The sequence below is a fragment of the Pipra filicauda genome, unplaced genomic scaffold, assembly GCF_003945595.2.
Source record: "Pipra filicauda isolate LSUMZ 115617 unplaced genomic scaffold, ASM394559v2 scaffold18_size4552066_pilon, whole genome shotgun sequence".
Taxonomy (NCBI): Eukaryota; Metazoa; Chordata; class Aves; order Passeriformes; family Pipridae; genus Pipra; species Pipra filicauda.
In genome coordinates this window covers 4,369,724-4,512,355 of record NW_024104298.1, presented here as the reverse complement: position 1 = coordinate 4,512,355, position 142,632 = coordinate 4,369,724, and the positions used below count along the sequence as shown (strand labels likewise).

Below are 142,632 nucleotides of genomic sequence, written 5' to 3'. Positions count from 1 at the left end.
TGGAGCTGCTGTGCCATGCAGGTGAACTGAATTCCCTGGTCCCCAAACGAGGGTTCTCTCTGCTGATGGAATTAGCATCTGATGTACCAATCTGCTGCCAGTCTCCCTGAGCACTCCCAGTCCCAGCTCCAGCAGCCTCAGCCTGTGGGAAGGAAGGAGCTCCCCAGGTTGCAGGTCTACAAGTGCACCCATCTGCTCGAAATTGGACTTCCAGAGTTTGCAGTGGGGCTAAATCTGCAGCATTCTGAAAGAATCCTTGGCTGTTGTGTCTAAAACGCAAAACTGTGGGAGAAAGGGAGTGTCCAACCTCCCTGCTCGAGCTGGGCTCCCAGAGGTTGCTTTAAGAGCCATGTTTCATTGCTGGATTCAGCCCAAGGATTTATTTAGACAGCACAGGGTCTTTTCAGAAGGTATTTCTTGCTGCAGAATAATATAATGGCCCCTTAATCAGTGCATATGACAAGGCCATTTATCATTTGCAAGCCAAATGTGAAAAGAATCGTGCTTTTATTTTGCCTTTACTCCTGCCTCCTTCAGAGATCCCTTTTCCACCACTTTCACATGTGATCTCCAGGATTTCTTCCCCAGAGGGGACGTGTGTGTGTGGATAAGTGCTCATGACAGCGCTACATCTGCACCTCACATGGAATGTTCTCAGCTTCCTTCCCATTCCTGCCTAGAGACCACGTCAGAGATGTGTTTTCAAGGAGCCAAATTCTTTAACTGATTTTTAAATCCCAGCTAAAGCTTGTCACTTCCCCTTGGAAAATGAGTCCACGCCGAGCAAGCACTGGGAATGCTTTGTCCCGTGGCTTCACTCACTCTGCTCCAGTGTTTGCACAGCAGCCCACACATGAATAGGGAAGCTGGCAAAAGCCCTTTGCAATTTGTAAGCATCTCACATCTACCTTAAGAAAATAATTATGTAAATTCTCTGCTCCCCTGGAGAGGCTTGGGATGAAAACCAAGGAGATGCAACACGAAAAAATCCTCAGGGCTGCCATTTTGCACCAGGACTCCTCCCTGCAGTTGCCTGCCCCAATTCCCTGTCACTCTGGTAACTCTGCTTTGCTCCCACTGCTTCAAACAGGCACCAGACACCATTTAGACAGCTCGGCAAATGGGACACCCATGAGTTTCTCATGGATCAATGAACCAAGGTGGCACACAGCAGCAAAGGGCCTGTGGCTCAGCTGGAGCTGGTCATCAGCAGTTGAACAAAGTACCCCAAAAAAGTGCAGCCAGGTAGCCAGAACAAAAATCTTGAACGAGCAGGACAGTGACTTACCTGTGGCATCACATTGTGATCACCCAAAGGAATTGCTTGTAACAATGATAGACAAAAAAATATAAATTTGCACATGGGATTTTTAAACAGAGTATATTCCTGTAAACAAGCGTAGATCAAACCCCTTTCCCTTTCCTCTCCTAATATTTTGGGCTTGGTTCATACACATCTCTTTCCCAGTTCCAACAGCAACCTTTGTTGTTACTGGCAAAACAAAAACAAAACTGAGGTCTCTGCTTATCTACAGAGTTGTGCCCTTCAAGGCAGGTTTTTATCACTTACATGCTGCTCTCCAGATAAGTGTGATTCAGACTGTGATTTTCCAAGAAGGTTACTGAATACTGATTGTCCGATTGCACATTCCCTGGAGTTCCCTGAACCACAGCTTGTCCATGCAAACAGTGAGTCCAGTAAACAAATGAGCTGTGAAATGAGTGCATATGAATGACATATACGTAATAAATGGTGCTGTGTTATGTCCTTGAGCACAATGATACTCCAGCTGAGGGGGAAAGAAAAGGGAGAATACTCATACTCACACTGAGTTGGGTTCTCATGGCTACAATAAAGTGTGTGCTGCATAAACAGGCAATCAAACTTTTTGCCTTGTGGCTCTCACAGTTACGTACAGAAGGGAAATATAGGATTTTTGAGCCACATGCAGAAACAACCTTTGATTACAAAATTGATCGGCAAAACAAAGTGACAGGTTTTCAATGCCTAAAAAAAAAAAAAAAAAGGAGAGAGAAATCAATCATTAGAGCAAAACTTTTCAGCGTTTTTCTCTCCCTCCCGCATTCTCACTGTTTTTTTTCTGTATCTAGCAACGCAGCCCAGAGCTCCTTAATGCTCTGCGTGAACTTTCAGATTAAAACCTTTTATCTTAATGGGAATTCTAATCCTACTGGGACGTGTTTGCCTGCGCTTATCATCCCATCGCGGGAGGGGTTTTTTGCTCAGGATTTCCTTTGATTCGTGTTCTACAGCAGAGAAGTGAAGGCACCAGAACAGCCGACTGCTGCTAACAATCCTGGAAAAGCTGAGACGTTGTAGCCCTTCTGTGAATTAAAAATACTGTGGCTATTAACTAAATTGGCAGCAGAGAATTCCTGTGGGTTTCCAAGATATATCGCTTTGGCAGCACCTGCATGTGTGAGAACCAAGGCAGTCTGTAAGGGCTTGCTGGCTCACTGGATAACCCCACTGTTTAAAGCTCTTTGAAAAGAGATCCCGCGACTTTTGCCATGGTAACACCCCTGTTGTTTTCCTTTGTTGACAGTGGAAGGCCTGAAAGTGGTGGAGATTGAGAAATGCAAGCGCGACATTAAAAAGATGAGGGAGGAAATGGCAGCAAGAAGCAGCAGGTAAGTTCTGCTTTGGACTTGACCACAGAAATAAGGATCTGGTTCCAAACCCGAATGCAACATTTCCGCAGAATTGAGTTACCTTCTGGGCTTAGAAGTAAAAGAGCGAGGAAACTGAAAATCATTAAGGACGGTGGCTTTAATTTAACATTTGAAGATCTATAGCCATTCATCAGTTAAATTAGCTTGGGCCATGGGAATAGAGGGAAAGGTTTTGCAACAGTTATTTTTCACCATACAGAGTGGGAATTCTTCATCCAGATTTACTGGGAGAGAGGGAATGGGAAAAGAACTTCTGTTCAGTGCAGTGTTTGGTTGAGAACCAGCTAACACTCCAATATGTTCTGGGAAAACACCAAATAAATATGTAGCAGCTCTTCTAATTATGATCTCATGCTATTATAAATCATCCCTTTCAAATTCAACAAGAAATTGTGAATTTGCTTTCTGATTCAGGGGCTCACTGTGATTGTGAAGCTTGGTTTCACTGTAATTAAAACACCAGCAGAAAAAAATTGCATTTTGTACAGTACGTGTTCTCTGCTGGAAAGTGCCCCCCTGTGTCACTGAAATATCCCATTAGGACAAACAAATTGTCACTGTGAGATTAGGAATACTTCTGGGAAGGTTGCTGAGGAGGGATACACCATGTTCCTCAAAATGTGGCTGAGGAGGATTTTTCTCAGCAAATGTAAATATGCTGTCTTGACAGCCTCTCTCATTTTCTTCATCTGGAGTCAAACTCTCTGACCTTTAATCAAAACTGTTTCCTATTGAGGGCAGTGGGAGACTCACTAAAAGATTCAGACTTTATAATCACTCGCTTTTATAAATGTTGTTATCCAGACATGTCAGGAGGCACAACAATAATACATTCCCATTAAGTCTGAGGCCAAATTCAGCTGTCATATTAGCATAAAGGCAGAGTAACATTATTAACCTCAGGTCTGCCCCAGATTTACACCAGTAGGGCGGATTGCAGCTCGCCCTGTGACTTGCACCATCTCTTGTTGAGGTGTGTGAGGAAATCTCGTCAGAAAACTCAGAGCTCGGGTTGGCAGCAGACGCGAAACACGTGTGCTGATTTGTGCTGGCAGGGATGGGAATAATGCATGTGTCCGCTTGTCTTTCCTTCAGCTGTTGTAGGGAGCTGGGAGAGCTGCACTTAGGAGCACAGTGATGCACAGGTGGATAGAAAATTAAGACCAAAACCAGAAGTAATGGCAACTTTGTGTTCGCTGAGTTGCCACCACACACTTCGGGAAGTACGAGACTGTCTCAGCAGCCATGATTCATTCGTTTTTCAGGTCTTGTCACCTTGCAGTCTATGTTTTGTAGTATAAACAGTAATCTGTTACTAAGAAAAGGCAGAATGGGGAGTGCTACGTGTTCCCAGTGCAGCTGGCTCCAGCTGGGGTGTGGTCTTCACCGAGGGCTCATAGTGAGATATGACAAAAGCCAGAGACCAGCGTGGGGCGTGAGGCTGGGAAGCTGTGGTAAAAATGGGTGTGGAGCTCATCAGCAGGTATTTCTGGGCACAGACACCCACACTGGCTTGCTCTGAGCTCACACTGCACAGCTGGTTTTGCTGAAGCAGGAGCCCAGCTCACTCGGCTCTGAGTCACTCTGTGTCACATCATTATGGCAGCTGCCTGTCACAGCTCCTCTTGGTTACCTGGAGCTGGGTCTTCCTCCTCCCAGCTGCACAGAAGCTTCTCCTCCTTGCCCAGAATTCTGTCCAGGATTACCTGTGCCCTAAGGGTTTGAGTCTCCAAGCAGCAGCAGGATGGGAATGAGCTGTGGATCCCTATTCCCAAGCTACCTTAACTCCACAGGAGCCATGCCACTGGCCTAAAGTGACGCCAGCCTAGGGATGCTTCACATCAGAGAAAGCTGAGCAAGCTCTCTCCCCTTGGCATGAGATAAGTAGGGGAACAGAGGCATCCCAGGGCAAATGGAAATGTATTTGCTCCTATTTAGACTTGTCATCCCCTGTGCAGTGTCATTTGCTAGATAACGCACTGCAGCTGCAGTCAGGGATCACATCCGAATTTAATTAATGTTCATCAATATGTGTGAGTGCATCTATTCCTTCAGTGACATCAGAGTGGACACAGCTGTATTCCTGTATGTTTACCTGTTCTTATATTTGCTGTTACCAAATGACAGAGTAAGGTTGAACAGCCGGGTTTATAAAAGTCATCGTGCACAGTGAGTTGTGCATCTCTCCTCTTCGGAAGAGCAGAGCAGCCCCGTTTGCATTCCCTCAAATTGCTTTCTTTCTGCTTGTCTGCCTTTTGCACTCTCCACTGGCAGATGCTAATAGCATTATAGTGTCATTTAAAATCATGATCATTTGCAGATACAGTTTTACATTTGTAAAGGTCTGATGCATCCTGGCTCTGGTGTGTTCCCCAGTGTGCTGGGATGAAGGCTCCAATATCTCACTACAGCTGGGAATTAGAGATATTTGGCTGACCCTCAGCTAACCCTGGTAGTCAGTTCCAATTAGGGCAAGGAATGCCCCAATTTCAATATTTTTATCCAACTAATACCCCACACAGTGGAGTTTTGAGGAAACAGCTTTAGAAACGATTAAGACAGCTTTTCACCAACTGAGAATCTCCTTAAACAGGGCAGGAAAAGGCAGCTGGTTGAAGTCAGCTGACCACCATGAACTGTAAGATGACACAACTTTCACAGAATTCAGACACTGCCACCAGAAATTACAGCAGACATCAATGTTAAGAAGAGAAAAGACACATGGACCAACTCCCAACAGAGGAGAGAAGCACTAAAAAGAGGTGCAATACAGAATATATGAAATAGTCATAAAAGGGACAAATAAAGTTAGCGGAATGCTTTGCTTGGCTTCTTTTGGGGGGTTTCTTTTTGCTTCCTTTGGCAGGAGGCTTGAAAAACGAGAAAGGATAATCCAAATGTTAGAACTACGGGGATAGATCTCTGGAACTGTCTGAGGCAGGGTTGGATGTGGCCCTGAGCAACCTGATCTAGTAAATGGCATCCCTGCCCATGGCAGGGAATTTGGAAGTAGATGATCTTTAAGGTCCCTTCCAACCCAAACCATTCCATGATTCTATAAATGCAAAAGGCAAGCAGATTGGCCTCACAGGAGAGTTAATAAAGCCCATGTGAACAAATACCTGGGAAACACATGCTGTGTTAAAGTATTGTGGCTGTAAGGAGAGAAACTGCTCTCCTACTGCAGCGCAGCACCTCGATTTTCTTGAAGGCTCTAAGGATGTTGGGCGTCTCCCACCACCAGTTACAGAATCACAGAATCATTTAGGTTGAAAAAGACCCCCAAGATCATCAAGTCCAACCTTTGATCAACCACCACCTTGTCAACTAGACCAGAGCACTGAGTGCCACACCCAGTCATTCCTTGAACACCTCCAGGGATGGGGACTCCACTCCCTCCCCGGGCAACCCCTTCCAATGCTTGACAATCCTTTTGATGAAAAAATTCTTCCTGATGCCCAACCTGAACCAGCCCTGCTGCAGCTTGAGGCCATTTCCTCCTGTGACTTGTTACCTGCGAGAAGAGCCCGACTCCCACCTGGCTACAACCTCCTTTCAGGGAGTTGTAGAGAGTGATGAGGTCTCCCCTGATCCTCTGCTCAGCTTGGCTTTTCAATATGCAGAGGAAGGAAGAAAAGCTAACTGACGGTGGGTGCTGGCGTTAATAACCAGGCAAGTGTTAATTACCTGTAATTTCTGGCAGTGACTCCTTTCCTCCAGGACTGGGGAGCCAAGCAGATGTGTCTGCCAAGTCTGTGCCTCATTGCTGTTGTCCCACATGAAAGGCAGCAGGCAAGATGGTCATTCCATCAAAATGGATGGTGTTACCCAAGCTTTTACAAGTCCTGGAGCTGGGTTGCAATAAGGCTCAGTGGGTGCCTGCACTAGTAAATAAGCACAGCTGAGCCAGTTTCCATACCCAGCATGGTCCCTGGCAGGGCTCTGCCAGCCTTGGAGAAGGATGCCTGCCATGGACAGCACTGAAAGTTACTTGGTTTAAATAGAAGTGATTGAGTATCCATGGATACACAGACCCTCCTCCCTTGACTGCAAATAGATGGAGGGGGGACAACAGAGGTGTTGCACAAGGGAAGAAAATTCTAAAGAGGATCACACTTTTAAAGCATTTGAGCAGCAGCACATTAGAAAGGGAGAGGTTGGGGAGTGGGGTAATTCTCTGAGATGCCTACTGAGAGACTAGAGTACTTCCAGCATTTTTCAAGGCACTGTGTTTCTGTTCCCAAAATGCAAAGAGATGAATATTTCATTTCAGGACTAACTGTCCCTGCAAGTACAGCTTTTTGGATGAAAACAAGAGACCGGCTCCCCGAAGGGATGTACCATCCTACCCAAAGGTACCACTCACTGCTTCCTCTTCCCAAAATCCTACTACATGGTTGCCATCCTGACAAGCTCTGCTTTTCAGTGCATAACTCCCTAGCCATTATCTCCTAGTTACTCTAAATCCAAAGCCTGATCCAAAACCCCTGTGAGCTGTTGTTGCCTGCAGTGACTTAAAGTTCAATCCTCAGTAGTCTTTAATACTTGAAGGCTCATTAGTGTTTGAAATGTTAATGAACATTTTGTATTTGTCAACATTTAATGCTCCTTTGTCTGGTTTATATTTGTTTATTCTCCACACTCATAGCAACAATCAAAAATACCCTACAATGTTGTACTCTAATTGAAAGTAGTGCTCCTTCCTGTTCTCTCCTAATGGATTATTTTTTAATTTAAAAAGTAATTTATGGGGATGCTTCACCCAGGGAAACAAAGAGAAAATGCGACATTGGATTCTCTCCGGAATGATTCATTGTCCCTGTGAAAATGAGTTAGTGTATTTGCTGGAGAAAACAGTAACACTGGAAGAAAAATGTCCCCTGGGCAAGTACAAGTACAAATCCAGAGTGATGAATGAGGCTGAAACCATGAAGAACACAGGATTTTTGGTCCTAGCACTGGCAGCCTTTGCCCCCAGGAGTTATTAAAAGCTGACAGGTTGTGTCTGCTCAATGCCCAGGTCACAGCTTGACAAAACACCAGCTCACACGTGTTCAAATCATAGTTGAACCATGGGCTTGCACACATCAAAGCTGGCTCGGCCACTCTGAAATCTTCTTGTGATGCAGGTGTGTGACATGGACATGAATCCTTGCATATTTGCCTTCAGAGCCTTACAGAGCAACGAGCTGTAAATTCTACTGTTTATTCTGCTCTGCCTGGCAAAAGTGACCTCCAGGTCTCTGAAGCAAAGACTATGGGACTTATATTTCTTTTAATTAACTTTTGCCCGAGAGGCTTGTGCTCCTGACACTAACACACGATTTCACAAAACATATCAGTTCTAAATCAGATTTTTTTTCCCCCTGGATAAGTATATATATCAGATCAAACCTTGATGTACTGCTCTGATATTAGGATCTTGAACTGACAACAGGTGCTGGAAGAGTTGCACTATTGACTGCAGAGTAAACCGTTAGTTTGTATTTTTGTATTACCCCTAGACCAAAACTCACGGGAATTTTGGGTTTAGAAGTTTGGGTTCTGTTTGGAGAGATTTGCAAAATTTGTCATCAGTTGTCAGGTGCTGGATTTGTCCCATGCCAGGGAGTCTGGGGAGCAGTGAGTACACTGAAGGGAGATGTCATTATTGACACTGTTACATCTTGTACACAGCAACAAATCTGAACTGCTAATTTGCAGTTTTCTTGCAGAACGTCACAATGAATGCACATTATATAGGCAAAAGCAAGACTTGCCTTCTCAAGAAGGAAAACTGATCTTCAGAGTTGTTCCTCCTAGGATTAAGCACCAAAAAATTTGTTGGCTCAGAAAACGTCATTCACCCTCTCGGGACAATAATCCCAAAGTAGGGACAGCCATGGTAAATGGCACAATCAAAGCCACAAGGTTTTTGAGTCCCAGAACGACTCTGATGAATGGAGTCTTGGAAAGATGAATGGTAGAGCCCTGATCTCCCATGTCTTTTAACCCTCCATGTTCCTTGTTTTCATTTTGTATGCAATTGTAACTGGTGAATGAGCTTGATTTTGTTTTAAGCTTCTGAGCGTAATGATAAAAAATCACTCGAATCTTTCAGGCTGACAACCAATTTGAAACCGTGGGCGTTCTCGAAAAAACACTCAAAATGAGAGCATAAATCATCTGAAAATAAATATATCATACCCACCAGCTAATTTAACACTGTAAGCAGAGACACTTCACACCATCCAGCCATAACTGGATGCAGGCAGCAGAACCAGACGTGCTCTGCAGGCAGCAGAACCAGTGCAGACAGAGATAGATCTGTGTCTTTTATATTACCATGCTGGATTTACTCACTTCCCTGTCCATAACACCTCTCTGCTCTCCTCCCTTTTTTCCCAAACCCTGCACCTCTCTGCTCTAGAAGGATCTCCATCCATCAGGCATGGACATCCTGGTATGACCATGAGCAGCTGGTGGGAAGGGTGGGGAGGGTTGGATGGGAAGAGGGGAGACAGTTGGGAGACATCCTTGGGAAATATGGGCTAAGCCCCTCGTAAAAGGAACCCCATGAGTCCCAGAGACATTCCAAGAGCAGGTCCCATGCCAGTGACACCCCTACTTATGCCAAGTGCCTTTTTGTCTGCAGTACATGCTGTCCCAGGAGACCATCGAAGCACTTCGGAAACCAACCTTTGACGTCTGGCTGTGGGAGCCCAACGAGGTAGGGATGCCACGTTAGCTGGCTTAGCTAACTTTCTGAGAATCAACAAGGCCAGAAGAGAGACAGTCTGCAGTGCTTTCCCCCTTTTCTGCTGCCTACTCTCTATACTTCTTTTATTTTCATGTCACACAAACTATGTACAGTAGTTTTTCCTAACAGATGCCAGGCAGATTATACTGATTATCATATCCTGATTCCTCTTTTTTTTTAATTTAGTCCCTTCCTACTGATGTCCCACAACTGATGCACTATTATTACTGACACATGAGTTCTCTCAGACCATTTTATCTGAACAAATCAATCCCTAGCAAAGTGTGTGCTTAAGCACATCATCAATAACTCCACTCAGATCAATAAGGCAGCAGGCAGAGGTTCACGCATTGATTCACACCCCTTCAGCCAAGGGGTGTGAATCACACTGAAGTGTGTTCTGAAGAGGTTGCAAAGCCGTCTGCACAGCCAATTAGTATTTTCTTTTTGCTTCATTTTCTTCTTTTTGTTACCGCTACTGGTATTATTCATGGTCCATCACTTGTGTTGCAGAACGTTCTGTGCAAACCTCTGTAGACACATGAAGGAGAAGGATACTAAGAAGGGACAGCTTATGTAAATTCAGGTTCAGCAAACACAATCAAATCTCCCTCAGGAAAAACTCAGTGCTGGGTTTTTCCCAAGGGGAGGCTTGGGTAGTTCCAGCAGCAATCCCAGCACCAGTCTCCTTAATCACCTTCTCAACTGGATGTTGTGCATACAAGAGTCACTCTGGCTCAGCACCTGTAGTCCGACATGACAAGGAAAAAACACCCCACACTGCATCCACAGGAATATCATATTCCCTTCAGGATATTTCCTCTGTCTGGTAGAACAAGAGAAGGACTCTCTGGTGGCTTGAGGTCCATCTCCCATTTGCAGAGGCTGGCAGAGCTTCCCTCGTGTGGTCAGAGGTGCTCTGCAGCCCCTGCCCCCTCTCCAGCCCCTTTTCTCTGTACCAAGGCCATGCATCTGCCTTGCCCCCAGCTTTTAAACTCCTGTCAGGTCGTTGCAGCAAGAAGGAATTACACTCTGACAGGTGGACCATAACACTGTTGGCTCATTGTCCTGACTATTAAGAAAGAATAAGGAGAAACAAAAACCATTATCCACGGATTCTTGAGTGCTGAGGGATAATATTTTAGCACAGTAACTCGTTCAGAGTACTAGGAAACACTATATGGAGGCATGAAGGAGGCTAACAAGAGAGCATGGGGATTAGGCATGCCCTGCAAGGAGGAGTGCTGCTCAAAAATAAGACTCCACACAAGCTCTGCTGAGCTGAGCACCATATGGGTTTATCTCACCCTTTTAGCTCTGGTTTGTATTTACAGAGAATATTTCAATTCTGTCAATATTTCAATTACTTGTTTAGCAATGAGCATTTGCCTACGTGTGGGACAGGCAGGTCATAAACCATAATCATCTGTAAGCAAATGAATAATGTGCTCTGCAGCATCTCAGTAAACAGAGCTATGCAGCAAAACCCTGTGTTCTCTTTCTCAAATGCCCTCTCACTTTCAAGCCTTAAAAAAGTCCCTTATTCAAGCTTTTGCTGCTCATCAAGAAAGCTAAAAATGAAAACTGAGATTCTCCTGTGTTCAGGGGCAAGAGCTTTGGGACTTAGAGTCACCTTGTCACTCACCCAAAGCTCTCTTGGCAACAACTGGGGGGATATAGGTGTTTCTGAGGATAATTCAGCCCTTCTGGATCAAGTTTATTGTCTCAGAAAGTCTTTTATGAAACTATTGCAAAACATATATTCTACCTAGGAATAGGACAAGGGGATCTTCAGCAAAATGCTGTCCATGTGATCTGAGCAAAATTCAGTTCGTGACACTGTCCCTCAGGTCTCGCAGGAAAGTCTCTTCCTGTTTGGATGACTCAAAGTCAGCCCACTTGTAACCCCACGAATTATGTTTATTCCCTGGATAAATATAAAGTTTCATTAGATTAAATCATTTTTCTGGTGAGTTTTTAAGAGCCCAAATAACGGAAAACTAACTCAAACAATATCTCCAAGGCTGTATTTGTGACATTATATTCATCATGTTGGAAACTCCTGGATGGCTTTACAGCCTAAGAACCTCATTTTCTAATACAATGGCTACATTTCATCCCCTGCAGATTTAGCCTTTAGAAATGGAAATGCAGACACATAAACTCCTGAATTCCTGGAAGCCTGTTGGTTTCTGACTGGTGGCTGCTGTTAAATGCCCAAGCACTTGGGATTATCAATATCTTTTTTTCCAATACATTCAAGCCCAGATGATTAAATGGGAATGGTGGTGCTAAATTGCCTGCGTCCCCTTTTCTCCTGCAGAGCAGATGTTGTCTCAAAAGAGCTGCCTGCCTGTGCATTTCAACTATTGGGATTCCTAGTTACAGACTAGGGGGAATGGTCACAAAACTGCTGCAATTTTATAGGGTTATAACAGGAGATCTTTCATTAAATAAGAGATCTGAGCTAAGATAGTGGAATTAGGACAAGAAGTCGTAAAGAAAGATGGTATTGTCACATGCCTAGAATAAATGTTTCTTTAAGGATCTCTTATTTTCTGATGTCATTTTTCTATCCAGCTAAGGCTTGATACATTTCTGTACAGCCAAAGCCTTTGGAGTCAGTGGAAAAGCTCCCACTGATTTCACTGAACTTTAGAGCATATCCCAGCTGAGTTAGAAAAATGGCAACGCTTTTTCCTGAGTGGGAATTGCTAAATTACTGAAGAGTGCTGGTGTGATTCAAAGCCCTGCACAAAATCTACCAAGTCAACAGCAATATGCCTGCTTCAAAAAGCTTTCAGGCCCTCTCTGTCTCCCCTCTTGCACTGTCTTTCATCATGAAACCTTTGAACATCCTTCTTTCATCGTAACGAGAGGGCTCTGCAATTATTCGATGCTGGCAAGGAGGAAATTCACTTTGCAGTGTATCATAAAGGGATATTTACCAAGGCCATAACCTGTCTGTTCCTGGCTGCAGATGCTGAGCTGTTTGGAACACATGTACCACGACCTTGGGCTGGTAAAAGACTTCAACATCAATCCTATCACGTTAAAGAGGTGGTTGGTAAGTATTTCAAATTATATATGCAATTTTTCACGTTCAAAAATCAATAAATGAGACATTTGGCCGTGGAATTACCTTCAGTCACATGAGTAATTCCACTGATAGCAGTCAGTCTACACAAATTCTTAACATTTAAGTACTTCAGAAAATGTTTGCATTCTTGTGGTCACAGATGACTTTTTTTTTTTAATTGTTTTGCATTTGTTTGCTGAGTTTTCATTTACTGACAGCAACTAATTTCTGCTGAATGCTCTTGGTACCTCCTGTAAATGGAGGCAAGACGAGTGTCATCAGATACGGGCAAAAAAAGCCAATAATCATTAGATGTACTAAATCACAGGGAGCAAAGGAGCAGGCCAGGAAGGAAAGGAATTGCTGAGAAGCTAAATAACTTCCTTTGCTTCAGCCTTTAATGTTGAGAATGTTGCAGAGACGTAAGATGTGATAAAGATGAGATCATACCGAAAGTGAGATGTATAAGGAAGAAACACTGGAATATTTAAAAATCAGTAAGTTTCCAGGTACAAGGAAGAGCATAAGAAAGCATTTGCTAAAAAGATGAAGAATATATTGTCTTTCTTAGAAAAAAAAAAATCACGTTCCTATAGAACTGTAGAACAGGAAATATTTTATCCGTTAATCCATTGTTTAAAAAGGATCCAGGGATAGCCTGAAGAATTATAACTACTGAAACTTACCCCTCTGTCTGACAAATTGATTGAGATAATAATTAGAAACATCACGGTGGGAAGTCCATTACACAGATGTTTCATACCAGTCCTGTAGTGAAGACCTACATCTCGTTAATCTCTTCTAATTACCCGGAGAGTTTGCACTGTTTTACATGATGGATGTAGACTCCCAGAAAGGCCTGAAGAAATTCCAGAAATTCAGAGAGTGGTTAGAAAACACAAAGGAAACACTGGGTTCATCGTACGTTGAAGCACAGCAAGAGCAGGAAGCACCAGTGGCTCTCACTGCTTGGTGTCCTGCTGCAGAGTGAAGCCAACCAGGCACAAGGCTGAGCAGGGTCTGGAATAAGGGATAAAATGTCACCATAGAAGGTATAAGGCTCACCTGACATTTATGCCTAGCACTGGTGAAGCCTTTTTAGAGAAAAAGTATGACTACCTCAGAGGAGACACAAAAAAAATGATCAAAACGTAGGAAATCTCTCCCCAGAAAAGGACAAATGGAAAGCTCGGTGTTGTTGGTCTTAGAAAGCAGCTGAACAGAAGGGGTGGGATGAAACCAAATACAAACAAGGCTGGCACAGAGTAGATAAAACAGAAAATCTCCTCCTCCTGTTTCACAGCCTGAAAACATGGGAAACAAGGTGATATGTCAACACTCATCAACACGCCACCCACGCGCATTACTGCAGGCAGCTCCCTTTAGCTTGTGTCTCCAAGTAATTTGTTACCACCAGCATTTAAGACAGATTCTTTCTGAACAACAAGGGGGGGTTATTGTGTATTTTCTACAAAGGTAGGACGGGACGAGGTTCCCTTTCTTAAACACTAGCTTTGCAGAAAGATGATTAAAAAAAGCCCCAAGGACTCTTCTTCCAACTATGATACTTCCCCAGGCACGCTATGGGCATCGATGCCTTGATTTTAGGCAACAGCATCAGCGTGAACTTAAGTGGGTTGGAAAAAGCCACCTTGTGCCTACACTTGCTTTCTTGCTCTCACATCCACTGGCTACAGAAATGTGCCAGAAAGAGGAGGAAAGGATGACTAATACAGCCCAGTCACTGCATCCCTTCAGTGCTCTGAGTCAGGAGTCCCCTGGGATGCCCTGGGCTCCAGTGCTGGATGTGTACATTACACCCATGCAGTGTTGTGCAGTGCCTGAGCACAGCCAGGGTGTCCATATGGAGGCTGTGAGATATTGCCCACCACCTGTGAGCCTGGCTGCCAACCATCCTGTGCCATTAGTTCTTCATTTTAAAATAAATTTCTAAAAACCTTGCTGCAGGATAATCTGACCAGCATTTGCAACGAAGCCCCCAAATATTAAATAAGCAGTGAAAACGCACAGTTCTCTTGATCTAATCCAGAGCTTTGAGGCTTGCTAGAAGGCAGATCCCAGGTTAAAGGGTTTGATGCTGGTGGGGCATGAGGACTCTTGAAGTAAATTCAGTACTAACTGGAGAAGGGTCAGGAATTCCATCCATGACATTAAGTCAGGCTCAGTACCTGAAGCATGTGCATAAGGGCTCTCTAGGGTCCAGGTTACAGAGGATTCAGCAGCAGGGTCCAGCAGTCCTGCCAGTGCTTGTCTTTTTTGCGTGGAACAGGATACCAAAGGCTATCCAGAGCATTGGAATAGTGACTGTGCCATGTGTTAACCCGGCTGTGCCAGCTTCACTCAGCCAGCCTGGCTGACAGTAGCGAGGACAGAGGGAAAGACAGGCTTCACCTTGCCTGTGGAATGAGGGCACAGAGCCAGGATCTGTAGAAAGTTAAACCACACAAAAATCAGCCCTATGAGCCCATAAAAGCTAAATCTCTCCTGTGCTGCCTGGCTTAGGAAATCCACACAGGTGTAGGGGTGCTACAGTGAGTGCATTCACATCTTCGCTTTGCCAAGCAACATGTCCTCAAAGTGCCACCTCTGAGCATTTGCAGATGAAGTAACAACCCCATTTCAGCCTTCAGGGTTTCAGAGCTGCAATTTGCACTCAGCAAAAGAGGGGAATGGGGATGTGCTCCGAGTTCTTCACACTCCCCAAAGTTGCCGTTTAGCCACCGCACGGTTTGAAATACAAATTCAGCACGAGAGCACAGAGTCCTGTCTGAGAACTGAGATGCCATTACAGCTGTGCTGGGATGTTTACCCATCGCTGGATGGTATGAGAGAGAATTTGCTGTGAGCTTTACCTGCTGAATAATTCTGGAAACACAGAAATCTCTCCCCCTCCCCCCAAGGAAGGCAGAGTGTGTCAGAGGGCCTCGTGCTGTCACTCTGTCCTAGCAGAAAAGACTACTGGGCTCCACAGGGCTCCTCTAGGGATATACAGTGATTCCAGGGTGGCTGGGAAACAGCTCTCCTGTCCCTGACTGCTTCGTTCCCTCTCTCTGCAGCTGTGTATTCATGACAATTACAGAAACAACCCCTTCCACAATTTCCGGCACTGCTTCTGCGTGACCCAGATGATGTACAGCATGATCTCGCTCTGCAGACTCCAGGTATGACCCCACCTCAAAAGCATCACCCCATTTCCATTGTGGGGCCCACTCATCCATCCCATTCCAGACCCCAAGCACCTACACAGCTTTCTGAGACTGCTGGGAAGCTAAATTCACCTCCTGGATGTCCCCAATTTGTACACTGAAGCTCTTTTGACTCTCTGACAGCATGAAACATCCAGGAATCAGATCCCAAAGCCTAATGAATTATGGCCTGTGGGTATGGTCTTCATCTGGGACACAGAATGTTCTCCACATGTCTGCTTGCACCTGGATGAGCTCCTGCAAATAATTCCTGGCATGCACTGTATGCAGGATTCACATTCAGCCTGTACTTTGTCCCAGACTATAGGCATCAATTAATTTCATTGTCTGGATAACCTACATTCATATATTAATTTAATGAAATAAAATAATAAAATTTAAAAATTTAAAAAATAAAATAATAAAATTTAATATAATAAAAGCAGTACAAAACTGCTTTTATTCAGTTATATTCCCCCTTTTCTTCTCTGCAGTTAAACACCTCAGTTACTGGGTTAAATCTGTTTTCTTGCCAGCAGGAATATGAAGAAAATCTTGCTTTAGTGGAAGTTCATCCTATTCAGAAGCTGTGGGAACACAACATTTAATTTTTCTCACTCTTCTTCTGACTTTAATTAATGCAGAACACAATGGCAACTGAGCCACCCTCCAGCCCTCCCTTAACTAATCAGGGTGCTCAAATAACTTGTAAGAGACTGTTCTAATATCTCAGTGCTTTCATATGATCTCTGCAGTAATAGCAAGTTTCAAGAAAATTGCCTCCTCTGAGCTGCTGTTATTTAATGCAACAAAGGCAAATCTGAGTCATTTTTACTGGAAGGGAAGACAGAATTCTCTTTCTTGGCTGAAGTAAATTCATCTATGGAAAAATACTTCTCTTTGCTCAGATTTGCATTTCTCTAAAGAGTAAATAAAGGGGATTTTATACTTCTTTTCATTTATTATGATAGGGGAAGTAGAAATCATAGTATTACATTAATGTTTTGTATTTCACAGGAGAAATTTTCCCAGATTGACATTTTGATTCTCATGACTGCAGCAGTATGCCATGACTTGGACCATCCAGGCTATAACAACACGTAAGTCTGTCTCTTGCTTTCTCTCCCCTTAAAATTTATTGGGAAGGTAATACCAGTTGGCATTTTTTGGCAGGTCAGGTTTTCCTTCTCACAGCTTCAGCTGGCCGTGACCTTTCCCCAAGGCCCTCCTGTTCACTCACACGTGGGCCAAGGCAGAGCTTCGTGCAGCAAGCTCGGGTCTGGGTTGGGGTTGCCAGCTGTCCTTGGCTCTGTAAGGAAAATGATTTTTCAGATTTCTTCCAGCGCTTTCCCCCTTGTTTTCCCGAGAAAACAAATGAAAAAAATACTTTACAGATGTTTAGAGAGATATAAATCATTATAACCGAATAATGACACTAAAACGCAAAGGGGAATTTAACTTAAGCGTTATTTCATGATTATAAATCATGAAGTCATATTATTCTATTTATTATCATGTGAGGAAATTATTGTTGTTGCCACACACACACACTTCTGTGTGCGTGTATGTGTGTGTGAAAAAGAGAGGGAGAATCTAATTTATTTGTAATGATTCATTAAATAAAGGCAGAACCCAATTCTGACTGGGATCAGTGGGAATCTCTCAATTTGATATTAGTGGGGGTTGAATGGAGCCCAGACAGTTCCTTCTGGATTTTTTTTCCATGTCATTTTAAACTACAGAGATTTGGTAAAATTTAAAGAAGAAAAAAAAAAAACACCATAACCCTGTGGGGGAATTAGTGCCTGAGATGATATTAAAGTAATATCTATTTTCTCTAAAAATCTGATTTAGCACCAACAGTCAAAAAACCAAACTGCGGCTAGTTGAATAAGCATTGAAAAGGATGTCAATAAAAGAAAGCAGCGTGGTTTAGAGCAGCTGGTGTGTGTCTGCAGGAGTCCTCACTGTTTCTCTCCACATCAGCTACCAGATAAACGCGCGGACCGAGCTCGCCGTGCGCTACAACGACATCTCCCCGCTGGAGAACCACCACTGTGCCGTGGCTTTCCAGATCTTTTCCCAGCCAGAATACAACATTTTCTCCAATGTCGACCAGGACCAATTCAAACAGATAAGACAGGTAGGAATTCTGCTCCCGTCTGCGCTGTGTAAACTGTCCCCGAAGGTGCAAACACGCACGAACTTCCCCGCGAGTGAATCGCTCTCCCTACGGGGTAGGACGGAAAAAAGCCCCTCACACTGGAAGGATCCAAGAGGGGTTCTTGGAAAATTTCTGCAGCAGCGCTCCCTGGGATGTCTTGCTGAGAAATAATGAGTACATCTTGACTATTAAAGCCTATGACATTTTGGGGGGAGATATTTATATTATTGAAGGAGTCAATTAGCTCTGGCTGGGGAATGATTAAGCTGTCATGGTAGAAGTTTATGCTTCAAGGGAACATTTTATTAATGGCTACAAAGTGGGCAAAGCAGAGCACTTGTACTGTTGGAAGAGGGTCTGGTGGACTGGGAGTCATCACAGTTAGCTCTGAGACAGTGAACAATGCTACAATTCCCATTATGGCTTGAAGGGCCAAAATTCGGTCTTAATTTCCACATTACACCTTCCTTACACACCAAATGGAAAAGCAGACTAATATAAGGGCTTGGATACTGGTCTGGTTGGAGTTACTGATTCTGCCAGGGCATGGGAAGCAGGTTTGGGCCCAGAACTGATCAATCTGTATGAAAATCCACAGCTTTAAATTAACCACATGTTTTCACACCATAAACTCTGCCTAGCAGGGGGATGCAGAGCTCCTAACACATTGACTGCATCTGAGTATTTCAAAGCCCATAGTGCAAAGAGGATGAGCACAGACAACATCCACATCTCATGATTTTTGTCTCTTATTCGGGCCACTAAGAGTCAGCAGCAAAACCCACAGTGCCTTCCAAGGAGCCAAAAATGGATCTTGGCAATCAGAGTGCGGCTTTTAACATCCTGTTGTACAGTTTGCTTTTCTACAATTAGTCAATCAGAAAGGAAAAACCTCAATGTGTCTCTGGAATATCACAGCAGCGTTACAGATCAATCCAACCATCATTTTCATACACCATAAACTCTTTATAACCCTCTTCTAAGTTTTCTTGACAGTTTCAAGTCAGAAATTTCTCCCTTTCATTATGAACAATGTAATGTATCTGAGGCATTCCGTGTGTAAGAAAGACCCTGCTTAGCTCTGGAATAGTAGACTTTGTAAAGAATGTCAAGTTAATATGTGAACATGTTTTCTTTGCTAGGGGATAATTACATTAATCCTGGCTACAGACATGGCGAGACACGCAGAAATACTGGACTCTTTCAAGGAAAAAATGGAAAATTTTGATTATTCAAATGAAGAACACATGACCTGTGTAAGGAAGTTTTGTGGATTGTTATTTTTCCGTGCATAAGTGTGAAAGCTTTTAGATTAATATTTGTTTGTTTAAAAACCAAGATTCAATATATAATATCAAAAAAAGAATCCTTCCTACATTCTCTGCCCCACCAGAAATAATTACAATTTGGAAGTGCTCTATATAAAACAGATTATTCTGGCTTTAGAAGTCCTGCAGTCCCATCAGGTCCATTACTGTGGGATAAAAAATATCCACAAGAGCACAAATTCTAGACTCCCTTACTTCCCAATCCCGTTGTCTTTGACTTCTGGGGAAATCTCTCCCCAGCTGCCTCTGAGTGCTACACAAAAAGCTTAATGGTCATTTGTGCCTGAATATCTTCAGGCAGCAGATAAGTGCACGTCCCCCTGTGACACATCCCAGTGCTCCAGGCAGGGAAACCAAGCCAGAGGGGGAAAAAGTGATTTACACAGAGTAGCTGAGAGAGGGGAAAAGAGCCCAGATCATTTAAGACCTCTGATTTAATCCTAAAACTGTCCTTTCTGGTTGAAAGCATTGCCTCCCACTGCCTTGTAAGCTGTGGATAGGGGGAAAAGGGCTGGCATCAAGATTGCAGTATTAAAGTATTATCCTCTTCCAGCTGAAGATGGTGCTGATAAAATGCTGTGATATCTCCAACGAAGTCCGCCCGATGGAAGTAGCAGAGCCCTGGGTGGATTGTTTACTAGAGGAGTATTTTATGCAGGTAAGAAGGAGGGAGAGATGCAATTGCACAGTTTTCTGCTTTTCCTGATGCCCAACCTCAGCTACAGGTGCTCCCTTGTCTGACAGCCCAGTCCAGCTCTAGCTCTGAACAACCTGGACTAGTGGAAGGTGTCCCTGCCCGTGGCAGGGGCTTGGAATGAGATGATCCTTAAGGTCCTTTACAACCCAAACCATTCTATGGTTCCATGGAAGGGCTTCTATTAGAGAAAGTCAGAGAAGGAAGCCAGAAAGAGAACCTGCTCAGAGGCCAAGTGGATGCAACTGATTGCAAATTTCAGAAGAAAGACAAAAGCAACCCAGAAATCCTAATGCCAGCAGGCTGAAGCTTGTCCTCTGTAAAGCAGCTGCCTCTCGTGGTTTTTTGACAAATATATTATTTTTGAGCCAAAAGGACAAGAGCAGTGGCAAGACAAAGTTGTCAAGTAAATTATATCAAATATCACACAGGAACTAGTTTATTTTCACTGCATGTGAACATCCCCCTAAAGAGGAAGCAGAAGACTTGCTGGGGTATAGAGAGTCAGACTTAAAGCTTCACAAACGTTGCTCCTCACTGGATTCCCAGCTGAACACGGTTTCTGGTGTCTTACAAAAGGATCCCTGGGTGAGCAGCCCTTGGCTACCTCTGGCACATGGGCTCCTGAGGTGCATGTCCGAGCTGCAGTGGGATCCCAGCCCACACACAGCTGCAGTGCTCTGGGGAGCAGATGCCACCACTTTCCTGGGTGTTTTGTCTGTACTTTGGTCGGCTGCATGACAAGGAGGGCTTCTCACAAGAGACAGACATTTCGGGTGGTGTGTCAGAAACATTTCTAGCTCACTGTATGTCCAATTTTTCACTCAAAATTACGATATTTCCATGCCTTACTGTTTTGGCCACCCAGCAAAGGCACCATGTGCTGAATGATCCAATAACTGGGAGATAAAATCTGCTACAGAGTGTCCTTCTTGCACACACAGTCCATGACCTCCTTGCACATGAACCCACTTAGAAATAGTGAGTTATGTGGTGAAGTAGGTAGCTTGGCAAACCCTTTGCACTCAGTGGAACTACTCTGCATTGACCTGGCTAGCCAGAACTACTTCTAATCTTTAGAAAAGAAGGAGATGTAATTTCTGGTTGAATAGCTGAAAATAATCACTCTCTGGAGAATTATGAGGAAATTACAGACCTATTCCTTCTCTTTCAGAGCAACAAGAGCCATTACCACCTTTCTGGATGCTCTGAAATATTTCATCTCACAAATTCAGTGGGCTTGCAAAGGGAATTAGATGCCCTGTAAGCCTGGAGGTGAACACTTTCATGCTAGTGCTGAGCAGAAGTAACTGAGCAGAGTTGTCTTTATCCAGATGTTGCTCTCAACAAAGCAGATACATTGGCCTGAGGGAAGCACGTTGCTATTCTGTGCTACCTTCAAACACCTCTGTGATCTGCGTCTGAAGGCTACTGCTCTTTAGCCCGTGATCAGCAGTACTTTATTCTCCTCACAGGCTTCTAGCCAAGATTTTTATTTTTAATTTTGGATTCGTTCCAGAGCGACCGAGAAAAATCCGAGGGGCTTCCAGTGGCGCCGTTCATGGACCGCGACAAAGTGACCAAGCCCACGGCACAGATCGGCTTCCTGAAGTTCGTCCTCATCCCCATGTTTGAAACAGTAACAAAGGTAAGACACCCAGGGCCAGAAGCAGAAGGGGACAATGCAGAACTCCAGCGTTTGCCCCATCAGGTGTTCACATAGCCAGGGAAATGGGGATGCGCCGTTCACACCCTGCCTTCCTCCCTGTTTTTAGCATGTACGATGAAAGGATGTAGGAAGTTCATGAATACAATAGGAAATGTTGATGTTCTTTCTCTTGTTTTCACCCAGCTATTCCCAGAAGTGGAGGAGGTGATGCTCCAGCCCCTGTGGGAATCCAGGGACCACTACGAGGGATTAAAACAGATAGATGATGCTATGAAAGAGGTAAACTCTACATATCTCTTTGATATAGTAAATATTAGGACTGAATATGCCAAACGTTGTAATTAAACTGCAGCTTAATTCCCAAACAGCAGGAATGCTTATGGCATAATCATTATCATGAGAATCACATCCAGTACACCTGGCTGGGGAGAGGTGTGTGCTACAAACAGTAAGAACATGTCCTTGCAGAGTCCACCAGGTACCACACAAGTGTGGCCAAGGGAAGGGAGCTGCTTGCAGGAGACAAAACCCAGGGATAACTGCCTGAGGGGAGCACGTTAGCAGACACCTCCTCCTGGAGGGATCTGCCTTCCACTGGGAAGGAGTTAGGCTGGCCTAGACTGCAGCAAAATGTCCTGGGGCTGGGCAGTTCAAGGCATTGCTCCACCAATGCATGAGTTTATTTTCTGGCAAGGAACTTCCAGTCACGTGTCTGCCATCAAGGGTGTGCTTGAAATTTTATGAGGAATTACTCTGTCATGCACAGCACCCAGGAGGATTAAACACACAACCAGTGAGGCCATTTTAAGGCTCAGTGGGGACCTCCATTTACAGAGCATTTCTCATTTTGGCGTGTAGGGTTCAGGGGAGGGCCATTTCTCCCTGCTGAGGTCTACGACAAAACCTCCCCAAGTGGAATCACAGAGTAGGGGTTTTATGGCATGAAAACATTTATGTAGACAGGATGCTATCAGCCACTCTGTCATTAAAATAAATTGGGAAGTGCCCTGGAGCACAAGTTGTGCTGATATTGTTTGTTATGTGGGAAATTAAGGTTCATTCACTTGATCATCCATGAGTGGAATAGCAGCTTTCCGGTGTAGGTCCCATCCCCTCCCAAGTGCTTTGGAGGAAAAGCCCCTCAGGAGCACAGATACTAAGGCTGGTTAATCAAAGAGCACATGCTTTGAGGGCACTGAGTTTTAAAGAAGAACAAAGTCTTTCAGACATACTTCAGTTTGGAGAGGAGCATTTCTCAAATGAGGGAAAAAGAACTCAAATATGACTGTTAGACGGTCTGAGTCTCATTCATCTCTCAATTTGAGCTGAGATTTTACTTCTGGTTTACAGAAGCCGTCAAAACAGCATTTTTATACAAACTGATGGAGCTTTAATTGCAGTGTATTGGCACAAAAGGTCTTAGGAAAATAGGAGCTGCTTGAATTCAGAAATACCCCGAAACAAGAGGATCTAATGAATAATCTGCGAGCCTAGTGCAGTAGATGATGAGAAAGACTGAGTTCTGTTTACTCAGGACATGCATCCAAGAGCTGTTTGGATGAAACAGTGCCTGTGGTGTTCCAGGCTGCCGGCTATTACTTCCCAAGAAATGTGGCACATGCCTTGTGGGGAGCTGGGCGTGTGACTCACAGCAGCAGCGGAAAGCGGGACTGTGTGAGTCAGGGGCACTAATCCTGCTCTGCTCTTCGTTTTCAGCTGCAGAAACAGAAAAGTGAAAGTTTGACAGCCGGCAGCACCGAAAAGTGAGACGAGAAAAGCCCTTGAACAAAACACAAGCCCCGAGGTTGCTCCGGTTTTGAGAAATGCTGTATTTGCCAAACAGACGTGGCGGCTGCGTCAAAATCCAGCTGGGACCGTGCATGAGGAGAAGTGGCAGGGATGGATGTCCTGCCTGCCTGGGCACCTCATCTACAGCCTGCAGCCTCCTTGCACAGGCGCTGCCGCCGTCGGACGAGGGTTCCCCACGCTCCAACATTCCCAGCAGGATTCCCCCTGCGGACAGTGCACAGGCTGCAGCACGGCTCAAACCTCCAGCAGAGCTGCCTTTTTGGTGACCAAACTGTCAGCCACAGTGTGTAGAGACAAATCAGAGTCTTAGCTAAGGAGCTTTTCCTGGAAAGTGTTCCACTGGCATCCAAAAACACCAGAAGAAGTTGTTTTAGTGAAGATACTCTCTCTATGTGTACAGCAGTATGCTAATTACAGCACAGCTTAACAGATGCTTATATACTGACAAGGGTCCTGGCATACATTTTTGTTTGCCCAGTAGGCCCTAATTACACATTTCTCTGCATTATTCCCTGAATTTTATAGTGTTCACAGTGCATTCAGAGGCCCAGCATAGTGGATGCAATTTTCTTTTTTTTTTTTTCTACACTAGAAGAAATCAGAAGAAACCTTAGTGAGTTTGCAGGGTTGCTTTGTGGCCTGGTACAGCTGGACACCATGGGATCCTTCAGCATGAGCAAAGAAGGAGCACAAAGCTGAAACCACGGTGCAAACACATTTTTATCCTTGTTGATGCAAAAAAGCAACAAAAAAACCCCTTCAAAGATGTACAGATTTTTTTTTTTTTTTTTTACTTTTAAACTGATCTGCTAAATAATATATTCTTCTACAGAAATGGGTGTTGTACTTGTTTTCTTTTGCATATGCATGCACGTGAGAGCTGTTTGTGTTTCCTAAAGACAAATGCTTTCATAATGAATACGAGGTAATGGGCTGTACAGGAGAGGGGAGGGATGGTTCCCCTTCGGAGGAGAGGTTTTAGAATTATTTTTGAGGTACATATGCATCATAAGTGCAACACCAAAAGAGCTCCAGTTCCACTGATTGCTTTGTAAATGCTGGGAGCCAAGCTCTGCCCAGTGTTGCAGTTGTGTGAATGGACAGCCAGAAACACTGTGACTGACACCTGTGCACCACAGGTTTCCCATGTTTGGTCTCTTTTGTTTTGCAAAAATCTGTATTATTTCGGCAGCTCTTCAGTCTCTCAGGGAGATACAAATAACTGTGAAACTTCCATCCCTCTGTCCTGTTCCTACCTGCAAGTTTCCAGAGACCCAGGAGAGACTCTCAGCTAGTTCTCTCTGCTGGTGCCTTCTCATTTAAGCAGCTTTTTCTATGTGGTTTTGGGCTTTCTGCTGCAAACTGGGAAAGGGTCTGGTCCCTGGGTTTGAACAGATCCCAAGATCCAAGCACAGGGTCAGCTCCAACTTACACAGATATCTTCATGAATGGATGAACTAAACCCTAGTTTTGATTAACCTCAAACTTTTGATGCTTGAAAGTTGAATCAGAATTATGTGGTTTGGGCCCTTTGTCTTTACTAAATCTTTTAATCCAAAGTACATTGTGACCCAGATTGTTCTGCTGTGGAATTTTTCACTTCTTTTCGACAAGTAAATTGAATTTACCATCTCCATTCAAGCGGATTTCTGTCACAAATCAGCTCCCAGAGCAGATGAGCTGTGCAGGAGCTACAAACAATTGCTCAGGCTGTGCCAAGTCCTGCACTGAGCTACTCACATTAGATGAGAAAACCTGCTGTAAGAACTTCACCAAAACTTCTTAAGAGTTAGATCCTTATAGGAAGTTTTGTTTCAGTTGGAAGGATTTTCTCTAACCACAAGCCCTAATCCAGCAAGTATTTATCCATGTACTTAACTCCCACCAGCCTAGTCATGGACCCTGGCATGCAGGAGGTACTTGCACAGTCCAGGCTTCTTAGCTTCCTCTAAATGAAGTGCATGGATCTCTGGGAATTTATGGCCCCTGGGGCCCATTTTGGCTCCATCACTTTTTGAAGCAACCTGAAAACTGTTTACTTGAGAGAGATGATCAGAGGACGTTGATGAAATCCTGCTGACTCTCTTGGAGCTGCGTCAGAAGTGTGGGAGAAGGGAATGCAACCCATCCTCATGATGCTGCAATGTGCTGTGAGGCTTATTCGAAGAACAGGCAACACCCAGGCTGCTATTAGGCAGCTGCAAGAAAAACCCACATGCAATCACAACCAGCTAATGGTATAAATGGGAATACCACAGCATTTTTTAATCTCATTTGCCTTTGTAATATTAGATTTCTAGGAGACAGTCCTCCCAACACATGTTTAACCAAGGGTAATGCAAGGCATTCTCTCATAATTCTACGTTTTTATACTTTTCCCATAATATTTAATGTTGTGATTCATATGCAAATTAAAGGATTTGAGCATCTTGGCAATCAGCCCATTAAAATGTCACACATTTTCAAGGTGACATTTTAAAATTAGACTTAGCATGAAAATGAAGTTTTCTGAGGCAGGCAGACAGATGTCTCAAGTGTGATTTAATCCTTTTCTCTCCCTAGTGCAATGAATAAGAGTGAATATTATATCCCAATGTTGTTTCAGTTTACAGTAGGTGTCTTACAAGGAACCCTCTGTGACCTGTTGCATACAACCCTCAGCACCATGACAGTGGTATGTGCACCCCAGCTTTACATTGCTACTCCTAGCCTTGTGATTCACACTATTTAGCTTGGAAAACAAGGGATTTTATCTTTTTTTTTCCCTTTTTTTCCCCCTTTTTTTTTTTTCTTTTAAACTGTGAGATCCTGCAGCCCTGTGACTCCCTTCATTTTTTAGTATGGCTTTGATAATCAGATCAAACTGAGGGTATAGTGTAGCTGCATGTCTTGGGAAGGGAAACAGCCCTTTTAAAATCGTGAATACCCCCCCCCCCAGCAGCCAACATGCAATGAAAATTTAGTGTGTGTTAATACATGGGTTGTGTAATGCCACAGAAGGAACTGTACATGGAAATTGTTCCTCTCAGTGCTGCCTCTGAGCAGCAGCAACAACAGCATCTGCTCCATATGGGAGTGAAGCAGAGAGCTGGTGAGGAGTATGAGCCCATCAGGAGGAGCACTGTCAAGCACTGTTCAATTTTCCTGTTTGGACAGTGGATTTTACAGCAAACTGCCCCTTCTCCCTGAAAACACCTGAAGGACAAGCCTTACCTTTCGTGCCTGGCCTGTGCTATCAAGACCATACACACTGCTTTTTATTCTCCTGTCACACTGTGAAGGTTTCTGTGAGAGGGCAGACACAGTGGGGCAGATCACCTACCCCACTAATGCAAAATCTCCCCAGATTTACCTGTTTCCCACTCTATCATCTCCTGGATTTGCCTGTGGCTGTAAAATACAGCAACATGCCTGTTAGGGACGAGCAGCACTCGAGCCCCAGCCCGCAGGAAGGATTTATGTGAAAGCAGAGCCTCGTGTAGGGCCATCCAGCTGCTGCTCTGGTTCCCAGTGCAAAAAAAGAAAAAATATATTTTTGATATATAGATATATATATATATAAATCTCAAACAAGAGATTGTTCTGGAATCAGGCACATCCCAGCTCTGGGCTGTGGTCCAAAGGACACCAGGCAGGTCCTGCCCTCCTGAGCCACCCTTCTGTATGTGCAATCCTCTGCCACGCACACCCTTGTGAATGAGATTGTTCAGCACCAGCAAAGTGAAGCAAAGACTTTCTGAAGGGTGTTTAAAACAGCTTGGATGCCCATTTTCTAGGCAACATGGCAGAGCAGCAGGCAATCTTTCCTTTCTGTCAGCTCTCCAGGGCAGTGCTGAGGCAGAGGTGTCCTTTGTACTCTGAAAAACTGGAGTGTTGGAGTCCTTGGTCTGTGTGTGGGTGCTGTGATAGTGCAAGAAACCAGTAAGTCTTAATAATAAACCTAGATCTGCCACTGGCTTCAAATACCCTCGCAAGCCAACACATCTTCCCTCTCTTTTCAAACAGAGACCCACATCTGTAAAGCACCTGTGATTTTCAGAGGCAAAAAACAACAGTTACCATTGTCAGAAAATAGAAGCTTCTGGCCAAAACCACTTATTAGTCATCTTCATAAATGAAGAAGCTGTAATCATCAAGTCAGACATCGTGTTGTAGTCAATCTGGCTCTTTGCTAGTGGGAAGTCAAACTCACACACTCAAAAAAAAGCTTTCTGACTCTTTTGGCTCGTAATCAGGAGTTACAGGTGTACTCAAGCACAAGAACACACACAGAATTGCTATCTGTACACATTTTTGCAATGCTCTTGGCTCTGTTGCAAGACAAACTTAGAACCAGGAGGGTTTGGAAAGTGTAAACCAGTCTCCTCATAGCCAACTTTTGCTATAATGTCTCTGAGGAAAAAAAATCTCTGTTTTCCAAACTGTGTGGAAGCAGAGTTACTGCCTGGCTGAGAGACTCAGCAGATCCTCTGCCCTCAAGCTCCGAACTGACAGGGACTTGGAGCATCTCTGTGTCATTTTATACTATGAGAGCTTGTTCTCAGCCCACTGATGGTGCTTTGGTCTCAGGACAGCTGGGACACACTCCAGGCTGAAAAATGCCACAAGAAAATCAACACAAAAATGTATAAATCCTCCTCAGATTTGTGTGCCCGAGCCATGCTTTCTAGCTTTTTTTTTTTTAACAGCTCCTCTGGTTAACCCCTGGAAGCCAATTTGTCCCACGGTGCTCGTGCTACCACTTCAGGGCTGACCAAAAGTTACAGCATGTTTGTAAGGGCATTGAACAACTGCATCTTAAACAATAACATGCTCAGGGAATCGACCACCTCTCTAGGAAGGTGGAAAGATTTCCTTTTTGATAAGCAAATTTCCCCATTAAAAAAAAAAAAAGAAGAAGAAAAAAAATCAGTATAAACTTGAAATCTTGAAATTTTATTTTCTCTACTGAAAAAGCCTCAGCTAAATGAAATGAGCATTCAGAGTAATGCTTATGTATTTGAGCTATTATTTTCCTTCCAAAAAATCCCCCATTTTTAATTTCAGGTAGAATTATCCTTAAGACAAACAAACTCGTAACACCCCTATTAGAAGTGTTTTCTGCCACTTTTTCTTGTCTAGCTTTGAAATGACCTGCTCCATTTGACTTCAGCCCACAGGTAACCCCTTGGCAGCTCATGGCCATGGCTGGGATCCCTCCTCAGCTGCCCTCGGACCCTGTGGAGGGTGGTGGGCAGCAAACACATGGACAAGGGATGGGGAGTTGTGCAGACAGTGGGTGAGTGACTTGTGCCTGAGAGGAGGCCAGCACACCCCAGAAAGCGAGGCAGAGCCTGGGGCAGGCACTGGAGTGCCCAAACCATGCTCACACCAGGAGTTTGTTGCCTCCTTTCCCAGTGGTAGATGTCCCACCACCACTTCCCAGTGACAGCCAGGGCAGCTGGACTCACATGGTGCCTCCAGGCCTGGCCAGCAGGGTCTGGCTGCAGGGAGGTAATTTCTTATCTCAGGGAAGAGATGATGAAATATGTTCCTAAAGGTTATAGGATAACAAGCCTAAAACACCGTGTACTTCAGAAAGTTCACTGGGGAGGTGTGTGTGTCATAAATGACAATTTCGTTCCTTCCAGGCTGGAATTTTTTTTTTATCCTCACTCAAGACCTTGATCCTCCTGGTCATGTTGCCTGTTGTGTGTGTGTGTGTTGCCAAGGGCAGATCTCCAGGAGCAGTGACTTGTCCCAGCTCCTTTGCTTGAAGAGGACACACCACCCATTTTAGGGGTGATGAGCCAATGCTGCATCATCCTGAGCAGGTGGAGGCTGAACATGCCTTGCCAGAGAGCTTCAGCAGTGAGTTTTGTGTCCATCTGGAAGGCAGCCTGCATCCAGGGAGATCCTAGTTTGCAGTGGACAAAAAAAGTACAGGAACCTCCCCTTTATTTACAGCCTTTAATTTTATCCAACAGGTGTTTCGTTTATTCGCCCTGTATGGTGGTTTATTCACTGACCTGTGCTTCAGGTTGCCATTTCCACCCATGCAGGAAGCCTCAGGTGCTGCCCTACTGCTGCACAGTGCTAAGCACCTTCATAAAAGGCATTGCTATGCCTACGACTTTTATTTATTTATTTATTTAACCTTTTTGATTAAGGAGAGAATTGTAAACACCTAGTGGCACCCAAAGTTTCTGAGTTGCACTGGATTAGAGACATTCATATGGCCTCACTTATGTGTTCTACAGGTTCAAGGCTCAACAGCCATCTTTTGAATGAAAATGCATAAAATTAAATTGAAAAGGTTACAAGCTGTCTAATATTAAAAGCTCGTACCAATTAATATGGTACAGCTCTTTCTTTCAAACATGAGCTACGCAGGCTGACTCAAGAGTGTTTACTTTTTTCAAAACTGAGATTAAGTCCATTATTTCCAGTGCAACAACCTTATAACACCTCTGAATTTATCTCTAGGACGAAGGTCTTTTCTCATCCCAGTTGTTAACAATTAACTAGGGAGACAATAATCATCTTGAAAGACACACTGTACATGGAGGGGGATTCGATTGCGTGACTTGCAAGAGGAACTCAAAGTTTGCAGAGTGAGAATGGTGTTTGCAGACTGTAAAAGTGCATAACAACCCTTGGGACATTCTTTCAAACAAGAACTGAATCCTGGGCTGTGCTGCATGGAAGGATTTGCTCTCCATACATTGGGGTCAAAATCAAAGCCTGTTTCCCAGGTAAGGTTTTCACGGGTTTTTTTGAGCCCTGCCTTCTTCAGAGCTCAGCAAAAGTTAGTCTCACCACCACAGGTTATGTCAGAATTCGCCCTCTGAATGTGCATTTACAGAGTCCAAATCTTTCTGAAGCTGCAAGCTGGTGCCTCCAACTAGTTCCTTGGAAAATCAGCTTCTCTGTAAACACACCAAGTAACCCAGAGCAGACAAAAGTACCTGGATTAGCCCTGGGTGTGTGTGAACATGCTGCCCTTGCTCCATCATCCCAACTGGTGCTGCACTTTTACTGCCAGGTGACTGGCAGCATAGCCATGAATTAGCAGGGAGGCAGCTGTAGCAAAAGGAAGAGCAAGCCTGGCACCCCAAAATTCTCATCCCATGGGTCCAGTTTCACCTCCAGCCTTCCTAGAGGGGAAGGGCTCCCAGGTTGGAGACTGCACATCTGCTCTGCCAGTGCTGCTAAGACCAGGCACAAAGTGACAGGACAAGGAGGAATGGCTTAAAACTGGAAGAGAGTAGGTTTAGATTAGATATTATGAAGAAATTCTTTGCTGTGAGGGTGATGAGGCACTGGAACAGGTTTCCCATAGAAGTTGTGGCTGTCCCATCCCTAGAAGTGTTCAAGGACAGGTTTGATGGGGCTCTGAGCAACCTGGTCTAGTGGAAGGTGTCCCTGCCCGTGGCAGAAGGGTTGGAATGAGACGATCTTTAATGTTGCTTCCAACCCAAACCATTCAGTGGTTCTGTAACAGGCTCAGGAAGGGCAGTGGAGTCCCTGCTGAGGATCTCATGGAGTCCATGCAAGGTGCACTTCCCAGGGCAGCAGAGGTAGGAGCTGGCACTGCAGAGCCAGAGGGAGACAGGACACCAATACTCCTTACCTGTGCTCTGAGTGTAAAGAATAAAACTGAGGACTCTGCTGGTCCTAACTGAGGAATAAAGTTCCAGGCACTACTACCAACTACCAAAATAAGAAGCACTGTTCACCTGGACATGAGTTAAATGTCTCCATGCTGTTGCTGTCTCTCGAGTTGCAGTACAGCATCATCAAAGTAGGCCTGGCAGCTACATTTTCACACAAATTTGCGTGCCGGGCTCATTAGACAGAATTCCAGTTACACGTTCCCGGATGCAGGAGCAGCAGCTGCTCAGGCCTAGCAGGGTATGTACCATTCCATGCTCCATGATGGCTGCAGTGTTTGCATCAGGCATGATTATACCTTCTTCTGCCAAAATATGGGTTCATTAGCTTGCATCAGCTCCGTCCATTTCCCACACTGCCCAAAGCTGAAACCTTTTATCTTCTCTGGTTTCTTGTTTTTTTTTTCAGAGTAGTATTAGCTACTCTACTCCATTAAGAGCCCCTTTTTAGCCTACCTAAATGTATTCTTATATAGGGAAAAGCAGCATAATAACAGGGACACACATGGAGCCTGGCATTTCTTTTCATGCTGGTACTTACTGTTCAAAAAGTCCTAGAAGAATATCAACTATGTCTGTCTTTTCACAGGTGAAGGGGACTAATCATTTGAAAGGACTCTCCATCTTTGAACCAAAAAGGCAGTTTCATTATCCTTTTGCAAAACACACTGAAATCTCTCACATGACACCCACATCAGTCTCCTCACTCCCAGCTGCACAACCATTGTGCTGAAGAATTGCCAAGGGAGGATCAAAGAAGAAAATTACGCAAAATTTTCAGATTTTCTTTTTATCCGCAAGGAGTTAGCAGGGTGGGGAGGATAATAGCACTATTCTCAGTGATTACATGGTGCTGGCAATAAACCTTGTAACTATCATATGTATGTAAAAGCTACTGATGACTTCTAATGCCTCTGCCAGGAATATGATTCCATAAGCAACGTGCATCAGCCTTCCAGCTCCGAGTGGTCCCACAGGCGTAGCCACCAGAAGGACAAGCAAGCCCCTAAAACCACAACAGTAGAAGATGGAGCCAACACTTACCCTCTCAACACTAAGACTACCATGCTTTTTTTTTTTTTTTGAGTATTCTCTCTCTTCATATCAAGGAGAGATTTACCAGCTGGCAATTTTGCAGTAATCACAATCCTAGCGAGGATGCGAATCATCCCAAATAGGTTTGGCTCAGTTGCAACCTTGCCCTCAAACCTCAGACTGTATCTTTCAAATCTAATCACTGCTCCTTCAGTCTAGCTCTAATCTCCTATAGTGGTTATCCACGTGGGTACATAAAACTGGGACATTTCACTGGAAGCCTCTCAGTTTAAAACTAACCCAGCTTTGTCCAGGGACAGCCATGTTCCACCAGGAAACAGACATCTGTAAAAATTAAATGGTAATGTGTTAGAGCAATGTCATTAATGCTCTTTTTACTACTAATCTCACATATTACTTTCTGCTGGGAAGAAGATTTCATACCATGGTAGCCCCAAATTGCTGGGCAGTCTGCAAATGTTAAGCGAAGCACAGTTTGTGCCTCAAGGAGTTGAGCACATAATCTGAAATGGGACATAAACGAATTCAAATGGTCACTGCACACCCTAAAATGGGTCAGTAGTTGATGGAAGAGCTCTGATGATGCTGAATGTTCTGCAGAGACAGCAAAACCCTCCTCCCACTCTCATTCCTCATGTAGGTCCTACTCATTAACCTCTGTGTGAACACAGAGCCGGTGCCGCCTTTGGTCACCAGGATGATCTGAGAGAGAAGCCAGGAAAATCACAGGGATGCAGAACCCAATCAGTAAAACACTAATTACATTTCTCCAAAATGAAGTTGTCAGTGCAAACCCATTTGGATTTTTTTTTTTTTTGTTTAGTTGATCTTTCTTGCTTGGCTTGTGGCAGTGATGGCCACGGCATGTGCATTCTGCTGCAGTTCAGGAAAGATTTGCTGATTGCACAAATCCTACCCATGGCAGTGTGTGCAGGGGTTGATGCAGCTCCTTCACACCCAGACAGAAGCCTGATGAGTAACTCTACAGAGGTGATCTGTTTGCTTCTCAGAGGTGCATGGCTGAAAATTCAAATCCAGACAGATTTTCCCTTCCACGCCTCGATTTTACTGGGCCTCGTGCTACCCCTGCTTGTTCAGTTTATTTGATTAATTTCAATCAGGATAATTTAGATATGATTTCCTCATGAATTATGTCATTTTATTGAACGTGGATGAGCCAAGTTGGGAACACCATACTCACCTTATCTAAGTGCAAAGAACCCATTAAAATCACAGGCACGAAGCAAAGCACACTGGGGCAAACCCAGGCTGCCTCTGCCCTCCCAGGAGAGGCTTTTCCTTTAAATGGAGCTGTTCCTGACTCACCACAGGCATGTGAGCTGGAAATCAGTGTCTGCTGCCTGGGGAATAGGGCAGACATATCATTGCAGGGTCACAAACACGCTTTGCCACCTCTCGGGTGAGAAAGAGCTGAGTAAAGTAGTGGTGGCGCAGCCGTGTCTATTCCAAGAAGAGCTGGCTTTCCTCCTGCCAGGGACAAAAATGAGTAGGCAGTGCTCACTAGGACTAAATTCCCTTTGGTTTGAGGCCTTGAAGGACCTCACTGAGTCAAAGCAGACTGGGCTGGGTCTACGGGTTACACTGTGTGTGGAGAGGAACTTGTTCTGTCCTGACACGAGCCCACCCAGAGTAAACTGGGTGTGGGCAGTGGCTGTGCAGGTTCTGATAGCCAGGTGCTGTGAACTGGGTGGACCGGCCCAGGTTGGCACTGCCAGTAAAGCCTGGGTGCAGGCTGGCTTTCCTGGCATCTACTTCTGCAAATTCTTCCACGGCTTAGAGGTGGCCAGGGTGGGATCAGCTCCCAGCCTCAGTGGCATGATCTGCCCACCTGCCTCCTGCTCAGGAGCAGGAAAAGATCATAGAACAGTTTGAGTTGGAAGGGACCTTAAAAATAATTTAAAAAAACCCCTGCCATGGGCAGGGACACCTTCCACTAGACCAGGTTGCTCCAAGCCCTGTCCAACCTGGCCTTGGACACTTCCAGGGATCTAGGGGCAGCCACAGCTTCTCTGGGCAACTTGTGCCAGGGCCTCACCACTCTCACAGGGAAGAATTCCTTCCTAACACCTAATCCAACCCTACCCTCTTTCACTTCAAACCCACTACCCCTTGCCCTATCACTACGTGCCCTTGTAAAAAGTCTTGTAAAAATATGGCAAAAGTGAGCTGGAGACACAGCCACACCTCCTTCTGTCTGTGCCCTCGTGGTGGCCAGGCACAGCCAGCTCCCCCAGCCTGTCAGCACAGCTCTGTGTGTTTGCCCCTGCCGGGCTCACTCCCACAGACCTGCTGTTTCAGAGGGAAGCTGATCAGCCAGGGCAGTGGGTGGGCAGCCCTCTCACTGCCACCACATTCCCCAGGGAGGCAGCAAGGACTGAATGTCCGAGGGGTGAAATACCTTCTCATCCCTGACTTCTCCACTCTCAGGAATAAAGTGTCAGCCACACTTGCAATGTTACTCACTGCTTACCGGGGAGTGAAATTCCCCAATATTTTTTTCGTCTCTTACAACTTTGATGTAATTTTTATGTAAAAAAATGGGTTATTTTGTTGAAAAATATGCTGGTTTTGACTAGGCTGATAGCAATAGCCTTTGCACGTGTTAATTGTCTTCAGGCCAGTAAGATGAGCTGGGTTCTTGACGAGAATTACAAAAAGAGCCAAGATCATAGAATGATTTGGGTTGGAAGGGACCTTAAAGATCATGTCATTCCAACCCCTCTGCCATGGGAAGGGACACCGTCCACTAGACCAGATTCCTCAGAGCCCCTTCCATCCTGGCCTTGAGCACTTCCAGGGATGGGGTATCCACAGCTTCTCTGGGCAATCTGTTCCTGTACCTCACCACCCCCACAGTAAAGAATTTCTTCCAAATATCTAACCATGCGTACAGGGCCAGCTATGCCCGTGAGAGAAAGAGGTGGCATCTCTCACAAAGAGATGAAGGATGAGTGTGGGAACTGGGGAGGCAACTGCACCTTCCAGAGAGCCCTAACAGGAGAGTGACTTCTCTGGTTCTTGTTGTTGAAGGTTGTGTGCAGTTATGCCAGTGACATGTGCGGAGAGAGCCTGACACTTGTCACTTCTGTCAGCACAGTGACACAAGATGTCAGAAGCCAGACCACAGCAGGAGCACTAGGCACTGTGTCAAAGCATGAGTGACATGCCCTGAGGGGAATCAGGCAGAGAAGACACATCAGTGCAGAGGGAGGGCTGGAAATGGCTGTGATGGCTCACACACCTGATGGATCAGCCCTGCATCCCTCAGCAGGCACACGAGCCTCCCTCCCACACCCGGCAGGTGAGGAGAGCAGCTCTCTCTGTGCCAGGTCTTCCCAGAAAGGGGTGCAGCAAGAGGCCCAGACACAGACTGCACCCCCAAACCTTGCCATCTCTGTGGGGAGAGCCAGGTGCCAGGGCAGGGTGGCACCAGGCAGGCAAGGAGCGGGACAGGGCATTGCCTACGTGGTGCCAGCGAAGCCCCACGTGAGGCCACAGGGCAAGAATTGAACTGGGAACCTCCTAAGAACTACAGCTGTTGTTGATTCATACATGGACTTCCCCTTTGCTGTTTAGATAAGGCTGCTGGGTTTCCCAGTGAGCATAAACAAAAGCAGACAGAGTGAAAAAACTCTTGTTTTTTGATTTATTCAACCCATTTCCAGTGTCTTCCTAACAATACCCACTGCTTTTTTAGAGTAAATGAAAATGCAGCAGCAGCTTTTCCATGCTGGTGCCTGACACATCCAAATGGAGCTGCTACACCTGACCACCTGAGTGCTGTGACTGTTCAGGGGACTCTAAAACTGCCAAGGATTTTCCTCTTTTTTTTTCTTTTTAGTGTAGATTGTGCCTGTTTTGGGTTACAAAACCAAATCAAAACAAAGAGTGGCTGAAACTTCCTCCTGGCTGCACCATGGAGAGTAAAGAAGGGACAGAACCTGATTTGATATGACTACTTTTGACAAAAAAATTGAAATCTTACATAGATGGCTTTATGCTGAGCAGAGGATCACTGGGGTTTTTTGTTCTAAATTGGCCGTGGGGTTTTTGTTTGGTTGCTTTTGGCTTTTGGCGAGATTTTTCTTTTGTTTTTAATAAAGGCAGTGGCAAGGGAGGGAAAAGGCTTAAAATTCAATCTTATGACATAATGACCAGCATCCCTTTGTCTCTGCATGAAAACAAGCAGATAGAAACTGCTTTCCTCTCTAAAGAAACTCTCTTAAGAGATTTCAGGAAAACTGAGTAGTACTGCTTGATTAGTATTGTTCTTCCTAGAAGTTGCCTGACACGAAACAGTTCTGCCTTGTTTACAAAACAGAATTCCTTGGTAAAGTATTCCAGGAATCTTAAAGACAGTGACTAATTAATACAATCATTATTTCCTTGAAGATGAAGCTTTCACTTTCTAGTGGCTGCTTTATTTGCTGAATACTGTTTGCCTTAGATGAGATGATGAGCTATTGCTTTAGGTAAACCAAAATGTGCATAGATAATAACATGAATCCTTCCATAGACGAGGAAATAGGGAAAAAACCATCAGAGTAATGTTCCTTTTAATTTAATATAACTGGTGTGTCACACCCTGCCTTTCTTGAACTTTGAAATATTAGAAAGCAATGAAATACTGCAGTTATAAAGGGGAAAAGCCAATGGAGAAATCCAAGACAGCCAGCACTGCAGAAAACTAACTAGAATTTACATGGGATGCTGCCATCTTGACAACATGCTGATGAGAAAACACAGTAACAGAGTTCTTATTTAAAAGCACAAAGCCCTGGTGGGAGGCAGCACAGCTGTAAAGGCGGTGAATCAAGCTCCACGCCTGAAAACCTGCACAGATGGGATGCCAAAATGGATGCTTTAATTGTGTTTTCACAATATTGTGTTTCATAACTGCCTTCCTCCAGCAGCCACTTCAGAGAGGATTAACAGCAACAGCTACTTGTATACTCTGTACTCTCTTTAACACGAAGCATGTCCTGCTCCCTGGCCACTGTGCAGGATTTAGGTTGTCCCCTTCTCCCACAGAGGTCAACAGAGGTGAGGGTCAAATGCAGTATTGTTCTCTTCCCATGAACAAGTGAAGTTTAAGCCAAAGGATGACAGCAAGATACAACACAGGGCGAGGATCTCCTTATTTTGTGTTAGGAAGCAGTTTGGGTGTCCTACGAATGGTTGGTTTTTTTCTGTTTGGTGTGGGGTTTCTTACATATATACTTTCATACTTATATAAATATATATGATTAGGTCTGACAGCCCAAAAATCAAAATTTTCATTCCAGATAGGACTATTAAATTTTTATTATCCCTATGGGCAACATGCAGAAGTACTATATGCTGCTTGAAGGTGTAAACGTGATAGATCTGAGACAGGTGAGCAAGTGTACAACCCTTTTCCATTGAGAGCTTGAGTCTTGCTGTTTACAGAAGCAGAGGGGGCTCCTTGGCTGTGTTCATGTCCTATTTGCTTCTACCTGTATTTACTTGGTGCTGATTCTCTGGAGCTAAAAATATTAGCTGTAATGTGCTGTTCAAATTAAGAGATGAATCAAACAACCAACTGTACCTAACTCCCATATCCAATGGGCACTGACTCACCAAACTTACCAAAAGCTGTTGAAACTCAAGGCTGTGCTGATTAGGAAACGAGGGGCAGCCACTCCTGGATGTTCAGGTTGTGCACATCAGAACATCCACCTCATGCCTATGCAAATTATTTCTAATGGTAAAGGAAAGGGGGGGAAAAAAGGACATTGCTGATGCTGTGAGCTGTCTCAAACACAAAGCATCGGGTCACACAACACGTTCTTCATCCATGTTCATGGTTACTCACAGCTGTGGTCCAGCCTTCAAGGCACCCACAGCCAGGGTAGCTCAATTTGGAGATGAGCTCTGATGGATTTTAGCTGCTCATCCCCATGGGACATGGTGGCCTGGCATCACAGGCTTGCCAGATGTGGTGCACTACATGGGACTTGCACTTGGTCCCTACCTGCAGGGACAGTTCATCTCCTTGCTGCCCCTGGCTTACCCCTCAGCAGTTCCTTTGACTTCCAGAGTCATGCCAGTCCACAAGAGATTTCTTTCCACACAATTCCTGCTCTGATCTTAACCTGTCTGAGGGAGGGAGATGTGCAGGTGGCTGGGTAAAAAAAGTGCTGATGTGGGTTATCAAGCAATGACCACTTCAGGAGTGGAATAGACTTTACTTCAAGTCCTTGCAGGATTTTCCAGAACCCTGGTATTCAGAAGTGGATGATAACCTGTGCAAATACATTGGGAATCAACATTCAGTCCTCCAGCCCTTCTTTCCAGCCTCTGCATCTACAACTATTGACAAATCACGTCCAGCCTGTTTTTTCCCCATTTGTGAACCACCACACTCCAGGTCATCCTGCTCTCATTCACACCACATCTCCAGGACAGATGGCAGCAGGGACAATCAGCAAGACTTTAGACTGTAGGGCTTTTCACACTTCATACAAAACAGTTCAGCAAAGAAAGCTGAAGCAGATTTTGGAGTGTATTGAAATTGGCAGCAAGTTTTTATTAGCCTGAAGATAAAGAAACTACATTGTATTTTTTTTTTTTTTTCAAAGAAAGGAACATTTTTGTTTACAGATTTGTTTTGTTTATACAATAAATTGGCTTTCAAAGTTTTGTTAAAAATATAAGGAATGTTCTAAAGCATTACTACTGGGCTGCATTTGGTTAGAATTCCTTCCTGTTATGACAGATAAAAGGTCACACTGTTTAACAATGTGTTCCTGAAGGGGTTTTGGTGAAATCCCAGTAATGGGAGTAGGAAGCTTATGTTTTGGTTTAAAATGCTGAGGCAAAGAAACACGTTATTGTTTCAACTTTTTCCCTACCTGAATTTTTAAAAGCTCCTGGGATTGTCAGTGCTCAGGACAGAAGCAGGGGAGTTGCACAACCACCACAAAAAATTCTAGTGCAGTGTGGGGTGAACTCCCATGGCCTACAAATATCCCTTGCAATGGTTTGAGAGCTTCCAGTTCTGCTATAAAACTACACCCTCCTTGACCCATCCCCTTTTTGCCAGGCACAGATACAGGCTTTGGTTCAAGTTCAGAAAATAAACACAAGCAAGTGACATCAGGTTTAACCACTAGAAAGAAATAGTTCAAATACCAGGGAGAGGAGTGTTGTCTCCCTCTGCAGCAGTGGTATTCACTCCCTTTTAATGATCTGCGGGTGTTTTCCAACCAAGGCGCTTTGGAAAATGTCTAAAAGAAGGATTTATACCTTCCAGCAAGTTTCCTTTCTCTGATCACTTTTCATGGATCCCTTCAAAGCAATCCACAGACACACAGATGGTCTCAGCACTGAAGCTCAGGACCTGTTGTGTGCAGAAAAGGAAACATGAAATGAAATAGGAAAGGCAAGGAAAACTTGCAGGAAAAAAGAACAAAAAGGCCTGAACCATCTGCCAGATATCACATCTCATGTCACTCCCACGCACCATGATCTGTCATGAGTTCAAGCACTGGAAGAAATTTTGGTTCTCTTCCAGGACAGCAGGCAGGGTAAGGATCACTGTCAAGGTCTACCCTGTGCTGAGAAAGTGGCTGGGGAAAAATATCCCTCAGGGATAGGAATTGCCATGTCAGTCTCTGATCCTTTAGAAGTGTAACAATATTGATGTTCATGCTGAAACCCCACAAAGGATCTGTCACCAACCCACTGAAAACAGTTACCTGTGTTGTCCTCAGAAGATTTTCCTCCTCTATGAGTAAATGGTTTTGTTTATGCACATGGACTCCTAACACTCAACATCAAAGCTGCTAAACACAAGGCAGGACTAGGCAAAAACCTCTGGTGAGCAGGAATGTCACAGAGAAGAGGTGACTTGCTGTGTCAGCCCTGCATGCTCACAGCTTCCAGCATCCCTGGAAGTGTGTCCATGCCCTGGAAGTGTTCAAGGCCAGGTTGGACAGGGCTTTGAATAACCTGGTCTAGTGGGAGGTTCCCTGCCCAAGACAGGGTGTTGGAACTGGATGATCTTTAAGGTCCCTTCCAACCCAAACCACTCCGTGATCCCCGCATCTATCCCAGCTCAGGTTAGAGCATCAGAGCAATTCTTGGGACCAGCTCACATGACCTCAGAAGACTTGGCAAAAATAATGGTTTGTTGACACAAAAAAGCCCTGTCTTTAGCTCACACCACCACCCCAAAAATAGCATACTTGGTGACATGCAGAAGTGATACAAAACAAGACTCCTGCTGCAGATTCAAATTTGTTCAAAAATGTTGCAGCTGGCATTGTATCAGCAGGCTTCATGGGGGGTAAAAATTCATTCCTTTATCACAGCTAGCAAAAAATCCAGTCAGAACCTTTTCCTCCTGTCCTGTCTGGTTCACAGGCAGTGTGAATACTGGCCTATTTCTGGTATGATTGTACTGAACCTGCACAATAGCAAACTCTTCTCCCAAACAATCACGAAGTTTCCTTAATTGACTCCCCAGCTGCTTTCCCTAGAGCTGCTCTCAAATAAGACAGATAAATAAAAGAACTATAAAGCTTTAACAGCCACCATCATACAGCAGGTGTTCCAGTCTCCAAGCCACCGTTCCTACCCAGTATCAAGCACTTCAGATGGCAATTTCTCATCCCTTCTTGAGGACCAAGAAAAATACTCGTCACCAGTGTTGTACCCCCATAGTTACTGTTCCAGATACAATCCTAAAGGTTTTCACCTCATACCATCCTGGATTTACAGGGTTTTTAATCCTAGCTTTTGATCAGCATGGGATTTAGGCAAACTATCAGCATTATCCAGAGCACTCAACTGCTTTTGAGATTCCCAAACAAGATGCTTCAGATCCCTGATACATGGATATTGGACAGAGGGGTTGAATTGCTACACTAGACCATGATCTTTATGGACATGCATTCTTATGTAACTGCATGTAATAGAAACTACTTCACATTTTACTCTTGCCAGGGCAGCTCCTGCCAGAATTGTGACTTTTAACCAGAACAGACAATACCGCTCTTGACACTGCAATTTCTGTCCAAAGAGACCTTTGCCAGGCAGAATCTTCTTATCTTAAAAGGAGTTACAAAAAGAAATCACACCTCAGAGGTGAAGGACTGGCTCTGTACTAATGCACCTGACGTGCTTTAAGGGGCACTTCCAAACAGAAGGAATATGAAAATCCATGTGACATCCAACAGCACGGAAGATTTGTGGCCTCTGGGACACACAGTGAGGACAAGACTGGATTTGAGCAGACATAAACAGCAAGTTCTGCTTCACACCTGACAACCTAAAACAAGCTACATCTCAAAATGTCTCAAACATTAGAGTAGCTAGAATTTGAGTGCAAAAATTTTAAGTGTCCAGATACTCCAGAGGGGACAGCTACATAAAGAGACCTACAGAACTATTCATGGTTCATAGGTTCAATCTGAATGCTTTCAATGGATTGTACAGATTTCTACACCTGGTTTTGTAAAGTACATTTTATTCCATACAGGACATGATACCATCTGGTAGATGAACACATCTTCTGCCCCATGATGAAGCAACAAGTGATCCCCTAAGCCTCTGGCTGATAACTTTTCAAAAAGATGTATTTCTTGGCTAATTGCAACATGGAAGAGTTCTTGCTGAAGAAAGCAGGATGCATTCCAGGTTTTGCTCACAGGCCTCTCAAATGATTTTCACAGACACAGCAGGATCATATTGCAATAGAAGGGTCTTCCAATAACACAAAAGTTGACTGACACATTTTACTTTTACTTTGTAGATATAAAATCAACTTTTGCACTTCTTCCTATAGAAATACTTCACAAGTAAGAAGCAATGGATTAGAAACTAAGCAGAATCCCAACCATATAGACTGAAGGGAAGACAAAGGGAAATTCTCAGCTAAAACTTCTCATATACAGCAAGAATTTTACTACATTCCCTTTCCCACAGCCAGGTACACTGAGTCAGATACATTAACTAAGAAAACTTTTAGAAAGTTTAAAAAAACCCAAAACCAAACCAAAAGAAAATCACATCAGGTGTGTTTCCACCTGAAGAAGAAAGCCTGAACACAGTAGGCAAAAAGAAGATCCTGTTTTAAGGAAAATACCATCTCCAATATTCATATATCATGCATCAGAGATTCCCAGGACTGAACCACTAACACTGTGTGCTGCTAAAGCTTAGGCATATTGTAAATGCATTATGTGCTGCAAGCAGGATGTTGTCACATCAGCCTACCTGAAAACCTGAATAAAAGTTTAAACCAGTCTTCTTCCAGAATACATTTTACATATAAAAACAGTCTGCAGTTGGATCACCACCTTTCATCAAGGCAAAAGGTACAAGTTAACAACAGTCATAGCAACGACTCTTCAGCCTTCATCTTTTTTTTTGTCTGTCCATTGGAACCACATTGTAGATTCTGCCTTTTCTTTTTCTGCTGCTGTAACCTTTCCTCCTTCCTCTGTAGATATTCATCCATGTTATCAAATGAAGCCTTGTAGAGGTGTCTGTAGTAGCTTCCTGCACCAACAAAACCTGCAATTGGGCAAAGCAAGAACACAAGTGTTAATTCCCTTAGCAGTCTCATCAATTACCTCCTGTACTGTAACTATGGATAGTGGCATTTCAACTCATTTACTGTGGTCCTACCCACTTTATCAGCTTTCCAGTACCTATAGGGGGCTTACAGGAATGTTGGAGAAGGACTTTCCACAAGAGCATGTAGTAATAGGACAAGGGGGAATGGCCTTAAGCTGAAGGAAGGTAGATTTAGATTAGATGTTGGGAAGAAATTCCTCCCTGTGAGGGTGATGAGGCCCTGGCACAGGTTGCCCAGAGAAGCTGTGGCTGCCCCATCCCCGGGAGTGTCCAAGGCCAGGTTGGACGGGGCTTAGAGGAACCTGGAATAGTGGAAGGTGTCCCTGCCCATGGCAGGGGGTTGGAATGGGATGATCTTTAAGGTCCCTTCCAACCCAAACCATTCTGTGATTCTGTGACACTTCCAGACTGACTGATGTGTCTTAAATCCTACAGAATCCTCAGCCAGGTTAAATAAGGACAATATGCAGGCATTAAGACTGGATTTAAGCAATGTAAGACTGGATTTAAACAATGTAATGATCACTTTTTTTAGGAGATGTAACTACCTTTGAATCACTAATTATGCACTGGAATAAGTGCTCATCGAGTGAGCCTCCCCTTACTAATTAACAATAATGAACCCTGTCATCTGAGCCGTCCTCCCTCTCCCAGCTGCAGACACAGCCGGGTACCTCCTATCAGAGTCATTTGTTCCACGGGCTAATTATGCTCAGAACCTCTTCCCCTGCCTGCTCTTTCTCCTTCTCCGTGCTCATTTTCACTCAGACCTCATACTCCTAATTATCTGCCTGGCTGTGAACTATTAAGCCTGCAACATCTACATGCAAACACCTCCCTTCTAGAGGAGTACCTGACTTAGATTTCAAAGACTGTACCAACTTAATTACCACTTAATGACCAACTTAATGACAGCTACATGCTAAATCAACACTAGATATTAAGGAGACTTTACACCAGACTGCACATTCCTGCAACTCTTCCATCTTTACATATGGCCACTGTGAACAGATCAAAAGACTGGGGGGAACTGTAACACTTTCTTTAAGGAAGGTTCCCAGTCTCCCAGCGAAGTACAGGAGAGACATTTCAATTAATAAAGTCTCAATACATAATTGAGACTTTAGTATATACCACAACCTTTCTCTACCCTGCACCACCACTGCCATTATTTCAGCTTCTAAATAAAGCTGGGTGTTCTTTAAACACAAAAAAATCCTGGAAACATTGGATGCTTCTGAACTAGTAAATGGGGCATTATTTTTTTTTCTGCCAGAGACTGGAAGTTGGGCAGAAATTAAGAACAAAATGAGTCATCCCTGGTATTAATCAATGTCATCTGTGATATCATCCAGGGTCACACCTTCTAGCCACAGTAGGCTCCACGTACTGTGCCTTGCCAAGGTGGATCTGAATGGCCCATTTTTACAGCAAAGCTGCTCCTCCCATGGTTATTCCATTCTAACTGGCTCCACTGTACCTCTGATAAAAGTGTCACACCCAGGCAAGAGACAGGACAAACAACAGTACTTGACATGACAGCAGGAAGACAGACTCCAGCAGCTCTGTCACAGGGTGTTGAGACACATCCCTGTGATAAGGTGTCTACGGAAAACACTTATAATCCTGCAATTCAGCTCTAAATCCCTACATCATTTTGTGATAACAGTAACCTGAACACACTTCATGATCTATATTCGCTTCCCAGTGATGAAACTGAGAAAACATCTGAACTGACCTGAACTCTAGTCTTGTTCCTAAATCTTGTTCTTTAGCTTCAAAAATTGCATTCCCTGGGCCTTCAGGCCAAATTTCTCACCTTCAAACACCGTCCAGTTGTCTTGAATATATTTTGACATCTTCTGCAATCCTTTGTCATCAGTTACAGCCTGGGAATAGAAGGAATGCTGCATGATATTCTGGGATTATTAAACGATTTAATGTTTCACAGCACAGTGAAAAATGCAACAGCTCTCAGAAGAGTATAGTGACACAGAGCAAGTGCAAGCCCTTCGTGATCTCTTTGGGGCTCCTTTTTCCCAGGACTGGTATTGAAACCCAGACTGAAATCTCGTGTTCTGCTGGGAAAGCTTTGGGGCTCAAATGAAAAGAAAATGGATGCCCACCTACTAATCTGTGAGGAAAAGGAGCACCACAAGAACACATAAGGTCAAAGACCATATTGAAAAGTTTCACTTAAAACCACTTCACAACTAGACCATAATTAGCTGCGGACTCACAAGCATAACAAATGAGTTTCCAGTTGTTTAATAGGCTGTTACAGAGAACCTGATAGCACATCCCTCCAAATTTATTCCCTGTTCTCAGCAGAGAAAAAAAAAATAATTCCCTTAATACTCCCAGAATGCCTTGTCCTTCAAAGGATCCCTCAGAGGCAGGCACAAGGAAGGCTGTGTGAAAAGCATTCCTGAGCAAACCAGAAGGGATTTGGTTGTTCCATTTTTTTTTCTTATCTAACCCAGGAAACAGTTTAAAATACTGAGTGCAATGGTTGACAACCACTCTGCTTGATCCTGCTGTTCCAGATGTCAGCTTTGCTGGAGGATACACTGGTATTCATAACAAGCTCCTGACACCTTTGAGTTAAACATAGGTGAGAAACAGAATGAGATGTGCATCTATGGCTTTTATCCTTCTCAGGACATAGAGAAAAACCTTTCAGCTTTCATGAAACATAATTAACTCCATTTTCATTGTGGCCTCAAGACAACACAAAACATTTAGGATGTTAGCATTAGCAAGGTACCTTCCACTGTCCATCACATGCTCTGTACAACTGAAGAGGAGCTTCCTTGTCTTCCTGCAAAATCCACAGATCTCCCGTTTCCCCAAATGCAATGTCCCAACCTTTATGCTGCAAAGGGATTTGCTGCTTGTAAATGAGCTGCTGGGCAGTGGCATCGAGCTGAAAGATGTAGACTGTGGGAATACTTTTGAGAGGGAAAACTTAATTAGCATCATTGCAAAATCCACCTACATCCATCACTTGTACAGCAAACTACGGACACCCACTCTAATTCCAAGCAGAGCCAAAGCAAAGTCATTAGGAACTGCAAAAAAAAAAATACTCTAGCACTTCAAGTGCAGTTTGATTACATGATCTGAGTCAGAAGCTGTAAATACCCAACATGTCAAATGGCTTTTCAAGTGTTACCTGAAAAAAAAGCTGACTTCTCTTTAAAAGAAAAGGTAGTAAAGGGAATTTCATAAGGATTACTAAAGATTTATATAAGGAATGTTGTATCATGGCACACTGACCTACAGGGCTTGAAGGAATATGTAGCTGAACGCCAGCCAAAATAAACCAGGAAAGGAATTACATGCCAGGGAGGGGAGGAAGGAATGAAAGGGACAGGACATCTTGACACAGCTGAAGAACAGGACTCTGCCATTGCTCTCTTTTCCACCTCTCCCATCAGCACTCTCTCCTCTAACCACCACAGTCTCACATGCAGAGATTCCTGACCTCCCTTGGAGAGGCAGGACACTTGAGCTCCCTCCTGAGTGGCCCACCAGGTCCCCATGACAGCCCTGTTTAAAACCACTGGGCTGTGCAGCTGAAAATAAAAGCCTGATGCAAAGCACAGTGTGGCCCCTGGGCTAAGGAACAGGGCTTCCCTTCCAGGGCCAGTGTGAATGTCCATGCAGAAGGTGTAATGGGAAGCAGCTAAGGCTCCTTACTTCGGCAAAAGTCCACTGAGGGGACAAACTGCCTCTTTCACTGTACAGGCAGCTCTGGCAGTCTCTCCCTTTCCTGTTGGCAAGCTTTTGTCAGGAAGAACAGCTTCCTTAGCAGACTTAAGGTGATGTGGAAAGAGGGCTTTTCCATCCCCATAGGACATTGCCCCACCAGATGCATCTGTAAGGCTCCCCAGTGCTCAGGCCCATCAGCTCCTGAGCACCCTCTCCTCACACAGACACACATTTGAACCCAAAAGTCAACGTGGCCTCTCCAGAGTTTTAAACAGAATGACTGAACCCATTTACAGGTAACAGAAGTTTGTCTGCTCCATTGCCACAGCACCCTGAACAAAACGGGACCCAAACCACAGGGTCAGGCACAGCAATTTGGGGAGAACAGGGCTCTGGTACATCCAAGCCTCGAGTTTCCTCCTGTGAGGGAAAAGCATCACAAAATCTGCCAAACTGAACCAAGCAGGATAACCCTTTCACTCACCTCTATGCTCAGACCAAGCAAACAAGGACTCAGAGGCTCCCTGTGAGGCCACAGGCATACCTGGGACATTTGGAGATCCACAGTACCAAGTACTGCAGGCTGGGGGAATGCTGTGAGAGCCAGCAAGGAAAGCTGCTCTTGCCTTTGCAGGAGCTGTGAGGATTTGGGGCATTATTCCATTTATTCTTACCTGTCACACAGAATGGCAACATAACCACCTTGACAGCAGTAGGTTATTCTTGACACGGTGTATTTCTATTAGGAATAGAAAAAGAAACATCCTTGTAAGTTAAGACCATTCATGGGCAGAAAATTCACATTCCGTTTCACGTCTCAGCCTTTAAAGTTTAGCAGATGTCTTAATTTACAGCAAGTTAAGCAACATAATTACCTTCAAAGTGCAGTCCAATTTATTTTTGTACCAGTGTTTGCTGGTTTATAAAGTTTTCCCTTCCACGCTCTCCAGAGATCCAATGTAAAGGTTTGAGTGAACCACTTTTAGCAGACAAACTAACACATAAAGGAAAAGTACACCACCTTCAAATATTCTCTCCTGCAGTGCTGTCAAATGACAAATGCTGATGGCAAAAACATTGACATTGAGCCTGCTCTGCCAGAATATCACACCAGCAGCTTAGATATTACAAACACAGTCTATTAGCTGCTGTTATGTTTGTTAAAAAACAAAGACAGTGATGCATAGCTAATATCTCTAATATCCCTGCTGTGCTGTTTTCAACCTGTGTCTGGGTGAAGCCACACTGCTCCACAGAAAATGTGTTCTGAAGAACAAGAAACGACTGCCTGAGGCCGTTTTCTTCATTAAAAAACCCCCAAACCAACACAACAACAACAAAAAAACCCACATCACACTCCTAATTTAGAAGCTATATAGTTTCGTCTGGGAAAGAAGCAGAGAAATACCTTTGCTGCACAAACCATACTACTTGAAATATATAACAACTGATTTGTGGCTCCTTGAGTGGGAAGTAAGAACTTGAGAGGAGCAGAGAACCTGCAAGATGATGTCCTGGGGTGCCTTTTTCAGAAGTATCTGTTATATAACGTGAAAGACAAAACTGCAACAGCAGAAGGCAGGTTCTCAAGAATATTTTATAAGCAGTGACAACACCAGCACTTCTGATGACTAAAACCTTACTACTGGAGCAGCAGTGAGTTATTTCCTTTAGGGCAGGGAAAATACATCTTCTTGACACTGCTGGCAGGACTCTGATGCATCCTCAAGTCTTCTTTCATTTTATCCTCACCTCTTTCCCTAACGCAACACTGGTCACTAGACAGAACCTCTGGTTCACTAAGTGAAGCTGAATTTGGGAGTAACCACAGGATTTTAGCCTTGGAGCTACCAGCTGTATAGGCATTGTCAGGGTGTTTGTTTTGGAATTTTGCAATCAATGTAAGGAAGCAAAGCAAGCTGTACAGCTTCCAAATATTCAAGTCTGGAGGTTTAACAGCAGAAGACAACTATTTTGTCAACAGTACATGATGCAACTACTAAAAGATAAACCAACTGTGGGAAGCAAAGTTAATTAATGGTATAAATACAGCTGAAAACCAGGGTTCCACGGTGCATCTCCAGCAAATGAGAAGAAAAGATCCACTGTGTGATACAATCTCATGGGAGGGAAGGAAGAACAGCAGGCATAGACTTTTCACTCACATGCTCAATTGCCTGCTTGTACAGAAGAGGAGCACTTTATAAAAACCATTATCAAAAGGACTGATATGTTTCAGGGCTCCTGGGAACAGATGGGACTAATCTCTTGCTACTCTGGAGAAACACAAAGTTGTTAGTCCACATTTAGCATCAGGACCCAGGACCCCTGTTTCACACAGACATAAAAAATGCTTATGGTTCCCAATACCTGGTAGGATGAGTGGGCTGAATCAGAAAGGTTCTCTGCAGCTAATAAGTCTAAATGTACTTTCTGCAGTACAGAGCCATTTACACCACAGCTCTGGAGCAGAACTGACAGCTCCTATTTATTGTAAACCACCAGTGGGTTCTTCAGACACTTGAGGGAAGAAGTCAAGAGATACATATATTAACAAAGCTGAAACCTGTGATATTTATTTCTAATAATAAAGCTCTGCCTTTCTACCTGTTGCCTGACAAACATGCAGGCATGTGCCCACCTACACAGCCAAGTGCTTTGTTAGAGAGACAAAGGGTTCTGTGAACCTCAATTAGGCAGCAGCTTTCCCCCACCCTCACTGGGGGAGGGAGGAGGATGATGATTTTTGCTTTGAACCAAGTTTTATTCACAGCTGGTAAGAGACAAAAAAAATGTAACTTCTTTCCAAGCTCTTTCCTTCCCATGTGTGGGCAAGTTAACAATCAGCAAAGGAAATGCAAGACCTACAGTAGTATCTTGGTCAAGGACAAGCCCATGAAATCAGTTAAGGAAGAGCTAAAGGAACAGTCTGTGATAAACAGATGTTCACTTGATACTCTCTGAACTAATCAGGGTTTATGCAACACTGTTATCAGCCTGGCAACATGTTAAAATTATATTTTGATGTCATCTGGGAGAAGAGGTGACCCTATAAGAAATTACTGTACTGGTGCACTGGGGTAGAGTTGTGCAATTCACATTCTGGACTTTAAACAAGCTTCTGCTGTCAAGAGGATCAGATGAGGTGAAAGCTCTGAAGCAGGAAAAATATTTATATAGCACTATGGAATTAGAGAATTACTCCCATTCTAGTGGGAAAATGAACTGAGGATCTGCAACCCATCAGCTGAAACCAATGCTACACTGCTCAAAACACTCCTACATTCCCAAAACAGACACATATTCATCATCTGCCAAGCAAAATAAGCCCACATTTTTGTGCTCACATGACCCATCATTACTGATGATTCCATTCTCATTGTGCTTCAAGCTGTGTCTCAAGCTTCAGAGCATCCACAGTGTTTATTAATGGTAAAAATGAATTATAACACTAAAGAAAAGAAAAAGCACTTCTATCCCCACCTGATCTTCGGTTGCAGGCTCATTTGCAGACAACGTGCTAATTACAACCTGTAAAGTGCAGACTCAAGAGATTGTTTCCTTAAATTCAGACTAGGTTGTGAAGATGATCTGTGATACACCTGGATGCACAGCATGACTAAATACTGTCACCAGACGTCACCTCTGGCATTTCTAGCACTATGATGCCATCAAAACACAAGTCTCCTTTCCCTCTAAAACACCTGTAAGGGTGGGCAGTCAGCAGGATTTCACAGATTCAAGAAACAGGACAGCCTGGGGCTTCCAAAACCACCATCAGGAGACACATAGAAGTGGATGGAACAAGTGCAAAACACCGCAGGAATGGGGTTTATTAAATGATTGCTGTGTTATATTTATTAGCTCACGGTTTGTGGGCTTTCCCTTTCTGTCTTTGTTTACTCACACCGAGGTAAAGAAGCTAAACAGAGACTCCTCAAACAAAGGGCACCCCAGATTTCTCCTGAGACATCAGCATAAAGAGTATCCTATGGAAGGGACTTTGTCAGGTGTGTTAGGAGACAAGGCAAGTATTATTAAACTGCAGTCAAGAGCCTTCAAAAACATTCTGAAAGAGTCAAAAAATATTTTTAAATCAATTCCTGCCTGCAGTAACTAAGTTTTTTGAAATTTGTTAGTTTATCTGATGCTACATTTATAGTCCATTACATAGCTTAATATTATTTTGATAAAATTGTAAGCAGTGAAGTTAAGATTCAGTGTGAGACCAAGCACTGTTAATTTACATGTAAGCCATCTTACTAAATGCTAAGCCAGACTAAGCAACAAGCAGCATTTTTAAAATCAATCATTGGATTCCCCACTTCACAGCTAGTTGCTTACTAGTCCTCAGTGATCCTATAAACCTAGAAGGCAAAATATTTTAAAATAAAACCATTATTCCCTCCAAAAGAAGTGCCTTGCAATATTGCTGCAGACATGGATTGCATGGCTACCAAACCACATTGTTTCAACAAAGCACTCTTATTAGCTACTCCCTGAGCCACTTATTTCCAGAAGGTTGTACATGGTAATTCTGTAGGTTTGCCTCACACCCAGTTCTCCCTTCCTCACTCAAATCCTGCTGCACCCAGACTATCAGTGGATACCAACTAGATGGGCTCATCACCTCATTTTGTAACCCCTGGTTTTTACCTGTGAAAAAACCCAGCAACAGCTTCTTCAAATGTTTCAAGCACCAACATCAAGTTGGAATGAGCCAGAGGCCTTGTGAATGTGCATGACAGGTACCTGGCTGAGGTGTGCTTTAAAATACACTTTCAAGCTCAGGAGCAGGTTGAATTGTCCATATAGATACCACCCAGAATCCCTGCTAACAGGAACTCTGGGCCAAAATCAAAAGATTTCCAATATCTGAGCCTTGGAAGCTGTGATCCAAGTGGCTCCCAACTGTGTGGAGAGGCCAAGCACAACATACTTTGACTACCGAAACCACAACATAACACGAGGGAGGGAAGACAGAGCTTGTCAATTCAATTTCAGCTTGGACATGGACTCCACAGTGGATCTGTCTCAAAGGCCATGCATGGATACAGGCTTCCCATTCCCTAACACCTGGGAAACAGCTGTGGTCTTCAGAGAAAGAAGTGTTTTTAGACATTCCCACGACAAACACACCCAGCAGGACCGGTGGTAACTCTGAAACAACCCAACAGGTCAGCAGCTGGTTTAACACCATCCACACAGCAGGGACAGGGACTGGTGCTGTTTCACTGCTAACAGGTCTTATGACACACCACAGCACAAGAAAAAACAAAACCAGAGATCAAACACAACCAGAACGACTGCTCACATCAGAGTAACACCTCAGATCACAGCAGCACCCCAAACTGTGTGTGTGACACCACTCAAGTACAGGCTGGAAGCTCAGGAGAGCTCCTGGGGTATTCAGTTTTCACGTAAGACTCATAGATTTTAATTTTGGACACTATCCAGCTGCAGAACAACCTAAAGGAACAAGCCCAGTTTTGACTCCACAGGGCAGTACTGCAGGTCACTGGTTACAAATATTACAAAGCTGCTTTTTTGCTCAGAAAAATTGCAACTTCATTTGAAATTTTAAGCATTTTAAAAAATGGGTGAATGTTTAGATCTTTCCAAGATATTGCCTGGCTAACATAGCACCTGTGTTTTTGGAAAAAAATTCAAGTGAAGGCTTTGTCCACCATGCAGAACTTGTATTTGGGAAGAATTACTTCTGGTCACTGCTCGGTACTTTTTATAAATGCACACAAGACACAGGAATGGATTTTAGGGACTTTCCTCCTTTCCCGAAATCCCAGGCTACTGTAACAGTTTTTAGGTCTCACATAAGTTCTAAACTCACTGACTGAAGGGAGACACTTTTAACAAAATTACCTGGTCAGTTTTGGCTGCCTCAGGCCCACAGATGCTGCTTAGCTGACAGCAGTGCACTTCTTCTCCACTTTTATACTCCCAGAGTCTCAGAGTCGAGTCCTGAACAGATGGAAGTGGACACAAGTCTATTACTAACACCACTCATGGCCTTCAGCTAAACCTTATTTCCCTGAAGAGCTCCCCACAGAAGCTGCTAAATAGTCACTTAGTTAAGACCTCAAATTGCAGATAAAGCATTTTAATTAACATAATTTTCCCCTCCATTCTAAATTATTCAATCATGCTAATTTTAATTCCCCTTTTGAAGTGGAAATTGGGTAGCTGGAGAAGTGCATTTCAAGTCTGTCTCCAATAGCACAGTAACACATGTGCTCAGCATTCTAATGGCAATTCTTTCAGGCTGCCCTTCTCTGCCCCCTGCTCTTGTTATCATCCAAATTCTCATTTGATTTAGTAACCTCCAGGAGAGAAGCTAAACACCTCTCTGGAAAAACAGAGTCATCAAAGGGCATTTGCTAACAATGAAATACAGTCGTGCACAGCACTAACACTAGAGCTGCTTAAATAATTAGAGGGACAAGAGCCTCAGGGAAGCAAATGCTAAGAATTATTATGATCTTCACATCTTCACAGAACACACTGTTTGTTTCCTATGCAGTTTTGGTAGTCTGGGAAACAAAAAATACTGTTTCCCTTCTTTTAGACCAACACCATCTACTTGCTCTGTGCAGGTCTGGCATGGCAGCAGGATGCCATCAATTTAGGAAAAGGGCTGGGGAGGGAAAGGAGGGAAAACTCCCTTGTTCAGTCCTCACCCAAGCACTGTGCAGCACTGCACTGCAACCTCTGCACAACATGCTCTGGATGAGGACATACTGACAAGAACATAATTCAGAGCCAGTCTCACAGGGGAAAGCACATGGGAGGGTGTAGAGAGGACAATTTCCTCATCTTAAACCTCAGAAAAATAATAATCTGTGATTCTAAGTCGTTCATTCTCAAGACACTCATCATCATGGCAGGCTGGCACAAAACCCATTTGATTCAAAGTCGTTCAATGGCCCAATGATTGAAGTCTGTCTGTGCTCCAAAGCAAGCATTCATGCTGAAGAAATACTCAGGACATTGATTTTGCCATCCCAGAGATGGCTTTTACTATAAGCACAGTAAAAGGCTCTTATATGATCTACCAATAGAGTGGCTGAATACTGAACAGAAAGCCAAGAAAAGGAGGGAAGGAGAGAAGCCTGTGCTGTAAACTAGGAAAGATTATTCCAAATATCCCAAGGTACTTGGCCAAACCACTAGTCTAAAGTTTAAAAAAAAAGAAAACAAAACACTTTTTTCAAAGAAATTGCAATACATACCCCAGAGGCTGACAACAGCAGATCAGGACAGTTGGGTATTACAAATATTTTGCTTACAAACCTAAAGGGAAAGCAGTCAAAAGTTGAACTTTCTTGCATGACACTGTGGTCTGTAAACACACACAGTAAGAAAAACCACCAATTTTAAAAAGAACCTTAAAATAAACAAACAGACTTTCCACATCAAGATAATGAGGAGGAAGAACAAAACAGGTCTATGGTACTTAGTATATATGCACTACACAAACTACTGACTTTCTATTTAATAATGAAATATATTTCCCCATCTGCACTCAGGGAATTCTACTGACTTCCTCCCTGCTGAGAACACTGTCATTTAGATCAAAAAATGCCAGTGGAGACAGATGTACTCAGGCAGCATGTTGTCCTTTCTCAGTTCATGATGCACATTAAAAACATTAACCAGAAGATTCTTTTAAAACACACCAGTGATGATTTTAATACTGCTGTGTCTACCATGACTTGTCTTCGGTGAGTACTGAGGACCTGAACTTTTGGAGTTCATTATTATCTTAGAGCTCAGCAACCTAAAGCACAGTGACCTGAGCAGAACATTACCTGAGTGGAACAGTCTTGCTTTTGAAAACAGGCACAATTTTGAGGCCATGGAGTAAAAACATAGAAGAGATTTGGTCACTGTAATACAAACTTTCATGTCAAAGTTGAAATGGCAGGTGCCTGCAGGCAAAATAGATCCAGCAAGAATCACCACGTGCCCCATGGAGAGGAAAAAATTCAGGACTGTGAAACAAGACAATCACAGCTGCTTTATGTAACCCTTTCTTATGCATTCCTAATTTAAATGTTGATTTTTTAGATGTATTTCAATCATTTCACACTAAGTGCCTTTTCACTCTGCAACCACTGATGAACTCTTTGTGCAGACACAACAGCCCCCATTTAAAAGTGTCTTTCTGACCATCAAGTTCTACTCATAGAAAGTACAACTGTGTACACAGTAGGTGGAAACATCAGACATGGATCTGTAAATATGCTACAGACACCTGATCAAAGACTACTTGGATCGTTAACATTAGTTTTTTTCTTTTATACAATTCGACAGCTTAACCCCCCAAATTATGTTATTAATATCAAACTCCCACTCCAAATTAATCTGTGTTTTAAATGCTCTATTCAAACACCTTGCTGGGCCAGTTTAGATAGGTTGCTACCCATCACTCAAGCTTCCCAGTAACACGCTTTGTTTAACTCCTGTTTTTGACAGAGTGAGTTGACTGCACCATGCTGCATCATCTTAGAATGTGAAGAATGTGAGTGGAAGGGTGTTGTTATCCCCAAATAACTCAGCAGCCAGACAAGCAGAATGACATGCCTTCTCCACCACGTGCAGGGGCAGGTATTCTCTGCTACCTGGTCAGTGTGGACTTCAAAATGTAGAAGTAGCCACACAAAAAAAAACCACTGCATGACCCACCTACCCTACTCAAAAACTCACAAAACCATGCAGAGTTGGAAGGCAAAGTCAAAAGCATTTGAAAATACCACAACTGATAGACATTTTAAGCAGCAAAATGTAAAAGAGAAAAGACTTAAAAGCTTATTTGCCTTTTGAGTCATGGGCAGGGACCCCTTCCTCTAGACCAGGTTGCTCAGACCCCATCCAACTTAGCTTTGAACAGTTCCAGGGATGGGGCATCCATAACCTCCCTGGGCAACCTATGCCAGGGCCTCACCACCCACTTTTTCCTAATATCTAAACTTACTCTTTCATTTTGAAGCCATTTCCCCTTGTCCTGTCCCTCCAGGCTCTTATAAATAGTCTCCATCTTTCTTGTAGGCTCCCTTCCTTGAATATATTTCATGGGATCATATTTCAGTCTCCAGCACACTACAGTCTACTGTCCAGGCAGAACCTCTAAGTCTGAGCTCTGCACTGAGATGCCATCAAATTAATTATCATATGCTTAGACCACAAAGACTTCCTAAATCTAAGGTAGGCTCCATCCTGAACCAACAATCTACGCTCTGGAGCCTCTTCTGGCCAGCAGGATTCTGCTCCTTTACTACAGGTGATTCTGCTCCTCTACTCTACTCTGGTGAGATCCCCACGGAGTGTTGTGTCCAGCTCTGGAGTCCCCAGGTCCAAGAAAGATATGGATCTGTTGGAACAGGTCCAGAGGAGGCCACCAAAATGATCAATGGGCTGGAGCACCTCTGCTATGAAGACAGGCTGAGGGAATTGGGGGTTGTTCAGCCTGGAGAAGAGAAGGCTCTGGGGACACCTTACTCCAGCCTTCTAGCACCTAAACGGGGATTATAAAAAAGATGGGGACAGAGTTTTTTAGAAGGGCCTGCTGCAACAGGACAAGGGGTACTGGCTTTAAACTAAGAGCCTACATTCAGATTAGACACAAGAAAGGAATTTTTTTTACAATGAGGGTGGTGAAACACTGGAACAGGCTGCCCAGAGAGATGGTGGATGCCCCATCCCTAGAAACATTCCAGGCTGGGTTGGACAGGGCTCTGAGCAACCTGATCTAGTTGAAGATGTCCCTGCTTATTGCAGGGGGATTGGATTAGATCACTTTTAAAGATCCCTTCCAACCCAGACCATTCAATGACTCTATCTCAGATCAGGGTCTTGTTTAATATGATTTGAGGAGACAATTTCATACACTGAGGGTGGCTGAAGGTGGATGTGCAGGGAAGGGCTGCACACAATGACTTTTGCCCACAATGAACTCACTCTCTGTGTCCCATACAGTAGGATACAATACTGTAAGGAGCCTTTGTCAAGCTGACTCTGATCTTCTCATCTCTGTCTGCAGAGAGGATGTACTGGTCATCAGGACTCAGAGCCTGTTGGTAAAGGGAGAGTTTTAGCGTCCAGTAGTTCAAGGCTTGTAATTCTCCTTAACTAGGAAAACAGAAAAGCAGTAAACTATCTGTATCTGCTCACTCCAAAAGGCAGCTGAAAACACTAAGTCCCTCTTTTCCCCCGACAATTTAGGCATAAATCTTTATGACAGTAATTTTCTCCCTCACTAAGACAAGTGATGTTGACTTCCAAGTCCAGTAAAAGCCACTGTACAGGTGGAAATCCCACTGACACTAAAAAGAAACTTATCACGTTGAAACAGCTCAACTGACATGACAGACTGGGTGAATTCCCATATATATTCCATCACCAAATCTTTTTCAACATTCCCAGAACAGATAACCCTTTTGATAAGCTTCTTTCCTTGCTAAACTTTGATGACACGAACTCAAGTGAGAAGTAATCCAGTCCACATACATTATATTAAAAAAAATCCCTCATAAATCTGGGACAAAAGCAACAATCTCTCATAAAAAGGGGACAAAAGCAACAATCCCTCATAAATCTGGGACAAACACAAGCAGGAATGCAGATTTGTACAGTAGATACACAATGCACACACTCACCACATCCAACAGCAGAGACACATGACCCAGTTCAAGTTTTCCATCTGCCTGAGGTTCTGTTATTGAGTAAGAATAGACATCACCAGACTTGTCTGCAACAAAAATCTTATCCTCTGCAGCTGTAATAACCAGGGCTGTGCATCTCCTGTTCACAAACCTGAAAGAAAAATGGCACACCTTGAACAGCTCTGGAGGACAGATTCAGCAAGTCTGAAAGTAAAACACACCGAGAGACTGCACAAAAAAAACCCTCTCAAATGCAACATTCTCAAAATGGCAGCAATGAGAATAACATTATGGGGCTGAAATAGCTCTTTTGAGAACGAGTGAATGTCTGAACTATGTAATAGCAAACACCTGGGGGGGACAAAAAAAAAAAAAGGAGATCATTAAAAGCTGCATGACTGCATTTTGCTTTGGTACCTACTCAACTGAGCACTTGGCCTAGGCAGCATGCCAGGACTCTAAAGAAGGCCAATGATCTTTCTTGCACTCTCCATAACAAAAATACAAGTTAAACATGCAGAAAAGACAAGGTAGGATTTGTCCTTTGGAGCAACACATTTAAAAACTGGGTAGAAACTACTTTTCCAGTCGCCACTTTGTGCTGTGAAAAGAAGCCCTTCCTCACAGCCTGAGTCAGAGAGCCACAGTCTCAGGGCACCTTGTCCAGGCAAAGCCCTGAACTTGAACTCTGACTTTCCCTCATCATCTGCCAGCATCTTACAGTTCCAGTTGCCAGTGTAGCAGGTAACAGTTTTCTTACAACTACTCGGGTAAATGTAAGGACCATATATGCCAGAAAACTTATGTCCTGTTTGTTAACACAGGCCTGTGGACGCCAAGGTTCATGTGGAATGGACATTTATATTCACCCACTCTGAAATTCAGTGGCCATCTGGAAGCAAAAAACCAATATACTACACTTCAGGTAGGAAGACAGAAATTCTAATCATTTTTAGGGGCTGTTTAAAGGAACAGCACAACAACAGGAATTGTATAGGACAAGAATCTCTACTAATACATTGCAGGCCAGACAACACAGTTCCAAAACAGGTTACCTTGCCAACAAGAATAAGTCTTGCTCCAAATTCATTGTTCTACTCAGGATCTAAGCACAAAGATTCAAAAGTTCCCCTTTGTCTGAAATGAGCTGACTACAAAAGGCAGCACCACACGAAACTTATACAGCTTGCCACAAAACACAGATATAAGTTACAGAGCTCAATTTTGGCATTCCTTTATCCAGGCAGACAGTCTTTAGTCTGTTTCCCAGTTTCCTAATAGGAGGTAATGACGTTCCCAAAAAAATCCAGCTGTGGTCCTAGTTGACCTTTTAGCAGAAACTAAAACACCAAACAATTATCCAAGGGCACGTTACAGGCAAGACACACAAGGCAGGGCAGCAGGGAAGGCAGAACACAGAATGAACAGAGTTTTGCCATTTCTGGCTTTGTCACAGAATCACAGAATATCCTGAGCTGGATGGGACCCACAAGGATCATCAAAGTCCTATCCCTGACCCTGCACTTTGAGCTCTGTCAGCCTTGGTGCTGTGACCACTACCCTGGGGAGCCTGTTCCAGTGTCCAGCTACCCTCTGGGGGAAGACTCTTTTCCTAATATCCAACCTAAACCTCCCTGACACAGCTTCATGCCGCAATTACTTCCTCACTCCAACACTGTTTAACCCACCAAAGGTCCATCCTGTACCCTACACACACAGCCAAGCTACAGACATTCCATTTTGGTTTGCAACTGGGGCCTCACATTTGTCAGAGACCACCAAAAGCAGAGTTGTCACAAGCTCAGCTACTTTCTCAGAAAGCCCTTCCTGGTCCTTTTTTTCTTTTTGTACAGACAATTGTCACAAGCAGCAGCAGAAAACTTGTAACTGGAGGACCTCTGGTGGACAGCTGCAGGCTGTTTCCTCAAGAGGAATGTACAGAAGGAAAACAGCTGCAGCACCTCTAAAGAGATGGCTTTAAAAAAAAGTCACAAACTCCCCAAAACATCTCCTCCAAATCAAAACAGACAATGCACTCACCGAACTGCTCAGTATCACTATTACAGACCCCAATCTTAAGTGTTCACTAGGAGTGGGTAAAGTTTCAGTTCTTAAAGATGCAAATACTGTCTTTTGGAATAAGAAAAGAGATTATTCTTCCCTTGGCCAATGATCTGCAGTCTCACTCTTGGTGTGGGGCAGACCATGCATCATTTCTTAACAAATATCTCTGAAGTCCCAAAAACATTAAATTCTTTTGAGCAAGGGAAAACAAACAAAAAAACCCAAACAACAACAACAAAAAAAAAAGCTTAGTGATAACAAATATCAACATACCAAGTACTCCTATTTCAGAACTCTGAATCAATCAGCCATAACTCCAAAGTGATATGCAACATCCTGCTGCCTTACCTGACGCTAACACATTCCCAGGAAGGCTTTGTCCGGAACAGGATCAGACGTTTGTTGTCATCTGTCAAGGCAAAATAATCCCCTGATGGGGAGAAGGCAAAAGCCAGGATGTCATCAGTTCCTTTATCTGTTGCTTTTCCATCCTGCCTAATAGAGAGAAGGGGAATAGTTCACAAGAGACACTGAAGTCCTTGAGAAGGTTGTTCTTACACCACCACGAAGGCTCGTGAAGAACAAGCAAAATCCTAAAAAGTCTTATTTATGCTTAAGAGGTTCAGCCAATTTGAACATTAATACAAAGAAAAAAGCCAAGGAAAAGAAAACTGATATAAAGTCTAAGCCTTGCCTGAATACTTGCTTTAACAAACAAACCACACTAGAGTTTGTGCTTTCAGAGCTTGATTCAAAGTTAGGTGAAATCAGTAAAACTGGTTACAGGTAAAACAATGTCCACTGGTTGAATTTAAACTAAGAAAAATACTTTTTCAGTTTTGAACTCTCATGACTTAGAGAATGGACCTGAAGGAGAAGTTATGTAATTGGTTTGTGGGGTCTTTTTTTTGTCTTAGATGGTAGAATAAAAAATGCAGCATTTTTACATAAATGTCTTGAATGAGAACAATCACTGAGATTCATTTATTACAGAATCACAGAATGGTTTGGGTTGGAAGGGACCTTAAAGATTATCTCATTCCAACTCCCCTGCCATTTGAGCAGGGAAACTCTTCATTAGACCAGGTTGCTCAGAGCCCCATCCAGCCTGGCCTTGAACACTTCCAGGGATGGGGCATCCACAGCTTCCCTGTACTACTGGTGTTTCTCTAAAAAAGAAAAAGGAGTACAGTGACGCCTCTGGAACGAAACAAAGAAAAACATACACACGAACCCATCAGGGTTAGCAAAACCAACCCATCACCTGCTCAAGGAGTCATCCTGTGACTCTTTTATTGCCTTCGCTGCCACACCACCTCAGGAGGAGATGCCCCCTCCAGGAACACAGAGACTGCCAGAGCAGATTTCCTCACCCTTTATCTCCCAAGGTCTTCTTCTCTGCGCTGACACAATCGTACACGAAGAGACTCTCACCACTGCAAAACAAAAACAAGACTAAACCCACCGGGACTAGAACAACCATGAGCTTAAGTACGAAGGGTGGCAACTCTTTTGGAACATGCTCTTATTTCATGGTTACTTGCACAGCTGCCCCCCATCTTGAGGGACAACCTCTGCCCAAGGGGGCTCCCAGAGCGCTGCAGATGTGGCCAAAGCTTAAAACCTTGGATTGCACACAGATGCCAAAAAAGAAATCATCCTCTGCTGGCAAAGTAACCCTGTATTTGACATATATTTCACTTGTGTCAGCAACATGTCTGTCAGCAGCATTCACCCAGTCACAGAATCATAGAATTGTCAGGTTTGGAAGGGACCTCTGGAGATCATCCAGTCCAAGGCAGGGTCACTTGGAGCAGGTGACACAGGAACTCCTCCAGGTGGGTTTGGAATGTCTCCAGAGAGGGAGACTCCACGTCCTCCCTGCGTTGCTGGCCCAGTGCTCTGCCACCCTCAAGGTACAGAAGTTCATCCTCATGTTGAGGCGGAACTTCTTGTGTTTTATTTTATGGCCGTTGCTCCTTGTCCTGTCATTTGGCACCACAGAAAAGAGCCTGGCACCATCCTCCGACACCCACCTTGGAGATATTTATGTGCATCTTACTCACAGGCATCAAATACACAGTTATTTTATATGTGACTCTTGTGGATGGTCCTTTGCAGGGCCAGGAGCTGGACTGGATGATCCTTGTGGGTGCCTTCCAACTCAGCATATGCTGTGAGATATATATATATATATATACACATACATATCAACATACTCTCTATATAATTCTGTATTATATATATATTATATACATTTGTAGTTTTAAATAAAAGCTATATGTTACATACGTTATATGTGTGTGTATATATTATATAACTGCATATTATTATACGTTCTGCTACATATGTTGTATACATTTATCACTATATACGTAATCTGTGTTATGTGCATACATGTATATGTTATATATATGTATATGTGTACACATATATAAATGTGCGCATTTATGTGTGTGTATATATATATATATGTATGTACGTAACATATATATAATCAATATGTTACGGACAGTCGTTCACACAGCAGTGACCGGCACCTGGTGGAGGAAAACCGTGAAAGTATAAAAAGTTTAAAAGTCAGGTCTCTGTAGCAGAAAACGCCGACAAGAAGCGCGGAAAAGCCACAAAAAGCAGCGCGGGCAGCGGCTCTGGGGCTCTCCCCTCACCTCCCACCGCAGGGCACACGCACGGCCGGACAGGCCCCGCCGCAAACCCGCCCAGCACTGACCCGGGCTCCCCACACCGCGCCGCCAGCAGCCGCCCCCCGCCGCTGGCCACCATCACGGCCCCGCGGAGCGCCAGGGTCGGGCGGGCCGCGGGGCTGCGACCTCCGCCGGTGCCTCCGCCGGTGCCTCCGCCGGTGCCTCCGCCGGTGCCTCCATCGCCGGTGGCTCCTTCCCCTTCCCCTTCTCCTCCTCCTCCCTCAGCGCCCGCCATGCGCCCGCGCCGCCGCGCACGCCGTGACGTCACCGCGCCGCGCACCGACCTCACCCAGCGCCGGCCCCGCCCACTGCCGGGGGGGCGGAGCCGCCGTGAGGGACCCGGGCAAGATGGCGGCGGCCGCGGCGCTGAGGGGCGGTGGGAGGGCGGCGGCGCGCCAGGTACAGCGGGTCCTCAGCGCAGTTCCTTCCTCCCCCCCTCCCCCGTCCCCAAATCCACTCAATTCGGGACATTTCGTCCCGCTTTCTTAATTCTTGTTGTATCGCGGCCTGCAGGTGTTGCAGCTGGAGGCGCGCGGGCTCTGCACGAAGCCAAATAAACAAAGCGGGACGCCGTCAAAAAAGAGTAAGAGGGTTCTTTTGATTCCGAGTGTTATCGGGGTGTCAGTAAAAGGGATAGGTGAAGAGAGGTTGAGGATGGTCGCGTCTCGAGAGAGGTGGGTAAGCTGGGAAATCCAATGAGTGGAAGGTCATCGCCATGTAAACGAGGGTTTCTGATAAAATGTATAATATAGTAAAAGTAAATGTAAAAGTACAGTACAGTAAAAAGTAAGAAGTACAGTAGAAGTAAAGGTCTCGTAGGAACGTGGCTATGTGGGATGTATTTCTATTTATAGGCCATATATGTGCATTTTTTATAAATAATATAAATGCATATATATTTATATTTGTGATTTTGACAACTTCTTTCCTGTTTGCCTTTACCTTAATACTCAAGGCCAGGCTGGGTGGGGCAGTGTCAAACTGTGTAAGGTGTTCAAGGGGGAATGGCCTCAAACTGACAGAGAGGAGGTTTAGATTAGATATTTGGGAGAAATTATTTACTGTGAGGGTGGAGAGGCCCTGGCACAGGTTGCCCAGAGAAGCTGTGGCTGCCCCTGGATCCCTGAAAGTGTCCAAGGCCAGGTTGGAGCAACCTGGGATAGTGGAAGGTGTCCCTGCCCATGGCAGGGGGTTGGAACTGGATGACCTTTAAGGTCCTTTCCAATCCAAACCATTCTATAATTTTGTAATACATTAACTGCTGCGATGCCTGACCAGACTTAAGCAGAGATTTAATTACATTTGTCTTAATATAAAGAAGCTTTGCAAGCTGCCTGAAATTTGATGGAAAAGAATGTACCAAGTCACTCTTTTTAATGAGGTGCAGAATTTAGTTTTCGGCTTTAGATGTTTGCCCTTGTCCTTTGAAATGTTTGGATTATCAGGGTTAAAAGGCAGCAGTTTGAGAAGCTGCCACAGCCCTGATGTGTTAAATTTGGTTGTAATGCTTCCTGCCCCATAGGTTTTCCAAGCAGGGCAATGCCTGAACCTGGGTTTGAGTGCTGCACTGCACTCAAATTCAGGAGTTTTTGAGCCCCTTTTGTCCCTGACCAAAGTCAAAACAGGAATACAAATTTCAAACAAGGGTATCTTGTACAAAATGCTGGTTTTAAGTGGAGATGCACTGGTTCAGTGAGGATTCCTGTCTCAAATTAGAGATTCAGGGACTTTAACAGCAAAGCTTCATGGAGCCATAGGTAGGAGTGGCCAGGCTTGTTGGCTGCTGTTAAAAGGATCACTGAAAGAGTTGAATGCATCCTCTTCTGGCATCCTCTTAAAAGCAAATAAAAGCTTGGCTGTTCCATTAAGAAAGTCTTCACTGCATAGATTGGTATGACCTTCATTGAACAGCAAATTGTTTTTTGTTAGAATTTATTTTTTTGCATTAAGTGTATTTAAGATGTACCTCAGTATCAGCTTCTGGATTCGCTGTCCTGCAGCTCCCATTTGTGTCAGGAGACTTCTTAGGCCTCCTCTTCCAGCTGCTTCCCCTGCAATTACTTCAGGTTAATTACGATGGAAAGGATTCAGCTGCCTTTTCCAGGTTCTGGCTGGAACAGGATGTGCAAATTGTCCTTGCTTGGATAAAATGGTCAGGTTCACATACAGGGTCAATGAAGGGAAATAGAACTGTCATTTCTGCCTGTCACCTCTCCAAGTGAGAACGTGCTTTAAACACATTCTGGTGACGATGCTGATGTTAGAGGCATCAGGAAGAATGCATCTGGGAATGATATTCCTGTTGCTGAGTTGGATGTGTTGTTCTTCTGGCAAAGTGGTGCAAATACAGATCAGCTGGTGCAGTTTGGAGTACATGTTTCAGCTTTTAATCATAAAGTCTGTGTTTTTCACATATCCAAGCTTAAGTGTTTAAAGTACTTTTACAGTAGCACCTACTGTTAATAGGCAGGTTGAGTGTCACCTGCCTTCTTGGTTTCTTAGGATGTTTTAACATTAATAATTCTTCAGCTTTTGCTCAGCTTTCCCTTGTCTGCCCTCCCTTTGGCCAGTCTTGTGTTAGTTTGGTCTCCCTCTTTGCTTCCTTGAAGAACTCTTCAATCCTGAGTGATGTTTCCTCACGTGTTAGTTCCTCCAGGCTGCTGTTTGGCTGGGTCAGGCTGTGCAGGGAGTCAGACCTCTTCCAAAGGTGGCTTCCCATCCTCCTGCTTCCCTCTGCTCTTCCTTCCTGCCCTGCACCTTCCAGCTGACAGTGAAAAGTATGTGCTTGAAATTATTCCAAATATTAACTGTAGAGTAAACTTGATACTTTTCTTCATTTGTATTTCATTATGATAAAGCCTCTTATTTCTTTCTCGAATACTTTGCTTTTAATTTCATGTGTTTGTCTTTTCTGTGGTGTTTTCATTTGGACATTGCTGAAGACTTGCTTCTATTCAGAACTATGTGGTAATAACTCCTTGAATCACACAAGGTATTACTGTAAAATACTAGTGAGGGGAAAACTGCATGTGTTTTATGGTCTTACAAAGTAGATCTGAGTTTCCAAACTGTGCAGATAAATCTGCATAACGGGCTGGAAGTCTGTTGGATTACTCTGCTGGTTGGAAGTGGTGCAATTCATAATGGAGTTGGCTTCACTACAGCCAATCTCAGCCATAGTGAATCTTCTCAGTGTGGTCCCAGTCCTCTGTACTCCTGTTTTCTATAACCACAACAGTATTTGCTGTTGCTCAGCCTCTTGAGGATGATATTGGCACAAGCATCCAAGGGGGATTGGGTACTCTTTGGAAGGGCCCAAAAATTGCTGCTTTCTCTTCTCCTTGTCTGGAGAATTTAGCTTACTGCAAGTATCCATGAGAGAGGAGAGAGAAAGAGAGGCAAACAGCCACAGCCAGGTGGGCATCAGTCTGTTCTCCCAGGAACCAGCAGTAGGACAAGAAGGCATGGCCTTTAGCTGTGCCAGGGGAGGTTTAGGTTGAATATTAGGAAGAAATTTTTTACAGAGAGAGTAATCACACATTGGAATGGGCTTCCCAGGGAGGGGGTGGATTCACCGTCCCTGGAGGTTTTTAAGATGAGACTGGATGTGGCATCAGTGCCATGGGCTGGGAACCATGGCAGGGTTGGATCAAGGGTTGGCCTTGACGATCTCAGAGGTCTTTTCCAGCCCGGTTGATTCTATGATTCTGTGAAACATGAAGCATTAGGATATCTTCTAAGTCTTGTTTTACAAAGAGGTCTCAAATCAAAAATATGAAGTGAAGACTGGAGGAGATTAAAGTCTCTTGGGGAAATAATGTTAAGCCATGGAGACACAACTCAGTTGGCAGGTCATGTGGGCAATGAACAATTAATATTGTCATGTATGTCCTCAGGTATCTCGTATTCCAGTACTTTGCCTTTTGGGAGTCCTTCCTCCCTTTCTGCTTCCAGGGTAACTATTGCCAGCAGCTGTTGCTGTGTCTGTTTACTGTGGTTTCTGCTTTGCTGCCTTGTTCACATACAAGTTTTGTCTCTGCAGCAGCTTATTTGAAGAGCTTGGCTAACAAGCCATCTTAACACTCACCTGAGGTAGGGAGGTGTCTGCAAACCGCTTCAGTGATGCAGAGCTGAAGCACAGGGAAAACCAGCTCTTGGAGGGGTCTGGCAAAGGAAGGAGCATAAGGATTTATCCCCTGAGTTTCAGCCTTGCAGCAGCAAAAACTGTTAAGTGCTACTAGAACTCCAGCTTCTTTAACTTAGAATGTCTTAAACTTCCTGCTTCGCAGTGCTTGTATTTAGTATAACAATTCCTTTCAGTTTATTTTTGTGTCAGATTGTCTTGGAAAGTTTGAATTGTGTGACTGAGATCACTGAGTAACAGCGGTGTGGGATATAATGATGATAATCCTCTTTATGCCGTTTCCCAGATGTAGTGGCACCACAGGGAAGCACCAAGCTGCTTGCCACCAAGGCACCAGGTGAATTTCCTAAAATGTTGTCTTCTAGCTCTCTCCTGCTGTCCACAGACAAAGATGAGAGCATATCTAGTACCAGCCTCGAGGAAGCTTCAAAACCTGCTGAAGACACGAGGAGGTTCATGTCAAGAAAAACTGTGGTTTCATTTCCTCAGCGAGGAGTTGTTTCCTCCCCTGAGGAGGAAAACCTCACTGCACCTGCAACAGGAGGCTTGAGGAAAGAGTTAGTCGAGGAACAGACTTCGTCCTCATCCAGCTCAGAGTCAGATTCTAGCTCAGATTCTGAGGAAGAAAATGAGGATTCAGGAGTTGCTGTTAAAACTAAAGTTGAGTTTCCTAAGCGAGATCCCATCTTTTCTGAGAACATAGCAGTAAAGGCATCAATGCTAGCAAAAGAGAATTTATTCCAGAAATCCCACAAAGAGTATGGACTTAAGAAGCTGTCACGCCAACCAGAAATAATTGTATCTCCTGTAAAGCAGGTCAAATTTTCTAAAAAATCAGTCAGCCAGGAAACATCAAAATCAAAAGCAAGAGACGCCAAAGTAAAATCCACTCCAGAAGCAGCAGATTGGCAGAAGTTGGTCTTAAAACCAGGTGTGGTGAGAAGCCAAGACCTGACCGGTGTCACTCATAAATCTGATTGTTTGGGGGAAAAGTCCATCGGAACCCAAGTAGCAGCAATTCAGCTGAAAACTTCAGCAGCTACACGGGAAGACAAAGAGCAAAAACTGGTATCCAGAGGAGAGAAGAAAAAGGTGAAGGAGGCACAGGAGTCAGAAGCAAAAGAAGTAACTGCTCCTGAAGTGGAAGAGACTTCTGGAAGCACAGGGTTGGTGATGGGCACCACGGCAAAGGAGGAGACCATTCAGGAAGCAGGAGTCCAGGCTGGAGAAAGCAGCACAACAGAGGGTACAACTTTAAATTGTTTGAACTGTATTGATTCATCTGGGCTAGGGTTTGACTTTTTTAAAGGGTTTCCACATCTTCTCTGATCTTTATGCTGAAGCTGACAGTGTGGCAGTGACTTTCTGGAAGATAAATTGTTGTTCATTGCTAATTGTTATAAGCTGTCAGTAATGCTCAGTTTCCAGCTATGTTGTGAAAGGAAGTGGTTTCATTTCTCTGTATTTATAGTTTCATAAACCAGTTACTTATAAAATGAAAACAAGATTGTTTCCACTGTGAGCAAAATCATGGGTTTTATATGACAAAATTTTTTTTCACTTTTATTTTTTCTCAGAAGTATTTGTCTCATGACCTGAATTTGAGGCCATCTGAGTGTTGCTTAAACTCTGCTGTCTTTCTGGTTTTGTTTTGGGTTTTTTTGCATTAGGCTTTGGGGTTTTTTTTTCAGTCTTTCAGTGTTTCAGATTCCAGTAGACTTCAGGAAATCATAGCATAATGCCAGAAACAGGTGTTGATTCTGAGACTGGAAGGTTGTAAGTAACTAGTGTGGAAGCAGTGAGTTAACTTTTGTAGTGAGTTGGGAGGAGACAGCAGTATGTTTTAGGAAAGACCATCATGCATCATATAATCATCTCCTTAGCTTTTCTTCCCTACCTAATTTACCCTTCTTATTTACAGCCATCCTGTTAACCTACCTCATTTTGTGTTTTTCAGTAGCAGATGCCCCTCTTTCCTGATCTGTCACAGTCACCATTCCTGCCCTTCAACTTAGGCAGTATATGAATACCATTCTTAAACCCCCCCTTCTCGCTGCTACTTTGAATTGAAGAATTTGCCTACTTGGAATAAAAGCAGCATAATTGTAAAGCTGCTGTATATCATCCTTCAAGTGATATCCCTGAGGGAAAGGCCCTGGGGGTCCAGGGGAACAGCAAGTTGAACGAGAGCCAGGAATGTGCCCTCTCAGCAAAGGCCACCAAGGGTGACCTGGGTTGTGTTGGGACTGTGGCTGAGGGAGCTGCAGCCCCTTCTTGGTGAGGGGCACCTGGGGTGCTGTGTCCAGTCTGGGGCTCCCCAGCACAAGGGAGATGTGGAGCTGCTGGATGGAGTCCAGCAAAGTGCCACTGAAATGACGAAGGGACTGAAGTGTCTCTCCTGTGAGGAAAGGGGAGATCTGAGAGATCTGGGACTGTTCAGCCCAGAAAAGAGAAGGTCCAGACAGAATATCATCAATGTGTAAATACCTGAAGGGAGAGTGCAAAGAAGGCAGAAGTAAAACTGTTCAGTTGTACACAGTGATGGGACAAGAGACAGTGGGTACAAACTGAAACAGGGTTTTGCCTGAACATCACTAAACACTTTCTTTTTACTGTGAGAGTGGTAGGATTCTGGGCACAGGTTGCCCAGAGAGGTGAGGGACTCTCCATCCTTGGAGACACTCAAAAACTGTCTGTATGTGGTCCTGGGCATCCTGCTCTAGGCTAAGCCTGCCTGAGAATTTGGGGTTGGACCAGATGACCTCCAGAGGTGTCTTCCAGTTTCAACGATTCTGTGACTGAAGTGTCTAACCAGGTTACATACAAATAATTGCTTTTGTACATCAATTTCCAGGAGACAGTGCTGAGTAAAAGACCTGCCTTCTGTTTTGAGATGTTAGTTGGCTCTTAATTTGATTTCTTTGCTTACCTTCTTCCCTGATGGCAGGAAACAACTGGATGTGGCACTCAGTGCTCTGGTCCTGTTGACAAGGTGGTGATCAGTATAAAGTCGGACTCGATGATCTCAGAGGTCTTTTCCAACCAAAATGATTCTGTGATTCAAATAATAAAATGCAGCGCTGTTTGCAAGTGATATTTTAATTTGCTTGTTCCTCCTTGCAGCCAGCAGCAGAAACTTTCTTTAAAAAAAAAATTGGGAAGGGCTATTTGGATTTATCTACATATGATGCTTTTCTCCCCGTTCATCCACAGTGGAATTCTAGATTCTCAAGAATCTTTTTTTTTAATTCCACGTTGAAAGAAATACAAAGACACAAATAATGAGTTCAGTTAACTTCAAGTAAGGGAGGACTTGGTCTTAAAATGTGCTACTGATTAAAAGTGCAGGTTATGGCACATCGCAGATCTATGAAACAGCCTCCTCTACTCTGATGCTGTAAATCCAGAGTAAGGTTAGGCCCACATGACAAACTTTTCCTGCAGATTTGTATCAACAGGGCAATAATCCCACTGTGCCTCAGACCCATCATCACCACTGCACCAGCAAAACCTTTTTGGGTAGGACTGGCTTTGCTAAAAAAGGCACTTTTGCTGTTGAGCTTTTCCTGCTTTGTGAAGGTGGTCAGGCTGTGGCAACAGGGAAGTTTCTGCTGGGTAGTGCCAGAGGAGTGGCTGCAGTGGCTGTAGGAGAGCTGGAGGTTGGTACAGGCAAGGTCTGTACTGCTGGTGGGATGTCTGTGGGTGCCAGAGGGTCCCAGCTCAAATCCAGCTACACTGTGTTCAAAACCAGCACTGTTGTCTCCAGATACATCCAGTTCTCTCTTCCTTCTTTGAGAACAGCTTCTGCTTTTCCATGTTTAATGTTCACAGCTCACAATACTGTCTGTAATTCATGCTTCTGTCCCGTCCATGTGTTCGTTTGCTCATCTCCAAACTCTGCAGCAGGCACAGGGAAGGCATACAAGGAATTTTTCTCATTACAAACCTGGATGCTCAGGTGATGTCATCCCTTTGTAGAGCAGTCAGCAAAAACTGCTGACTTGAACTGCTGACTAAGTAGCAAAGTAGTAGCGTGGTAATTCAGAAATGTGCCTGTGATTCATTTCGGAAGAACAGCCTGTGAAGTGCTTTGCTCTTTAAGAGACAAAGCAGAGATGAAGACTGAAGTGTGGGGAGGATGAACTCGGGAATAAATTTTGCCTTTTAGGAGCTAAGTACAGTGTATTTGGGCAGGAAAAATGAGACTCCATCTGCTTTTCTTCCTGAGCATCTGCCTCTTGATTTGGAACAACTGTTTCTTGCAGGTTGAACGTACACTTGCCTACGCTTGCCTGTTCTTGGGGCTATTTGCAGCAAAGACTTCATCTGGCTTTTCTCTCTGCAGTGCTGTCTCCTATGAGCTGGCTCAGTAGGAGCTGAGCAGCAGGCACAGGGATATTTCCTGTCACAGGCTTTGAAACCATGGCTTACTACGTTGGGATTTATAAGCGAGTCTTGCTAAATGTTATGGATTCTGCTCTTAATCTGATCACTTTACACTGCAATAATTATGTCATAAGCAAAGGGAAACCCTGGTGTTGAGTTGCTCAAGTTCTTGTATTTTTATTATGGATGGACACATTACAAAAAGAGCTTTATACAATCTAACCTAAGCCACCACATACAAATTTATTGGTGAAGCTTTTCACTAGATTGTGTGTCTTGCCTACTGTTAAAACTCTGAGTATATGAGAATAAATTATTGTTGGGAAGTAAAGTTTTATTTCTTGCAATTTCCTTGGTTGTAAAATCAGCCTACACCAGGAACCTTTTATGTAAATGATTCTGTTCCCATTTGCACAATAGTGTAAAAGCATAAGAATTAATGTTGGCTTTAACATGAAGTAAGGAGTTCTAAATAACTTTATTGGGTTATTCTTTTATGAAGAAGAGCTGATACAAAGTTTAGGAGAAAGGAAATTCACATCAAAGGCTCTTGATGTATCACTGTTTGGTATAACCACATTTGAAATTAAACTGTGGAGATCTTGCTAATTCCCTCACTTTTCCTTATGGAAAAAGTTCAATCTGTAGAGTAGCTCTAATGGCTTTATCTCGTGGTCTGGAGTGATGATAAATCATTTGTACTGCTCCTTGCCTCTCCTGGCTTGCTGAGAATGTCACCTACTGTTCTGGCTGGAGTGAAAACCAAGGCAACGATGGAAAAAGCCAGGAAATGCAGACATATGCCTTCAAAAGATAAATGAAATGTTCTGCCCTGTCCACCCCCAGCATTAGGTGGTAGTTTGGGTTTTAAGACCTTGCTGTATTAGATGCCTTGTACTGATTCCTGTTCCCCACTGCACATTAATGTGCTGCTTTAGGACCAGACAAGGAACCAGCAGAACTCAGTAAATTCTCCTTTTGTTGTAGTTGCTGACCGTTTTTTCTTTTAAAAGTTGACTGGCTGAGGGATCTGGCAGTGTAAGAAGGCTGACTGTGCTTAAGAACATTGTCCTCTGGTGTGGCATCCTTATAGTCACCAGTTACTGTTTGTTTTCACAGAGACCGCAGCACTTGGTGAGCCTGCTCCGGAGGAGATGGATAATTCCACCTACAAGAACCTTCAGCACCACGAGTATCACACTTACACCTTTGCTGATTATATTACTGTTCTCTCAAAGTTCAGGCAGCCTCAGCCATCTTCTGGAAGACCATCACCAAGGCACTGAAAGAACCACGTTTAAAGCAAATGCCCAGGCAGAATGATGAATTGTTCTATTTAGCACTGTTGCTTCATCTGTATAATTTAAATCAGATAATAGATAATAAATAATAAATAAATGCATAACAACTTGGGCTTTTGAGCAGTTCTGGTTCTTAGAGTCCCTCACTTGCTGGCAGGTGCTCAAGGGCACGTGCCATGGTTTCCTTTGGTACTGTTATCACTGTAGTGCAGTGGGCTGTTCTCCTTGCACACAAACGTGTCCCCAGCTCTGAAGAGGTTATGTTTACTCTGGATTTGAAGTTAAAATCATTGGCTGGGAGCAGCACAAGAAGTATTTGTCTCCTGTGGCAAGAGCGAATGTTCTGTGTTGGTGGAGGAATGCAGGTTTATGTAATGTGATTGAAACATCTCAAAAACCTCCGCTGTCGTAAAGGGAGAACAGAACATACAACTTTATTTAATCATCTGTTGGGGGTTCCAACATCCAGGTTCTGCAGTAATTGAAATAATTTAAAATGTAAGAGAATCTCAGTGGGCAGATTCTGATGAACTATACTGCATTGATTAAACTCTGAGGAAAAAAAATGTATTTCTATGGATAAAAACACTTGAACGTTATTTTTAAATGTGATGAAAATAGCATTACAGTAAAATTAGCTCCTGGTACTAATTGCTGGGACTGTGTTTCAGTTTCCACTTATTTTTTCCCACGCTGAAAGTTAAAATTGTCGTTCAGCCTCACTCTTGCTCTGCAGAAAATGTGAGAAATGAGGCATTTCTCAATATATGTTATCAGCAGTTCCAGTTGGTCTCAGTAAATTCTGTATTTCCATCCTATTAGTAACAGTCTTCTGCCTTCTGGGAAAATCGCCTTGATGACCACCAGCTGTTGTGGGTTTAGTTCCCTTTTGGCTTCTTGTTCATTCTGGGTTTTTTGGAGTTAATTAGTGTTTAAGCAGTTCTTGCAATAGCTCCAGCATTTCCCATCACCTGTCTGTATTCTTTCAAGCAACAGACTAGGCAAGATCAAAGGGTAAACAGAGTCAGCTTTAGGAGTCTATCTGGATATTGGATGTGAATCCCTGGGTGCAATTAGTAGAACAGATATTGTATACTCTAACATGGCAAAAATGTGGTAAGGAGGATCAAGAGGCCTACCTCAATCTGCTGTGTAGAACTGTAAGTCAGAAACCCCTGGCAAGCAATTTTATTGTCCTGTAAAAACTCAAAAGCATGTTAGTGACTCCAACTGAAATTTAAAAATCAGCTCATGTGTAAACCCACGTGCTGGGGAATAAAGAGCAGAAAGTCACTTGGAGACACCAGTGGTACCACGTACACTGTGCTTGTAAAAGGGAGAGAAATTTGCTCTTGACATTAAAAACATGAAAGAATCGGGGTCTTCCCTTGTTGAGGGCCCCAGTGAAGCCGCTGTGTTTTGTTATTACCTGAGGCTCCACATCGTAACCTGAGCCCTTTAGATTGGAGCTGTGTTGGTGCTGAGCTGTGTTCTGAACTGTTCTGTGATTATGGAAGGAGGCTGCAAATTGTCAGGACCTAAACAGTAAAAGTGAAATGTCTGTTTACTCAGCCTGCCCCCAGTAGCTGTGACTCTTGGCAGTTTGGAGTCAGACTTGCTCACCTTGTGCCCTTTTTACTTCCAAGGAGGGTTGGTGTTATAAACACTGCCCGAATGCAGTCAGGAGTGAGTTGAAACAGTGTGTCTTGCTTTCAGTCAACTCCTACTCTCTCCTCAGCTGTGTTTTTAACTAAGGAGATTCCAATCTGTTTCTGGGCTGGGCATTTTGCTGCCCTTGTTTCATGATCACAGCAGAAATTAACAGTGAATGTCTTTCCTATCCGTGCAGTCCCATCTCTGTGTCTTCCAGTGACCTTTCTGCACCTCTAAAATGAAGCTGGAAGTCTAACAAACTTCACAACTCTTGTGGTGCCTGTCTTAGGTTTGCTCAGTTCAGTGAGCCCGTCTGCTCTGGGAGGGACAGATAATGTGAGGAAGGGCACTGAGATTTTTTTCCCACCGTTGTATTTTCCTGGACTTCAATGAAAAAGGCTTCATTTTTTTTTTTGTCCTTGGCCATTATGAGATGTTGCTGTGTTTGAGTCATACGCTAACATTTCAAGCAGGGTGTGACACAAAATGCTCAAATTCTGTAACATTAGTAACTTTGTCTTGCTGTGCTGGGCACTTGTTAGATACAGTCAGGGACCTTGTTTGGAAGAATGTAGAATCCAGGATATTAACATAACGCCTGGAAAACCACAGCTGTGAAAGAAATTGTCTCAGCTTATTTATTGTGAAAACCAGCTTTTCAGAACCAACACAAATTTCAGAAGAGAGGTTTTCAATGTAAATATTGTTAATGGAGGAGTACGTGAAAATCTTGGAAGTGGAATTCACCAACCCTAAAAAGATGAAGCGGCCACTTTCCTTTTCAAAGGGAATGGTTTTTAAACTTTAGATCCCTCTATTTATTTATTTTTTTTTTAAGTGTAGCAAAGTGCTAATAAAACTGCTTTTCATAATTCCCTTCCACTTAAATCTTTTGAAGTAACTTGGAGCCCAGAAGGTTCTGGACACCTGTTGAAAACCCACTGATCCAAGGTCCAGAAGTTATAACGCAAACAGAGCTTGTGGTGATCAGTTTAGTTCTAGACTTTTTTGGTCCTTCTGGTGCTTGCTTTTGCCTCCAGTCATGATGAGAACTGAAACATATAAGGATCTCTTCAAGATGTCTTTTAAATTTGGGAAATTAGACTTTTAACTGGGTGCACTTACAGATCTTCCACAGTATGCCCCCAATGTTCAACAATCAAAACACATTCAATAAGCCCTAAAAACCTGTCTTTTCTCTCAGCACATGAGATGCCATCACCTAAGCTGCTTGCACTGCTCGTCTGCTCCAAACAGATTTAATACCTGGTGAGTCTAATCAATGAGTGCAGTAAGCAGAAAGCATCCTGAGTATCCTGTAGCAGAATTCTGCAAATTGAGGTCAGAAGGGAAGTCCTGACATGATCAGCTCTGCTCTGTAACAGGTGCAATTAGATCAGGTTGTCCTGCACCTTGACCAGTTGAGTTTTGAATATCTTCAAGGATGGAGATCCTACAGTATCTCTGGTCACCTTCTCCAGCATTTGGACACCCTCATGATTTAAAAGACAAAAAACCCAGAAAACAAAACCTTTAGCTGTTATCTAACTGGAATTTTTGGGTTTCTGATCCTTACTACACACCTCTTGACAAGCCTGGCTTTTTTCTTTTCTAAACCCTTCAAGGAGTAGTTAAAGGTAGCAATAAGGTCCCCCTTACTCTCCTCTTCAGACCAGGTAACTCCTGTTCCTTCAGGCTCATCTTGTGCAACAAATTCCAGGCCCATTTGTGTATTTATGTGGTCACAGTGTACCTCCAGCATGTTCTGTAGCAACACAGGTTGCCTAAGTGGTCTCCGATCTCCCTAGAGCTCCCCAGAGCTTATGCTTCAAGGTATAACATGCTAGAAAGATTTATATTAATTTTCTTAATTTTTAGTATGGAACCTTCCACACTAAAGTGGTTGGGAAGAAACCTGGGAGACTCCTGCTCCTCAAGTTGCTCCACAGCGACAGCATTGCAGGGGCAGGTTCACGTCCCCTCTGCTGTAAAAACAAACAAAAAATCTTGGAATCGTTCTTGGCCCAAGTTTTTGCCATCTGCCTGGGATTTACAGCCCTCCTGTGCTATTCCAGATTGGTTTCCTTGCTGCTGTTTGCACACAGAGTTAGGCACGAGGAGCTAAAACAAGGATTAATACAGGTCCTTTGGAAGTCTGAGTGATCAACTTCACAACCAGGGCTTTCTCGCACTGCAGCTTTGTTTGTTTACTTGTTTTAATTTTATCCTTTTAAGAGAAACTCCTCTAAACTCTGAGTAATATTAATTAATTTAGGACTCTAAACAAAATATCCCGTCAGGTTTCCCGATTGTCTTTCTCCTCTCAAGTGGTTTTACTTCACTGAATTGTAAATACTTACTGTCTTTTCTATGATTCCACGATCTCGGTGCTTATATATTATCCTTAGTGTTCAGCTCAGGATGGTACCACTCCTAATACAAACTACACATATTTTTGAGCTCCTTTTTCTTTTTGGTTTGCCCACACACATTCAATTACACTTGGAAATTCATACCCACCTCTGGAAGTCTTAGGATATGTGGCAGCTTTGGGATAGAAAAGAAGAAAAGACTGCATTAGTGAAAAGTTAGGGACATAAATATGTGTGTTTATAATAAAATATCCCCAAAACTTTGACTCAGTGTATGAAGTCAGTGGGTCAACTCTCAAAATTTATTTTGGTCTCTCCTGCGCTCTCAACAAACTTTTAAGTGAGAAATAGATGAGCAGGAGCATGGTTCAGTAAATCTGCAGCATCACAGAGTACAGCCTTTATGCAAGTTAACTTCTAATACTCACAGAACCTGTGCCATGTGTTTTATTTAAAATTAACGCCTAAAATTCTTAGTTGTCTTTGTTACTCCAGTCTGAAATGTGGTTAAATGCAGTGCCCCTTTCCAAATCTGAGATACCAAGCCTGGATAGATGGTTCCTAATGCAGTTAACACACAGTAATGTAAAAAATGACCTAATTAAGATTATTTATGCTTTCTTTTTTTTGTTGGTTGAGTTTGTGATTGGTTTTCTGTTTCTGTCTCATCTCTCTCAATGGTTATGAGATGCTCTTGGCATTCCATTTGGCTGTTTGTGCAGTGGAGGGTACACTTGGTTTCTAAAATCTGTGACAGCATCTGTCTAGCACAGGAGAGGGAACATGCAAACCACAACACACCTTGTGCTTGGAAAATGCTCATGTCTTGTCTCAAAGAAGGGGGCAAGAGTTATTTTTCCCTGGAGGCTTGGAAAGGGACTTGAGAGAGCCACCTCTTCATGCATTCATTGCTCGTTTCCACGTGCTCCTTTTCCGAAAAGCATATCCTATGCTTTTTTTTTAGTTTAAAATCATGCCAGGCAAGGCCATCCTGAACTGTATGGATGTTTCCCAAACTCTCCTGGGGTATTCCTGAAAGTGAGATGTATCCAATTGTTTGAGGGCTGGGAAAAACGTGAGGGGAGCTGGGAACAAATTCAGAATACAGAATACAGAAGGATAATGTGGGAACTGAGAGCAAGGATGGTCCTTATGACTCAGATATTGGGCTGGTTCTGAATCATTTGTGAGACCTCTGGTTGCCTGTGTTGGCAAGACACATAATTCCTTGGGTTGTCATCCTTGCTTTATAGATGAGGAGAGTGGTCCCCGCTTTTTCTTCGCACATCACATGTATTTAGCAAGCAACTCAGAATAAAAACTAGTTTAAAATGGGGAAGCTTTTTTCCTCACATCTCCTGTCTCGAGCGCGCGCGTCGTTCAGGAACTCGGAGCGAGCTGAGGTTCTCCCAGGAGACACAACCCTTATTAACAGCGTGACAAAAATACACTTCAGATAGTCTGCACAGCAATGCCAGAGATTCTGAAACTGCGCTCAGGCAATGGCGAGGCCGCTGAGATACAAAAAAAGCTTTACAACTGTTCCAAATACTTACTAGTGGAAGACTGTTAACAGACAGGAAAAAATGGGGAGGTGTCCAAAACCAGCAATCCACCCTGGTGAGAAATCCAGCTGCTGGGAAGTGGAATGGTGCTGGAATTCATACCAGGTTGTTGTCTCTGGACACCAGTCAATGGACTCCATCTTTTATATTGCCCTCCCGTTTGCCATAAGAGATCGGTGTTTTTTAACTCCTTTTCTCTTGGTGGCTGGATATGGAGAAGGAGCTTTTTCTCTCAAGTTCTTGCTGAAGAACTGTTTCAAAGCTGTTGAACTTTGGAGTCCAGGGAAGGAACATCACTACCCTGCCCCACTCCTGCTTCTTGAAGGTTGCTATTGGACAGAGAAAAATGGACCAGTTCTACCCTTCCTCCAGCTGCTCCTGCTGTTTGGTTGTTTACTGCTGGGCCCTGAGCTGCTTGTCTTCATAGTCTTCCTCCCCTTGAATAACCTCAGGATTTATCTCCAGAATCAATGACTGCTTTCTTCTGCCCAGTCTGGGAAAACCAGCATCTTTAAGAATCTCCAGAAAGACGCCCCCATTCCCGCTCCCCCACCCCTGAAAACTTGAGATGACTATAAAAAAAGAGAACCGAAGGAAGAAGTAACTGGGGGCTCTTTTCCTTGATGTTAGTCGCGCTTTTACGGTTGTGTTTTCTGAGATTTTCCACACAGCCTCGAGGAATGGGGAGGCTATTTTTTTGGACGTTGAGATCCCAGGTAACCACTCCAGGATTCCAGCTGCTCGGGCCTCGGGCTTCATGATACTCGCCCGAGGTTTACGTGTGCTGATGTTAAGAGATTTGGCAGCACTTCAAGCGAGCGAGTGAAAACAACGTGTTTATTCTAAGCTTTGCTCTTGCCCTTTGACTCGACAGCGGCTGTGCAACTGGCCTGGCTGCTCAGCTCCGCTCCGCCGGAGCATGGGAAAAGCAGGAGCAGCAGCAAGGAGACAGCTGGCTGGCTGCTGACTTAGAAAGACATCATTGCGTCACGTCACGCTTGGTAAGTTATCTTTGTGATCAGAAGAGCCAGGACTCCCCCCCCCCCTTTTCTATATATATATATTTTTATTATTTTTTTTTTTATGGGAGGTAGGTGCTCCACAAATTGACCACAGGGATTTGGCCATGTCGAGTAAAGTGTCCCATCCATCAGGGGCAAAGCGGTTTTTCAGCCCTGAAATATAGTGCTTTTCTGACCCTCAAAAAGAAAGATCTCTGCTGGACTCCTTTCAAATCCCCTTTAAATGAACTGTTTGTAACCTTATTAGGATTTTAGGATGCTAGGATCCTTCTCATATTTAATGGGTGGATTGTCTGAATGGCAGTGTTAAAGCCAGCACAAGCAATAAAGATGGATTGCCAGTAAAATAAACAGTTTGGCCTCTGACTGCACTGAGGAAGCAGATCAAGTCAAGAAAACATTTCCTAAAAGTCACTTCTCTGACTGTAAGGCAATTCTAATGGCTGATTCTTACTTAAAACCTACACTATTCTGCAGTTTACTAATCTACACATTTAACTCAGTGTGAAAGTGCAAGTTAATGGACATTGTGCTTCCAAAGCAATACTGGTGTTATGATGGGCACTAAACTGCTCCATGAAACACAGAGTAAAAGTGAATGGGAAACAATAGGGATGTATTTCTGAAAATCCCAAAGAGTTTGCAAATGATACATAATAAACAGACATGAAATCACGTTGACATGCATATGGATTGGTAGTAAAATTCTGGCTCTGGGTGAACATCACGGAAAATTTATGATAATTTCTGTCACGCCAGACTTTCGCCTTGTCTCTTTAAAACTCTTATGGTGAAACTCATAGGGAGGTATGTCTTGCCCAGTTCGCATTTACTGTTGTAAAAGTGTACATATGTAGAAGACTCACTGGTAGGGAATCACATATGGGACTCCATCCTTGAAGTCACTAAGCCGGTGAGTGTATTTTACACCTATTTATGTAGAGCGGGCTCAGCAGCTTCCACGAGGAATGTAATGTCCTGGAGGGCTGACTTCATAATTTGCGGCTCTGTATACATTTCCTTCATGAAACCACATTTATGCTTCTCTGTTCTCGTTATTATTTTAAAGGATTTTAACTCCTCACAATTCCAGTTTCTTTTTCCATGAGCCCTGCTGCCCTGCCGTCGGAATTCTGACTTTGTAGATTTCAAATCTTGGCTGTGCTGTTGAGGATCGTGTTGCTGGCTGGAGACATCTGGATGGGTCTAAGATCTGTGCATAGCATAATCAGATCTCTTAACTAGACACTTTGAGTCCATGTTCTCTGCACTTCTCATTGTTTTGTGTCCTCTCTATTTTTGTGAGTGTATGCAGTCTCATACAGTTATATAAAAATGTTTTCCTTATGCATGGTATGAATTTTTATAGCTTTGCATTCACTTTCTTTCTTTCTTTCCATCATTTTGTGTTTAAATAGGTAGAAAAGTTAGGTAATATGTACACAGGGACTGCTCCACCATGGACTGGAGCTCTGAGTCCCTCTGTTAACATGTGCTGCAGCCAAAGAAGTTTACAGCATGCAGAGGGAAAAGGTTATTGTTAGTGTAACTGAATAAGTATTAGGGTTAATATAGAATGTATAGTTCTATGTAATGGATAGTTTTTATTCATCATAAAATGTTCAAATGACTTGCAGATGTATGACTGCTGCAGCTGTTGCAGACCTTGTAATGGCATTAGGCTCTGACTCAGAGAGCAGCTCGTTTGCCAAGAGATTCTGGCAGTGGCTGTGGCTCTGATATTCCCATTGAAAAAAGTATTGTCAGCAGTGGAGGTGGTGATACAAAACTGAACTGGAGTATGAGAAAGGGGCAAGGCTGGGTCTAGGTACGGCAGGAAAATGGGGGTTCTGAAAGCTTCCTTTTTTTTTTCCATGTTTAACTGTCTCAGTAGTGTCCTACCATTCTGTGGTCTGTTAGGGGAGCAGCTGGAATTTATAGTCACCACAGATTCTGGCTACATGCAACTTAGGTTATACTAATTGGGGGGGGGGGGGGAACACAAAACACCAAACCTTTGATAATTGAAAACTTTGCTCACAAGTTTTAAAGAGACAAAGGCAGCCCCAGTCCCTCCAAGGAGACAGGATTGAATCTCACTGTGCAAACGCGGTCTGTCACACAAACTATGCAGCAAGGGAGCTGTACTGCTGCCTATGGAGGCTGTGAAGTCAGGGAATACACTTACTTTGCAGCCAAAGGAATGCCAGCATCCTTTGGATGCACACAGAGGAAGGGGAAAAAAAAAATCCCCTGAGTGTTTTGTGATTGTTTTCCTGGGTCTGATTGAAGTAGAGAAAATAATGAAGATTGACAGCCAAAATAGGCACACGTTTTGTACGTGGGATGTTGTACTGAGATAAACAAGCTGGGTTTGACACAGCTTTTCAATTCCTGTGCGACTGGAAAAGCAGAAACATGACCATTTTTAGAAGAGAACTGGAGAAGGCAGTGCAAAACAAAAGCACAATTTTGACTGGGTTCGGGGATAATAGTCAGAAAGGAGAATTGAGGGAAACAAACCCTGGAGGCAGCTGAACTGTAAATCTCTGCAATGGTGAGGGAGCAGAGAAGGAGTCACCTCTCGATGAAGAGCATATTTCATCACTGCCTTTTCTGTTGCTTTAAACTACTTATGGAGTGTAGAGGTTAGTTATGAAATGGACTTCAGTGCTGATCCTGCTCTCTATGAACAGCTACAAAGCCATAAGCAGTATTGTTTCTGGCACTGTTTGAAAGGTCTCTGCTGATTTCACAGTGTTCTGTCTGACCCTGATCAATGCCACATTTATGAAAGTAAATCTATCAAAATATACAGATTATTAGAAAAGATATACAATCTACACGAACTTAACTTACTAGATTTAAGAAAAAAGAAAAGGAAATTCCAGCCCTTACTGATGTGACTTATGCCTTACATGAGTAAAAGGGAGTGAGTTGTTAATAAGTCTCTTCTCCAGGGCTCAGAATCGCAGAATGGTTTGGGTTGGAAGGGACCTTAGAGATCATCCAGTTCCAACCCTCTGCCATGGGCAGGGACACCTTCCACTAGACCAGGTTGCTCAAAGTCACGAGGATGGAGGATCCACAATTTCTCTGGGCAAAACTCCTTGGCTAAGAGAGGAAAAAAGCCACCCAGCATGACTGCACTGGCTGTTGACTGGGGAAGTGAGCTGGGGCCGAGCTGTCCCCTCTCCCTAGTAAATGTGCTGCTCACCAGACCAGAGTTACTTGTTCAATGTGGACAAGTCTTGACCAGGAGAGCAAGGTCTGCTGGAGAACCTCAGGAAGGTCCCATGGGTGGGAAGCAGCGTGTGCCAGTGGTGTTGGGCACACCAAGCAGTTCACCCTGCCTGTTAGATGCTCCAGGGGGAGGCGGGTCTGTATCTCCAGGCATTGCAGAGCTTTGGGAGAAAGCCCCTAGGGGTGTGCCATTGGGACACAAAGCATCTCTGTGCTGCTGATCCCCAGTCCAGGGCTGAATGGGCCAGTTTTCTCAGAGGAAGAAGCAGACCTTGGCAGGGATACAAGCCTGGATCCCAGAAGCAGCACTGCCTTGCTGGCAGAGTGTTCAGGCTCAAGCCAGTTTGCTTCCCAGCCCACCAACTAACCAGGGCACAGCGTGAGGTTGGTATTTCTCCTACTGCTTCCAGATCCAAAGCTATTTCATGCAGAGCCAGTATGGGGATCTCTGTACCTTATTGCTCTGCAAGGTGCTGACAAAAGCCTTGCTTTCCTAAAATATTTTCTCAACAATGAATCTTAGAAAAATTGTTCAGAAAGACTCTTGTATCTTCTCTGTCTTATGAAGAAAGGCTGACTTAGGTAATATAAGCCACTGGCAGGTAGAAGGGCATTATAGAATTGCAATCTGTAAGTGGGTTCAAAAAAAAGAATAAAGGAATTAATGGAGGAGGAGTCTGCCAGTGGCTATGGAATATGATGGTCTGATTGCAACTTCTGATTTAGAAAGATGCAAGGTGTGCCGGGGGAGGTTCAGGTTGGACATCAGGAAGAATTTCTTCATGGAAAGGGTTGTTAAGCACTGGAAGGGGCTGCCCAGGGAGGTGGTGGAGTCACCATCCCTGGAGGTGTTCAATAAATGCCTGGATGTGGCACTAAGTGCTGAGGTCAAGTTCACAAGGTGGGGATGAGTCAAAGGTTGGACTCGATGTTCTTGGAGGTCTTTTCCAACCTAAATGATTCTGTGACTTTGTAAACTATCAACCCCAGGAGCTCCTAAGATACACCAGAGGAGGGCTGAGGCAGTTGTGGTCACTCTTTCACAAAGCACTTAACTACTGGCTGCTGTTGGACTCAGGGCCGTGTGATCCACACATACACGTGGAGGAAAGGATTGCCCAGCACTTAAGAGCCGGGTGCCAACTTTGTCCATCCGATCTGTCACGCCTGGATGTGGTATCCTTGTACTCAGATGACAACAGCCATTCTGTTGTGGAAGAGCCTGAAAGCATTAATGGGAATGCTGCCCCAAGCATAAACCATCAGCTGATCTGTAGCCTGGTCCAGATGCCTGGCTGCTCCAAAGAGGAAGGGCTTCGGCTAGATGTGGTGGTAGAAACGTGTGTCACCTCTGGAATGACAGTGTGGATGTGGGCCTGGAGGATATGGTGCAGTGAGGACCATCAGAGACAGGCTTGGCTACTTTCAGCCCAGGGCTGGGAGTGCACGGCAGTTACCACAAATCCCAACTTGGTGGAGACGAGGAGGGGAATGTTTGTGGAATGCTCCTGCCCTTGGCATTTCCTATTTGCTTTTAGCTCTGCACAGACATCTGTGTGGAGCTCAGCTTTTCTCTTGCTTTGTGCTGGAAGCTCAGGTGCCTGGCTAGACAGTTGCATTAGGCAGCAAAGCACCTAATCCTCACTGAAGGCCACCTAATCCTCTCAGCTTAATGGCCTTCTGCTCCTTCAGATAGTCCCTTCTTTATTTCTTCTCTATTTGCTCAGCAGTTTGAATCCTTTCCTCTTCCAGCTGCAAAAGATCTGGCTTGGCCGGCCGGCCATTCTCATTCCCTGTTCCCAACACCTCTTGGTCCTTCTAGGCTCCAAAACGTAGAAACCCATAAAAGCAGCTGGAAGTAAGTGAGTAATGGAGAGGAAAGTCAGGTCTCTATAGGCTGAAGAAAGTGCTCTGTAGACCAGTGTTTGAGAACCTCTCATTAATGCTTCCTGGTTATTTTTTCTGCATTTCACTTTGCTGAATCCAAATCCTGCTCGAGCCGGTGGGAATTTTTCCACTGACTTCTGCAAGAGCTGGATCTAACCCCTGGTCTGAAAAGTAAAACTAGTCTCACTGGTTTTCTTTTATTTCAGTTGGTTTCACTTTCTGCTTCTCAACTCCCAGAATAACATGAATGCATTCATAGTCCTCCATGGTGACAGTCATTCAAAATATTCTCTTTTTATGTTTTTCATAAAATAAGATGTGTATTAGCAATTCTACCGCTGTCCTTCTGGCTCTGTTTTTTGCCTCCCCTCTCCCCCAGTGAGGTGAATAAAAATTTCTTTTAATGCATTTTTTAAGAAACTTTGCAGTCAAACAATAGGATACTCTCAACTTTTGGCATCACTAAAAGCAGACAGTTTGCCCTCAGAAGGTAATCTCTTTATAGTGTCTCAAGTGTCAAAAAGATACCTTGGGTGGCCAAAGACGTTTGTCCCAACACCACGGAACTCCTCGCACAGTTCCCAGGGCGAGGCATGGCACGTGGGGAGGTGACAGTGGATTTCCACATCACAGCTCGTTCTCCAGCCTTTAAGTGGAAGCTGTACTTTATGATAAGCTCTTCTTCCTAAAATAGCAGTTTGTTCCAATTAACATCTCCGATAGCAGAAAGGGAGCAATGTAGAGTATGGTGCTACAGAACACCGAGAAGGGAACATTATCTTATTGAGCTCTGGGGGTTTATCCTCCAGATCACCGAAAATTCTTTCCAAGTAACGTGTTAAAATATTGGTAATGCAGTGACTCAACCATATAAACAGATGGAGTGAGTAGTGTGCAGCCAGTGATTCAGCTAATGTACAGCTCTGGAAAATTCAAATTTGATTCAAAATGAGGAGAAATATTGAATAAGACATTTATAATTTTTTTTTTTTTTTTTTTTTTTTGAAGGAGACTTTAAGTTCTTCTGCTGAATAGAGAGGGTGGAAAAACATAAGACAATAACAGCTCATCCAAAGGATGGCATCCTGATCCCTACACAGAAACTCCATGCAGTAGTGCTGCACTGCAGTGCCAGCTCTTGGTCTGAGCCCAAGTCCTGCTGTGGGACGTGAGCTCTTAATTTCTCCAGAGGGAGTGTTCCCAGCTGAGTTACGCAGATCTCCATGATCTAGTTCAAGCAAAGCTTGACATTTATTTAGACTGAGTTAACTCATTAATTTCGGCTTTAAAATCTTAAAAGCTATATCCATTATAAAGTAAGTCACACATTTTTTTCCCAGGCTCCTCCTAGACCACGCAAAGTTGTGGCTGCAGATGTGAATGTGCTGTGCCTGCAAACAGGGCGCACCGAGGCTGCTCTTTGGAATGCTCTCCAAACAGCCAGAGGACATCAGAGCTGTTGACATATCTTACTACATCCTTTTTGCTCCCTTCGAGTGACGAAAGGAGAAACGGGTTTTCTGCAGAGGCCTCCCATTGTCAGGAGATCAACACTCAAAAACTCACCTGATTTTTATGGAAATTTGGGGAAAACCCTGCTCTGTTTAGATTATTCCAGTCTTATCACTGCAATTACAATCTCTATTCCACGAGTTACGAGTACAGATTACTGCCACCTGTATGGAAGCTCATCCCTTCACCTCTATGCAAATATTTCCTTTGAAAACTTAATTATGAAAGAGTTGCAATTCACAGAGTCAAGAGCCATAAGAAGAGATCATTTTCTGAACAGGTTAAGTGCATGTTAATGTTACATTATGCACGCAGTTGTAATATTCAGATCTTGAAAATGACTGAAGGATGTCAGACTAAGCTTAATTCCTCTAGCAGCTCTATGTAGGATACAGTTTTGCCCTCCAATACACCTACACAATCCTCCTGTCACTAAATTGCTACTGAAAGTGTGTTTCAGTGAACAGATTTGGGAGAGTGCCTGTCTCGTTTGGTGAGCTTAGTGTGTGCAAATATTTGGGCCAACTGTGAGGAATGCTCTTATATATTAGGGGCTGTTCTCAGTAACCAACTGAGGTCCTGACCCCGCAAACATATCTGGGCATGCTTTAGGTAATGAGCTATATTTTATAAGCTTATTTAATACGTACAATGTAAAGAAGGTAACAGAAGTTGGAGAATCTGAGTGTTCTGTTATTTGCCTGAATATTACCAAACCTCATTTTTACGTACTTGTAACTTGCTATTACAAAATATTAAAATGGCATTTTGTTCACCCTGGAATGTGGCTTTTGCTTTTTTAGAAAGAAAAGCAGCCCTCTCACCACTGCATTGAAGTGAGTGCACCCATACCAATGGGAGTTCAGAGCATAAAACTCATCAGTTGTGTAATAATCCTTACAAGATGTGTAGTATGGAGAATTTCCTCACGAGTGCTGTCTTCCATCCTATGGGTTGGACTCTTGTTCTTTTGCAGAAGTGATGAGGGACAACACAGTTTGAACAATTAGAAACAGAGAAGAAAAGGGCACCTGTCCTATCACTTTCTACTGGGAGTTTTTGTTGTTTGCCTTTGAACCACACATCAGTTACTTTATCATCCTTTTCCACTGCTGCTCCTGTTTTCCAAGTTGCCAGCTTCTCTCAAAAGCCCTGTAATTTCTAGTGCCTTTCTTAAATCTTCATCTCCTGGAGCCATTTCAGCTGTGACATTTTAAAAATTTAAGCTTAGCTTTCCTGCCTGCAGAGGCTGTGTCAGAGACAACTGAAGACAAATTGAAAAGCAAGGACCTCTTGACAGCGGGTGGGGTCAGTTCTTTCAGCGAGCTGGAAGGCACGAGTTGGATCAAGAATGATTTTTAGATTACTTTCTTGTGGGAGTGAGGTTTATACAGTCATGTCATGTAGGTACAGGTATATTTGGGGTGTGTCCATCGGTTAATAACGTTTTAACCTAGTGGCTTACTCCAGACAGGATTAAAGCTGTCAGAATAGTTTAGTTTCATGAAAATAAGTTGTGGAGCAGGGAGGATGTGTCATGTACTCCCTGAATGATGGAAAGGCTGCAGCAGGAGCTTTTTAGGCAACAGCATCCGCTGTCTAAAGAGAGACCTTAAGTACATCTCAGCTTTGGAAGAGATTTCAGTTCAAGCTTGTACCTTAGACCCTAAAGTTAACAAACCGTGAGGCACAGATGTGTGGGGAACCAGGCTTTCTTCATTCTGATCACACGCTTTAAGATCGAGGGAGTTAAAACGTCTGTTGAGATCACAAAATGTGTAAGAGGCTGAGGAGAGTAAAGGATGGAGTAACTTTAACTACAAAGGAGACCAGAAGATGGGATTACTGGGGTGAGGGGGAAACAGAGCAGATGAGGAATTCCTACACCTGTTGTGTGTGAGGGGGGAGCTGGGGAAGAGAAAGTGGCAGGCAGGAAGGGAAGGAAACGCAATGGGAAGCAGGAGGAGAAAAGAAAATTCAAGTTAGGAAAGGCATCGATAAAGATCACTGGGAGAAGAGATGAAACAGAAACTAAATTAGTTTGAATTTAATTTGTACAGTCTCAAAAGAAATCGGTGAACTCCTATCTAAAGAAGTGCAGGCGAGGCAGAAGAGAACAAAGGGGTTGCAGGGAGAATCAAATTTGAAGAAGAGGCAGGTCTGGGCATGGGAGCCAGTTAATTTTAAGCACTGTTTAGTGAATGTGTCACTCATGAATGTGTCAGGGATAATGGGAGCTGAAACTTGCGGCAGAAGATGCCAGCCTGGCCACAGGAACTCTATTAGAGGTGTTGTTACACGGCACAAGAGCGGAAACAGAGAAAGAGGCTCTTGTGAATGAGACAAACTAAGAGTTTGGTTGTTTGGGTTTTTTTAATCTTGTTTATATAAATCATTCCCATTAACTTTGAGCCCTGATTCAGCCATCTGAGCACTCTGGATTAGCACAGTTCATTTCCATTCCCACTCTCTCTGTACAGTTCCCTCTCTGTTGACAAGCCTGATGTCTGTGTGGTTCTGACTGTACGGGGGAAAAAAGGCTAGAAAAGGAACTCTTGTAAAGGCTCCAGGCAGTCTGAGGATGGAGCAACTGTTTTGTCAGTGGACAAATGGTGGCAGTGCGAACAGAGTGACCAGATTCCTGAAGCAACTGTGTTGGTTTGAGCAGGGTCTTGACACAGCAGTGATGTGCACAGCACTGAGGGCAGACCTGGCTTACAGGAACTTTTAAGTAGCTGTTTCTATTGCCAAACTATTACCCAGATTTTTAAAAAGTGGCCTGGCCCAGGAAAGTGTTATATATTAAAAGAAAAAAACAGGTCACTTGCTACTGTAAAACCATCAGGAAGAGTGGCATTAACCATGAAAAAAGGTAGGGTATTCCCAGTTTACCGGGTACAGGATCAAGTAGATTCACAGTTGCTGTTGTGCAGAAGGGCTACAAAACGTGAAACTAAGCCTGCTTTGGTTTTAAACTGAGCTTCCTAAGATGAGATTTGGTCTGTATGTGTCGGCTTCTTTGTCCCCTCGACAACCTCTGCCCTCAAGGACAGCAAGGGGTTGCAAAGATGATCTTTCAGAAGTCTTGGAGTGAGGAACAAGGTGGAGACAACAGATCACCTGTGACATCACTGAAAGGCATTCAAGCCCTTTTGCACAGCAGAGAAACTTTTTAAATATCCCAACAGCAGAATGGCCAAGCCACAGGGCACCTGTCTGAAACCACATTCCTGCTGCTCTCCTACCCCTTCCTTAGGAACAGCTTGGGGGAAAGGGGGAATGTTGAACAGTAACTCATGAGGGATGGAGCTGTGATAGCGGTGGTTTCTTCCAAGTGGATTTTTCAGTACAAGAAAAGTCATGTGTGCCCAGCAAGCAGCTTTATTGGGGAGCGTAGGAGGACCTAACCAGGACCTGATCCATGGGCTGGATACGGAGCAGGATCCTGAGGGATAGTACAGGGTCCGCCCTCACTCAGACCGCGCAGTTTGGGGGTGTTTGGAGGAGCAGGGGGGCGCGGGTTCGGGGCTGGAAGGGTCCCAAGGCTCTGCCGGGCACTTTCACCCCACACCCGGCAGACGAGAACCTCCCCCCGACTTTCTGGGACAGCCTTTGCGGAGCCCCCACCGCGGCAGGTCCCGCACACTCGGCACTTCCTCGGGGCCGATACTCCCGGGAGACACGCCACAAAAGCGGGGTGACCCCCACAAGGCGGGGTGAACCCCACAAAGGCGGGGTGAACCCCACAAGGCGCGGCGACCCGCAGCCCTAACCAGGGAGGCAAGGCTCCCCACAAGGCGGGGTGACCCGCAGCCCCAACCAGCAAGGCAAGGGTCCCCCACAAGGCGGGGTGACCCGCAGGGAGGCAGGGAACTCTGCCGAGCCGGGGGAGTGCCCCCCTGAGGCGACCCCAGGGCGAGTAGAGAGGAAAGGCAGCGGGACCCCGCCATGGCGGCCGCTGCCTCTCCCTCATGGCGGAACCACTTGGTACCTCCCTCCTCCCCCCCCCGCCGCCAGCAATGGTTTCACCCCCTCCCCGCCTCACACAGGGGTGAGAAGGGGGCGTGGCTCCGACTTAACCCCGCCCCCTAATTAATATTCACGACCGCTAACCAACGCGGAGTGGGCGGTGCGCCCGAGCCCCCTCCCTCCCCCCCCCCGCGTCATGAATATGCATGAGGGCGCGGCGCGTCGTCGCGGGGCGGCGCGGGCGGCGATTGGGCGGGAGCGGCGGCGCGCGGTGACGCGCGCGGCGGCGGTGCGGGTCCCGATTGCTGCAGCCGCTTGTCAGTGTGACGAAGATTGGCACCCGAGGTAGGCGCTGTCACTCAAACCCCGCTCCAGCCCCGCCGTCCATCACGGCGCGCCCGCCGCCGCGCCCGCCGCACGGGCAGCCGCCAGAGCGGCTTCCCCGGAGGGGTGGAAAAAAAGCGGGGAGAGGGAGAGCGGCGGCGGCGGCGGCGGCGGAGGGAGGGTGGGGGGGGGGAGGAGAAGGGAGAGAGAGGGAGAGACGGGGCTGCGCCGCCCGTAGCGGAACGGGGGGTTTTAAAGGGGCGGTGGCGGCGGGCGCGGGGAGGGGAAGGGAGGGAAGGAAGGAGACGGGGGGGGAGGAAGGCGGGGGTGTGTGTGGGGGGGGAAGCGGAGCGAGGAAGGTTCTGGAAAGGGCCGCGGTGCGCCCGTTGTGTCCCGGCGGGGGCGCGCGCGCGGGGAGGAGGGGAGGACGCGGGAGCGCGCGCGGGTCCGCGCGGAGGAGGAGGAAGAGCAGGAGGAGGAGGAGGAGAGGGGGCGATGGGATGGGGGGGTGAGGGAGGAGGAGGCGACGTGATGCTTAAAGGGGCAGTGCCGTGTTGGCCGCTCCTTGGAGGGGCTGGAGGGGGGGTGGCGATGGGAACGGGGGGCGCTCCGCGGTCCCCATCGCCGCCGCCGCCCATCGCCGCCGCCCCGGGCCCCACCGGGCCGGACCGGGGGCTCCGACCGCGGCAGCTGCTTCCTTCCTTCCCTCCTCCTTCCCTCCTCCCTCTCTTTCTCCCTCCCTCCTTCTCTTCCTCCTTCCCTCTCTCCTCCTCTCCCTCTCTCTCCATCCCTCCCTCCCTCCGCACCTGCGCTGCCGCGGGAGGAGGATGAAGGGGATGCAGGAGGTGCCCCCAGCCCCCGATTTTGGGGATGCTTTCCCCCCGTCCCCGATTCATAGAAAGCGGAGCCTGCTCGCGGCGGTGTTGGTTTCTCCCCCTGTTTTTATCCCGTTTTCGGTGTGACCCCGCTGTCTCCCGGCTCGGTTATGGGCAGACAGCCCCTTGACACCCGGGCGGGGGTTCCCGGGTGTTTACGCGGCCGCGATTAGGAGCTGAGATTTGACACTGCCCAGAGGCCCCGGGTTGCGATGTGTGTAAACAACAATAAATCAAGCGCTGGTTTTGTCCTGAAGTATCGCCTCAATTAGCCACATGTCCCGGGTCTCCATGGAGTAGTCCATGGCTTTCCCTCATTCCCGCCACGGCAGTCTGTCAATTAACAATATAACCATATAAGTACTTAACACATCTGTGTGATATTTCTCTGTGTAGCTTGTTGTTGTGGGTTTTTAAAAAAAATATTAAACATTTTCTTTTTTTCTTAAATGGTGACATATAGTGTAATTTTAGAGATACAGTCACAGTATTTTTAATTTTTTTTAAATAGTTTTGTGTCCCTTTTTGCAGTTATGTCTTAAGTAAATGATGAGTGTGATTTTGGGAGGGAGAATCACAGAATGGCTTGAGTTGGAAGGGACCTTAAAGATCATCCAGTTCCAACCCCTTGCCATGGACACCTTCCACTAGACCAGGTTCCTCTAAGCCCCCGTCCATCCCAACATTCCAGGGATGGGGCATCAACAACTTCTCTTGGCAACCTGTGCCAGTGCCTCACATCTTCACAGTAAACAATTTCATCCTAATATGAGACTAGATCTGGTATGACACCCTTAAAAAATTTTTTGTGCCTTGCAATGAATTACATTTTTAAAAATTTTTTTTTTTTTTTTCACATGAACTTACAAGCAACCCAGGCAAGACTAATTTTTGGAATATGATTTGTGCATTCCATTAAACACATCTCAAGAATAGGGAGCATGGACAATATGTCCTGGATGTTGGAAAACACTTGGGCCAGGATCCTGTGGAGAATAGCAGAAGGGTGTACATAATTTTCAACGTGTGCTAAATGTCTCATTTAATTGCTTTTTGTTTTTTAAAGCTAACAGTTTCTTTCTTAGTTTTTACAAAAAAAACATGCGCGAAGTTTCTGATTTTATTCTTGTGTGTGCTGTGCACAAAGTTTCACCAGTGTAGATTGTTTGATGAGGGAAATCGTAACAACTGAAGCTTTAAGAGATCCACACATCTTGCTGTTCTCTGTCCTGTGGATACACTCACAGGTTGTTCCCTTTCCTCTGTGGGATATAATCTGTTTATGATCTGCCTATGCTTGTGGGGTTATATCCCTTTAGTTACATGTGTGGTTAAAGTGAGATGGCTTCTGCAGCTGGATAGAGTCCTGGTTAGTCCCTGTCAGTGCACCTGTGAATTTTATGGATTACACTGAACAAGGAAACAAATTGTTGTGATTGTATCAGAAACCCTTCGGTGTATTTCCAGACCGTGTCACTGCTACAGTATCAAGCAACAGCAAATGCATTTGAAGTGCTTTTTCCGTCAGATAAAATTGCACAGTTACCCTTTTCTGCGGATAACTCATAGAATCGTTACATTCAAGTTTTCATACGTTTCTGAGGAAAAAGCCCCCAAAACAGTTCACATATTCAAAATAAGTAATTCTGATGGTGTTCTTCATGTATGTTCTATCTTCAGTTTAATTTACAAACTGTACGGTATATTTTTAGTGTTGACTGTTACCCCTTGATGTATTTTCTTGTCATATTTTCTTGCTACCTTATGATTAAAGTATCCCCAGGAAAACTTCAGTGTAGGTTTCACTGTGTCTTAAGGTAATCTCCTGTTAAGTGGTGAAAGGGAGAGCTCAGTGTGCTTCAGTCACAGGGAAGTGTAGGGGCTGTTGGCACTGCACTGATATTTTGGAGACCTTATATCATTTCTCATTGATCTCCCGAGTGGGTTTGGACCATGCTTTGTTTTTTTTAATCTGTGCTTGAGTATCCTCGACATAAATTCAGTATTAATACCTGTCTCATGTAAGAAGTGGGTCCTATTATCATGTAGTTAATGTGCTTTGCTGGACTGAAATTTTTCTCGTTACTATATTTCCTGTGTGCTGATAGGAAAACTGAGGATTCTTCAAATTTTGTGTATGTTGTTGTTGGAGTTGGTTGGGATTTTATTTTGTGTTTGGAAATTCTACTTTGGCATGTAAAAAGTCAGTCTGATATTAAGTAATTTGCAGCCTTGATTTGTACTCTTAATCTCAATACAATTCTAAATATTTGGGTTATATAAAAATGACATTTTAAAACTGAGTCCTTGCAGCCTTCCATTAGTAGGACTGAAAGGAGTTTAGAATTAATGAAATATATGTTTAAATTTATTTTACATACTTTGGTCTCATAAAATAGATATGTCCTCTGGAAGCTGTACTTTCTTCTTCAGAATTTTGCTTTCCTATTATATTTCTCTGATACCTTTCTCTGTGCTGTAAATGCAATACTCTAATAAAGCCCTGATAATTCTAATTGCTACCACAGCAAGTTTGGAAGTGTTTAGGAGCAGTTCAATTTCCTGGAAAGGAGTAACTCTTTGGTGTTATTAAGCCCTGTGTTAGTGGCCAAGGATGAATGATCCACAGAACCACTGCTGTGGTGGTGGAACTGCCTGTTCTAATGGCCCTGTTAATGTCCTGAATGAAGCAACTCAAATTGTATTTCAGAATATTATGTTGTGGTCTGGGAGCCAAATGTTACCTCTGCAAAACTGGCACATATGTGAAAGCTTACAGTAAAGCAGATTAATATTTTTATTTTGGTGTAACTAAGACTGAATTCATTTTTTTTTTTTGTGTGTTAAATTTAAAATTCTACAAATGTTACTTCTCTCTCAGCAGCAGCTGGTTACTTTAGTCTCACTTGTTTTAAAAGAGTCTGTAGGTTTAAAAATGAGAATTCTCTGGGGGGGGTTATTTTACCACAGCTCAGTGCTGTACAAAATGTAAAGCAACTTACTGCTCTTCCAAGCAAGAGTATTCCAAGAGCAAGGAGAAAAAGCTGCTGATAGAGTTCTTTCATTTGCTTACTTGGTGCCAGATGTTACCGAAATATTTTACCCAGACCATTATAGATCTCCCCAAGGTAACCGAGCACTGAAATATTCACTCCTGTAGCAGGTTCTTCACTTTGTTCACTGAGATTGTTTCATGCCAGAACTGTGGGACACGGGATTCATCAAGTGGAACTGGGGGTGGGATAGGAAATAAAATAGTGGCACCGCAGATCCGGAGACGCAAATTTTGTTGTTATGGAGCAGTGCCACGTTTTTATGAAGTTGGTGAGGGGCAGTAACTTGGTTGCCCTGCCAGCAGCATGGGGATACCACATCATGTGTGTCACTGAAAGGGAAATTCCAGTGTTAGAATGGAAATAAAGCTTAGCTCTTCTTGTCATCACATGGTTGGTTATCGTCCTTCGTAGGAACACACTGTTCGGGTTTTAATATGGCAGCTGCTCCAGGCCATGGTGTTCCCATTGTTTTCTACACAGGTGTATAAAAGGTATTTGCTCTTAAACCTGAAGGCCATTCAAGTAAACAGAGAGTCAGAAGGTGATATTCAAAAATGGGAGCTGCCTGTGATAATCACAGACTGTCCCTTGGCCCAGCTGTGCCCAGGGGGCCGCAACTGTCTCTTCTGCAGCTCGCAGGAAATTCAGGCAAAAAGTAGGACAATATGGCAGATTAGTATGCTAGTGTAATAAAAGAGGGATCCATTTTTTAAAACTAAGACATTCCAATTTATATTTTATTGGTGAGCTTTTGGAATTGCCTGTGGTTCTTTTCTTGAGGACTGAAGAAGCTAGGAAATGTGGCTCTACTTCACATCCTGCTTGGCTTTTTTCAAATCACATAGCAAACAAAACAAAGGGAAAAGGATATTAGCATGCTTACTGAAAAATAAAGTCCAAGCCTTTTATATTCAAAGGAAACAGAGGCAATTACAGAACAAAAATTGGAGCTTTTTACATGTCTAACGTGCCTGGAGAACAGGGGAATGAAAATGTGAGTGCTCTGTTGTTTGTTCTTTGTAACTAAAGAACCTGAACTTCCAGGTCAGTCTATAATCACCTAATTTACGTGTTCTAACCCATTTTTGTGTGTTCTAGGCCATGATAGTAGCAATACCAAAAGTAAGATTACCTGGTTATTTTTTATTGTTATTTTGAGGTGTTGTTTTCAATGTCATACTGAAATGTGCCGTGGTGAATATGTTTGAGCAGGGTTATTCCGGCAAGTTTAAATGACTCAGCACCTTGAAAATGACTTTAAGAGAAAGTAAATATGTTAATTTAAAGGAAAGGGGGATGCTTCTTACTTAAGAGCATATCAGCAGTTGAGTTCTGGAATTTGGCATTGGAGAGAGAGAAGGTCAGCATTCACATGGAGCATATGGCTGTTCCTTGAGAAACTTCAACAAATCATAAGCTCTTGGAAAACCTGGTTGATGTATGTTACTGGACAAAGATTTATTAACTAAATTATCTGAATATTCCATGTAACATGAGTGTTTTCCTGCCTGTTGGTCCTTGCATGTCCCCTGACTGTGCAGTCATCCTCTGGACCAAGTGGGTAACATGATGTGTCCCACAGCAGTAGAGGATGGATAAATTTAATCCTAATAGTCTTTCTTTACCTGTGCTTCTCCTCCAGCCTCAGAACACTTAGGCAGCAGTCCTGCTCCTGGTGGGATGAGGGCTGATGTTTGGGGAGAGGTGGGAAACAGAGTGGGGCAGGAAAGGAAGGATTTTTATTTCATCACCATTTTGAAAAGAAAATAACAGTTTATTTTAGGGCCTAAACTTAGTAGCAAAACAAAGTTGTTCAGGTTTTACCAAATGTTAGAGTCAAAACAGGGATGGTTCTGGAAAAGTTAGTGGTGGATTGGAACTGGATTTGACAGAGGGTTGCTGGACTAGGATTTGATGTGACTCAATTTATTCACTGGTCCAAGTCAATGCTTGATTCATTAATGGGGTTGTTATTCCTGAAATCATAAAGGACATAAAAATGAAATAGTTGATAATGCAACATCTTGATCTTGATGAAGTGTTTAAATGCCAAAAATGCATAGCAGGGATTTTCTTACCCATTCAATATCCAAAGTCCATTTTAAATGCAGTTATTATTTAAATAAAACTCCTCTTCATCCTTCAACTGTACTTCAATAGTGTTAGGAATTCAGTCTTTTACAGAACGAGTATTTGGAAACTTTTATGATTTTATAATAAAAATGTTGGAAAGCACAACATATGTTTACATAAACTGCTAACATTGTAAAGTATTCAATAGCAATAAAGGCAGTGAGGCTGGTGGTTATTCTGTGTCTTCTTCATGAAACCACAAAATATAAACACAAAACAAGATTAACTTCAGTCATAGTTTATTGGGTGCTGATGCAAATCATGATTAAAATAGGATTTCCTGTTGCTTTGACTTAATTTGTCTGGCAGGATATGGTTCTATGAGTGTCTCCAAAAGCAGTAGATTCACTGCAAGCTTGTGTGGATATTCCAAAGGCTTCAATGGCAAAGGGATGAAATTGTGTCTAGTATATAAGCAACCTTGTTGTTTATCCATATGTGGAATGCCAGGGAGATATGGAAGGTGGAGTTCTCTCTTTTTTTTTTTTTTTTTTTTTTTTTTTTCTTTTTTCTTAATGGAATTTTTTTTTGAAAAAGTAATTAAATATCATTAAGTAAGACAGTTGTACCAGGATCAGTTCCAGCTGTGGAACTGCTGATACACGTCCTCTGGTATGTGAGAGGTGTTCATAGTCTTTGTAGTGCCACCCTCTCTAGGCACTATGTTCTTGATTTTTGTGTCCAAAATGTTATGACAGCACATTGGGTAAAAGCCAAGGGGGAAAAATTCCTTCTCTGTCATGTTACAAGAAATATGTGTGAGGATTCATGATGTGAATGTGAGGATTCACACGCTGGAACCATGAAAAGTCCTTTAGTTTGCAGTGTTAAGAAGACAGAAAGAAAGGAATCTTTGCTTACTATGTGAATATTGGTGATGGATGAGGGAGTGATGGGAAATATTTTTGCTCCCTCATACCCTAATCCCTCAGGAGTCTTGGAGCAATTAAAGGAGGTTTCGTTTCCCCCGACTTTTGTTTTTCTCTTGCCAAAATTGCTGCTTAGTCCCCATAATTCCTTACTTTATGGAGCTAATAAAGCAGGGTCAAATTACAGTGTGAATTGGGCAGGGGAAACTGAGATGGTGCAGGAAGTTTCTTGAATTTGAGAATCTTTTGATAGTCAGAAGAATGAGGTTTTTCATTTTGGAGGAGGTAGGAGAGCAACCTGAGGATTTCCTCCTGTAATGCCAAGAGCTACCTGGGGGCAGGATACCTGGGATACTGAGGTGACATTGTTTTGTGACTGGATTGAGTAGGATTCCTCATCTTTCTTGTCTCTGTTGTTAAGAAGTGCTGTGGTAAACTGGTGATGACGTGAACCAGGAACATAAACCATGATTATTCACCACTTCCCAAGAAATATGTCGGTGTGCACACAAAGGGTGTGCGCAGAATTAGGAGCTGGAGTTCCTCACAAGACCCAGATGTCCTTAATTTTACTTCTGTTGTTGTGCCTTGAGAAATTTATATGATCTATGCATCCTTAATATCCATTTTATCAGTTAACTGTATGTGCAATTTTAGCTTATAAAGTGGCATGTTTCATAATACTTTTTTTTTTTGTATTTGGTTCCTGCAAGTAGGAGAATTTCCTGATTTAAATATACCAAAAGCAGAGTTTACAAAAAGAGTGAATTGCTAAAGGAACACAAGACTTCTAATGAGGTAGTTTGTTGTTTGTCATGCTGTGTGACATTGTGTGGTGATGCTTGGAAGGTGGTCTGTGATATAAATATTTTGTGTGGCATGTTAAGTTATGAAATGGGGGGATTTGAAAAGAGGATGCTATGAAAGATTAATGAGACAACAGAGCAGTATATATAGTGTTGGAGAGATCTTACTGAATGAAATCAGTGCTATGTAGTATGTATATTCGAAATCCTACATGCTAAGAAAGGTTGGTGGTAGCTTTTAGTGTAACCTGTATCTCTGCAGAAATTCAAGTTTAGTTGTGGATTTTAATTTATTTTTAGTTTTCGGTTTCCTAAAGTGTAATATGCATTCAGTTTTTTAATGTAATCTCATATTCATTAAGATTAACATATAAATAACTCTATTGCACCACCAAACAATAAAGGGAAAAAAGTGACACAAAGTAAATCTCATTTTACTGCAGCCAAAAATTGGTTTTGTGGCTTTTTAGGGCTTGACTCCCAGGGCAATTGACAGCATAGCTGTTGTATAATAACTGTGTAGCTGTATCTGCGTGATGGAACTCCCTCAGGCTGGTATTATGTTCCTGAACAGGAACATCATCTTTCTTAAAAGTATAATATTCTAAATAATGACTGTACTTTGTAAGTACATAAGACAGAGGAAATGGAAGCCACCTTGCTGCTGAACGAGGAGAACATTCTCATTGAGCACAGCTTTAATAAACTTGTCTGCATCAACTTCGTATTGATTTGTTTGTCTTAATTTCACTGAATGACTCTTCGTGGGCAGGTTGATGGAGATCGATAGCTACTGCAGCAAAGGTGGAATGAATCCTGGGTGGCATGTTGTCATCTGTACTCTGCTTACTTCTTCATTATTATTATTATTATTATTTGAATCTATAAAAATACAAATGTATCTGGATCTTGATGTCTGCTAATATGTGTACGTGTGAATGTACACACAGGTCTTTGCTTCTTCCTGGCTGACGTGCGAAGTGAGAGAATGATGGAAGAGAGGGTTCTTGGATGATTGACTGGGCAAGTTCATATTTTGCTTTGTGGTAAAAACCTCAATGGTGATTCCCTTTCTAAGAGACAAAGCAAGTTGCCCTTCGTTTCGGTTTCATAGTTAAGTATCTTTATTATCATAACGTAACTTTAAAGCTCTTCAGCAAGAGGAATAGAAGGAAAACCAAAATTGGCAAGAGCAATTCCTGTTTTAGGCTCCACAGTGCCTTGGTGTTGTCTCCATCCTTTCACAGGTGTATGTGCTCCCTGTTCTTGCCCCCACTGAGATATGCAAGAGGACATAAAGTGCAAACTCAGATCTCTCTTGTCTGGTATGTTTTAGGGTAGACAGTAGTTTTAAATGCTGTCAAGTGTCTCTTGGAAGAGGGCAAGATGACTGCAGTGTCCCCTGGCTCCTTCTCAGCCACACCTTTCCCTCTGCAGCATCTTTCACTGGGCCTGTGTTTCTTTAGCACCTCTTTCTTCCTACCCTCCATATCTCATAAGCTGTCTAGAAACTTGCCTATTTGCAGAGTTTCAGCTGAGGGCTTTGCAGGTAGGAGCTACTTCTTCATGCATTAAGTATTTTTGACTGACCAGAAGTGGCAGCAGTGGCACCACTGGTTCATTGCTGCAGTTGTTTCTGAATGAAGGGAACAGGTTTTTCAGATTTGCAGTAATTCTCCTTTATGTCTGAGACAAGGAATAGATATTTTATCTAATTATCCCAGTTTATCTGGCAGTGACCTACGTTTTGAAGATAATATGAATAGTGAGAAGTCCTGTATTTGAAAGTAGACCAGTAAATTGAGGTGGGTGAAAATGGATACCAAAATTATACAAAATACATGGTGTGTGAAGAAGGGAATAAGAGGGTTACAGTCTTCTCAGAACAGAACTGAGAAGCTGCAAAAATGGGAGAAGCCCATTCTTTGACAGTTTAAGGAAAAGTGGTAAGAACTTTTCATGTCTCATCTATTCCTTGAGTCTTCAAGACCAGGTGTATGTATCACTTTGGACTGAAACTCCTTCTAGCTCAGTGTTTAATCTCTTACCAATGGCTGAAATTTATACTGCCTTAGAACCTCTCAGAGTGTCTTCCCTGCTCTGTTTAGAACAAAGTTTCACGAAACAGAGTTGGCATCTAGATTGTGTCTAGGCCCTTAGAATTTTGATTTTCTATGAACTTGTCTAAAAACCAACACATGCATAAATTTTGGTTCTCAAATCCAAATACCAACTTCCTCTCGCTTTCAAAAATGTTGGAGTTACTTTCACTCCAGTTCTCATGCAGTTGTGGACTTTGTGAGAAACAGATAATCTGGTTCAAGATCTGAGCTGTGTGTTTTAGCCATCATATCATTTCAGGTGGCCTCTGTGCAACCTCGGTGCCTGGAACTTCCCCTGAGATGGCTTTTTAATGCTTTTCAGCAGTTGTGTTTTCTAAATATGTTTTCACAATCTTTGCTACATTGCTTTCACAATCATTACTGCTTTTTTTAAAGTAGCTTCAGTGTATCAAACAGGTGCTATTAAATACAATACGAGTCATTTTAAGTGGTAATTTTTTTAAAGCTTTTTAAAACTGCTGCATAATCCTGTAGCAGAACCTGTGTTCCCAGAACACAGGAGCCTAACAATGGCCCATTCCTATCATCTATTAGTTTTTATCATGTAGTTGATTACTTGATCATGCTTTGATTTTACCATGGAATGTATTCAAATGATTATGAAGGAACTTTAAATGGGGGGGGGGAAAGGTCTTTCACCTCTTTTGGTTTCGTGCTTAATTTTCACAACACTGGTGAGTTATTCCTGTCTGCATTTCGTAGTTTTATTTTTGGGATGTACCTTGTCTAGTCTTAGCAGGCAGACACTGAGCCATAGAGTAAACTATGAAGGTTGAACAGTGAGTGAGTTATTAGTCCACATGGAGCCTTCTGTTAGAGGTGTCAGCAAACACAAAGGTAAATATGGAGAATGAATGTAATAAGATGAGGGAAAGTGCAGATAATAGCATGGGATACGGGTGTGATTAGAGGTTATTAACAATGCAAAAAAAAATTTGCAAAACATGCAAAAAAAAAATCCTGTCAGTTCATTTAAATTGGTGAGGGAACCACATAATAAACCAGAATTTTTTTTAAATCACATTCAGTCTTAGAAAAGTTTGTTCTGTGTTGTTTTCTTCTGATTATTTTTCTGTTGTTTTTTAGGTTTCTGCCCTCGACGTTGTACGTGAGTGGCATCTCTGCTGGAACAAGATCATGTCTTCTTCAACCCATTGAAGGAAAGGGGTGAGCAGCTTTCTCACAGACAATATTTTATCTCATTTAGAAAACAGTGTGCCCTGGAAGCAAATACCATCATGTATTGTGTTGAAAAGTGAAACCAGTTCTAGATGCTTTTCGTGTGTCAAACAGACTTGCTATTCTGACTTTTGTTTCTTTTTAGCTCTGTATGTGAGTGTAAGGATTTATGTTATGTAGCAAGTGACAGGACTAAAGTTAAATAAGAATGAACAAAAGAGCCATGGTGAATCTGCCAGTCATCCAGTTCTCTCTGAAGGACTTCAAAGGAACATGTATGAGGGAAAATTAGAAGGAATGATTACTTGTTAACTAATCTGGTGGGTAGTTTCTTCACATCCCTAAGAGGGTTAGTGGTTAGTTTATAGCCTGAAGCATAACTATTTATATCTCTTACAAACATCTGCTTTAGCTTGTATATGTTAAAAAACGATACCACTGAACTCCAACAGCTTACTTGCACCTTATGTTAACGTTACTGGGTGGTCCCTTTGCTCTTAATTACAAAGGAGTAAGCAGAGCAAGTGAGGAGTGATGTATGTTAAGTGATCACTTTGTGTGCCTGTTTCAGCTCACCTTTAATCTCTTCTCCTTGGATATTCAGCTTGCATAGAGTCTCCACATTTCTAATTATGATTACTCTACTTAGCTTCCTCCCTGCTTTACATTTTACTTCTAATTGTAGTAAAGGCCTGCTTTTTTCCCCCCTTTGCTTTGTAGAACACAATGCTTTTGTGAACTCCTTTCGCCACAGATATTGGTGGAGTCTCTAATTGCAGTTCGTGCATCAGCTCCCAGTTACATGACCTTAAGTGTTTCCTTGGTTTTTCCACATGCTTTGCTTTCAAAATAAATAGAATGGGAGTTAGTTCTGTTCTGTGTGAAGCAGACTGGCAGACTCACCCTCGGGTTGTTTTTGGTATTTGTAACTCTCTGACTATAACACAAAGGCACAGCTTTCCTTCTACTCCCGATTCCTTTCACAAAGAATAATTGGCATTTTGAAAGCTAAGTTGTCCAGCAGTCATATGTTCTTAGGTTCACCTCAGATACCCAATACTATATGGCCTAAGGTATAGCTGTGCTGGTTAAAGATGGTCTTGCTGTGAGTTGAAAATCAACACACTTGAGCCAGAAATTACCACACGAGCAGGTCAGCCAAGAGCAGGGGTTGTGTGAGTGCACAGCAGCGTGCCTGGGACAAAGTCAGCTGGTTTCCATCATAGCCACCTTTAACACAGGGCTGGACTGGCCTGCCTGACTTGATGTAAAAAAAGGGTCAGAAACTGCTCACGTGCTCTGTGAGCTCCGTGGTGGAGCTGTGGAAGTAATTAGCTCTGGCAGGGTGGCACTGATAAACATCTGGGAGCGATACCGGCATCGCTGTCTGCAGAGTGAACATCTGCTGGGGCTGTGTCTGCTAACGAGAGCTGGGTGCTGTATCTGAAATTAGCTTATAAAAGCCAAATGTGTAAATACCTTTTCAGTCACTTTTCTTAAAGTTTAGCATAGTTTGTTTCTTACCGCTTCTGGGTAATGAGGAGATGTTTCTTTTTAGTGAACCAAAGTAATTCCTCGGTTAATTGCCTCAATTTAAGTGTGTGATTAGCTCAATTTGTTCTTCTTGATTTGCTGTAGTTGTCTTCACTAAATCTCATCAGTTCCTATCTTGCCTAATAGCTTAATCTTTTTCTGCTGTAATTATAAGTCAGAGGGGAAGCTCTTATGGGAAATAAAGGATATACCCATGTAGAATTCTTTCCAGTATTTCCCCTGGGACAAAATAGGGAAAAAGTCCTTCTAGATGAAGTAATCTATGGATCTAGCTCAAAGCTGTGCACCTCCTTTCTTCTTTGGTGTGTCCTGAGGGCCTTCCAGATGTGGAACATCTCTTCCTTATGAAAATCTGGAAGGAAGGGTTGGTCCAGCTTGTCTTGTTCTCCAGAAATTCTTGCCATGCCCTGTTGTCTTTACAGGTTTACATATCTTTGTTGCTTCCCTCTCCATGTAGTTCTTTCTGCCACCAGTATAATCTCACATCCTTGTGAGCTCTAAGACATTCTTCCTCTTCTACGACTGTTTCACCTTCTATTTCCTCATTTCTGACCAGGAACTTCATCTTTCTCCCACAGCCAAACAATCTATTTAACAGTGCTTTATGATGAACTTCTTCAGGTTTAGAACTATTAAATAGTGTTTACTCTTCCTTTGTTGACCATTTCAATTGTTCTACTTTTATTTTGAGGGTAGTCTGATCTGTACTTTGGATGTCACGGTCAGAAATTATGTGTGCCTTTTGAGGAGGAAGAAAAGCAGCATTTTCTATGTGCTTGTTCACTCTATAAATACAGAGACCTTGCCTTGGCTGTAAGCTGCCATCTATGAAATAAAATAAATGTTTAAACTCTGCTTACAGGATGATGTTTTAGAATGTGTCCCCTCAAAGTATTTTGAAAGGTATCTCACTTTGCTGTTGTGGCAAATGCTGATTTAACTTCTAACACCAAATGATTATAACTATAAACAAAATTTTAAAATCTGAAGTACTTCTTTCAGTGAGTGCATTTCTGTTGTTGCCTTTTTATTTTTAATTTTGGTGGGGAAATCGGTAATATTTTAGGAGTTTCAAAGAAAGAGATACTGATATTTTGTAGACAGATATAACCTATTTTGCAAAGGAAGCCGTGTTTACATCATCCTGGTGAACTTCTCTGGTCTTTGAAGTTGTTTAAAAAGTTTTAAAATTGCAGCAACGCTTAGGAATCACACTTTGAGTAGAACTTGATGCAAAGTAAGGCTTGAGGTTTGTCCCGAGGAGTTTGGTTTGTCTCTGTACCTGAAACTGTTAACAGAGAAGGGAATCTTGAAATTTGTTCTGTGTTTCCAAAATGAAACACTTACTTGAGACTATTATAAACTGTAGGGGAAAATATCCAGAAATGTAAAAATTGCTCTTAAAAATGGTCCTGTACCATAGTAGTATGCAATGCTGAAGGAAAGATTTAAAAATAGTTGAAAAATTTGTGGGGATTGAACACATCACAAAGAAAAAAGTTCTGTTCAGCTCTTAAACTGCTGAATCTTCTAAAACTTAGTTCTTCAATACTGGCATAAGTGAAGGAGAGCAGAAAACTTGGACTTAATACCTGGATGTAATCTTTTTCAAGACATGAGCTCTGACTTCTTTTTTAATATGGATTTTTTTTTTATAGTAGCTAAACATTAGGACTCCTACATGTTGAAAATTGAATTCTGTGGTAATAGCTAATGGTAATAGCTTAATGAGTTATGTGATTTCAGTTGTAATGGCTACAAATCTGACAAGAAAATGAACTGTAAATTAGTAATTTGATGGGTACACTCTATCTGGTGGTGATACTTTGCTAGTTTATTTTTTTTTTAATTACCAGGTGTCTGACTTAAAAATATTTAACTCATCTGGGCACCAAACTCCAGCTAATGCCTAGAGGGAATAACATACATGTATTTACTTGTGTTGAAGTCCTATTTTAATTAATGTTTCCCAAAGTATCAGATATCTCTGAAAACAAGATTTCAGAACTCCTTGGTTACTTCTGAAACTTTATAATCAAGTTATTGTTCAAATATGCATGTAGTTTTCATTGTCAATAAACTCAGTGATTTCTTTGGGGAGAGATGTGCATAAATCTTATTGTTTTCCTTTATTTTTTTTTTCTTGTCACTTTTCAGAACTGGATTTTAAGTGGTCACTTTTGTAACTTTTTTTTTTTTCCTTCTAAAGAATATTTGTTCACACTTATGATGATTTGACATAATTAACGTTTTATTAACCATGATGGCAACACAGACATTAAGTATAGACAACTATCAAGATGGACAACAGGTAGGTGTGGTTCTTCTTCTCTATGAACTAAGTACAGTTAGCAAGAGGAAAAAAGTAGTGACTTTGTCCTTAATGGCTACTTTGGCATTGTTTAATTATCTGTTCTTATTTGTAAAGCAAGATCTTTAAAAAATGGCAGCTTATCACTTTAATTCTTGGGTACTTATTAAAGGTTTAACTAATTTTTGCATGGTTTTTACTTAACTTCTGTAAGAATGGTTATGTAAGGGGTTTTACTCTGTATCTACACTGTATTATTGGTGTGCTGTAATGATCCCATTTTTAGGAAAATCAAAGGGGGTATCCATAATATTTTGTGTATATGGTACTTCAGTGTTCCTGTGTCTGAAGTTACAACAGATAGAAGATGTCCACACAGTCACAGACTTGTTGGTCTTCAGCAACTGAAGGAAAAATTTAGTTATCTAGAATTATATGCTACTTTGACTGCATTTAAATTGGTGGAATTATGCTTCGGGTTGAAAACTGGTTATATACTTAAATTCATTTTAATGAGGTTATGGGTTAGAATTGGTAACTGAAAAGCTGCTCAGTCAGAGTCCAGTTTCTTATTTGAGTTAGCAAACAGCTGGAATAATGAAACACGCTCGGATATGTTGCTTTTTTGTACAACAGGCTGTACATTGCAACGATTTGAAATAGCCGGATTAAAATACTGTTGACTGGAGACAAGTCATGCCTAAAGGCCTGTACTCTGAAGATGCATTTTTAGGTTACTCTGTATCAGCCCTAAGCAGCAGATACAAGTACTTCTGTCAGCAGATGGCAACAATGGGGAACAGTCAGAAGAAAAAGAGGAATTTTTCTCATCTCTTAGGAAATGTTTATCTGAACAGAGTCTGGGATTATTGGGGGTTTTTTTGTTGTTGTTTGTTTCTTTCACTGCAGTTCTAATTTCTCTCTCTTCTCTCACCTGCTTTATATCTTTGGCTTTATTCCCCCACCAGGTAGATGCTATCCTGTGGCACATCAGTGAAAGTAAAATCTGATTTTTTTTTTCTTAATAACAGATTGGGAGAGAGCTTCTTCTGTCTTATTTGTTCTTTATTTCAAGCTCTCAGTGTCCAGGTAATTTGGGTGCCTTCTGTTTTTGTAGTTTGGAAATGGCCCACAGAAAATATCTTGCAGTTTTAAGTGAGCTGTTTCCTCTTCACAGTGAGATAGAACCCCAGCTGAACATACTCTCTCCCTCTCTGCAGCTGTATGGCCAACATTTATAATCACTTGTCTGAGTCATCCCCTTTTAATTTGCTCCTCCTTCCTGTCATTAGCCAAGAAATGAGTCCATTAGTTGTATCTTTTTTTTTTGCAAGCATTCTGGCTTAAAAGTCTTCTCTGGAGGAAGCTTTTTGCAAATCAGGCTGCTCAGCTGGGTGGGAGATGCTGGATTTTTCTCAGTTTCTGATTTTGCTGGGAGATGGCTCCTTACAGGTTACAAAGCACAGAGCTTTCGGTTCCTCCAGACTTTCATGTTCAGAACAGCACAAATTCTTCTGCTTTTTGTTGTGTGGAAATAAATTCTGCCAGAGCCAGGTTCTCCAGTAGTTTGTGGAGGCCAGGCTGTCGTCTGAGAGGGTTCCTGTGAGTGATGGGATGATTTCATCCGATGGGAGAAGAGGGCAGAGCATTTCATTCTGTACACTTCCTCTCTGCAGTTGTCAGTTCTGGCTGCCTGGAGGTGTCTGGAACAATGTCCGTCCTCCATGGATATAAAACTTGTTGGAGAAGTAGGAGAAAAGACTGCAGTGATTTCTTGTGCAGATGCTCAAAGGGCAGAAAACTAAGGAGTTTGGGTTGAGGGGTGGAAACTATGAATTTCACAGGTCAGGTTCCTTTAAGACCTTTCAGTCCAAAAGATATTTAGCTGGAGGTGATGGGAAAACCACTTTCAAAGCACCCCAAAGGTGTTCCCAGCCACCTGGTGCAATGCAGGAGATGCTCAGTTGAAGCTGTGGCTCTGTGTTGCTTTTCTGGTGGTGTATGACTGTGTGTTAAATGGATGTGTAGAAGCAGTTACTGCTGTTTTTTCCTAAAATAATTGGTTGTTACAATAGATAAAATGGAGTGGTAAAGGTCAGGGGATGTTGTGCTCCTGATAATTGAAGGATGTTGGAGGGACACAGAATATTTCAGTTCTTCTTGAGGAAATGTGCATTTTAATGGACAAGAAAAATTTGGAGATCCTCTTCTTCAGTATCCTGATACAAAGTACAGTAAGAAATAAAGAAAACTTAAGGGGAGAAACTTTTCTTTACATTGATTTCATCCCAGAGGATTTTTATGCAGACATCCCCATAAATTTTTTGGAGCAGCGTCCTTTAGCCTGTTCCAAAAACAGCCACTTCAGAGACAGAATGCTTTAACAGTTTACTAATATCTGTCAATCTCATTTTAAAGCCAAATGCTGAAACTTGGAGTGACCTTTACCCATAAAAAAGTGTCAAGGATTAAAAGAGGGGTTTTGTTACTGCAACTTTATTTGTGTCACTGCCAAGTCATACCAACCTTCTGGCAATTTAGGAGCCCTTTGCTTTCCTCTTTTCCTAGAAAACAGTGCCTTTATTTTACGTTGAGCCTACAGATTTACTTGTAACTTACTCTTTCTCTACAGATGCAAGTGGTGACAGAGTTAAAAACTGAACAAGATCCCAACTGCTCTGAAACTGATGCAGAAGGGGTGAGTCCTGCCCCTGTAGAATCTCAAACTCCAATGGATGCAGACAAGCAGGCCATTTACAGGTAGTAATGGACTTGTGTTCTGTCTTTTGAAGGGTAAAGAATAGAGGATTTTTTATTTTTTTTTTTAATAAATAATAATAAGTAGCTTAAAACCAGATGATCTCTTGGCTAACTGTCTCCGTGGTTTGCAGGGAAAAAAATGAGATCAAATTAGCCTCCCTGTGAGTCATCAGCCAAGAAAACAACTTCCCTAGATAGCAGGATTCTTCAATTTCAGTAGTTTTAATGGATGTTCTAATGGATATTTAGCAAGCTACCTTAGACTGTTGAACTGTGGTCACTATTTGTTATATTGTAGTTTTTATCTTTAATGCAAGTTTTTATTTTTATTGTAATTAGGTTGATCTTTGCTCCTTTTTTTTTTAGCAATAACAATCTAATGCCCAGCAATTAGCTCGAAAGGGATTAAATATTGATGTACAAACACACTAATTTGAGATTTTTCAGTGTTAAGTGCTGTGCTAAGCAGTTTGCTCAGTTTTGATGAGGTTAAATGTTGTTTCGCTTTAACCATTTTATAAAGACAGAATTATTACTGGTTTTCAGGTTAAAAAAAAGGGGAAAAAACAAACAACAAACTACCAAAAAAGCCAACCTGACGAGAAAGATGTATCCACTCATTTACAGACTTGTGCTAACAAAATCATCTTCTCCTCAGAGCATGATTTCATAGGAGGCCTCTGAGTACAGCCTGAATACTATTCTCAATTTTTTGAAGTTATTTTGTGATGTATAAGTGTGGCCCACGTTAAAGAATAGATGAATTTTATCAGACTTCATTTAAATCTGCATTCATCCTGTTTGTAAATCCTAATTCTCATTTCTGGTGCACTGTATGAATGTATCTCTTGCTATTCAATTTCAGTGAATTAAATAGTATGTCAGAGCTTTTTCACTTTTGATTGTTCTCTTTATTTAAATATATACCTATTTTAGTGGTGTATTTGCCTTTACAACGTGATAAATCAAAATGAAAGTAAACTATCATATTTTGCTACTACCAGTGATGTTAAATGCAGTCTCTTCCAAGGCTTGTCACACTTACATGAGTGACTGTGACCTTATCTGAGTTAGATGTCCTAATTTTCAGTGGTGTACACATAAGTGAAAATATTTATTCATATGTTTAAACTTTTTTTTTCTAGGCACCCACTATTTCCCTTGTTAGCACTATTATTTGAAAAATGTGAACAATCTACACAAGGCTCAGAAGGCACAACTTCTGCTAGTTTTGATGTGGATATTGAAAACTTTGTAAGGAAGCAGGAGAAAGAAGGAAAACCTTTTTTCTGTGAAGACCCAGAAACCGATAATTTGGTAAGTATAAGCTGCTTGTTTTATTTCTGAAACAGTCATCACATTTGCATCTTCTTCCTAATTCCTGATCTCCACTGGTGTGTATAGTTTTTCTTCACATTTTTCTTCCTGTGAGAGATTTTTATTTATGTTAATGCTGAGAAACATTTTTTGAAGTTTATTCTGACCCCTTTTTTCCCTTCACAGTTGTTTCCTCTTCTCAGCTGGCTGAGATCAGTGTTTTGGATACAAACAGAAACATATCCTTGCCATAGCCAGGTTGACTGCATATCAATTTTAGAGTGTATAGCATATATTTATAAAAAAACATGTAATCAATGTAAATTTTTTCCAGCTGTTTTTTTTAATCAGGGTTCATGTAATTAATGTGGGAGAAGAGCTCTTATAAGATGAGCTTAGAAACTCTTTACAATATACAAATTATTTCTTGACTCCTTTAGGCTTTCTGGAAGTCCTTCCTGTGATGGATCTGTGATTTTCCCTTTTTTTGATATACTTGCCTTCAATATTTTAATCAGAAATGAGAGTTAGTTCTGTTCTGCATGAAGCAGGTCTGCAGACTTGCTAAGCCTCAGGTTATTTGCTTCATTTGTAACTGAATTCAACACAAATACACTGTTTTCCCTTACCTCTCTAATCCCAGTTTCTTTTCAGAAGCACAGCTGAAATCTAGTGGGTGGAATGTAGTAGCTTTGGCTCAGTGGATGAGGAGAGAGCAGTGGATGTGGTTCATCTTGAATTTTGATGTCTCTTACAATGTTCTCATAGACAAACTGATAAAATATGGACTAGATAAATGAGGAGTGAGATGGACTGAAAACTGGGTGAACCACTGGGCTCAAAGGATTGCAGTCAGCAGCATGAAAGCCACTTGAGGGCAAATTATAAGTGATGTATTCCAGGGATTGATACTGGAACCAGAACTGTTTAATGTCTTCATTAATGACCTGGATGATGGGGCAGAGTGTACCCTCAGCAAATTTGGAGATGTTGCAAAACTGGGAGGAGTGACTGGTGCACAGATGGTTCTGGCACTGTTCAGAGGTACTTTGTTGGTTTTGGAGAAATAGGCAAACAGGAATCTTATGGAGTTCCACAAAGGGAAATGCCAAGTCCTGTACCTAGGGAGCAATAATTCCCCCTCCACCGGTACACCTTGGGGGCCAACCAGCTGGAAAGCAGCTTTATGGAAAGCGGCCTGACAGTCCTGGTGGGCACCAAGCCAAGTGTGAGGCAGCAGTGCATCCTTGCAGCAAAGAAATTCAGCATACTTAGGCTGTGTTAGGAAGAGAATTGCCAGCAGGTCAAGGAACGTGATCCTTTCCCTCTGCTTGGCACTGGTGGGACACATCTGGAGTGCTGGGTACAGTTATGGGCTCCCCACCTGTAGGCATGAATATACTGGAGTCAGTCCAGCAAAGGACCAAAAAGAAGATTAGGGGATGAAAGCATCTCTCAATGTACCTAAATACCTAATAGGGGAGTAAAGAAGACAGACCCTCTGACTTCTCTCAGTGGTGCCCAGGGAAAAGACAAGAGGAAATGGACATAAACTGAAACACAGGGAAGTTCCATTAAAACCTTTTTACTGTGAGGTGGATTGAACAGTACAGGGTGCCCAGGGAGGTGGTCTTCACCTCTGTTGATGGGCTGCACAAATCTGGCTGGTTTTGCTTTAGGTGGATGAGGAAGTATTTATGTCTTGGATCCCGTGGCTCCTGAGGTCAGTACTGTCTTGAACTGGAACCAGGTTGCAAAATTAAAAATGTTTGGCATTGAACTCCTGTCCTGTGGTCGTATTGTTAGCTGTGACTTTCTGTTGCTAGATGCCAAATGAAATCTGAGTGCAGCTTGTCCTCTGCCTGTCCTGGAGGCTGGGAACTCTGAACAGCTGACATTCTGTCAGGCTGATCATTTTGTCTGGGGCAATGAGCAGAAGAGTTTCTGTCAAGTAGTGAACTGGCTAGTATGGTTTTCAGTCCCTTCTTCAGCTTGAAATATTGGTGCTTGCACAGAGAACGCTGTAGATGGGCAGTTTTTTCTGCCTTGTGTCAAATAAATATATACATTTTTACACAGATTAAAAATCTCTTTTTTTTTGTAGTGAGGGCCCCTATTGTGCACCTTTGTTGCATCTTCTGTTTTTCTGTCCTTCCCTTTTTGACTCCCAATGTTAATTAAACTATTCACTTGAAAGGAGAAGCCGTTAGGGCTGTTAATTAGAATGAGCTAGAAGGGTGGAGCAGGTAGGCCAGACAACTGATTACTTTCCACCTGTGTTCTTCTCTGGACCCAAAAGAGTCAAACAAATCAGATGTAAATGCTTACAATCGTTCAACTTGGAGCCAGAGCTACACTAAGATAAATTGAGTATCACAGTACTCTAAGGAGCCAAATTCAAGTCCTATCTGAAGAGTCACACTGAGGAAATGGGCCACTAATTCAGCTGTTTTGTTTTGCTTTTTATTTTATTTCTTTTGGAAGTGGCATGTAAAACTCAACTACTCAGGTTTTGTGATGGAGCTTAAACTGATGGCTCCAAACCAGCAGAATATAATTTCATTCTCTGTACTGCCTGTCAGCTAATTAACCAGGTAACAGAGATTATGAAGGGTCACAGATGGTGACTGTAGGGTCACTTACAGTCCTGGCAACGTTCCACATTGTGCTCTCACTTGCATATTCCAAAGGAAGAGCTTGGTTTTCATCCAAAGGAATCTTAATCTGAGTAGTGCAGGCATTGGATCAGTTTGACCATAAAGGAGGTTCATTAAGAGCAGTGTGTGGTTGTTCCAACTTGAGTAGCTCTAAAGATAGTCTAGATTACCTCGTTACTTGGGTATTATGGTTCCCATTCTGAATTAATTGGTGGTTTCCTGCATTAGTAGTATAAAGGATTTCAGCACTGGGAAATACCGGTAGCATCCACCTGAAACTTAATTTTAAGGATACCCATATATTGTTAAGACTGGCCTGTAAACCAAGTTTCAGACTTTATTATCTAGATGGAGGGATTCTATTCCTTCCAGTTAGACACTCCAACAGCATAAATTGATGATCTTGAAGCAGCAAGGCAAAGGGTTGTGGTCCACTCAGAAATAGTGTTACCAGGCCTTTTATTCTGCAGTGTCTTTCCCAAGTCTGATTTTGTCAGGCACGTGGTCAAAGCAGGATTTTTGCAGTGAAATGGATAAGAACATTTCTATAACTGTTGGCTTCTGGATGGGTCAGAACTTTGGTGTTAGGATTCAGCATGTTTAAGAGAATGAGAATTTCTCAGAAGAAATTATAAGAATTTGAAAAGATGTGGAAAAAGTTACACTTTCTCGTGCAGGGTGTTTTTTTAGGGTACTCCGTGAAATTACATTGATTAACTTTATTTTTTATTTGGTTTATTGCTATTTTCCTGTTTTTTTCTCTGTGTGCATTCATGTAATAGAGTTAGCCATGGTTTATGTTCAAAACCTGCAGCACTAAAAAATACCCCACAAAACTGTGCTGTGGCTTCCCTGAAGTGTGAAGTTTTAGTTGTTGTCTCTTCTTACATCTGAAAGGTGTTTAAGATGCCTCTTTTCTTTCCAAGGAAGAGCATATAGCAGGAAAATGCAAAGTTCAGTTCTGAGATCTGTTGAAAGAAAACTGAGAAGCTTCATTCCTACTCCTGGACAGGTTTTATCAGCTTGCTCTGAGATGTAGGAAGTCTTGACGTTCTAGGTATGTGTGTGTTTTTAACACAGATCCATCTTCCAGTCAGAAGAGGCAGTTGTCTTCGGACTGGAACTCCCCCCTGAGTTCCAGTCCATCCCTAATAAATACACAGAGAAAGTGGCTTTTCTGTGGCAGCTACATTTGCTCCTCAAGAACTGTAGGCTGCAAACAGAATTTTGAAACTGTTCCCTTCCGACTCCACTGACTGACCACGCAGGTTTAGATTATTTAGAGAGAGGTAAAAGGGAGCTACAGGTTTATGTTCTGGGGTTTTTTGCAGTAAGTATTTAGCTGTTACAGATGTGCATGGCACAGCCTATTATTTGAACCAGAACCGTCCTCTATCTTGGAATGTCCTCTGCAGGTTTCTTCCAGTTTTCAATGATTTTGTTGTCTTTTCTGAGGCTTGGTCACTCGTGGTGTCTCTGTTGATGTTCTCTGAACTGGATGAAAGTGCTGATTAGCTGCAAGAAGTGCAGCTTTAGGGGGAACCTCATCAATAAGTGTCTGCAGGGAGGTGTCAGAGGATGGACCAGGCTCTGCTTGGGGGGGCCCAGCAAAGGGACAAGAGGAAGAGGCAGGAACTGATGCCCAGGAAGTTCCACCTGGACATGAGGAAGAACTTCTTTGCTGGGCAGTGACCCAGCACTGAACAGAGACCAGAGAGAGTGTGAAGTCTCCCTCACTAAAGATATTCCAGAACCATCTGGACACAATCCTGTGCCATGTGCTCTGGGATGGCCCTGCTGGAGCAGGGAGGTTGGACCAGATGACCCACTGTGGTCCCTTCCAGCCTGACCCATCCTGTGCTGCAGACCTCCCATTTTCAAATCTTAGTCCCTGTGGGAATGAAGTGGAAGCTGAAGGCTGTGCTCATGTTCTTCTTACTACACTGGAAGTGTGCTTTCTTTTCCAAGCTTTAACTACCTCCTCATCTGTTTTGGAATGTTATTTGCATCCACCTTAGTCCTTATATCAAGCATCAGTATCAGAAGACCTGAGTTTGCAACAAAATCTGCTCTGTATCACTAGCCAGAGGTTCCCAAGTGCATGTGCTTCTTTCTGGAAACATGCTCAGCTTCCAGCTCAGTGTCCTCATTACATGGAGTATCATCTGTTGGAGCTTCATACCCTTCAGCCCTTACCCTTTGCCATCTCTACCTCATTTTCACAGATAAAACAGATCTTGTAATCAACCACTGCTCTAAACTGCTCTTTTTTTCTCCATTTGTATCCTTTTGTGCTTAGGACTTACACAGACAGGCTCCTCCATGTCTAAGAGGTTGTTCAGCATGAGTGTTTGCAGATAATTTTTTAGAGCTTTCACAGATTACATGTTTTAATACTTTCATTACTTAACACTGGCTTTTTGTTTGGTTTTTTTTGCTTAGTGTTAACCCAGATGCTGCATAAATATCACGTTGCCTCAGAGTGGTTCCTACCTCTTGTGTAGCTTCTGTTCAGAGTAAACTCCTCCCCCATATGGGTGACTTTTCAAATTACCCCACATTCCTAGGACCACAGGATGGATCAGGTTGGACTACGAGCTCAGGAGGTCTGTAGTCCAACCTCCTGCACAAAGTAAGGTCAGCTCTTGAGTCAGAGCAGGTTACTTAAGGCTTTGTCAAGTCTAGAAACAATGCAAAACAAGGAGTGTTAAATATGCTCTCACTTTTGTATTTGAACAGGACACTCACTGACTTTTTTGAAGACCCCTCAAGTTTTTTGTTTTGCTCAGGGTAAGGATTTTTGGTTCAGTACCCTCTTCTCAAAGACTGAATTAAATTCTTAGTTGTGTCAGGATAGGTTGTAGTGGTGAAGCCAGCTGATGTAGTTTGAATATTTTTGACTGAACAAGTCACACTTTTGCATTTCTGACAAGTGTTCTTAGTATTTTAATGTGCAGAACTGTCTCATGAACATCTAGTTATACCTTTTCTAGCTATGTCAAAATAGGGGAAAGAGGTTTTTCAAATCAAAACAAATGAAGACAAGATACCCCCCCTCCCAGAGTTTGTATTCTTCCCCTGAAGACCAAAATTACCCCAGGAGAATTTGGGTCAGGGAGGTAGGTGAGCTGTGAATGAATTTTAATTGTTTGGGTTTTTTTGCAAATGGAAAGAGTTATTTGAGTGAGAAGATTGTGTCAGTATATGGAGATTCTTTCATGCATGTTGTGTGAAATTATAGTCCAGGTTTATTTCTACAGCTGAAAAAACTGAATCAATTGGCATATTCCGTCCAGGAGCACTAAAAACCAAAAACAAGGTTGTAGATTTTGAAGTTGTGTCTTTTGAGAGCACAGGAGTGAAATATTACTGCTGCCGTGGCCTGTCTGAAAACACTTCTTTGTATTAATTTTGTTCAACATGGGTGATTTTATCAGGAGTTCTTGAACTTCTGCTGACATGGAACTTTGGTCCACCCATGCTGCAAGAGAGCAGGAGCCATATGGCCACAATTAGTGTAGTTGTAAATTAATTAATAAGTCCTGGTGACAGGCATGGCACATTTACAAAGTTTTGTTTGCCTTCTAGCACAGCTTCCTGCAAGAGTAGAGTGGCAGTGTGTGGCTCTGGAGAAACCTGGATAGTGTTACTGATTCTTGATTTATGGTTAGTTCTGACTTTAATTCAATTTTCACTTCAGGTATTGACCATCAGTTTGAAACTAAATCTAAGCTGAAGAAAGGACTTTTATTTTTCCTCCAAACACATGCTGATAAATAAATAATACAAATATGGGTAATGTTTTAAGAAAAATAAACCCTCTTGACCGAGCAAAACTAATCCCTAATATAGTTAAATATTATGTGTCCAAAGGCATATTTTTGTTATCTCAGTTTTAGCTGAATGTTTAAAGCACTCACTGACATACGTGCAATGTGTTGATCTGCAACATACGAAGAATTTTCTAGTTTAAGCTTTTTTGTCTCTGGAACAGAGTATGTTTAGACATGGATGACCTTTGTTTTGTGGTAAAATCTAGTTAAATTTGCATGGTTTAACTTTGTTGTGTTTAAAGGTACTTAAACAGAGTTTAAACAGCAACCTGGGCTGATTTAGAAGATCACTGTTTCATGCCTCAGTGCTGGGTCATTGCACTTATTATTTCAAAGGCTTTTGGTGCCATAGGTCCAAAGAGTTACCAGATACTAATTTGGATCTACTGCCTCACATCTACAGCTCAGATGTTTCTGCAGCTGTACTTCGAAAGATACATGTAATTTTTTTTTTCTTTTTAACCCTGAGAAGAAATGAGATTTTCTTCCTTTTTTTTCTTTAAATCCCTTCATGTTTTTGTCTCTTGTTTATTTTAACATACAATTGTCTACAGTGAGTGAGTGTCCTACAGCTGGAATACCTTCTGCTGGAAAAACAGGGAGAAGATCTGTCACAATGAAAGCTGAAGTGTCATGGTGGAGAGGGGAGAACACCCAGAAGTTTTCCTGCCTTGATCTTCTCTGGGTGCTTTGAAAAAAGGCAACTTCGGCTCCCAGCTGGCTTCTTGAGTTAGAAGTAATAGGTGGATTAGTTCATAAGGCATCATTTCTGATCATTGGATTCAGTGCTCTGGCCAGGGAAATGACCCTTCATATAGGAGAAGCTTTTCCAAATAATTATAAAATCAAGCTGTGCACTTTGCCTCAAAATTATAATTACTCAGTTTCATAAAACCAAAGGGTATTTCTCTTGGAGATCTAACATAGCACATAAATGTTGGGGGTGGCATGCTGTATAAAAAATAATTACTTTGGTAGTGTGTTGTGTACATATTTGAATGCCCTGGATTTCTTACTGCTTCATGAAAATTTAGACCATCTGGGTTTGGTTTTAGCTTTTGATCTTCTGCCATGACCCTTACAATCACCTAAGCTATTTTTATGCAGTATGTAATGCCACTGGTTATCCAGGCTTACAAGTCTTTTTCTTACAGTAAACATGCTAAGTATTCTCACCATGTACATATCTCCTGCACTTTGATTTTTGTTTAAACATGGATTTTTTTAATTGGGTTTCTTGCTTTTTATTTAATGATATATATTTCATAACCAGTCTCCTCACCTGAAAGTTCTTTACAAGGTTTTACCTGAGAGTTGTTCATCTTTGACATACAGTTGCAGAGGAACTTAAATAAAAGCCGTAGGACTGACAAACTGTTTGATTACTTTAAGCTTTGTTGAACAATGTGACAAAGCTTGGGACCTCTTTATTCTAATTTAATTGAGAGATAAAAGCTGTTGTGTTTTGGTTACAGGTGAGATGACAGGCCATTTCCTGTACTTTCACCCTCCCCAGCAGTCTGTGTGACAAATTTATGATTAAATCACAGGAGGGTCTTCTCAGTGTATCTCAAACTCATGTGTACACTTTTGGTTTCCTTGGGTCAGGGTGTAACGTGGGGCTGATATCTCTAAATTATAGAGCTCAAGACAACTGCTGGTGGCCAAACCTATTCCAACCTTGCTTTCCAAATAATATGTGTGGATGGGATTACTTTCCTTCACTTTCAGTCTTGTGTGTTTTTATGGCACAGAGTTGTTCAGTGGGGTTAAAGATCATCCTGTGCCCTGCAACACCTTCACTGTGCTCTGTCTTCTTAATGTGTCACATGTGACAAAGATCATGTTGTTGTCCTGTTCTGTTTCCCCTGTGTGGTAGTTTACTTATGTTCCTTTCACATTTCAGGACTTAGCAATTAGCAAGTCTGCTTTAATTGGATGAACTTTGGTACTGGGAAGTAGTGTTTTGCTTAAATCTCACATTAAATATTTTTTGAATTAACAGTTGTTTTGTTTCTAACTTTTTTTCCCCCCACTTCTCTCCCTTAGATGGTAAAAGCAATCCAAGTTCTTCGTATCCATCTGCTCGAGCTGGAAAAGGTTAATGAACTCTGCAAGGATTTCTGCAGTCGTTACATTGCCTGCCTGAAGACAAAAATGAACAGTGAAACTCTGTTAAGTGGAGAGCCTGGAAGTCCTTATTCACCTGTGCAATCTCAGGTATGTTTCAAATACATCTAAGTGTGTTTTTGCTTAGATTTCCTTAAGAACTCATAGCTGCACTTCTCTTGCTATTAGTTTGCAAACAGAGTTTCTGCAATTTCCTTTACTTTCTCAAATCCGTTACTAAGAGTAGGAAGAGCTATTTTGTTATTTTTTAGTGTGCACACCTGTGTGCCAATGTGCCACTGCCTGATGGACAAATTTGTTCAAATATGCCAGAACGTGGACTCAATTTTTATTGTCTGTCTTGCTTTTATGATTTTCCCTCAGTTCAGCAAGTGTAAATATTCAGAATAGCTTGGATTTGCTGTTTTGTTGGAAGGCGGGTAGGAAACAGAGTAAACAAAGGAGAACTAAAAAATGTCCTTGTTAAGAAGGTCTCTTTAGTCTGGTTTGCTTCCTTGAAATATTGAGGTGACTGATGCATTTTATACACAGTCTGTGTTGTGGGACAAATAGACAATGTCTGATGGATTATAGTTGCAATATTTGAGATGTCTGTCATTGCATGTCACATCAGGTAAATGTGTAATTATGGAAAGGACCCATTTCTATACGTATGAACCTCAGTTTATATATTGTTGACATTACTAAATACAATGGCCAATTGCATTTTTTGTAGTAAATTGGTAACAACAACAGTTTGTATGTTATGGTTGATATTTTTGCTGTTAAATGCTGCAAAGTGAGCCCTGACACCCAAGTATGTACAAGATACTGAATCTTAAAGGATGGCCCTTCTCTGAATTACTCATGTGTCTGATGCTCTGTATTCAAAAAAGCCTCAATGACTTTTGAACTGCACTTTCTGCACTCCTTTCTTAGGTTTCAGTGTCTGGAAGTGTGGAAAGGAGATTCTAAAATCAGATAAAAAGCACCCTTTTAAAGGTGTTTTTTGCATGTCTCCTACATTTTGCATTTGCTATCAAAAGAAATTATTCATACACATTAAGGAGTGTGGAAGAGTTTGCATGGTCAGGGTTGAGTAAGAACTATATTGAGCAGAATAAAACATGCTGGGCATCTTGAATACTTAATACATCATTTTGAAATTGATGGAATTAAGGTAATAACTAAAATTCTAAAGCTTTGATGCTTGTAATCAGAGCATCAAGGGTCATTTCATCTGTCCTTTTTCCCTTGTGTTTTTTGAAACTGTTTCTCTTGCTATATATATACACCTAGAACTAGAATTTCTGAAGGTAGTTTTACATCTAACAGTTGCTTTCATGAGGGTTTTCAAAGGTAATGGTTGGTGATAATGAGGAAGTTAATATAGGTAATGATGAACCTCTAATGAAGTCTCTTTCTCTTTGAAGGTAATCCTGTGATTAAGCTCCAAATGTATTTTAGAACCAAAAATGCATAATACAAAATTGAAAAACACACAAGCATGATTTATCTCCTTACAAAAAAAAAAAAAAGTTTAAAAAATGCAAGCAACTAATTGTTTTATTTTTCTAGCAAATTCCAAGTGCCATTGCAGGCACGCTCAGTCCCCAAGGGATTATGGTGCCAGCATCAGCATTGCAGCAGGGAAATGTAACTATGGCAACAGTAGCAGGTATGACAAAGTAAAAACAACTGGCACCTTGCTCTTCGTGTTGGTTTCTTTAATAGTTGTTACAAAAAATACACAAAGACTTTAAAAAATGTGTTCTAAGTCTTAATACCTGAAAAGTTGTTATAATACAATCAAGTGCATTACTGTTTTATGAAGGTTTAATTTTTTGTGTACCAAGTATGCCTATGTGAGTGGCAGTTACATGTATATAAGATTAAGAGATCTTTCTGTACAACGCTACAAAGACATTTTAGAGACTTTTTTTTCCCCCTTTAAAAAAAAATTCTATTTGACAAAAGCATGCATTACCTAAAACATTGCACTTGTTGGCTTCCTCATGCTCCCTGGAGTTGGGAACCACACCTACAAGTCTGTGTCCTTGTTGTCCTGCTATTGTAGAAATGACATTTCAACTGAAATATGTTATCTTCCTTCTAAGCAGGGTTTTAAAACAAACCCAGCTGCCTGCCCTAACCAGTGCACTCACATAGGTGTGGTTTTGGTGTTGAGACCCTTTTTGAAGACTTAGGTCAGTTAAAACAAAACTATTAACTTCTTTTATAGCCTGATAATCGTGACAGTTTCCTTTGAAAATAGGTTTAGGATGCCCAAAATATAGGGAAATAAAGTCAAATTTTGTGCAGTCTTTTTGTGAATGGAAGAAAATGTTAGTGTAGCAAAGAGCACATCTTACATGGTTACTAGAAAAAACCATAGTAAATGTATTACCAAAGCTCTTGTATTGTCTGCAGTGCTGATGTCTTTATGTGTTTAAAGAGAATAATACTTGAAGGGCTTTTGCTTACCTGTAATGTGTGTTGCTGTTTTGCTTTAAGGGGGGACAGTGTATCAGCCCGTCACTGTGGTCACTCCACAAGGCCAAGTGGTGACACAGGCACTGTCACCTGGGACTATTCGGATCCAGAACTCTCAGGTTTGTTTCATGGGCTTCACAGAATAGTTATTCGGGGTTCAGATAAATCTCAGTGGTTTTAGGAGGTTTGGTTTCAATTTGGCAGACTGTCAGAACGAGCTCTGTGTACACACACGTAGTAACTCATGTAAAATTAGTGCAAGCACTGCTGTAGGAGCTACAAGTTGTTTAACATGGCATAATTTGGAGATCCCAGACAGAGCTCCCTTGCTGCATCTTAGTTCCTACCTGTTAAATGTCTTCCTTTGCTGATGGCAGAAGAGTATAGGCACATAGAAATAAGAAAAAAAAAAGAACTAAAATTAAAAAAAACCAAAACACCCCTAACCTCCTCCCTAGGGAAAAAAAAACCCAACCCTCCAAACCAAAAACCCCTTTGAATTAAATAGACACTTTTTCAATTATTACAACTCTTCTAGTTGTTGAACGAGGTTTAGATAGATTTACTGTATTGCATTATGGTGCCACACTGCTGTTGTCAGAAATCTGACTTTTTCTCATGATGGCAACCGCTGGTACTGTGAAACTGTTATGTACTTCAGAGTCTGTCTATTTTGGGAAGCATTTTGCTGTAAAACCTTCAAGATACTCAGTTGAGACTATGGGAGATCCTCACATTTGGCTCAGTGTGTCGTACCCTGAAAGATAAGGGCCAGCACTCTTTTGGGGGAGGCTCCTGAGAGCTGGATCTGGAGAGTTCAAAGGAACAACTGAGGAAAAGGAAACATGAAAACTAGACCATCTTTAGTTACAGAAAACCTGGCTCGCTTTCTCTTGGAGCTGGAAGTGGTAAATCAAATCTTCCAGGAACCTGGAGTCAATTAAAAATGTGAATGAGGAGCTACCATCTGAATCTGTTGGTAATCACTGACTCACTGGCTTCTTTTCTTCCTTATTCTGACTTTCCAACCAAAAAAAGCGTGCACAGAGTGTTCTTTTAATTGGCAGGAGCATGTATGTACTTGCCTAGAACAAATACAGTTCTGCCTTCAGACACCTTGCAGAAAGAAATGTGTAAAATTACTCTCCTATACTGAACTGTTTTTGAAGAAAAATGTTTTTTATACCTCTTATGGGGAAAAAAAAATACTGAGTCGAAAATAATGTGTATAGTCTATAAACAAAAAAAGGACTTGACCTTCTGCAAACATCTCTGGCTACTTTTGATGTTAGTAGGAATCTCCAGACCCACCTGTGCATAGGTTTGGACTTGGATTCCTTGTCACCCATAGAAAATCCTTCTTCAGTTTCTTCTTTTTGAGTGTTTCAAAATGCTTTGGAGGTAGGGAAAACTACTAGTGGAGAGCTATTGAAAGTTCATTATAAAGCCTCCATATACAAGCAGATTATGTAGAATGTAAAGCATTATTTTGGAAATAAAAGTATGCTCCAGATATATATTTGTTGTAATTTGATAGCTTAAACCTTGTTCAAAACTAGTTTCATACAGGACACAGACGTAATGGTTGGCTTAAGAAATTGCTCCAGTTTGTCTGAGAAACCTGATTTAGAATGATTTCAATTATAATTGTCTGAAATAGAATCTTATATGCAATTTGTACAGTATTTCTTTTTACCTCTGTGTAAGCATTTAAGAATGTATTCCTAAATGTTCAGATAACCAATGTGCAAATGATTTGATGTATCCATAGAAAGTGAAAAACAAAGATGAAGAAAAATGAACCTTTAGGAAGTAGTAAAAGTGTTGTGAAGTGAGTTACATATTCTACCATATAAGTCTTCTTGCTCTTTGAGAATTTAGATGCATTTTTTAACAGGACCTTTATCATGATTGTGTGCAACTCTAGCATAATAATTAATTTTACTTTACCCTTTGTTTAATTCTCAAATCTGTATTTGAGATTTTTGGAAGTATTTTACAGCTTCCATAGTTGTTTATATTTGCACACAGTGAGTTTATTCAAAATATTCAAGCCTAATTTCTTTTTGTTCAATAAATGAGTTGTTCATTCATTGATACAGAACTATTACTGTGCTAACTGCCTTATTTCTTCTAAAATTTTATATGCAGCTTCAGTTGCAATTAAACCAAGATCTAGGCATCTTGCATCAAGATGATGGCTCATCAAAAAATAAAAGAGGAGTTCTTCCCAAGCACGCTACAAATGTGATGAGATCTTGGCTTTTTCAGCACATAGGGGTAAGGACTGAGCATGGTCAAGAGTCAGTTTTTTATGTAACTCTTTTATGTAGTCTCTTACAACTTTGCTTCATAAGGAAGGTGAATTTATTCTCGTGTCCTTTATGTAATCTCAGTTCAGTTTTCCCTGAAGTCATTTGGAGTAGTTCCGCAGTCTAATGTCAGTTGATTTTATTATTATTTTAATAAGTGTGTTACATTTGTACTTCATGGTCTCAATAAACATTGTTAAAGGGAAGCTTTCTTTGTTTCACTGTGCTGAGTACTTAACACTCTCTACACCCTGGTTCATGGCACAAGGAAAAATAATTCCATCTGTGTTTTGTGGGTATTTTTGATAGAGGAAAATTTCAAATTTTCTGGCTTTATCTCCTTTCCAACAACCCTGATGTGTACCAAGTGTGTTACTATCTACTTGTGCTTTCAACTTACCTTGAAAGGATAAATGGCTCTCAAGTCATATTTCAGTGTTTAGTTGATGGATATTTTGTGTTTTACAACCATTTCACAGCAGAAAACTGACACAGGGAAGCTGCGTGTGCGCCTCTTGTGTTACATGCACTGACTTCATCTGTTTAGTTCAGAGCAGCTTTATTTAACTAGAAAGTGCTTGTCAGTGCTCTCATATGACATTGCCTTTAGACAGCATAACTAATCAGATGTTATCACATGCTGTGTTGCCCTGGGATCACGCTGTTTAATAAAGACTGTCAGCCACGAGAAGCTTTTTCTTCTGAATTACCCATCAGTAGTTTAATGGTGTCATAGACACTTTCAAGGATAAAATCAGTTTTGTGTAGTAAAGCACTCCTTGTTAAATTATTTATGTCTGTAAAAGTTTGTGAGGTTTCTAAAGTTCGTGTTTTAATGAGTCAGATGGTCTTAATCCAGCAGCTTTAATCTGTTGTAATAAAGGAATTCTTATTTTTGATGAGGAGCAACTTTAATCAGTTGTAATAAAGGAGTCCTTATTTTTGATGAGGAGATGAAACAAGCTTGTGCCTTTTTTTTGTTTGCTTTTTTGGCCTCTTTAGCATCCATATCCAACAGAGGATGAGAAGAAGCAGATTGCAGCACAAACAAATCTGACACTACTCCAGGTTAACAACTGGTAAGAGCAAAACCCTTATTTAATATCTGTCATCGTCTCCACGTGCTTACAATATAGAAATAGTTAAGAGTGTAAGTTGGATATCTGGAATTGAACTTGCTGTTCTACACATGCTACAAAATATGTATAGAAATACAGGAGTTGTGCACTGATACACAAGCATGTCATTTTTTTTAAGGTATAATAACACTCGTGCCATTTAAATTATACAAGGACTCCAGAAAACATTGCAACATTGAGGAATTATGTTCTATTGCTGAGAGAGATGGAAGTACTCTCATTTCTCTTCTGCAAGTAAACAAATGGAAGATTAAAGGTGTTCAGTGACCTGAAGCTCTGTAAAGGTTGCAAACATTTAAGAAGTTACTGTCAACAGAGATTGATTCTGCCCTTGTATCAAAGGGTTCTCTTCTGAGCAGTGATGCCTGGAGAGTGGCAGTACCTCAGCTACACTAGTTCATGGTCCAGCATGTTTTAGCATGTTTTATCTTCACTGGAGGTGTAAGATAAGACACCTGCCCCCGCAGAAGAGAGGAGGGAAGGTGCCAACACGCACCTATTCTGCTTGTCAGTTCAGTTCCTAAAATTACTGCAGCAAAGTCCAGCAGGGATCTTTCTCAGATTTCAAAGAGGACACTGGCTGCATGGCTGCAGAGGGGTCCAGTGGGGAAATACTTAAGATAGTGACAGAACACAGGTTCCAAAAGTGGAACAGTGTAACTCTGCCTGTGGGACATGTAGTCACGGAGCTCTGTGGCCTGGGATCCGACTGCTGTCTTTGAAGAGCATTTTATTACACCACATGGACCTGCCAGCTGCAACCAACCTCCTTCCGTTGCAGGCAAAGGTGTGTCCTGGCTGTGTTTTGTCAGATTTAGGGATGATATCCTCAGTCCCAGCTCCTTGGCACAGCTCCTGCATTAAAGTTGATTCAGTTAATTGCTGGTAGCTAATGAGATGTGGTTTAAGCATTTTCTTGTTCACTAGCAGGAAGGGCAGCAATTAACATGCTAAAATAAACAAGTGAAAACCAGGGAACTAAAAGGAATTGGGAAAGATGTGAAAAATGTGTTTGCTGTTGTCTCCTGGGTCAGGAGCCAGCCCTTGGAAAGCCAGGGAGCCTATAAAATAAGTAATGCGGAAGCTCAAGGAAGTAAATGAAACCAGGCCAAACAAACTAGGTTAGGCAGGGGCTAGATTTTAGGTGGACCCTAATGAGAAGAGTGTCAGCTTTCTGAGCTGTGCTGTCAGCAAGTTTTCTGGTGCTTAGTTTTTAATAAGATCCTGAAGTGTACATCTGTTGTGCTGTCTGGAGGATTTTTCCTTCTGAGGTGGGGGGAAAAAAAAAAGCTGCTAGCTGCAAAATAATAGAAGCACTTTCTTAGCTAGTTTGCCAAAATCAAAGGATGTGGGTATTCTGAAAGCAGAAAAAAAGCTTTCAAAAAAAAAAAAAAAAAATGAAGCCCAGCTGATAGGGAGAAGATTTTATATTCCTGATTTTTTTTTCCTTTCCACTGCATGCTTTGTGAATGTGGGAGAGAACTTGAAGCAAACCGGTCACAAGTTCTCCTTGCCCTCGGTTGTGTTCAGGTTTATCAATGCTAGAAGGCGAATTCTTCAGCCGATGCTGGATTCCAGTTGTTCCGAAACCCCCAAAACAAAGAAGAAAACAGCTCAGAACCGGCCGGTGCAGAGGTTCTGGCCTGACTCCATTGCCTCAGGAGTTGCTCAGCAGCAATCCAACGAGCTCACCATGTCCGACGGTAAGGAGAGACCATGGATAGTTAATTCCTTCGTAACAGGGAAATGAAGGGATTGATGCCTTTGGGGGGAGGGGGAACTTCTTCATGTTTCAGTATAAATGTGGTTTTAATCCGGGAAAACATAACAGAAATTATGTCAATTTTTTTCTCTTTAATTGCCTGTGTTTTTAGAGGAGCATTTTATTGGATTTTGCGTCGAGAGACTGTTGCTTTTGTTTCAGAAGTTGTGAAACGGCAGAACAGAAGTGAGATGTACAGCTCTGATGTAGAACTAAGTTCTCTCAGTGCGTGTGTGCACGTCAGGAGTGTTCTCTTTGATGAGCACTGCGGGGCTGCAGCTTCAGTTTCATTGCTGAGCATCTGCAATTCTACATCTGCCTCACGTGTTTCAAGGTGAACAGTGAGAGGCAGAGAGGCTTTGACTGAAGTAACTTCCTCAGCATCAGATCAAACAAGAAGACCTAATTTAAGAAAGATAAATATCTGCTTTAATCTCAGGATCATCCTTTCTATCCTGATGCCTGATGATTTGTTCCTTTCCAGTTTGTAGCAGACTTTTCCCTCAGCCTGTGCTGGACCTGACAACAGCTTTGTCCATTTAAAAATCCCCTTGAATCTCTATGAACACTCCCATTTTTCTGCAGTGAATTAAGCTGGAATACTTTGCAGAAATGGTCTTGTGATGACTTGATTGGAGAATTGCTGTAGTGGGTGTCTATAACACAGCTAAGTTTAAGATTCCTGACCAGCCTAATCCTGGCATTTCCTGATACTTGAGTGTTTGACGACCTATATGGCTTTTATTTTAATCTAGTTTCTTAGGTCTTCTTCCTGTTGATTGGGAAAAAAACCTGTTATAAATAATAAATACACATTACTTAAAATTGGAAAGCAAGAAAGATGCTAAATTACTGTGATTGTGCTTCTGCAGGTGCTGTTGTCACCATTACAGCTCCAGTCAACATGAATGTAGACAGTCTCCAGTCTTTGTCATCTGATGGTGCTACTTTGGCTGTCCAGCAAGTCATGATGGCAGGGCAGAGCGAGGATGAGTCTGTAGACAGCGGGGAGGACGATGGAGGAGACCTCTCAACAACAAACATCAGCGGGCTGGTCTTGGATAACAGCGATTCTCTGCAGTAGGAAGCAAGAAAGTGTGACAAAACACTTAGGAAAAAAAAAAAAAAGAATGGACTGACTGACTGACTTTTTATAGTTTGCACAGCAAACATTTTACACAAGTTTTATTTCTAATATGTTTTATATGTAGATATAGAAGGGTGCACTTTTTTGTATTTCATAGTAAGCTTAAAGAGTGTTTTTGCAGGTGCAGCAACTTCTTTCAAATGTGGGGTTTTTTTTCGTTTCTTTTTCCTTTTTCTTATTTCAGAAAATTATATCTAGTAATATAATAAGAACCACGTAAGCACCCCTTTGTCCTATGAATTGGACATGCTGCAGTTTCTAATGAATTATGCAGTTTCAATTAGTGCTGTTATTTAACACAGCTTTGGATGGGCAGGTGATGTAAATTTAAAGCATGTGACACTAGTGTGTGGAACTTAATTATTAAGTTAGATGCATATATTTGAAAGATGCTTCTGCACCTTAAAAACTGCTAGTCTGAGGTGGACAGCAACACACATAAAAAGGAACTGTTGATGTGTGATTCAGTAGCGAATGTATGGCAATTTAAATAAGTTTAGTTTCTCTCATAGTCCGTGAGCCTGTTTATCATTTGCTATGAAAACTCCTATTTTTACCTTGCTGGGGTTATTGGATAAAAAAAAAATATTTTTATAAATTCATTAGAAATTGGGATGACGACTGTATTAAGCAGGAGGAGAAAAAAAAAAATAATTTCCAGAGGGGAATAATAAATGTTTAATATTCCTATTTGGAAGGTCTGAAAACTGACCCAATTTAATAAACAAGCCTACAGTAGCATTCTATGATTCTCAGCTATCCCACAGTGATATACTATATTTGATAGTAGCATAAGAAGGGCCCACTCTTTGATGGGATTTTGATATTGTCAAACATTGATTTATATTATGTGTAAACTAATATTCAAATTACATAACTCTGTATCTAGACTTGTATCTGAAAATATTTGCTAAATGACTATTCAGGTGAGTAAATTCAAATACCCACAACTTTTCCAGTTACTAGATGAATTTAACAGTTTATAGTTTGTACAACTGAATCTGAAAAAAATGAAAAGTTGCCTACTATACAGTCATGAATTCTACTATTTTATTGCATTTGAAATATTTTCCCCTAATACGAAAAGAAATATAACTTATGGATTTATATAAAAATTTCTTCAAATCTGAAGTTTACTACCAGAATATACAGGCTTTATTAGAGTAGAAAATCCTTGTGTGTCATTTAAAAATGAAGAGCTGTTGTGAAAACAGCTGTTTTTTTGGTTTTGATTTTTTTTTTTTTTTGTGGTAACAGTTCATTTATTTTCCCAGAGTTTGAAGTCTGTGTCTATCTATCCACGAACTTTTGGAACTTTTGTATTTCCCTTTGTCAAGTACAGATAACAGATTCTGGGAGCCTCGTGGTATGATCAACATCCTCTTTTTAATCTCTGCCTATTTGTCACAGTGAGGGGTTGGATCAGAACTTCCTTCTGGTTTAGACCAAATCTAGTTGTGTTTCTGATGCGACAGGGAAAAAAAGATGTTAGATTTTTAGACATTGTATTTGAACAAAGCCCTTGGACAGATGCAAGTATTTAATTGAATACTTAATTTGTGCTTCACAGGACACTCAGGCATGTGGGTCCCCTTGATTTCAGTAGGATTGGCACATGTGCTCTTGGACGTGCTTGAATGGTTGGAAGGTGGTCATTGCAGATTCCAAAGCAGGTGTGAGTTTGGTGTGAAGAAAAACTTATGGAAGAAATGTCAGTAGCACTGCCATATGCACATGGAAAATAATACTAGTTTTCAGTGACTAGCATCTATTTTAAAAAAAAAATTGGTGTTGGTTTTACTCAGCACAAGTGATGTTTCTGCTGTGGCACTTACTTATTCCTGGCTGAGGATCTTCCTTAGTTCAAATGCTGTAATGATCTGCTCCACTGGAGTGGTAATTCCTAAAGAAATTGTTTTCTGGCTTCTCTGCTTTGCCACTGATGTGGGGTGTTTGTTAAACAGCACAGTAAATGAATAATGAAAGGTTTAATTAGGAAACTGTTGACATAGCATAACTATCTCAAAGGCTGTTGTCAAATCCAGTTTGACCCCAAAATATTTTAAAGGACAGAAACTATGTATGAATCCTGCTCCTTTGGAAACATTCCACCTACTGCCCCTACAAAAGATAACTGAGATTACTGGAACAGAGAGACAGATTCTGTGTTTTTAATTGTTTGTGATTTAACTCCAGAAGTGCTTCATCACCCCCACAGTTTCCATCATACAACAGGTCATGTTTGTTGGTTGTTTTGGGGGTTTTATTCAGCCACCCTTGTTTATGTTTAATAGACCTTTAATCCTTGTACTTGTAGCACGTAGGCAGAGGAATAATCTGCCTTTTAGTGAGTACAGGCCCGTGGACAAACACCTGCTTTTCCAAATCAGGCTGTGCTGGAGCACCAGGCTGTTTTTCACCATATCCTTTCCTTCCCTGACCAGCTGTTGCTGCCTCAGGCTTTCTCCATCCTGCTTCCAGGTGGGCTTGGAAGCAGCTCATCCAGCTGATCCCGGGGGTAGCAAACAGCCAGCAGTGAAGGGAAGGGTAAACCAAAGTGGGCAAAACTTCCATCCTTTGGAGATAGTGTGGCAATGGGCATTTGCCCACACCTCAAAACTATGAGGACTGAGATCCTAAAAAGAGAGAAGGCATTAAAGCAATTTAATATCTATACAACCAGCTGGAAGAGGCTTCAGGAATATGTTGTTATGTGCCACTTGGAACTCAATTGGAAACAACCAAGCCTCAGGGTTTGCAAACTTCTGAAAGTGTGTTTTTCAGAAAGAAGCCATTATCTAGTTAGCTTTTTTTTCCTTTTTTTGTTCCCTCCACCCTCCATGCAGCAGAAGTTTTATTCTTCTGAAAAATTTGCAACCTTGTCTTCAGCTACTTTATCAGTACCCAGAGACTGAACTGTGCAGAGTTTACTGTGAAAGGGGAATATGGAATAGTTTCACTGTAAGATTAGAAACATGAAAACATAGGAATGTGAATTCCTAAAACTGGAAAGGCTTTACCAGTATAATCAAAGGTATTGCTTAACATATGAAACTCAAACCTTTTAATTCAGTGAGAATTCTGTAGTGGGTGTGAACTGCACTGGAGTGCTTGTTCTTCTCTTGGTTTTAAAAAAGAAAAAGTAGTGTCCTTCATTTTTCCTGTATAACAAAACTTTGCTTTCAGCAAAGTTTCACCATTCAGGAAAGGTACATGTTTACATTAGTTAAAAAGTCTTTATAGGGGACATAAATTTAAACCCATAAGTAATTGCCCCCCTGCCCCTAAGTAAAGTCATATTCATATGCAATAGAACTAATTTTTTTAAAAATCAGTGTGATTCTTCTGCAGTTATGATTATTGAAACTTATAATTTTTATTTTTCTAACCCCAAACAGGGTTCTCAGTCCAGTTTTTTCAAGATTCCTGTAACAGGCAAGGCAATTTCCTGTCGCTTTTTAACTTTGGAAGCATTGCAGTTTAGTAAACCAATTCCAAAACGATCAGGATATATTTCTAAATGACTGTTACAAAGAAATAATCATGTTAGAAAATATTTAGAATCATCTCTGGCTCTGCAGTGGGTTTTTTCTACGTCTGGATATTGTGTCAAAGTGGAGTCCTGCTGACCTCAGGGAAACTCCATAAGGCTCCATATCAGGCTGCATTTATCTGCCAGGGAATTGATTCCTTGTTCTGGTACCTGATCTCTGTTAGGAACTTTTTGGAGAGCCCTCCAGCTTTATTTTGCCTGCATACCTGGGTGTTCTTCCAGTGGCAACCAGGATATGGATGAAGGACTTGGAGGGGCAGGAACTCATGTTGGCCTGGTGTGCACCACGTAATTGTTTTGGTATTCAAAATACAGCCAAGAAGCCAGACCCACAGTGAGGAACTGGAGTTCCCAGTTCCTGTGCTTCCAGAGTAGGTTCAGGTTTATGGATATTCTAGTGGAATGAAGCCACAAAGACTTAATGCATGTATAACATGTGGATTTGGTTCTGGAAGAATTAGAGGTTCATCTTCCTGACTTTATGAACTTGACAGCCCACAGAATGAAACAAAGCCTTTCCAAGGGATGATATTTGCACTTAAACAAAAATCCAGAACACCCTGGTATTTTGAAAAATTGGAACACATGCATTTAATTGTAATTAAAGATGTTTTAACATTTATTTTCTGAAGCAGAGTCATCTTGAGAGGAAAAAAAAATAAGTATTGGTCTATGCAAGACACAAATGTCAAAACTGTGTAAATTACCCATTTTTAGGTGCTGTATTATTGTTGTCTTTCTGACTTCTGTTACTTTGATTAGTCTTTTCATCAACCTTTCAGCCTTACATTCAGCTTAGAGTTGAATAGGCAAAGTGTAGTTTTGAAATCCTGTTGGAAATGTAACTACCCTTCATTCCCTCATGGAAATCTCGCATGTTAAACAGTTAAGTGAAATGTTTTTGGTTTCCTAATAATAAATTCAGACTCTTCACCACCTCCTGAAAACAGCATATCCATGAACATGCACGTTTAATTGTGGTGTGCAAACGATCAAATCATCAGCCTTGTGCTGGGGGCACTTTGCTCTTCCCTCTTCAGTGCAGCTGAAGCAGCAGCAGGTTCATTTTGCCAAGCTCAATGTGGATTCCTTTCCCCCCACCCCCTGCCTTTGGCATGCTAAACACCTTCAAATAGGTTTTGGGTTGTTTAATTTTCAAGGCCTGAAGTAACCTGATCGTCCAGTGTGTAAAGCACAGTGAGATTGCCACTAAGGTGCTTTTAAGTGATTGCCCAAATCAGGTTATCTGTTCGTTCTTGTCACCTGGAAATATCAAATATGCTCCTTTTCTGTGACTTGGTTCTTTAGGACCTGCTGAGTGATCACAGCTGGTTTTGCCAGAGAAAAGCAAGGTGTGAGAAGGCAGTGAAATGCCTTTCCAACCTTGTGGGCTCCTGTAAAGAGACATAGTTCAAGTTAATAGAATCCAGTGTTTTCAGGTCGTGACAGAAGTGGCCCATAAATCTCTCTGTGGGTTGGCAGCACTGGGTCTGCACAATCAACAATCTTTAAAATGTGAACCCTGTAACTTTTCTGTCCTTGGTTGTTAAGGGATTTTTGAAGCAGCTGACCTATCAAGGGATAAAATTAAAAATGAGAATATGCCTCTTGGATGATTTATTTTTACACTGCTGTTCTCTGTGAACAGAAAAAGCACATTTTTAAAGCAAACCATTTACATGACTTTAACAGTGTTGTTTGGCTGAAAGACAAATATGTTTTCAAGAAACCTTGAGCATAGTTTTAAACTGTTTAACCAGTTCCTGGCCAGGGAAAGTCATTGGCCTCTGTGTTTGTTTGGGGTTTCTTGTTTATGCAAATGAAGAAAAATGTTTACTAGTTCTTACCAGTATGGGGATTTTTATTATGCTTTTGTAATGCAGGAGCAGCTTCGATGAAAGAAAGCATTAGCAGGTAAATAGTCCATAATGTGTGTGACTTTGGGTGGGGTTTTTTTCCTTTGTTGTTGTTTCAAAATTATTAATTAAAATGGCATGGACATCAAACTTCTAGTAGTGGTTCCAAGCATAAATGGTAGTGACTTATTTGAAAGGAGTTCCTCTCTGCCAGTCCCATGTGTTAACTCGTTCAGACAGACTGTAGTGCATTTCTGAAATTGCCATGTTCTGCTAAATCAGAAATCTTCAGGAAAGGAGCAGCCTCTTTATTACAAGGCAGCGATTCTTCTCCGGCAAGAATCTCAGACTCATTTCATCCAGTGTGTGAATCTTGCTCAGCGAAGATGAAGTCAAACGTGGGTGATCTGAAGAGAAGATTTCTTCTGCCTAGCACGGGAGCATTGTTCATTCCTACTCTCTCTTCCCTGGCATCTGGCACGGTGAGATCCACGTGTGCCCCCCGAAGGGAACAGCCCAGAGCCCGGCACACCTGGAGAAGGGGCTGTGTGTGACTGCACTGGCCACAGCTGGTACAGCCTCCAGGTGCCCTGCCTTGCTTAGCAATCTGTTTGACAGATTTCCCTTTACCCTGAGGAACGTGCAGTTCTAAGCATAATTGACCATTTTCTTACAAAAAAAAAAAAAAAAAAAAGATCTTTTTGTAGATATTTTCTTACTCCGGAACATATTTCCCCAAGGATTTTGGATCATTTTTGTTTTTAAAGGGTTAATCTGTGGATAGCTGAGTAGTGCGTGTTCTAGACACAGGAATATTCGATCATTTTTTTGACCTCAGAAGTGTGTCTGAGAGTAGTGCCAGTAACTCCTGGTGATATCATTGGAAATAATTTTAACTCCACTGTTGCCAGGGAGCAATTTTTTCCTTATTCTGAAATGAATAAACAACTAACCAAAAAAACCCCAAACCAAAACGAAACAAAAAAACCCCACACCTGCAAAGGACGAGTGGGAATGGCTTCAAACTGAAAGAGAGGAAGTTTAAATTGGATATTATGAGGAAATTTTTTACTGTGAGGGTGGTGAGGCCCTGGCACAGGTTGCCCAGAGAAGCTGTGGCTGCCCCATCCCTGGAAGTGTCCAAGGCCTGGTTGGATGGGGCTTGGAGCAACGTGGGCTAGTGGAAGGTGTTGGAAAGGATGATCTTTAAAGTCCCTTCCAACCCAAACCATTCTGTGATTCTGTGTTCATATCACCTATATTATGCCCCATACGGTGTATTTTTAATTGGCTTCAAATTCCCCTGAAAGATAATAATTCCCTCTTCAATAAGCCATTAAAGGAATCAGAAGCCTTAGCTCCAAGGAACTGGTGAGCTGGTTTGCTGTTTCTAAATAAGCCTCTTTGTAAAAACCAGAGCAATATCCTCAAGTCTAAAACAAGGGAAAATAAACTCCATATGCAGTGTAAAATGAGGGTTCTGCAAAAATGATTCTGTAAAATGAGGATTCTGCAAAAAAAGCAACAATAAGGCTGGGACACGTATTAGGTACTGTGTTATTTGTTTAAAATCCATATGTAAATCCATGCAAGTTCAGAGTGTGTGAGGTATGTGGGTTTAAGTCTGGGGTGTATTTAAAACAGAAAATGACAAGTTACCGTTTAGATACCCTCCTAAAACCTGAAAGCAATGTGACCTTTGTAAGTCAGGTTTGGTTTGTCTTCCTGATGCAACTAAGGTGTGATCCAGGGCTTATGAAGTAATCAGGGAAAATCTGTGGATATTTACCTTCTCCGTTGGTCCTTGGACTTTGGTGTCACTACTAGCACAAGTCAGAAGCTGAGGCTCTTGGACCTGCTCCTGACCATCATTCCTGGCACACCTTTTGTTAAGTTGATCCCGGAATCCTAACTATAAGCTGATGCATATGCTAAATGTGAATGTGGTAATAAAAATTAATTTAGATAATTCTTTGTTAAGATCCAAGAATTCTTTAACTTAGATTTTTTTTTTTTTTTTTAAAGTCACGAAAAAGCATGCAGATAATACCTAAGGAACTAGTGATTGACTTGCATGTCGCTTTTGCTCTGTATGTGTGTGTCCTCTTTCCCCTGCAGCCTTTCACTGTGAGCTGCAAACTGTGGACACGTTCCTGAATTTCTTAACATTTGTCAAAATTATGTTGCCTCACATTTCTGAGCAGCTCAGTTTATAACCCTGTTTGGTCTTTTAAGATTTAGACCACTTGCTTTCAGCACGGGCTGGCACACAGGAAAGACAAGGAGACTTATTCATACGTACAATTACAAGTAATTACAAATTCAATTACTGTGCAGCTACTGATTTCTCTAAGATACAGAGGAGTATATATGGTTCCATGGGCAAGATCCATATTAAGGCCAGGAAGGAGAGAGAATATTTCTTTTGCTGGTGTCTCACTGTATTTTTATATTGGAACAAGAGGGTTATTTTTTCTTTTTAATACACAAAGGGTTGTTTTGGTTTTTTTTTTGCACAGCTGATTCTGATTAAGTTTCTTAACTCAGTGCTGTAGCGGGACCGAGACCTGAAAGCTCTTGAAAATTTCAAGAAGCATCATCAAATGAAACTCAGAATTGCAAAATTCCAGAGATTTTGAGGAACTGAGTTGGCATTTTAGGTAATACCTGTGCTGCCTTCTTAGCTTTTCAGATGCCGGGGGAGAACAAAGTTCCTGACTCACTTGTACACACAGGGACACTTCCAGCAACTTCAGAAATAATAATTTTCCTCTAAGATCCCCCATTCTACTTTCAAACAACTGGGTTTGTATTCCTGTCCTTTTTCCTTTATTTTTTTTTTTTCCTCCCACCTTCATTTCTTTGGAAGCTGCAACAATTAATCCTTGATTACATACCCTGGACTTTTTCTGTGTCTCTTGGGCTTCTGAACTGTGAATAGCCATGAATAATGACTCTGCAGGTCGTTCCAGGATTCAAAGCTAGGTGCTGGAAAAAAGCCCAACAGCCTTCCAGAAATGAGTTTTGGATGCTGCTATGGATGCAGTATCAGAATGATAACTAGAAAAAGAGGTGTCCTTAGTGCAGATACACAACTGAGATGCACATTGAAGCCAAATCATGGAGTAGAATCACAGAATCATTAAGGTTAGAAAAGATTTCCAAGATAAAGTCCAGCCTTTGACCGAACTCCACCTTGTCAACTAAACCATGGCACTGAGTCCCACGTCCAGTCATTTCTTGAACACCTCCAGGGATGGAGACACCACCACCTCCCTGAGCAGCCCCTTCCAATGCTTGACAACCCTTTCCATGATCTTCCTGATGTCCAACCTGAACCTCCCCTGCTGCACCCTTTCCACTTGTCCTGTAGAAATCACTTTGACCCTAAAACAATATGTATGCTATTTTCCCACATGAATGTGTCACTTTTTTCATGTCCAGGCTTTTTGGTAATCTTTTTGTTTGTTCCAGTAAAAGATTTTAGTCATAGAAATGGGTAATTTAATACTCTGCACCACAAAATATGCACATCTTAGGGAAATGTGCATAACCCCTCTCTATTAAATCATGCAAATCCTCAATTTAAAGAAATTAACTGATCAGAAAAACATATTTCCGTTTTAAATTTCAGAAGCAAAATGTACACTGCATCAAATGTGCATATATTGAGTTTGCCCTGAAGCTCCTGACTATTAAATCCCTCTTCTTTTGCAGCCCCTTGCTCGCTGTCCTGCAGTTTTGACTAAGATAACCCAAGTGTCACCTCTGCTGTTCCCAGAGGACATCTGTTTTAAATGCCAAATCTACTCTTTTGGTCTCCCCTGCCCACCCACACAGAGGAAGGAAAGGTTGTGAGTTGTAACAGAGAGAGAACAGCTGACAATCAGCACTCAATACCCTGCAAGAGTGTTTTCAGTTTCTTCAGAAATACCTCCCCTGATTTTTCACTGTGCCAAAGGGGGTCTGGGAAGAAGTCCCATTTTCTAAAAATCCACTTCAGCTCAGTGTCCTGGTGCGGGTCAGCTTTTACTTTATAATATTTTTCTGTGTATGTTAAAACCCAATCACACATTTGTGTGCATGAGGTTAGTTCCCATCCTTGTGCCATTTGCTGGTTTGTACATGGCATCACTGTCGTGTCAGGGCACCTGTATATGCTTGAAGTTTTCTGTAAGGAACACATTCAAAAGACAGTGTCAAACGTTGCCTCTCTCCCTGCCCCCCAGGTTTTAAAGAAAAACTACTTCTAGGAAGATGCAATTGGTCCATTACCAACACTGAGTGGGTACAGTTTAGTTAAATCAGGGGATTCTCCAGGAAACCTCTGTCTCATTGTTCTCATCCTGATCAGAAATCACAAGTGCAGAACCTGCCATGGATCAGGATTTCTGATAATTTAAGAACACAATACCTAGAAAAAATGACAGGGAGCCATCCCCCCAACACCTGGGCTTTGCAGATCCAGGCTGGGTTTGCTAAAAGCTGTTTGGTGAACCACACAGAAGGAATTCACTCCTGGCAGGTTGTCAGGAAAGGTAGAAGGACTTGAGCAAATACTTCAACTTCCTGGCACTGGGTGTAGTTGTGCCCAAAGGATGGGCTTTTTTCATGAATATTTAACCCTAAAATTGTACAGCCTCATGAGGCAGGAACTGAGAGGGCATGTTAAAAAGGGACAGATGGACAAAACGTAGTTCTGTTTAAATCAATGATTCTATGATTAATGCAACGAAGAAAGGCCCTGTTGATTCCACAACTAACTAAGAATCAGTAATGATCTTTGACAAAGTTATGGGACACTGAAGAACACAAACAACCCCCCCAAATGTGATTGCACTACATGTAAAATGAGCTCTTTTTAGGAGCTGCAAATTTCAGCTGTTGCCTCAGTTTTCAGGGCTAGTTTAGGGGTGCACAGGGGTTTGCATCACAGCCAGGCATGTGCTTCCAGGTAAGTTGTAGATGTTTCTCAGGAGCAAAGCAACATACAAAGTGACAGTGACCACGTCAATGAGTATCCACAAAACCACCCCCTTGTTCGGGCCATGGGGAAAATCTGACCTGGGAAAATATAAATAATTCCAGCAACACTGTGTCCAAATTGTATACAAGCACATGGGTGATCAGTGTCGGGGAATCCAGGACAACACCCATTCAAGTAAAGCCTGCTGAAAACCCAAGACATTAAACTTAAATGAATGAATTCTGACAACTGCTTGGGGTCTTTGAACAGGGTTTGGGCTTTTTTTCCTCTCTTTTGTCCCTGTGCTGTTGCTGTTCAAGGAAAAAGTAAAATAATTCTTCTTCCAATGTGATGAAATGCAGACAGAGATCCTGTGAGACTTACAGGCAGAGGCTCCAGGTGGAAGGTGTCTTCAAATCAGAGGTGAGGGCAGAGCAAAGAAACTCTTCATCGCCTCCAAGGGGCGGCTTGAAAAAGGGGCCTGTGGGGACTTTACTGCACAGATATTTGAAGAATAACTCTTTCACTGTTCCTGTGCTGAGCTTGGATAAAGAGTATCCTCACAAAGCCCATATTATTCAGGGGCTGTACCCATCTGTGGGTCATTCTCCCCTGCTCAAAGGTTATCAGTCACACCAGGCAGGGAAGCAGTGTGGCAGATAAGACGTGTGACAAAGGATAAACTACCCCAGCAGCCCACCAGCCTCCCCAGGCAGCAGGGAGTCTCCCAAATCCCTCATGACCCCTTCCAAATAACCCCTCTGCTTGCAAAACCCATAACTGTGCTTGCAAACCCTGTGGACTCAAACGCTCACGCCTTGCAAGCACGTACAGGATGTGAATTCCTTCAGCTCTTTGTAAATACCTGGACAGCACCTAATTAAAAACCTGTAATGGGAAGAATTTCTCGTGCTGCTGGTGGGCACGGCAGCACGGGATGTCTGGTGTCTGTCTGGAAGGTGGCAGTGAGCTTTAACCTTTCTAACTATTAGAATTTTTACACCAAATTGCGAAGAACAGAGGGGAAGGGTAATCAGGTAAAATCCCCTTTCCCATCCTTAGAGGGATAGAGCAGCTTTCCTGTGAGGAAAGGCTGAGAGAATGGGGATTGTTCAGCCTGGAGAAGACTTTAGGGTGACCTAATTGTGGCCTTCCAGTACCTGAAGGAGATGACAAGAAAGATGGAGGGGGAATTTTCATAAGGGACAGGACAAGACATAATGGGTTCAAACTGAAGGAGGGGAAATTTATGTCTGATAGATGGAAGAAATTCTTTGGGTGAGGGTGTGTGAGGTTGGTGAGGCACTGGCACAGGTTGCCCAAAGAAGTTCCAGCCCCATGCCTGGAAGTGTTCACGGCCAGCCTGAATGGGGCTCTGAGCAACCTGGGCTAGTGGAAGGTGTCCCATGGCAGGGGATTGGAACTAGATGATCTTTAAGGTCCCTCCCAACCCAAACCATTCCGTGATTCTCTGGGAGCAGGGCAGGGATGTGTGTGAGGCCGGGGGCTCAGTTTGTGCTGGAGCTGGGAGCCCTCACAGCCGGCTTGAGCTGGAGCTGGAGCATGGGGAGGTGTGGGCACTTTGGCTGCTCAGGGATGGGGGATTCTGACCCCTTCCCACGGCTCAGCTGCAATACAATCAGTGGAGGAGGAGCTGTGTGTTCTCTGTCACACTCTCAGTGTTATCTCACATCCAGAGTGTCCATCTGCCTGCTCTTGTAGCACCCACCTCAAAAATCCAGAGGGCAGTAACAGGGACTGTTTCCTGACCTGCTGGTTGTCACAAGTGAGGAGTTTCTCAACCCAGCAAGTGCTGCAGGAATCGCTGGGTGCCCAAAGGCAGCTCAGCTCAGGGGCTCCTGTGGTTTCCCATGTTGGGTGGGAGGTTTTGTGAGGCCGTGTCACGTCTGGGTTTGCAGTGAGTGGCTCATCCTCCCCCAGACCAGCCCTCAGGTTCTCTGTGGTTTTCTGGAATCACATGGGCAGCAGGTGAAACTGGGGAGCACTTTGGTGCTGTGGGGTGGGTGGTGGCTGCAAGGCTCATCCTGTCCCTGCTGGGGAGCTTTCCAGTTGCAGATCAGGCACCTGGGGGGGGACTTTTCCCACTAAAGACATCCTCCTCTCCTGCTCCTTTGCTTCCCCATCCCCGCAGCAGGTGGTGCAGGACCAGGGAAAGGAAGTATCCCAGCTGCCCTGGCTCCACATAGAACACACGCCCTTATGTCCTGACCACATCATTTTTGTGTGCTGTCAAACTTCCCAGTGCAAAGCCCCAAACCACTGTTCCCCTGTTAATCCCAAGAGCCTTCCAGATGTGGGAAATGCCTGAGCTGGGGGTTGCCAGCCAAGGGCCATCAGTGGGGTGGCCATGCCAAGAGGGGTCACTCAGGTGTCCTTATGTCCCAGGCCCAGCTATAAGGTGCAGCATTTATTGGGATGTGCTGAGCTCCCATGTCTCTGGCCAAGGTTCACCAGAGCCCTGGAAAGGATCAGTCTCTGACAGCCCCAATGAAGGGGACCCTTGTTTTACCCTAAAAATCAAATTCACCTGCTTCCTCCAACCTTTTCTTAATCCTCCACCTGAATCCCATCTTATCATTGTGTTTTTTGTGGTCAAACAGCATCGGGCAGAGTAGTAGAGAAGAAAATGAAAACAAACTGGGGTACATATTTAAAGTTTCCAGGTATACCTGGGGCAAAGGTGGTTGGAGAGAGGCTTGTGTGGCCCAAGTACCACCAACTAACACATGAGGAAAGTATGTGTCCTTAACAGTAAAGTGTTCAAAAGTTCATTGGTAACATTGATTTTATAAGCTGTGGTTTTTAGTAATGTATCCCTGCATATATATATGTATGGGGGGGGGGTGTATCTATATATGTCAAAGGATTCAGAAGGTGAAGTTCTGCTGTCCCAAGCCTGTCTCCAGAGGACACAGCCACCGACATGGAATTTGGGGTATTCCTGCTGATTTGGGACACAGCAGGGACTGACAGCGAGGTCAGTCCTGGGTAACATTGAGGTGGCTGTGAAGGACTGAGCCTTGACTGCCAACATCCTTAAGTGGGTCTTCAAGGCTTTGCCTTGAAATGAATGGTGAAATGGTGAAAACAGAGAAATGAAAGGAGTTTGCCTCCCAAGAACACATTCCTGTGCCAACCCACCTCCTCCTCCCACCCCATGACAAGATAGGAGAGAAGGTGTCAGACCATCCTCTGATTTTGATCCCACCATTTTGAACCCCATGGAATTACAGGAAGCAAAAACCTGGCTCCTGAGAGGAAGTTTATCCAGCGAGTTTAATATAAACAGCCTATATAAACACAAACACATACAAAAGCAGAACCATCTCACAAATAAATAAATAGCTGCGTTTTGCCCCAGTTACATGTGAGCAGCAGACAGTCTGAGCTCTCATGGCCCATTGCTGTGATCAGACAACAAACCTTACAACAAGCTGTGAACAAACCTTACAACCAAGCAAGCCCTACAGACATTCTGCCCTGGCGTATAAATGACAGAGAAGGTGGCATCTCTCCAGCGCTCCGCGGCACGGCCGTGACAACCCCCAAGTCCTCCAGGGCAGTTTGAAGCGTTCAACACCTCTCAGCGAGGACGCTGCCAGAGGAGAGGAGCTTCACTCCTTGCCCTCCCCACCGCTGCACTGCAGCTGCCCCCCCTGGGGAGGGCAGGAGCAGGTCTGGGTGCCGTGGGTGGTGGTGGTGCCGGCGGGCACTGCCATCTCCTCCTGGTCGTAGCAGACGCAGCGTGGGCACCCGTCGGCCACGGGGCTGCCCACGGCCTGGCAGGCGTGGGGCAGGGGTGGGCACAGAGGGGTGCAGGTGATGCCCTCCCCGGGGTGGCAGGTGCACAGCTTGCGGGCGAAGTCGATGTAGAAGGAGCGGCCGGCGGGGACGCGGCCGCTGGAGAAGCCTTGCAGCTCGCACTCGCTCTCCAGGTAGGGCGGGCAGGGGCAGGGCGGGGGGCAGGGGGGGCAGCAGTCCCAGGCAGTGGCGGTGGTTGGCCCCTCCAGGACCCTCTCGGGGCACGGGGGGCAGGTGCTGGGGTCACACGTGGGTTTTGGGGCCGCGCCGTGGAGCAGGAGGCAGGTGAGCAGCAGGCGAAGGGCGCTGGTGAGGGCCATGTTCCTGGGAGGGAAAGAGGAGATGTTTCTGGGGAGGGAAAGGGGGATGTAGGAGCAGGTGTCACACTGGGCACGGGCACATCAAACCCCCAAATTCTGGGCCGAGCCCTCCGTGGTTTAAAGCAAGGAGGATGCAGCCGCCTCTCCCTGGCATGCCCATGGCTGCAGTTTTGGTCGTCCACAACTGGCTGGAGGAGAGTTCACTCTAAAATATAAAGTGTTTTTCCCAAAAGCTCATCCTGGCTTGACCACGGTGTCCTCCACCCCCAGGTGTTCAGACAGCTGCAACGTGGGCACTGGGTGAGCAAAGTCCACATTGCAGCAAACACTGAGCTTTGGCACAGTTGCCCTGGCCTTCAAGTGGCACTTGTTCACCACTATACTGATGCTAATAATTTATGTTTAAGTGACTAATTAATTATTCCTGGGAGGCATTCAGGCATGAACACAGGAAGGGCTCAAAGAAGCACTGTCTGCTTTGGTGGCTCTCCCTGTGGCTGTAATTGGGACCCTGTTGCTGCTCCAGGGTGTCTTTCTTTTTTTCAGACTGACAGCTTTTCAAGACTCAACATTTCCTTAAGTGCACTTTTGGATCCCTTCCGTCCCTCTGAGTGACCTTAACTCCTGCTGTATTAAATACACCTGCTCTACCTCCTGGACTGGGTCCTTCCAGGTTGGGTCTCTTCTCCTTTTGCCCCTGCGCCACCTTTGATTACAATTATATCATTACCCTCATGCTGTGCATTTGATTGCCCAAACTTCCTACTCTTGCAGACATGAAACTACTTGCAATTACTTCTTAACATTTCTTTAAACAAACTTATTTCCAACTTGCATAACCATAAAGAAAACCACTCAAAAACACAAACTCCACCTGTCATCAATTTGAAAAAAAAAAAAAGGACTTTTGAGCTTATCTGTTTTTACAGCAAACTCTTGCTTGTTAAATTGCTGGTAACTGCTTTATCTTTGCTGTAAGTAGCTGTTCTGCCCCTTCCTTTCATTCACACATTTGAATCTAGTGGTTATTTTACCGTCATTCTCAGGGGACTGATGGCTGTGCCTAGCAGCACAGAGCCCAAACACGTTCCCTATGGAAAGGCTGCTGCAACCCCACACTAAGAGCTCCCTCCTGGCTGCCTCCTGCTATTTCCTAGTGAAATGTTCGTCCTCCCCCTTAGTTTTGGAGAACCAGGCTGGCCAAGGCCCTCCCCTCCTGCCCTGTGCCAAGTCCCCGTGGTTACCTGGTTAGCTGTGGGGTGTCTGGGCTGTCAGGACAGGTGCTGGGATGTAGTGCAAGATCCTGAGAGGCGTCTCTGGTCTTCACCCCACAGCCCTCCCAGACTCCTATTTATGTGCCTCCAGTGGTGGCTCCACGATGAAACACTGGTGGGAGAGACAGGGGAGGCGGGGAAACCTCCAAGGTGGCTGGGCAGGGCCAGCAAGATGGTTATCTCACTCGTGGTGTTGGTTTAGTCTGACCACAGACTAATCTGGTGTGTCCCAGCGTCTGCAGGTCTGACATTTCTCCCCACGCCCCTCTGTGCAGACTTCACCAGGGTTTCTGGAGTGTCAGCGTCCCCCTGTACCTCACAGGCTGCTGGGGGTGTGGATGCTCAGAGGGAAAACAAAATTGCTCCTTTAACCTGGAAAACCCTCTTCTCCTGGTAGATATGTGGGACCCCCATGTCCCACACCACCTGAGGGCACTGAGCTGTGCTGAGCTGGGCAGCTGCCTATCACTGGATACACGAAATATTGACAGGGCCTTTGTGGGAAGGGAAGGAAAACGAAAGACCAGTTGTCTGGAACGGGTCATCACTGTCAGAGGGCAGCCCTAGGGATGTGGGGAGGGGGGTGGAGGGTGGTGGGTGAGATTCGGGCTCACTGCTCCTGCCACCAGTGCTATATATGGGCACGTGTTTGTTGGTTCTGCAGGGATTTCTGCAGACAAGTCAAACAAAACCTGCTTCCTGAGGCCTTTTCCACCCCAGAAACAGAGTGGTCAGGACGGTGCCAGCCAGTCCCTCTCACCACCCCATACCCCCAGCCCAGCACTCTGGGGTGCTGGTGGGGCAGTGCTCTGCCCTGGTGAATGCTGTGGGGCACGTTTGCATCCTCAGGGTCACAGTCTGTGTGCAAACTACAGGAGACTTGATGCCAACACTCCTGGCCAAGGCAATGCCACTGTGGGACGTGCCTGCTAAGGGCAGCCCCCAGGGACAGGGGAGGGGGACACCGGGAGTGCCTTGTCGAGCCTGGCTCCAGCCCAGGTGGAGCAATCCTGAAATATCTGGAGCTCACACCCAACTTTATCAGCTCCCACACTCATAATTAACATACAGCAGCAGTTGTAAATATTCGTGGTCAATACTCAGCAGTTACTTCACCCCCACTGAAGTGCAGCTGCGTGTCCCATAGCCT

At 43.0% G+C, this 142,632-nt stretch overlaps 4 protein-coding genes and 1 long non-coding RNA gene across 9 annotated transcripts in view; 3 read left to right on the top strand and 2 right to left on the bottom strand.

The window, feature by feature from the left end:
* The window catches only part of PDE9A (phosphodiesterase 9A), a 50,830-nt gene extending 26,613 nt beyond the window's left edge, over positions 1-24,217 (top strand). For all 3 annotated transcript variants that reach the window (XM_027742017.2, XM_027742020.2, XM_027742018.2), the window contains 12 exons: positions 2,568-2,652; positions 6,968-7,049; positions 9,329-9,403; positions 12,414-12,500; positions 15,590-15,694; positions 16,736-16,818; positions 17,705-17,861; positions 19,025-19,138; positions 19,764-19,868; positions 21,424-21,552; positions 21,757-21,852; positions 23,290-24,217. In XM_027742017.2, the coding sequence (XP_027597818.1) occupies positions 2,568-2,652; positions 6,968-7,049; positions 9,329-9,403; positions 12,414-12,500; positions 15,590-15,694; positions 16,736-16,818; positions 17,705-17,861; positions 19,025-19,138; positions 19,764-19,868; positions 21,424-21,552; positions 21,757-21,852; positions 23,290-23,340 (1,169 nt within the window). In that variant the 3' untranslated portion in view covers positions 23,341-24,217. The remainder of the gene's footprint in view (positions 1-2,567; positions 2,653-6,967; positions 7,050-9,328; positions 9,404-12,413; positions 12,501-15,589; positions 15,695-16,735; positions 16,819-17,704; positions 17,862-19,024; positions 19,139-19,763; positions 19,869-21,423; positions 21,553-21,756; positions 21,853-23,289) is intronic.
* Positions 24,218-41,526: 17,309 nt separating this feature from the next.
* Positions 41,527-62,113, bottom strand: WDR4 (WD repeat domain 4). Its single transcript, XM_027741982.2, has 11 exons — positions 61,905-62,113; positions 60,547-60,609; positions 59,522-59,668; positions 57,104-57,260; positions 56,406-56,518; positions 53,678-53,738; positions 52,311-52,409; positions 47,105-47,169; positions 45,484-45,667; positions 44,536-44,605; positions 41,527-42,653 (listed from the first exon to the last, which is right to left on the bottom strand). Exons 1-11 carry the CDS (start codon positions 62,111-62,113, stop codon positions 42,472-42,474), a joined length of 1,350 nt encoding a protein of 449 aa, XP_027597783.1. The 3' UTR covers positions 41,527-42,471.
* An 81-nt stretch (positions 62,114-62,194) lies between these two features.
* On the top strand, positions 62,195-71,821 carry NDUFV3 (NADH:ubiquinone oxidoreductase subunit V3). Its single transcript, XM_027742011.2, has 4 exons — positions 62,195-62,277; positions 62,392-62,461; positions 66,309-67,268; positions 71,528-71,821. The coding sequence occupies exons 1-4, from the start codon at positions 62,227-62,229 to the stop codon at positions 71,692-71,694; spliced, it is 1,248 nt and encodes a 415-aa protein (XP_027597812.2). The 5' UTR covers positions 62,195-62,226; the 3' UTR covers positions 71,695-71,821.
* An 11,431-nt stretch (positions 71,822-83,252) lies between these two features.
* LOC120323056 lies at positions 83,253-87,949 on the bottom strand. The gene is made up of 3 exons (XR_005563145.1): positions 87,856-87,949; positions 83,980-84,136; positions 83,253-83,416 (listed from the first exon to the last, which is right to left on the bottom strand). It is a non-coding gene; the product is annotated as an uncharacterized LOC120323056 (long non-coding RNA).
* Positions 87,950-89,217: 1,268 nt separating this feature from the next.
* On the top strand, positions 89,218-131,250 carry PKNOX1 (PBX/knotted 1 homeobox 1). 3 transcript variants are annotated; one of them, XM_027741900.2, is made up of 12 exons: positions 89,218-89,277; positions 100,205-100,285; positions 104,061-104,162; positions 106,795-106,922; positions 108,068-108,239; positions 116,779-116,949; positions 118,417-118,516; positions 119,353-119,450; positions 121,483-121,611; positions 122,646-122,722; positions 124,313-124,485; positions 125,417-125,747. In XM_027741900.2, the coding sequence occupies exons 3-12, from the start codon at positions 104,112-104,114 to the stop codon at positions 125,626-125,628; spliced, it is 1,311 nt and encodes a 436-aa protein (XP_027597701.1). In that variant the 5' UTR covers positions 89,218-89,277; positions 100,205-100,285; positions 104,061-104,111; the 3' UTR covers positions 125,629-125,747. The 3 variants fall into 3 exon arrangements, with proteins under 3 accessions (XP_027597701.1, XP_027597702.1, XP_039236124.1); XM_027741901.2 differs by lacking the exon at positions 89,218-89,277 and adding an exon at positions 98,090-98,108; XM_039380190.1 differs by lacking the exon at positions 89,218-89,277 and having other exon boundaries at positions 98,119-100,285; positions 125,417-131,250.
* The last annotated feature ends 11,382 nt before the right edge of the window (positions 131,251-142,632 follow it).

What these genes read in the sequence shown, in the direction of transcription:
- NDUFV3 (XM_027742011.2), top strand. Translation starts at nt 62,227, where the DNA reads ATGGCGGCGGCCGCGGCGCTGAGGGGCGGTGGGAGGGCGGCGGCGCGC. An exon ending in GGAGGGCGGCGGCGCGCCAG is followed by an intron (nt 62,278 to 62,391) that starts GTACAGCGGGTC and finishes CGCGGCCTGCAG; the next exon opens with GTGTTGCAGCTGGAGGCGCG. An exon ending in AGAAAGCAGCACAACAGAGG is followed by an intron (nt 67,269 to 71,527) that starts GTACAACTTTAA and finishes TTGTTTTCACAG; the next exon opens with AGACCGCAGCACTTGGTGAG.
- WDR4 (XM_027741982.2), bottom strand. Translation starts at nt 62,113, where the DNA reads ATGGCGGGCGCTGAGGGAGGAGGAGGAGAAGGGGAAGGGGAAGGAGCC. An exon ending in GCGCGGTGTGGGGAGCCCGG is followed by an intron (nt 60,610 to 61,904) that starts GTCAGTGCTGGG and finishes TTTGTTTTGCAG; the next exon opens with TGGTGAGAGTCTCTTCGTGT. An exon ending in AGGCAGCCAAAACTGACCAG is followed by an intron (nt 47,170 to 52,310) that starts GTAATTTTGTTA and finishes TATTCCTAATAG; the next exon opens with AAATACACCGTGTCAAGAAT.
- PKNOX1 (XM_039380190.1), top strand. Translation starts at nt 104,112, where the DNA reads ATGATGGCAACACAGACATTAAGTATAGACAACTATCAAGATGGACAA. An exon ending in GACAAGCAGGCCATTTACAG is followed by an intron (nt 106,923 to 108,067) that starts GTAGTAATGGAC and finishes TTTTTTTTCTAG; the next exon opens with GCACCCACTATTTCCCTTGT. An exon ending in ATTCACCTGTGCAATCTCAG is followed by an intron (nt 116,950 to 118,416) that starts GTATGTTTCAAA and finishes TTATTTTTCTAG; the next exon opens with CAAATTCCAAGTGCCATTGC.